This window comes from Falco cherrug, chromosome 4 (genome assembly GCF_023634085.1).
Source record: "Falco cherrug isolate bFalChe1 chromosome 4, bFalChe1.pri, whole genome shotgun sequence".
In the NCBI taxonomy this organism is placed as follows: domain Eukaryota; kingdom Metazoa; phylum Chordata; class Aves; order Falconiformes; family Falconidae; genus Falco; species Falco cherrug.
In genome coordinates, this window is record NC_073700.1 from 49405289 (window position 1) to 49530322 (window position 125034).

At 43.5% G+C, this 125034-nt stretch overlaps 2 protein-coding genes across 5 annotated transcripts; both read left to right on the forward strand.

Moving 5' to 3' along the window:
• Window positions 1-11465: 11465 nt before the first annotated feature.
• UHRF1 (ubiquitin like with PHD and ring finger domains 1) lies at window positions 11466-25046 on the forward strand. 2 transcript variants are annotated; one of them, XM_055707141.1, is made up of 17 exons: window positions 11466-11604; window positions 12500-12664; window positions 15498-15761; window positions 16534-16706; window positions 17141-17356; window positions 18169-18275; window positions 18460-18646; window positions 19348-19471; window positions 19560-19667; window positions 20542-20646; window positions 21536-21642; window positions 22452-22614; window positions 22717-22854; window positions 23223-23334; window positions 23452-23609; window positions 23970-24068; window positions 24768-25046. In XM_055707141.1, the coding sequence occupies exons 1-17, from the start codon at window positions 11488-11490 to the stop codon at window positions 24912-24914; spliced, it is 2490 nt and encodes an 829-aa protein (XP_055563116.1). In that variant the 5' UTR covers window positions 11466-11487; the 3' UTR covers window positions 24915-25046. The 2 variants fall into 2 exon arrangements, with proteins under 2 accessions (XP_055563116.1, XP_055563117.1); XM_055707142.1 differs by lacking the exon at window positions 11466-11604 and adding an exon at window positions 12382-12402.
• Window positions 25047-28428: 3382 nt separating this feature from the next.
• Window positions 28429-121051, forward strand: KDM4B (lysine demethylase 4B). 3 transcript variants are annotated; one of them, XM_055707162.1, is made up of 23 exons: window positions 28429-28591; window positions 41671-41827; window positions 43979-44154; window positions 45027-45141; window positions 47231-47424; window positions 64970-65019; window positions 68227-68330; window positions 72630-72767; window positions 86660-86856; window positions 87339-87371; window positions 91447-91616; window positions 97211-97722; window positions 98560-98677; window positions 101927-102105; window positions 103246-103468; window positions 106081-106157; window positions 106346-106401; window positions 106886-106994; window positions 112582-112767; window positions 112922-113086; window positions 113824-113943; window positions 116758-116850; window positions 118758-121051. In XM_055707162.1, the coding sequence occupies exons 2-23, from the start codon at window positions 41693-41695 to the stop codon at window positions 118938-118940; spliced, it is 3333 nt and encodes a 1110-aa protein (XP_055563137.1). In that variant the 5' UTR covers window positions 28429-28591; window positions 41671-41692; the 3' UTR covers window positions 118941-121051. The 3 variants fall into 3 exon arrangements, with proteins under 3 accessions (XP_055563137.1, XP_055563138.1, XP_055563139.1); XM_055707163.1 differs by having other exon boundaries at window positions 97211-97707; XM_055707164.1 differs by lacking the exon at window positions 87339-87371.
• Window positions 121052-125034: the final 3983 nt, after the last annotated feature.

Here is a 125034-nt window from a genome sequence, read left to right on the forward strand (position 1 = left end):
GCACTAGGAGCCCATCTTAATTTTGGATGCAACTGTGTCAGTGACAATCCTTGCAGCACAATCATGTTAGGACGTGATTTGTTCTTCTCTGTGTAGGAGGAATTGGAGTATGTTGCAATGCCAGTATTTGTGGCACTGGCAAGTCTTCGTGAGCCCACAGCATGGTTTTATTTTCTTTGCCCTGCAAAAGTGCTGAGCAGACCTTGATTTGCTTCAGAGATTGCAGGAAAGCACACCGCGTAGCAATGCTGGGTCAGTTTCAAAATCTTTTGGAGAAAGGCACAGCTTCAGGCCAGGTTAGTTGCAAGTGGGAGTCCCAGCAGGCAGAGCCCACGCATGGAAACCACCAGGCAGAAGAGCAAGAACAGCATTACAGTTTGCTTTGTATGAAAACAATGATCAGATGATTTCATACCATTGCGACATCAGAAATACTAAGTCACTGCTGGAGAAAGTTCTTGAAACAGGTAGTTTCAGAAAGATGAAACTCTTCAGTGCACATTTCTAGCATGGCACAATAACACAACTGCTGATTATTGCCCAATCTGGCACAAGTCTGAACTCAGTGAAACAGCCAGGGCATCGGCCCCAGAACTGTCAAGCTGTTACCTGTTCTCCCTGCCTCAGCCAGCCTGTCACAGCCAGCACAACATGCTAGCCTGACAGAGCTGTACTCTCCTGCTGGGGTAAAACACCTCCCTTGATTTCCATCACTGACAACAACCATAAAGCTAATTCTTTAACTTGCGTAAGGTTTTAATTTTTCCTGTGGGAATAAACTTTGCTCCATGAAGATGGCCCACTGATACGTTGTCCTGCAGACGTAGAGGTAGGATCTTGGTGTTCAGGAAGCTTTTCTCCCTTCTAAATGTCTTTTACCTTGGGAAGACAGATGGAGCTATAGCTAGGATGCCTGGTTCAGTAGCCTAACTAGCAATTCCTTAATGACCATTTAGGAAAACAAAGCTAAATTTAGTGCTTTAGATAGAAGCAGGGAGGGCCAATCACAGGAGAGGCATTAATTTGTGGTTGAAGTAGTTATTTACATTCTTTTCAAGATTTGCCACCGATACCCCAGTTACCATGAACTGTCAGCAGGACTGGGTCACTGGGTGCCTGCTGCAGCGGGGAATGGCACTGCCCGTCACCCAGGGAGTCGCTTGCAAGTGCTCCGAGGGCAGAGTTAGCTTTAGGAGGAGGATCTGATTGTTTTCAGCTTGGACCTTAAGACACTACTTTCAAAATTGCTGGCAGAGGTGCCCATCTAGCCTTTCTGGAGAAGCCATCAGCATTAGGGAATCTCAAAGACTAAAGCCACTTTTGCAGGTGGAGGCAGGTTTCCCCCCCGCTCCCCACTTCCAAAGGAAGTTAAGCACCACAGCCAATGGCTGTTACGAGCTCAGTAATTCCTTGGGACAGTGAGTGTATAAACTATCCAAACTACTGGAATTTGGAGATTTTAGGAAAGAGGGGAAGGAGTTTAATTAAAACAGCTTCTCAGCTTTCTAGTACTTTCCATTCACCAGTTTTTCCATGAGGACAGACTTCTTTTCAGCCAGAAGCTGCAACAAGCATGCTGCTTGCTCTTTGGCGTATATTTTATCTGGAAGTTTCAGCAGAACAAGCTTCAGTAATTTAAGTCCTTCACAGCCATGCACAGTTTCAGGTAGTCATGACCACATTTAAGAACCCTGCCAGTCTTGAGAAACACAAAGCCAGTTTGCCAAGTACTGCTGCCAGCAAGCTAGCAAAGCTGTGCGTGGCTGCAGCCTCCAACCCTACAGACACTGTGCTCTTGAGCAAGCAAGAGGTTACCTGGTCGCTCAGGCCACCCCCCTTTGTTAACACTATTATCATGCCCACACCAAACAGTCATGTGAAATAGCTACAGGCAGGTCTGGCAGCGCTGTCAACAGGAAGGGGATGCCCAGCTGATCCACCTGCCTCCCAAAGTACATACCGCTTCCCCTGGCATCAGCACACATCAGCGGTGGGGTCTGGGGTACATGGCACACACTGTCCCTGCACAGCTGCGTGGAGAGCCACCTCCTGTGGACCCCCCTGCCCAGCTTTGATCTTCAGCAGACAACAAGCAGAAAAGAGCTTTCAGACACATGCTCAGTCACAGATCAGAGACCCCTGGTGTTACCAAGATGTCATCTCAGGGCTAGGAATAAGCCTTTAGGGAAGGATTTGAAGCCTTTCAATTCTTCCCCAAGGCCCAGCAGATGCAGCAAGACATCAATTTTGGCTTCAAAAAGCCAAGAGACACCCCCCCCCTCATCCACAGATGGGGATAGCAGCAGAGCCATAGCACCGAGCTTTCCCTGGAGCTGGAGAAGCCCTAGGGGCACAGCTGGGGGAACACAGCCTCTCAGGAGGTAGGTTTGAGCCTCAGAGCTCCCTAGAGCAGGAGCCAAGGGCTTTTAAGGATGGAGCCCACCCTCCACCCACCGTCCCTGGGAGGGCTGCAAGGAGCCACCTGAGCCAAGAGGCTACCAAGCCCCCCCAGGAAGCAAGGGGCCACCTTGGGGAGTCCCCTCCTGGCCCCAATCCCACATCAGCCCCACATCAGCCCCACATCGCTCCCCACCAGCCCTACCTTACCTGCCTCCTCTACTCCCCAGCGCTGACAGGACAGGCAATGCTGGGCCTCGCCCTGCTTAAATACCTGCAGGGCCTGATGGGCAGCTAGGGGAGCCAATCGGGACACTGCGAGTGCTGGCCTGGCCAGTGGGGAGCAGGTGGGAGGGGTGTGTGGGGTGAGGGAGGCAGGTGAGGGCCTGTGGGGCGCTGATGGCGGTGGGGTGGCAGTGCTGCTGTCTGCCCCCCCCGGGGGGCCAGGCCTGCCGGGGTCTCTCGGGGACCCTATCCCTCCAGCGCCTTGGCCCTGGGGCTGGGCCATGGGGTGCATTGCCCTGCAGCTGCCGTGGGCAGGGACGTGACCCCCAGCATGGTGGGGTGCGGGGGGGGACAGGCCCTGGAGGTCTGTGGGGATCTGCAGCTGTGAAATGGGCTCAGCCCATCAGCCTGCAGGCACCGCTCCTGTTGCCATTTGCATGCCCGTCCCTTCCTTCAGCTAAATCTCAGGGCTGGAAGGTCCTGCTTGCCACCATGGTGACCCGAAGGCGCTGCCTCGCTTCAGGGAGCTGGGGAGGCCTGGCCAGAGAGCGAGCCAGCCGTTCCTCCAAGTGCTGCAGCAAAGGCGCAGGGGGCCTGTGCTGCCGGCGACATGGCTTCCAGCGTGGGCCTTGCCTGTCGTCTGCAGCGGCATGTGAAACGCGTCAGCCCGGGTTTAGCCGTAGCACTGGAGCAGTGTGGAAGGAGGGTGCTGGGGCAGGGGATCTGTCCCCTAGGTGGGCACGTGCAGGGCCAGCTGCTGCTCGGCTTCTTCCAAAGAGCGGCTGCGTGAGCAGCGAGTGGCACGGTTGGAAAGTCCGTACGTGGGTGCTGGGGCTCAGCGCGCCAACTGCTGCAGGGCTGCTCCTGGCTTGGCAGCGCCGATGTTGTCAAGAAGTTCCAGAGAAGCAGGACGTGGGGTCTGTGATGTGAAAACATCACTAAGCTGTGATGTTTTCTTGGCAAATCTCTCTACCCTGCAGCATGGTTGCTGTAACTACTCAATGAGTAAGACATGCTCTCCTGCTCGCAGCCCTTGCCTGGCTACAGCAAATATGCGATGGTGAAACATGCTGCTTCTCAAGTTTGCTGTGATTTTCAAGATAGGAGTTGCCTTTTATTTTTATACTTGCAGAGGGCCCAGCAGTGCAGGACTGAGCCTGGGTGGGGGAAGTTTTGGCTTTTTAATAGCAATAAGAAACAATGACAATTGTAGTTAATGCTTTGCTTTTCCATCTGTGCTTGTTCACCTTCAGATCTCAAAACCTGGTTTGAAACCATCAATTAAGCTTCCTGTTGTCTGTTTTCAAGATCAGTGGGGGAGGAAACTGAGGCACAGGTAAGAATTATCTGAAGTCTTCTAAAGCTATTAAACTGATTGAGTCACCTTGTTTTTGGCCAGTGAACACAGGAGACCTTGGGTCTTATTTCTTTATTGCCCACAGTAAGCTGGGAAGGCACGGGGAGCAGGAGGTTGTCAATGGTTTTCGAAAATGTGCCGTTAAGCTGGCAAAAATGTAGACAATTATCACTTCTGAGCTTTGAGGTTAGAAGGAATCCCCCTCCTTACTTGAGTCAGACTTATCATGGAGTCCTTGGCGGAGGAGACCTCTGGAGTTCAGGTATTCCAACCTGCCGCTTGAGACAGGTCTATTAGCAGTGCCAGGTCAGGCCAGCCGTGGGCTTTGTCTAGCTGAGTCTTGAGATGTCCCAGGAATGGAGATCTTGCACAGCCTCTCTGGGTACTGGATCCAGTATTGTATGACACTCATAGTGAAGAAGCAGATCCTAATGTCCACTCTGAACTTGCCCAGCTACAAATTGTGGCTTTTGCCTCTTGCCTCAGTGCGCCTGCACCGCTGCAAAGATTTTTTTGTGCGTTTTGTCTGTGTGATGTAAACTTCATATTCAAGCATCACCTGGGAACCTTTTGTCTAACAAATTCCCTGGCAGCGTGTAATCTCTCCTTTGATCTCATTCCCTTCACAGGCTAAAGTGCAGTTTTGAAGTCTTCAGTGACTTCATCAAAGCTGATTAGTGGGTGTCACATGGTGGATTTTACAGGTTGTGATGTGTGTAGGGGTGAGAATGGATGTTCTTGTCTGTCCCCTGAAGATCTGATGAAATTATTTTTTATTGCAGGAACCAGGAATCAAGAAACTAGTCCTGTGCTTTTCTGAATGGTGGCATGTATATGGACAGCGGCTACATCCTCAAGTAGTGTCAATAATGCAAATTGTCAGTTAGTTTGTGGGTGTGAAGTGCCCAAGTAGGCCAGTTGCACTGGTGATGGTGAAAGTCTCATAGGTTGTATTGCATCACCTAAATGGGTGAAACGGCACTATCCACACGGTACACCTTCATGTGGCTTGTAATGTGGCACAGATGAATGTGAGCAAAGTGGCAAGTGGTTTGCATGGGATAACTGGTAATTATAATTTCCAAGAGGGTGTTTGATATCTAAAGTGTGGCTTTAGATACTAGGTCAAAATACCAATGTTTGGAGCTCCTACCCAGGGGTAGACCTGCCTGCAATGTCACAATACTGAAAATCTGGAGATTGCAATTTCAGAGCAAAGGTTTGCATGATCATTTCTGTGATTCTTCTTAATGTATAAACGCTGCATACTTAAAGCTGAGATAAAATCGGTTCTAAGAAGGTTGGTGGGTGTGAGAAGGGTGTAGGAGGAAGCAGAGAAATATGTTTGGGGAAGAGAAAGGGAGTTGTGTTGGCTGGAGTGAAGGAGCCCTGTGGCACTGGGCAGCACTTCCCACAAAAGGCAGCATCACATCAGGAACTGCAGCCTTTGTGCAAATGCTGCATTGTCAAGAGATGGGGCAGAATTCTTCTGGTGATCCCCAGGTATAACCCCCATCTCCTGTGCCAGGTGGCAGCCAGGAAGCCCCACTCCTCTGCAGCCCTGCTGCTAGCTTACAGCTCTTGTTCCAGCTGTGTGCTGGGTCTGCACGTGGATGAGGCCTCTCCAGCTGCATGCTTCTCAGTGGTCCCAGTCCTTTTTGGATTTCTGTTGAGCAGAAAGCATGCAGGTATGTGGAGGATTTGGAGGATCAGTCCCTTCCACTGTCAGGCACAGCTCCTTTCCCTGCTCTGCGGTGAGTCAGAGCTCAACATTGTCCCTTTGGGGACCAGAGGCCACATGTGACACTGAAGCACCCCATCTGCAAGTGTTCATCTGCTGCAACAGGAAACAGTTGATCTTCGCATTTACTCCATTAGTAACCTGCTGTGATCCCATGGTCACCTTCCCTGGGGCAGACACAGGCATGAGAAGAGATGATTCAAGGGTGAGGCATGGGTTGCTTTTATTTCTGTTCCTTGGTTAAGTCAAGCAAAGCCCTTGGGCTTCCAGTAAGCTGCCTGAGATGCTCTGGACTGCTGAGCTCAGGCATGCCTGCCTCCTTTAGGAGCTGCAGCGCAGCATTTCTGGAGCTCACTGAGGGGACACGTCAGCCTGTGAGCTTTGCGTTTCATTGCTGTGCAAAGTCCACAAGATGTTTGCTGACAGCCCCATCTCTCTCCACTGCCCGCAGACTCTGCTTTCTCATGTTCCAGTCTTCATCTCCTCCACCGTTTCCCCTTGCTAGGAGTGAGCAATCCTTGGAGTAGCAGTGGCAGAAATAGTTTCAGCTGGTCACATCAACTCAAAGAACTCTTTCGCCCTCATGCTCGAGCTTCCTGTCAGCCACACCAGTAGCTGGTGCTCATCATGGCAGTCTTGTCCAAGGCCACAGTCTAAAGGAACGTTGAGTGTCCTTGGGATGGTCCCACAGCACTGGGTGTCAGAACCAGAGCAGAGTGATGGAGGCAGGGCCATGGCAGAAGACGACTTCTTGCTGGATCCTGTCCTATGCTACCCATCTGTGAGTCACCAGTCTTTGCATGACAATTTCCAAAGGCAGCAGCCTTCAAAGTGCTATGGCCTTCTGAAAACCAAAAGCTTCAGACCAGCTCTTGTCTCCCAACCAACAACCCTGGTCTCTCCAAGTCTTCAAAGCACTTTCCTAGTTCAGGGCATGCTGCAGCTCTCTGCTGCCCTCACCCCGCATCAGCAGAAACAGAACTTGCCTGTCTCCTGCTGCCTGGCTGCCCATCTCACCTTAAGGTTTTCCCAGCTCCTGCTTCCCTTCCAGCAGCTTAAGGGCAGGTGGCAGCAGCTCAGGCAGGTTCCTGCTCTGAGCCCCAGCCGGCTTTGCCCTCACTGCAGGGCACAGCCTGATGGCTTCTTGGCTGCTCTCCCAGTCTTCCAGTTCACCTTTCTGCTGCTTTTCAGGCTGCAAGATGGTTTTCTACACACCCATCTGCTCCTCCCTCTATGCTGCACTCTTGCCTCATGCCTTAGGTAGAGGTAGGGTGTGTTAATATAATGCTGGTTGTTTTTTAATAGATGAGCAAGTGAATGTCATCTGGGCCTGCTAAGTGTCCTCTCCACCTCAGGCCGTTGCCAAGGCCCCTTCTCTGGCTTCCCCAGTAATCAGGAACACAGGCTTTCCATTGCACTCCCCAGTCTTGGAGTTTGGCTAGCTTTACCCCAGTTATTTTGGAAATTGTGGGAGCATGAAGGAGGGCAACGTTTGTCCTGAACTCCAGCATCATCTCTTTCATTTTGGTCTTCTGTGAAGTGGTGAAGATCTCATACAGGACAACTGAGTGCAAAATAAATAGTATGCTTTAAAAGTATTTGCTTAACCTGTTGTTGGTATCTGTTGCGCAGACAGTGGTTTTGCCAAGGGCAGATATGTTTTTCCCTAGGGAAATCTGAAGAATCACAGAGCCTCTCTGCTGAAGCAGCAGAGAGAAACTGCTTCTTGTTCAGCTTCCACCACAAAAGAGCCTTGCATGGAGGGAGAGTAAAATGAAATCTTCCAAGTTCCTGTTGCTGGATGCAGCATAACTGCATCATCCCAATGCATGTGGAAACTTGAACATACCTGCTGAGACCACTTGCCCTTACCTATGGGCCCTACTGTTCAACCTAGGGGAAAGTCTCTTGCTGTGGTGGTGCATGTGACATGACTGAATCATCACTAGTCCTGTGAACATGTGCAACGAATACATATTTGCACACATAAAAGCGTAAATGTAAGCACCTGTAAGGAAGGCCAGAAAAAAAATGATTAAAAGCAGTATGTTCTAGCTGTCTTGATTTTCTCTGACCAGCTGTCCTGGTTCAGGGAGTCCTGGCTCAGGAGGTTAAGCCATACAATGCATCATGTGCTAGAAGAGAAACATAGTACAAACCCCAGGACAGAGATGGCAGAATTCAGTTAAGGCCTCAAATGCTAAAAGGAAGAACATTCAGCGAAGTGATGGAAGTTCATGGATGCTGAGCAGTAGAAAGTTAAGGCTTTGAATGGGAACATGAGGACTCTGTGTCCCCAGCTCAGATAGTTTTGCTTTGGGACCCATGTTTTCCTGCACTGGTTTCCACATCTAAGCACTGATTTCCAAGCTCCATAAAAATCAAACTATTTTAGAAAAGGTGGAAGACAGAATTAAGTTATTTGCCCATCAATTTGTGAGGACATTCAACTCTTAGTGATGGGAGGCCAATAAACAGCTAGCTGGGTAAAAGGTCAGTTCTTGGCATTTTTTCTGCCTGTGTCAGGTAGAATAGTCTCTTTCCCTTCCCTGGTCTTGCTTGTGTCCTTCATGATTCGCAAGGGATCCCCTCTGTAGCTGCATGTAGCTAATCCTCTATAGCTGCGTCTTCTCTATAGTTGGGATTACCTCAGAGCCACAGCAAGTCTCTTGGACAGAGCAGATGTGGCCTCTTGGGCTGGTGAGTGTGGAGGGGAGCCAGGGGGATTAGCTGGAGGAGAAGTCAAAGGTGCACGTCCCTGAGCCTCGCCAGCCTTCTGCAAGCTAAGCAGCTTGCTGTTACCATGAGTCTTTTAAACATTTAGGGTGTTTGTACCTCTGTTGATGCTTCTTGTGGTTTTATGGGACCAGACCCCCTTCTATTTTTCCCTGGGAAGTGCTGTAAAGGCATTGTCAGGGATGGATAGTGAGTCATAGTAACTGTAACGGGAAGACTGCGCTGCCTACCCAAGGATAAATTTGGCCCCTTTGGAACTGATAAGACCAGCTATCAGTTCTTCATCCAATACTTGTTTTAATGACATTTATCAGCTGGTAGTTCTTATGTGTGTGCCTGGACTTCTGTTTCTCCTAAAACATTATGCCAAAACTTCACTTTGAACAGTATTTCCATGGGCTGGGAGACTGTTCGAATTTTGTCTTGCTAACTGCATCATTTTGCAAATGAATTCAACAATGCTTTAAGTTTTCATAAACTGAACTGGATATCCCCGCTGGCAGGAGAACCGAGATATTGTTTCTTCACAGCGTGGGGCATTTACCAGACAGCAGAACAGTGTTTTCAATCAGAATTGTAACTCCAAAGAAAAGAAATGCTTGAAACAATCTGAAAGGGAGGAAACTAAAACTCATCAGCCTCTTAGATAACTGCAACATAACCAAGTCAGGTTTTTTTTCCTGATAGTCTGAGGAAACCTGAAGCTCCCAGGGCTTTATCTCACTGACACCAAGTTCTCTGTAAGCTACTTGGGCAATGTTTTTTGTTTTAATAGAAGAGAGGACCTTAAAAGGAGAGCATACATAATTTAACCTCTAGTGAAATCAATGTTCCACTGCTAGAATTATCTAGAATTGAGCCTTATTTCGAGTGATTTGTAGACCCAACCGAACAGTGTGTAGGGTGCAGCACAGTTTTTTCAGTGTGTGGATTCACTGAATGAGTAAAACTTCCTCTAGAAAGTGGGCTTCTTGTTTCCTGACTGAGAGTTCTAGGGACGCTACTAGTCATACGCAGCAACTGGCCGGAGCCTGTTCCTTGAACAGGCCGTGTCTTACAGTCAGGCTGCCTTCCGCACGCTGTGATGGGAATTGCTGAGGGCAGAAGGATGTACGTGTGTGTATAATTCTTAAATGGACGTGAGATGGGACCCAAATGGGACATATGGTAGGGTCAAATGCAAGGCAACAAGGTGCTGTCACAAACACATTTAGCATCTGAGCATGCGTGACATGAATGGCTGACTGTTCAGATAGATAACCCTTGTTTGTCAGCTTAATGGGACATGGAGTAATCAAGGCAAGAAGGCTCAGGTCTGCGTCTTAAAGTGGCTTTTTTGACCTTCTTCTGGCACTTCTATAGAGGTGTAAGTGATGCTGAAACGGTCCGAAATAGTCCAAAACGGTAAAATCTGTTGTTAAACTGTCCTGCATCTGGAAGTTGTGGGGGATGTGGGTTCTCAGCTCCTCTGGCAATGGGACTGGCACGGGTGATGGAATACGGATCCAGGTATGCTGTTAAACGGCACTAATTTGAGCTTGAGGCTGGGAGATCCAAACCTGAGACATGTTAGACGTCTGCCCTGTCCTTATAAGAGTGAAAATGGTTTTTCCAACGCTCAGCCTTTCCCCCTGCTCCCTGCTAGGTCTGTAACATCTGCAAAGCCTCTCAGCCTGTAGGAAGGGTTTGCTGCTGTGCTCGGTCAAGGTTAAGACTCTAGTACACCTAAAAGGGGGAAAAATTTTTTTTTTTTTTGCAAGGCAAAGCCTTTGGATCTGGGAGGAAATGAAGCCTGACTGCTGCAGGTCGCAGGTCAGCTTCAAGGCTTTAGTGCCCTGACACACGCCTAACCTTTGGTACTAACCTCATCTCGGCCAGCGACTTCTGACCGGTGATCTGTGGCTCAGCTGGGGGATCCCCAACAGACCCCAAGGAAGGAGGGGAATAAGGCAGAGGTGCACGCTGCTTTAGGAGGCTTTCGCCTGCTGCATGCCTTCCCTACAGCAGTCTGCAAATCAGGGGGGTGGGAGGGTGCTGCATCCCTCAGATTTTGCATTTTTTGAGCGGGAGAGGTTAGCTCTGTGGGTGCGGTGGGGGGACAACCCGGGAAACACTGTTTTGCATTTATCTTCAGCGCGCCTCATGTTCCCTTTGTCCATAGAGGCAGGACAGTGGCTCTGCGGGGCCTCGGCAGGTTGCAGTGTCACCAGAGCTGTTCCGGCAGCGCCAATCCCGCCGCCATTCCCGCTTTCCCACCCCGGAATCTCTCCACCTCCAACCACCAGTTTTTGTGTTTTTATACTTTTGAAGCTGACTTTTCTCAGCACTCACTTGGTAATCCCCCACTTACAGTTTCCTCCATCCGATGGCCACTTTAAGCAAACTTTATCATTTTGAACTTCCTCGTACCGTTAGTAGTTTTGGAGACAAACATCCCCCTGGACCAGCCGTTTTTGTCAGCTCCTGCGGCCACGCGCGCGGCCTTGCCGTGGCACCCAGGCCCCGTTTCGGGAGCAGGGCGGTACACTAGCCCCAGAAGCCACCCAGAGCTAACAGCCTGGGGGGTTAGAGGCCTTTTGTGGGTTATTATCCGGATTATTCGGATTATTTGCATCGCTGCAGGGCCTGGCGCTCCTGGGGTACCTGACCCCTCGGGGAGGAGGTGGCTATTAGAGGGAGAATCCCTCGGGTCTCCGCTCCCCCGGGGGCTGCTCGCAGGGGTCTCCGTCACCCGGTTTTTACAACAATCACCCGGGTTTGGGGATAATAACGGCACCGTGCCGTGGCCCCGGAGGGTGAGGGACTTCCCCGGCGCGGGAGTGTTGGGGGAATGGGTTTTACTCCGGGCAGCAGAACGAGGGGCGCCGGGCCGGCGAGATCGCCGGGCCGGCGAGATCGCCGGGGCCACCCCCGGGGGGGCGCCAGTTCCGGCGGGTGAGCCGTAACCCCCCCCCCCCCCCCCAGCGGCGCGGCGGTCTCGGGAGGTGGTGGCGGCCCCGCCCCGCCCGCCCGTTCCCGCCAGCGGCGGCCAATGGGCACCCGCCCGCCGCGCACGGGGCTTTTCCGCGCCAAACTCCAAAGTCCGGGGAGCGCGCAGGCGGCGGCCGCGGGGCGCAGCGCGGCACCGGCCTCCAGCACTGCCACGCCGGTGAGTCCCGCCGCGCCGCGGGCGGCCGGCGGCAGCGGGAGGGGGGGGATGGCGGCGGCGCGGGGTGGGGGTGCTGGCGGGGAGCGGCTGACACCGAGTCGGTGACAGCTGCCGGGGGGTGGTGCGCGGCTCCGCTGCTCCCGCCGCCAGCCCCGCTCCCCGGGGGGGGCGAGCGCTCCGGTGCCGGGATGCGCCGCTGTGGCAGGGGACGGCCCCGCCGGTCCCGACACGGGACAGCGGGAGGGGATTGTGACCGGCGGTGCCGGGGGTGGGGGGATGCTTGGCTTTCGGGGCTGATGCAGAACGGCGCTGGCGGGGGTCGCTGACACTCCCCCGTTTTTTTTCCGCCGACGGAACGAAAGCAACCCCCGCCGCGGGGTGAGGTTGCCCTTTCCCCCCCCCCCCCGCTCCCGCCGCGGGGAGCTCCCACCGGGCTGCGGCGTCAGCGGTGTGGGCCACTGGCTGTGGCGGCCCCTTTAAGACGGTCCGTTTTCCCCGCTTTCATTTGCATAATCGCGCGAGACTTGGGGAGGGGAGGGGGGGTGGGTCGCGCGGAGGGAACGTTTCAATTGTGGCGCGAGATACAGTTGGCGCGCGCCGCCCGCCCGCGAGGCGGCAGAGAGGCACGGGCGCAACCAAAGCCGTTAGGCTCAGCGTGGGAGGGGCTGGGTTAAAACTGGACTGACCAATCGGTGCTGACACCGGCCGGGCTATTGACCAATCGGAGGCGGGGGTAGAGCGGGAGGGCGGGCCGGCCGGCTGGCTGGCGGGCCGGGCGGCGGGGGCCGGGCCGGCGCGGTAGGTTGAGCGGTCTCATTGATACGGTGCCCGACGGGCCGGACTCGACGGGTCTCCGTCGCTCAGCACCCGGTTTGTTTTCTCCCGTTGCGGCCAGGGGACCGGCGCCATGTGGATCCAGGTGCGGACCATGGACGGGAAGGAGACCCACCGTGTGGATTCGCTTTCTAAACTCACCAAGGTGGAGGGGCTGCGGCTACGGATACACGAGGTTTTCGGTGTCGAGCCCCAACGGCAACGGCTCTTCTACCGCGGCAAGCAGGTACCAACGGGGCGGGGGGATGTTTGACAGCACCAGCCCTTGACCAACGGGGGGCGGGGGCCGGCGGGGTGGGGTGGGATGGGGGCCCCCAGCCGCGGCCCCCGCCAGCCCTGTCCCCGCCAGCTGGGGAAGGCTATTTTAATTTTTTTTTTTTTTTTTTTTTAATTTCGTGAAAATGGGGGGTTCTGCTGCCATCTAGTGACTCCCGGAGCTGCTGCCCGCGCCGCTCAGGCGGCGGGTCTGCAAGGAGTCAGCAAGTGGGCTTTTTTTTGTAGTTGTAAAGCTTTTTTTTTTTTTTTTCCTCTTTCTTATTTTTTGTCCAGCCTGTTGCTTTTCTGCCTTGACACCGCCTTTGCGAAGTCTTTGAAAATACAGATATGACCAGGGGTTTTGGGGGCTTAAAATTTTGAGCCTTGCCAGTTTTACCATTACAAAAGCTGTAAAGATCCTGTTTCCCATTTTTCTTTGTAAATGGGGATAGCAGCTCGTGATTTTGAAGTTCTCCTCCTCCATTAAAATCTTATTGGGTACATAACTTGCTGTAAAATAGTGAGTGGCTCAGCAGTATATGTTGTGTTCTCGACAGTATGTTTGCGATCACAATTGTACAGCAACAGTTTTCTTCTGCGTGAATTAATAACGTATCTAAGTTAGTATTAAGGACAACCGAAACCGTTTTCAGATGCGTTTTCCGTATCCTGTGTAGCACTGCACTGTGAAACCTTCATGCTAAAGAAACTTCTGAACCGGTGGTTGGTTGTTTAAAGAAATTTATTTCAGAAATAGCGGGCTGCTTTAGCCTGCAATTGGAATGCTCTGAGATGGGTGGAGTTAGACAATCTTTAGTAATTTTTTTTCCCTACCTTTCCCTCCATTTTAAGATGACTCGAACTAGCTGTGCATTATAATTAGCAGGTGTGACTGTAGGATATGGAAACACACCTGGACTAGCTTTAGTTTAACAAGCTTGGGTACCAGCAGTAATAAAAAAGGCTTGTAGGAATACATAGCATCTCTGAAGGGCTCGTGTCACCTCCTTTCTGTTGTGTTAGTGTAGATTCGGGTGCAGTAATTACCCATTTGTGGTCGCAGATAAAGCGATAAGGGAGGATTGGTCCAGGGCACACCAACTGTCAGCCTGGCTCGCGCTGAAGTCTGTGCAGATAATTAAGGTTAAACAGATTTTTAGTGGAAGTGGTAACTTTTTCCAGGAAGGATGCGCTTGCCTTACAAAGATGATTCCTCTTTGTGTAATTCCAGTAGTTCTTGATTTAGGCGTGGTTTTAGACAGAAACATTTATCCGGTGTGATCTAACCTCTCTTAGTCATTGTTCTGCTGTGCTCATTTGTGTTTTGTCTGGCTTTTGGAATCATTTGAAATGTTCAAATTCTTACTAGTTACTGTTTTAAAATGCTGTTAGGACAATACTTGTTAATTAACAAAACAAAAAAGCAAAACCCCACCTCCTTTGTTAGCGGTACCTCCTCTGATGCTGGCGCTTCTTTCAGACTGTCCTTTGAACTCCTGTGGTTTCATGTCCTGTTCATGTTCTCTGCCTTTCCATTTCTGTTTGCACCTGTTGTCACTCGTGTTCTTTGGTGATAATGATCCCCTATTTGTGATACTGTTTCTTTGTTAAGAAGAAACAACCGATTCCTGGTTTGTTCTGTGTGACTCGATGAGTTTTCATCTCTGAACCAGAGAAAGTCCAGATCACTTCCTGTACAGTCAGATTTCCAGGGATTGTTCCATAGCCATTTTATGCTATAAATCAGAGTTGAATTATCATAGTGATTCCTGTGAAGTGTAAATTTTTGTGGTTTTGCTCTGTTTCCCGCTGATAGAGAACAAAGCTCTGGGGATTGCTTTTTCTGGTGGTTTGGACTGGAAGGGGATGATCATTTCCTGTATAATTTCTTAGTCAGACCTTAAATATGTGGTGGAAGCTTGTCTAAACTTCTAACTGCACTGTGGTCTCGCGTATTACATTTTAACTCTAAAAGGGTAGTGCTCCTCAGAGTTCTTGAAAGGTAATTGAGAGACCTATTTGGCCCTCTTGCCTCTCTTCCTTTCTGCAGGGGTAGGATCTTGGTTTGACTAACACTCAATGCCAGACTTGTGAAACAGACTTTTAAAATTAGAGAGGGTGTGAAATTAGGACATGCTTGGCTACACTGAGAAATGTTTGGGTGGTTTCAAGTTGAACTGAATCTTTTTTGATTTTACTTTCAATGGAAAGATTGTGTGCTTGCCCAGAGAGAAGTAGGTGATTAACTCTTTGGCTTCTACTTGATGCCACATTTAACAGAGCGATGCTGTAACAATAATCTGGAACATACACAATCAAAATATAAAGGCCAGTCCGCGTTAACATTTGTGTTATGGGATGTGTCTGAATTAAGGAAGAAAGAACTTCCTTTTGAGTCTGTAGGTAATGCGGTGTGATCCTTAAATCCTGATGGGAATGTAGAGGATCTGTAGTTACTTTTAAGTCTTTCTTCCCAGAACTGATATTTCTAGGGAATGTGCTGCAAACCTTTTCAGATCTCCTAGAATGCTGTGGCTTTGTCTGGGTAGCAAGTCTACCACAGCATGGGAGTCTTGTTTTTCTAGCTTGTAGAGTCCGTTGAAAAAAGAACATTTGAAATAGTAAGAATAACAATCTATAAGTAACTGTGAATCTGAAGAACTGCCAAGTTCCTTGTTTGTTAATGGTTTTCAAGCGATGTGGTCTGTCTTGGCGCACAGAGAATTACACCCCGATGGGTGGTTTTGAATTGGCAGACCTCCGCTGAATGAAATAACCAGATTATTTTGATGCTTTCCCTGTAGATGGAAGATGGTCACTCCCTTTTTGATTACAGCGTTGGACTGAATGATATTGTTCAGCTCTTGGTCAGACAAAGCCCAGCAGTGCTTCCTGCTGTTAGTAAGGAAAAGGATTCTGAACTCTCCGACACAGACTCTGGCTGTGGCTCAGGCCAAAGCGAATCTGACAAAAGCTCTCACAATGGAGAAGGTGCCATGGAACTGGAGGGACAGCCAAGCACAGCTGCGCAGCCCGACTGGACTGACCCGGGATTTGGCCTCTATAAGGTGAGCTATTAAAAAACCCTATGGTTACTTAAAACTGCGCTTCGGGAGGGGAGTTGTTTCTCTGTAGTTGAGAATTTCTAAAAATCCGCACAATGGGGACAGAAAGATAGTTTGGGTTTTTTTTGTTTTTTCTTAAACCCTCCAACAACAAACAAAAAAATACCAACCAACCCACAAACCAATTAAATGCAACATGTTGTAGGTCAAAATATTTTATTTTTCATTTTATCCTCCTAGCTAAAACTACAATACATTAATTGATTAATAAAAAAAAAAGAAAAGCATTCTGAGTGCCTGTTTTGATTTTAAAAAAATTTCCCAATATTTTTGCTTGGAGGAGTCACTTATTTGTCAAAGCTTGAACTTTCTTGAATGAACAAAAGAAAATCTCAACCAGCTGTTCAGAGTCATTTTGTCTGTTTCAATGGACTTTATTACAGATCTAGTGATGTCTTTGCCAGCCTATGAGCAAGACAGTTCTGAAACCCTGTTATAGACTAATTAATAATGGTTTATACTAGATAAGAAAGTTGTTTGTACACACGTGGGTGTAGAATGGTTTTTTAGCCTCTGTTAGAGGTTCAGCCTGAGAAGACTATAGGGGTGTCCAATGGGATCAGGAAGGCAAAGGAAATCTTAATTTTTAAGATGATCTGTTAAATATCTTGGTAATGGTGAAGCTCTTGAGATGGTTAAGTCTTCAAGGAGACTCAGAAATTAATGCTTAATTTGAAAATCCACTTTGGTGAGCTGTATGCTTTGCTTTGTGTAGATCAATGACTTGGTTGACGCTCGCGATACGAATATGGGAGCGTGGTTTGAAGCCCAGGTTGTAAATGTAACCAGAAAAAAGCATACAAATGAAGCAGTGGACAGCTGCACAGATCCCGATCAGCCAACAGCCATTCCTGAAGAAGATGTAATATATCACGTGAAATACGAAGAGTGAGTTTTGTTATCTTCTTGGCTATTAAAGATACTTGGATGGCGATGTGATAGGAATTTTTATTGTAGAGATCCACAAGGTAAAACAGAATGGGGTTGACACAGTAATTACATTACTGAGCCCGATTAACTCTTTAAGTTTCTCTTACAGTTGGAATTCTGACTGGCATTCCAGGGGGCTGGAATCATGGTTTCAGAAATATACACTGGTTATCCAATTTTAAGTGGGATACAATAGCAGCAGAGTTAGACTGCCCAATTCCGGCTATGTTTGTGTGGGAGAAGGAGATTTTATTGTTGATGGTTTTTTTTATATGTCACATGGCATCAGTTCTTAAATTGACCTGTCTGTATAAAACCTATCACTTGCAAAAACTATGATGTCGAAACTGATTTTTCTTCTCTGTCCTTCCACGCCTCCCTTCTACTTCAAGTTATCCAGAGAATGGAGTTGTACAACTGAGTTCGAGTGATGTACGGGCTCGCGCACGGACTATTTTGAAGTGGCACCAGCTAGAAGTAGGACAGGTGGTGATGGTCAACTATAATCCCGATGAACCAAAAGAGAGAGGTTTTTGGTACGATGCAGAGATTCTGCAAAAAAGGGAAACAAAAATGATCAAAGAGATAAATGCAAAGATATTACTTGGGTAAGCAAATTCATAACATGGAATAAATTGAATTCCCCAACTCTGCTTAAGCTTTCATGAGGTCTGGTGACTGCTGAAAAAAATGAGGCAACAAAACTCGTGTAACAGAAGTGCTGGGGAGAGGTGAGAAGCGGGACCGTCCTTTCTGGGCGACAGACTGAGTCAGATTGTACCTGTCATTAATTTCCATTGGAGGAATTGGATGTAATGCTGGGAGGATGTAAAGCCCCACGTTCGCCAAGAGGTGAAAAATAGTTTGCTGTGTTAGCTATCCATAGCGGTTTTACAAAACCTTCGGTGTAATATTTTGTGCCAGTATACTGAACCCTCACTTTATAAAGATGATGAAAAATTACTCCAGTTCTCTCCTGAAGGAGAAAACAAGGCTACATATGAGGGACTCTCAACTTCGGGGTGCAGGGGAAGTACATAATAATTCTTAAAGTTTCAGATAAGTTTCACAGGTTTGCCAGAACATTCCTCTTTTTGTCCTCTCACCACAGTGATTTTAACTTTATAAAATATGAGAAGAATTAGGCTGAAATATATTTTAGGGGAGGAACAGTCACTAATGACAATTGGAATCCTATAAATGCCTGGATTCTCATTGAGACAAGAGGGATATGCTTTAATTGCATGAAAATGCAATTAATTGTGGTGCTGTCATACCACTGTCCCAGACCGTGTGATGCTTTAACAGGTTTCTTGTGATGAAGGACTAATACCAGCCCAGTCTGTTACTGACGTGCATGTGAATTCATGCTGTATGATACTTTCAGAGTCTGATTCCTTTTATCAACAACTTCTTACAGGGAAGCTGGCGATTCCTTGAATGACTGCAGAATTACATTAGTGGATGAAATTTATAAAATTGAAGAACCAGGCAGTGCTTGTCCAGTTAGTGCCTGCCCATTAAAACGTGAGTCTGTGGCATAGTTCTTGCATTGTCTGTCTTACGTTGTGATGTTCTGTGTATTGTCTTTGTGGGGATCAAAGGTCTAAGAGTGCCAAGATACGCTGGAAAGGGTGAAAGGAGTTGTAGCTACACATGTCTCAGCACTTTCTGGAGTCTGACATAGGCTCTGGTCTCTCTTTGCCAACAGGACAAAGTGGACCTGTGTGTAAAGCTTGTAAGGACAACCCGAACAAGACCTGCAGAATTTGTGCTTGCCATATCTGTGGGGGTAAACAAGATCCAGATAAGCAGCTGATGTGTGATGAGTGTGATATGGCTTTTCACATCTACTGCCTCAACCCCCCCCTTAGCAGCATACCAGATGATGAGGACTGGTAAGTTCTAAGTATGTGTGTGTGGTATCGCATTTACAGTGTAATTAGGAGCAGAAAGTGAGGTCTAGGGTTTCGGGCTGCCCTTGGTGACAATATTATGACTCTACAAGGTGAAGAGATGTTTCTGTCATTTTTTTGGTTGGTTTTTTGGTAGGACTTCATAGCTTTTCTTGAGCATCAGTTTAGTGAGAGTATGTTTTAAACCCAGTGGTGCTGGGATCTATATCCCTTTTGGAAGAGAAGTGGAACTACCCATAAACCAAACGCAGACCTGATGCCAGGAGGCTTAACTTGTGTAATGTTTTTTATGGGTTAGTTACAGGTCGTCTGCAGGCCCCATCACCATATTAAGCTGGTGATATATACTGTTTTATATAGGACATGTTTCTGGTGATAGCTGTATTTCACCATCTAGATCTATATCTATACAGATAGGTAGTGAAATACACTGTTTTGTGTCCTGTGTCAGCATTTTATACAACAATTTTGATAACAGCTGATTTCCTGACACATGTGCAATGGCTTAGAAGATTGGGTAAGGACATTAGCTAATACAGATACAATTTCACTATGGAGAGTTGTTTGTCTTGCTCTAGTTACACATGAGGAAATGTGAGATAACAACTCAGTATGTTTTGAGGAAATTATTTTTTAGTTTAAGGCGTTGCTACTAATTAATTTTCGTTAACCACTGACTTTAGGTATTGCCCTGAATGTCGAAATGATGCGAGTGAGGTGGTCTTAGCAGGAGAGAAATTAAAAGAAAGTAAAAAGAAACAAAAGATGGCGTCTGCTAATTCATCCTCGCGGAGAGACTGGGGCAAGGTGAGTTCAAAAGCCGTTTTATTTTGAAGAGTAGTGTGCGTTTAGTTCCTTGTAATTCTTGGCTGATTGGTCTCGCTCTTTGAAACAGGGCATGGCATGTGTCGGTCGCACAAAGGAATGTACCATTGTCCCCTCGAACCACTATGGACCGATTCCTGGGATTCCCGTTGGCACCATGTGGAAGTTCAGAGTTCAGGTATGAAGCTGAATCCTGGCCCAAGCTGCTGCAGGGGAAAATGGGAATGATCCAGCTCTTACGAGAAACCTGAAACAGTTAATGTTGGAGTGTATATCACTGGATATGTAAGTGCAGAAAGGAAAGAATTTGGCTTTGTCTAGATCAAGTGTTCCATAACTAATGCTGCATTGTCTAGGCATTTTGAGTGTGGGTGTTTGGTTTTTTTTTTCTTTTTTTTTTTCTTTAGTGCTTTTTTTTTTTTTTGGTAACTCGGAAACCCCAAACCAAATGTATTTGTTTCCAGTAGTTTTTCCTGGAGATGCGTAGTATCTCCCACTTGTTCTCCTGGTAAGGGTGTCTCTCTAATATCTCGACATATTAGACAGAAGATTTTCTCATCCTGTTAGAAGGTTGGGGAAGAAAAAGCACTGACCTGTCCAGACCTTGTTTTCAAGGTTGAGACCTTGAAAGCAACCTTAGGTGAAGGTTGCTATTACAACTCTTTCAAAAAATCCCCTTATGCAAACATTTAATTTTAATATTTATATTATTCTTAAAGTCTGGGAGCTTTTTAATAAGCAATCTCAGTGAGAAAGCTCTAAATTTTCACCACGAAAAGATCCCTATGTGTTCAATTTACTGAAATATTCAATGGCTTATTTTTTAAAACCATTTTTCCTTTTCTTTCTTCTGCCTGGAGCTTTTTAGAGGATAGTGGCGAGAACACAGTGTCACTCTGTAATAGATGCAAACCGAATCTGAAATAGTACTATGAGTTCATTTAGTTCCAAGACCAATGGGTAGTCATACTGTTTGTAGCCTGTTGACAGCAGCTGCCTAGCAAGCTGCTTTTTTTTTTTTTTTTTTTTTTTTTTTTTTTTTTTTTTTTCAGGTGAGCGAATCTGGTGTTCACAGGCCCCACGTAGCAGGTATTCATGGCAGAAGTAACGATGGCGCCTATTCCTTGGTTCTGGCAGGAGGCTATGAAGATGACATAGTAAGTGAATCTTGATCATTTACGCCTGAGAACCAAATCCACTTGTCGTTAAAACAAAGATTTGGCCTTAGTTACTTTTAACATTTTGTATCAGACACTTCTCTGATACTGATGTTCTTCAGAAGACAACTAGGCAAACTATGATCCAGTAATATGTGCCAACTTGAGAAACAGGATAATCTAAATTAAGTTTAATATCCATATGTCAGCTTTTAATCCAGGAGTCTTTAGCTGCCTTCTCAGGGTTTCCGTCACATCCTCAGTTTGAACAGTCTCATGGTATATGCTGCCAGAGAGCTTTGCGTGTCACGGGAGCCTTTAGAACAGAACTAGGGACTGAAGCCCGTCTTCTGAGTATCCCATGTGGTTCTGCCAGCCAAATCTTCCCCTGCTGAGGCTGTATCAGGCTCCGCTACTCATTCCTTTTGCAGCTCACCAGTGCGTTACTCACCTGCACCCCCCTACCCCGAATGCCTGTCAGAACTCTTGTAGAACAGGTAGCCACGAATCGCAGCAGCCATGCTCAGCCTTAATTCTGACTGCAGGGTCATGTAACGGTGTAAGTACTGAGGCACGAGTTAGGTTATCCTTATCTGGAACATGCCCCTGCACTTCCACGCTGATCCTGCGCGAGGGGAGTGCTGCTCCCTTGGCAGAGGCCCCTTGGCACTGTTACATGTGTGACAACACAACAGTTGTCACCCGGACTCTTCTCTCTTGGCGACATAAGGGAGGACCACGGGCTAACTGATGAGTCTGCAAGCTTAAGAAGGGGAAGTATCTTTCCCTTTAATATGGTATTCTCAAAAAGCTACTTGATTTAAAAGACTCCTCTGCTTTTATTGAATTATTTTTGTGAATGTGTCGAAACCATCCATATACATTTCAGGATCATGGAAATTCCTTCACATATACAGGGAGCGGAGGGCGTGATCTTTCTGGAAACAAACGCACAGCGGAACAGTCTTGTGATCAAAAACTCACCAATATGAACAGGTTAGCAGCATTCGCACTTCGTTCCTAACTTTGGTAGCTGGCAATCTGTCAGCCTGAAAAATTGTATCAAAAGAAACTGTCTTAAGTCAAAAAACTGTCAAAATTTGGTATCATCTGTGGTGTAGGTTGCAGATCAGTTTCACAATGGAAATGCTTCTTACGCTGCGCTATAAGCGAAACGGTACTGTGAATGGTATTAGTCTCACGTTTGATATTGACTGAAACTTAAGGAACAGAGGAGTAAATTAGCGTGAAAGTCTTCACACTCTCTCTTGAAGACCTTTCACCTTTGGCAGACCAGATCACTCTTATTTTTGAGAGGAACAGTTCAGAATTGTGCGGACTTGAGTGGAGGAGGTGGTCTGTGCAATTAACATTAGGGTAATGTAATGAATAATCAGCATATTTAACATGTGGTCCCCACTCAGGAGGCTTAGTTACTGTCTCCCAGAGTTCTTGGTGTTATGCAAGATACTTGAAAGTGTAACTATTTAAGACAAACAAACAAAAAAGCCTGGCTACATCCTTTTTCTCTGGAAGGGATTCAGAAGGGGCTCCAGTATCTGCAGAGAGGCCGTGGTTTCCAGTTTTTTCGGTAGCTGTTGCTGTGGTTCAGCACAGTGCCAGTATGCTGCTGCTCTTGGTATTGTACTCAACTGGATCAACGTGTTGCTCTGAGTAAAATAGTATAGTTATATTCATTACTTCTTAGTAGCTCATTTACCATGCAAGGTTTGCTTTATCCTGCCTCTGATGCTGAAGAGTTCTGCCTGGTAAATACACTAAGTTGACTGGACTTTCTCTTCCAGAGCTCTGGCTCTGAACTGCAGTGCCCCCATCAACGACAAAAATGGAGCTGAAGCCAAGGACTGGAGGGCTGGAAAGCCGGTCCGAGTGGTGAGGAATGTAAAAGGAGGCAAACATAGTAAATATGCTCCTGTAGAAGGGAACAGATATGATGGAATATACAAGGTAAGAAGGATTTGAATTCACGTACTGAATTAGGGAAGGATAATTTGGTTATGGCCAAGGGGTTTTTATAGAGTTTGATGGACTTGCATCTGACTTTTTTAGGTTGTGAAATACTGGCCTGAGACAGGGAAGTCTGGATTTTTAGTGTGGCGTTACCTGCTTAGGAGGGATGATGAAGAACCTGCTCCTTGGACCAAAGAAGGAAAGGACAGGATGAAAAAGCTTGGCCTTACGATGCAGGTACTCTTTTGGAACATCATCAGGGTTACCTTGAGGGACAGCAGGAATCTTTCTATTCTACATTCTTACTGAGGATGATCCTTGCGTAAGAATCAAGACAGCCCCTCTTACACCGAGGGGGACCCAGGAAAACAAACAACCCACAAGACTGAAAGCACTTCTTACATCAGGAGGCTAAATGGACCAAACTCACTTTCTTGTATAGAATTTCTATAGCCTGAACAAGTGCCCCATAAGAGTGGGGATCTATTGCTTAAAATAGAGAACCCCTGGAGCAGCTCTCTGTGGGTCATTCTTCTGACCTGAAGTAGTCTGTCTGTGAATGGGCGTGTTTATATTGGATATTTTTGGTTTGTGTTTTCCTGCAGTATCCGGAAGGGTATTTGGAAGCTGTTGCAAACAAAGATAAGGAGAAAGAAAATAATGGAGATGATGAGTTTGATACCCCGGGGAAAGGAAAGAGGAAAAGGAAATCAGCAGGTTTGTGGAGTAGGCAAGTGGATATAGAAAGCCCTGTAGGTTTTTGTGCATTTTACCTAGTTGCTCTTTTCTGGTTACTGTTTGTTTGTTTGTTTAGGAAGTTGTGTTTTCTTTCAGGTGGGGAGGAAAAACTTATCAACTCTCCTACAGGCACTCCAAAGAAAACTAAAGTTGAGCCATACAAGCTGACACCTCAGCAAAAATCTCTTATAAAAAGTGATGAAGCCAATGAAAAACTGTGGAATGAAGTACTAGAAGCTCTTAAAGATGGACCGGTATATCATGCTTTATTTCTGCAGAAATAAAGTGACAACAAACTACTGTATTATCCCTAGACAGAAACCTTTTGGCTGCATTGAAGAAACAGCCTCAGACCTATAGTGGGTTTTTTATGTTTTTTTTAGTGTAGACATCCACAGCATAAATTTTAAAACAGTGTATTTGAGGTCAGTAAGAAGACAGTTACCAGAACTTGTTTAATATGACTATTTTTTTCCCTTGTTAAGCTTTGTAGAAAAACTTTCTGTAGCTAAAGTAATCCCTTGCATTTAACATGGGGTGGTAGTTTGGTTTGGTTTTTTCTGTATCTTTCAGAGGGTAGTGGCAATAAGTTAATTCAAATGTTTTCTTTACAGAAATTCCTAAATAAAGTTGAAGAGGCCTTCTTGTGTATTTGCTGTCAGGAGGTTGTGTTTCGGCCAGTCACAACTGTATGCCAGCACAATGTGTGCAAGGTGAGCAGCTGGTACAACTCTCCTGGAGAGTTCTGTTGAGCCAAGCTTTGAGCTGACTCGTTTCATGGTGAGAGGAAGCTGGGGGGTGTCTGGGGAGCTGGTTTGTTTGGGTTTTTTGTGAGTCTTTAGTCTTCTAGCACAAGTCAGGTTTATGTGTGAAAACTTTGTGATTTGATGAAAGTTCTTTGGCATAGAAAAGTCTGCTTTAAAGAAAGTTTTCCAGTATTGTGTCGCTGCTCTCCGATTCTTGTAAAAGATGATGAGAGCAACTCTGTGGGCTCGGTGGTACTGCGAGGTGGCACCTATGGATTCGGCAGTGTCACGGAGTGCGTGGGGTTTTGTTTTGCTTTTTGAAGAATGCTGCAAAGTGTTTACGCAGAAGTTCCAACAGTCTTTGACAGCTGCAGAACTCTTGATCTTGAGAAACATAATGGAATGAAATACCTCTACCAGGTACCTAAATGCTGTGTCAGTGACTGATGGGCTCTGTTGAAGTGCACGTGCTGTTACACGCAGTGAAGGAAGCTTTCTCTCCCGCTGCCAGCCTTGCGTTGCTCTTGGTCTTTCTCAGCTCTTGTCAACACCAGGGTGAACTGGGATATAAAAAGAATCTCATTCTTTCCAGTGGCAGCTTTGTAGAACAAGCTACACTGCACATCTCTCTTAACCAAGTAGTTTTCTTCTTTTTGTTCTCACCAGGATTGTTTGGATAGATCCTTCAAAGCTGATGTGTACAGTTGTCCCGCCTGCCGCTACGATCTTGGCAAAAATTACACCATGCAACTGAACGAAACACTGCAGACCATTCTAACTCAGCTCTTCCCTGGATATGGCAATGGACGGTGATTCTGTAAAGCACTTCTAACTTTCTTTTGTTCAGACTTATTAATGGGTTGTCAATGGGCTTAATTTAAAAAAAAAAAAGTAGTCCGTGTTCTCCCAGACCCCTAAAAGTTTAAAGTCTTCCGTGTTTTTTTTTTTTAAAATATTAAACTTCAAGGAATATCCTTTTGTATGTTTGTGGATTTTGTTTTTGTTCTAAATGTTGAACTTTGCATTATTTCTTTTCCCCCTCCTCAAAACTGCCATTCATTAGCACAGAATTTATATTTTCTAGCGGACTTAAAGTGCTTCCGGTAAGGCTGCTAATGATCATGAAAGTTCTCAGAGTGCCCCATGTGCCCCCTCTTTTTTTATTGTTTTTTTAAATTCCAAAAAATGGCTTGGTTGCTAGAACAATCTTCAATGTTTAAGGATTTGGCCATAAAGGTAGACAAGGGCATGACCTTGGCAGCATTTTGATGCTCAGTTTGTACTAGATGGTTCCTGGCTTACGATCTTTTTACTGCGAGTATTTACTATTTTTTTTTAGAGAACTGTTTTTTATACATTTGACAAACCTATCAAAAGCCATTTCCTGCTAATTTTGTATATTGGGGGAAAAAAAAAAAAATAAAGCAAGCTGCTTGCATATAGCCAAGTAGCTGGAGCAATATGAAGTACTACCTCAGCTGGACTTCTTTCTTATTAGGGAACTATTTGTTCAGCCAGGTGCTGTCTTCTATCCAGAAATGCCATTGTGGAATATACTAAAGCCATTCTTAAGTGCCTTTTGTCCTTTTCTGAAAGACTGGGCTCTGAATCACCATATATATATTTTTCATAAGCACTGAATTGTTTAAACTTGCCAACCGGATTTTATTCTTTGAGTAAAATATAACACTGTAGCTGTATATGATTAGCATGGTTTTGCAAACTTTCAGGTTTCCTCCTAATGCTAGCTGTATTATGGTAACATGACTTTTTGTATCTTTGATTTACTGCGCTTCTACGTGGAAATGGAGAATAAGCATTTCTGACTTTTCTTTTTGTTTAGGAAACATTTTGTTTATTGTACATGACACCGAGAAGGCATACTTTTGTGAATGGGTTTTCTTTTTCTAACATTACCAAAGTTTGCAGTTTAATACCTCAGCGAGACAGGGAATTTTTTAATCACACTTTACTGCGGACAGACTGGAACAAATATGCCTATTTTTGGTTCTCTTAACTCCTACCCTCTTAAAATTATAATGTTAATATGTTAGGGGAAAAAATACGTTTTATAGTGTTTTTTGCTGAATTTGTCAATTTTTTGTACAATGTGCAACCTGAAGTTCTCAAAATAAATATCTTTTCAGATAAAAGTGACTGTTCTCCTTTTTATCTCAAGCAGGTTTCCAGACCTAATTGCTTGTGCAGGAATTTGTGTTTGTTCCATTATGCTAAGCCTTTTATTTTCTAAGGCCTATTATTTTCATTATGATTTTTCACTACAAAGAAATCGGGTAAAGTACTAATTTGATATTCTCGTCCTCAAAATAGTTGTTTCTAGGCTCTAGTGAAAGGCAGGTGTGATGTACAACTAAAAGAACAAAGATTCCCCAAATCTCTTTCTCTCTGGGGCGTAACTTACATAAGGTTACCAAAATGCAAATATTGACTGGCAGTTGGAATTGTCTGCATGTTTAATGAATAAACCCAGAATTGTGAAGCGCTGTGTCATTCATTGTATGGGAGGTGTTTATAGCAAGTAGTGTGAGCATCTCCATCAACTTACCAAACCAGGGAAATCAATTAAAACCCTGACATTTTCATAAACAAATGCAGATGAAGTAAATGAAGAAAACATACAGGCATTTTGCAGACAAAAGCTGTGAAATTAGGCATCTGGTCTCTTTATTTGAAGGTTAGAGTTAACGTGAAACACTCAATTCAGGTATTTAATTGAAAATGTCCTTCCACTCTTTATTCTGTATTGTGATGGGAAGAATTTGGGGTGAGGGGTGAAACTGAGGAAGTGTGTGTGTATTTAAATTGACAGAACCTGTTGCAATGACTTCCTTAGTATATTGTTTTTGCTGTTATTTGGAAAACAGTTTCCCTAGGTAAGTTTCAGCAGACTGTTCTGAGCGTTAAGCGTTTGTTTAGCACGAATCAGAATTTCTCTGCTAATTCGATGCTTTGTAATTTGGAGTTTGCAGATCTCAGCCTAAAGTTCTACTAGGAAAATCCTGCTGCTGTCAGGTGAGCTTCTGTGTGGTTTTGGATACGAAGAGGTTGTGCGTTTAGCGGTGGAGGTTATTAGTAGGATGGTGCTTCGTTTCCCATACATGCTTGTGTATGCTTGAGATTTGAAATGCTGGAGTAAATATCCAATGTGTGATTTGGTAAAGTGTTTCGTGGATAAGGAAGGGGGAAGCAAGAATTACAATGTTGCAGAAAACCCAACCCAAGGATCTTCTATTTTGGGAATTCCCATCTCGCTTCCCAGCAAGTGTACAGAATCTATGGTCTGCGCAGTTTAATTGAGCGCAAATTAAAAAATACCCCTGATAGTTCTTTCTCCTGGCAGGCTTTCAGGGTTTCTTTAACCGCAGCCAGTTTGTGTCCTGCGGGGACGCTGGGGTGCTGGGGGCACAGGTACCGGCCCCTCGGCCCAGGCCGGGCGGCCATGGCAGCCTGGCACGGCGGGGGCCGAACTGGGCCGAGGCGCTGGCAGATCCCGGCGCTTTCCGAGCGGCCCGGGGAGGCGGTTCCGCGCCGACCAGCCGGTGGGTCGCTCCCTTTTGTTTTCTTTTTTAAAAGCTCCAGGTACCGGGGGGCTACGTGGCTCCGCCAACTCCCCCACGAGCGCCGCACGGGCGAGCTGGGCCCGCCGCGGTACATCCCCCTCACGGGGGGGCGCTGGCCGGGGCCGCAGCAGGCCCGGTGCGCTGAGCGGGGCCGGAGCCCCCCGAGTGCGCCAGCCCCGGGCTGGGACCCCCCGCTTCCGAAGGCTCTAGGCCACCTTGGCCGCCTCCAGCACCTTTGTGCCGCCGCTCAGGGCACCCCCGGGGCGCAGCGGAGTATGCCGCGGGGGCCGGGCGGGCTGAGGCGGGACCCGGCCGGGGGGCGGCGGGGCGGTCCCTGCCCGCCCCATTGGCGCAGGGCGGCCGCAGCGCCCCCCCCCCCCCCGCGCGCTGCTGTGCGGCTCCTCACGTCCTCACCGCCTCGCGCCCCCGCCGGCGCGCGGAGCCGTGGGGCGCTGACGGGCACCCCGCGCTGCCTATGGAAGCCCGCCTTGCTTCTCTCTCGCCCAATAGCAGCTGAGGGCGAACTGCCGTCTCCCAAAGGCCGTGTTCTATTGGCGGAAAGCCGCTGAGCGACGCGTGAGCGACCGGCTGCCCTCCCTGCCGGTGGGCGGGCCGTTACTCGGCAGCGTTTTCCAATCAACGGACGCTCTTGTCTTGTTGTTCAGTTACCGGCTCCGCCACGGGCGGGAGCCGCCGCCTCTCAGCGGCGATGCGCCCAATCACCGCGAAGGGGGTGGCGGCCGCAGCCAACGAGCGGGGCGAGGAGGCGGGCGGCAGGTGCTGGCCGCGGGGCGCTGCGCTCTCCTCACAGCCCCCCTCCCGCTCTGCTCCTCCGGCCGGGCCGCTCGGCGCTCCGCTGACGGGCAGCCCGGGGCCGCCGCCGCCGCCGGGGACCGCCGCCGGGCTCAGGTACGGGGGTGGCCGGTGCCTCCCTCCCTCCCCGCGGGGCCCTGCCACCGCCCGCAGCTCCACCCCCGGGCCCGCGGCGCCGGAGCCCCCCGCAGCTCGGCGCTGCCCGCCCCCCTGGGGCTCCGTCCCGCCGCCGCTCCCCGGTCTGAGCCCCTTCCCCGCCGCTTCTTCTCGGCGGGGGTCCCGGCTTTGCCGCTCGCTTCCGGACGGCGGCCCCGCCGCGCCTCCCTCCGCCGGCCGGCCCTCCTCCTCCTCCACCTCCTCCTCCTTCTCCTCACGGCCCGGCCCTCGGCCGCGGCCCCGCCGCCACTGGCCTGTGCGGCCGGCGGAGTGGCCCTGCCCCGCGGCCCGCTCCTGGCGGCCCCACCGCCCGCTTTGTCTCGGGGCGGCGCGGTGGGCGCCCCTCGCCGCCCCCCCCCCGGCCCCGCGGGAGGTTCCGCGTCTGGGCGCGGTGTGAGCGCAGGGCGCTGGCGGTGGGGAGGCCCCGGGTGGTCCCTGCCCCGCCCCGGGGCGCCGCGGTCGTTGTGCCCGGGGGCGGCAGAGCCCCGCGGCCGGTGGCGGGTTCCGGCCGGGCGATGGCGGCTGGACCCCGCAGGGGGGGCCGCGGTTCCACTGGGATCTCCCTTATCCCAGATCTCCGAGACCTGCTGGCAGGGACAGGGCGCTGCTGTGCGGTTCTTTTTTTCCTCTTTATTTTTAATTTTTTATTTATTTTTTCTCCTTCAGACGCTGTCAGAGTCTAGAGACAAACCTAACCTTTTTTCTGTTTTGGTTTATTTTTTTTTAATTTTCCTGTAACGAGCCCGATGCCAACAGAAAGGCCCGTAGTTGCACGTGGAGGTCCTTCCCTTCACTCTTGTCTTGAGCATGAACGTTGCAGGCTGGAAAAGTGAGACGACCGGCTCTGAAACTGTTGTGGTCTGCAGAAATGGTTTGTCCGGTCAAGCTTTGGTGGCTTGCCCTGGGTTTTAGCTGTTCTGTTTGCACTCTTTTTTTTTTTTTTTTTTTTTTTAAGTTGGAATTACTTGGAAGATGCATCCGGCTCTTTTGGGATGTAGCGTGTGGTGGAAGGGGAAACTCTTCAGGGGAGCCCTGAGCCAAAGGTGGCACTTGGCTTTGCTTTAAAGCTGGTGCTTCTGCTGCTCCTGGAAGATGGGCTGTGTAGCTACTTAGGAGCTTGGTGCCTGGCAGAAAGGCTGTTTTGGACTGCTTTGTTTTAAAGGGTTACATTCACAGATTAGATTTGTTTTTATGCCCGTTCTTTTAACTTTCATTCTTTCTAGTAAAAGCAGCTGTAAAGAATGGGTGCTGTGCAGGGGCACAGGCTGTTTTTGTGTTGCTGTTAAGGCCTAGAACATTGGATTTTTGCTGTGTGACTCTGTTGTCTTTGTACTGGGGTGGTGTAAACACGTTACCGTATTACATCAAGGTTGACCCTTCCAAAGTTGTTTCCTTTAACCAAAAGGAGTTAATTTCAAGGAACTCTGTTCATCAGAAACCTAATAGCATAGTTTTCCCCCCCTTTTCATACACAGTAAGTCACTTTGTTCTTACAAACTTTTCCTTTTTTCTCTTCCGTTTCCTTTTCCTGATATGTAAAAATTCACATAATCACTAGAAATGTCAAGACTAGATTTTAAAACTTACAGTTACATTTCAGCAATTACGTAAAATAACTGTTGGAGTATGTAGGGGTAATTGCTTTTTGACAGTAAGTTCCTAATTCTTAAGTTCCCCTGTAATAAGTGAAAGAAGTTGAGGCAGGTAGACTGACTCCTCCAATGCCAAAAGGAACCGACAGCTGGTTTTTTCTCATTAGTGGTAGGAGTTACTCCTATGCAAAGTATATGTAGGTGGATATACTTGATTCCTTGTTCCAGAGCTAATGTTCAAGTATAAGACACTCACTGAAACATCTTTTGACAGGAGGATGCTGTCCAACACTCAGTAACATATTATTCTTTCTCCTTTTTCTGAAAAGAGATGATTCCTTCGACCATCTGGTGGGACCAAAATATATATAAAGATATATATTTTGTGTGTGTATATATAAGCTTAGATATAAAGGCCTTGTACGTGAAGACTGTAGTTTTCTCACTAAGTTGAACACATGGGCGAAAGAGCAAAGTATGCGGGTCTGACATTCAGAGTTTGACTTCAGGGTGAACTTGGGCTTCTCTAATTAAGACCTTACATACATAAGAGGTTTCATCAGCTGTTGATGAGAAGTTGATAGCAAAATGCAATTTGAGGGAGAATCCCACCTATTTCCTTTAGATAATTCTGGTTATTGGTCTGAGGCAAACACGGTGCTTGGAGCTACTTGCCGGCCTGTTAAATTGAACTGTTGGAGCAAAATGAAGTGAAAACTATTTCTAGCCGTACCATCAACTCCTGTCACTTACCGGGTAATGCAAGTGATGGTTTTACAGATGTGCGGGCACAAGGTGTTCTAAATTACAAAAAATATAGACAACTTCTTATTTTCATATAAGTCAAACTTATTTTCATATAAGATGTCTTGAGAAATTACATATGAGTTGGAAAAACCAGTTTGTCCAGACGTGCTGGATAAGCATGGTAGTTATATGGGGTTTTTTTGTACATTTATCAGGAGTTATGTATTCTTATTTTCTACTAGGATGTCCAGCTGTAAGACAATAAACAATGTGTTGGCATTCAGGTAGCTGTAATTAGCCTTCAAAGTTTACATCTAATTTCAATGAATAGGGAAGTTCACATGTAAGCAGAAATAATAACTCAGTCTTGCTGCAGGCTGAGACAACCATGCATTGGTTAACAAGTTATGAAAATCTCTCTGCAGTCAGAAGAATTAGAAACTTTGTTTCCTTTTAATTAATCCTAGGCAATATAGAAGAACTGCGGAACGGTGAATTTTCCACCCTTTCTGGCTCTCTTTTTAATGTCTTGCTGTGTGCTGTTGAAAAGGGTTTGCAGCGCCTGTTACTGTCTGTCCATTCGTTGTCTGCTTATGCTATACGCAGCATTACTTGCACTATAGCATCTGTTAATATCAAAGATGGATGACAGCTAAATATGTCACTGCAAGCGAGGGATTTGCTTAATATATTTGGATGCCATCAGGATTCTCTGTGGACGTGGAAGACACTGTTTAAGTATTTGTAATCTATTTAAGAATCAAAGATGATTTGTCCATTTGATGCCCTAGCAAACTGAAATCATTGAATACTGCAGAATATTGGCAGAAATCGTGTCATTTTGTATAGGTTTAGTGATACTAATGCCATGTTAGCATTCTCAGTACTAAATCGTCATGGGATGAGAAAGGTGTTTTTCCATTTTCAGTATTTTTCAGTAAATGTGACCATTGCTTAGTAAGATTTTTTTTTTTTTAAATCTTTGTTTTGGACCAAATGTGTTCATTCTTCTCACAACCTATGGATATGGTCACTTATTACCATGGCTTAATTAAAGTACTTAGTTTTTTTCATGGAGTAAATTATTCTCTTTTATAAATTAAACAGTTCCTCAATGACATTCTTAGTGGATGGCTGCTGACATAGGAGAACAGACTTGTATTCTGTTGTAATATTTTTGTGTAGTATCAGATCCTCACTTGGTCACTGTGTGCCTTGGTCATGGCAAAAATGACCTTCAATGAAATTTTTTTCTTTATTTTCTTTGCTGTTTTAGAAGGCTCATGAACAAGCCACAATTCCAAGTTTCTTGGAAAATACAGGATTGTTCTTTTGTTTCCTAAACCTGTTTGTTATAAAGACTGTGTTTGAATACAGCCTAAGAAGACCAGGTTGGAAGCTGATGCTGTGTTAAGGTGATTTCCTGAGGTGTTCTGATGTGCCTTCACAATTTCCGATACGTGTTCAGAGTAGTGGGGAGGATTTTGATGAGCCTCTGTGGGTTTTTGTGTTGTAGATAAGACGTTCATATGAAGTTTTCCACGTTCTCGGTTCTGTGTTAGCAAAACAAGCAGTGCAGCTCTGGCTGTGGTGTATGTGGTAGGGTTTGGAGCGGTAGCTTCCAGACAGAACTGGATAAAATTGAGATGGGAGAGTTTAAAATTGTCTAATGTTACTTTGAGGCTGATGTGAAACTAGCTTGGATTTCTGCTGGGTTTTGCTTTAATTTAGGGTTTAAATTGCCGCTCCTTTCAGTTGCAGTTTTGGTTTAAGAGTGTGAAATGGCTGTGAGATGAGGTAGGCACCACCTAAGTGAAGACTTTGGGGTTCCCCCCCACTTCTCTCTGTGCAGATGAGGAGTTTGAGCTAGTTACAGGTGCAGCTGAGCATAGATACTTCTGCTGAGGTGCGCTTCTGGAGCCACAGGAGTGGAGCTGTGTTACCCTTCTTGGTCCTTTCTTCCGCCTGCCGGTTGTTCCTCTTGCTCAGGCTCTTCCCGAGTAGATCATTTTCTGGCAATGCAGTTGCTCTTAAGCCTGGAATCTGGGTCAGTGTGTCACACCCACTCTAGGCAGGACCTAAAGCACCTTGTGCAAAAAATGCAACCAAGATGTTGATTTTCTATTGGCAAAGGAGTCAGAAGCACTTAAGACAATCAAATTTGTTGAAATTTTGTCTAAAAAAAGCTGAAGCAACCTAGAGAAGAAATTGAGCAAGATACTGAGAACATTGCTGCAGGCTTGCAGTTCTGGCAGGTTTGTCGAAAGACGACTGTTGGGAATTAGTCCTTGTTAAGGTATTAATCTGATGTAGGAATTAGGTTTTTGTCGAAGCGGTGCAGTAATCAAGTTTTCTGAAATGCCTATGCTTTCTGATAAGAATAATGGACTGCGGGTTACTTTCCAGTATTTTAAGGTTTGCAGCACTCTTGCCTTCTATTCGGGTGTTGTGGGTTGAGACTTTGAATTCTTGTTCAGACCGGTCAGGAATACATAAAAAAGAGGTATTTTTTTCTACCTCGTTTGCTCCAGGTCTGGGCAGGAGGTTTCTCCTTTCGCTGTTGTCCTGCAATTTGAAATGGTGAGCTCCTAAATCCTGTTCCTCACATTTCAGCAAAGCGAACCCAAAGTAGTTTTGTGTACCAGGCGTCAAAGATCCAAGTCACGGCAAAGCTGCTGAGAAGCAGCAATCCAGGTTAAACGAACCTTTTTTTTTCTTTTTTAAATACTTCTATAACCTTGCAGTAAACATAGCGAAGATAATAAAAGACAGCAAAAGTAAGTATTGGGTGACGCAGCAGATGGAAGTTTGTAGGACACCTGGTTGAAGGGTCGGCTCAGTGGCGGTGTGCTAACGGAGCCGGGTGGTTGTAGTACGGCTTTATCTTGCCTGTTCAGTGTAACGTGGAATTTGAGGAGGGAGACAGTTGGGTACTGATTCTGAACTTAGAAATAAACATTACATGTTGACTACCTTGCTTCAGCTGATAATGAACTGTTTAAATTTCTTACAGATTTATTGCTCTTAAATCTAGACACTTCTTCTGCTTTTAAATGCTGTTTGTGATTAAATAATTTTGCTGCATTTTGAAGAAATGTATGAATAACTGTACACTTCTATAGCTAAGAGGATATTTTGAGGGAAAATTTTATTTTTCTTTAATGAGCTACATATGCTGCTTGATTTCAAGTACAGGAGAATCTGTAAATCTGGAGGAGCCTTGTGGAGTGTAAAATTTAATAGAAGATACTCTTAATTTGGCAAATCCCAAGCACTGTAGATCTTAATCTGCTGGGCTGGTGGGTACTCGCTGTGCCTGGATGGGAATGTCTCTTCCTGTCTCTCAGATCTTGCCTCTGTTATGTTTACTTAGACCTTATGAAGGATATACAAAACTTAAAGCAATTTGGAGTTTAAAAACCGTAATGAATTGAATACATAAATAATTTTGAGGAAGAGACGTGCGTTTAAAATTCTCGCTGTAATCTTGCAGTCATTTCAAACGGGGCTGAGCGGTACCACAGTGAACTGCAGACTTAATTCACACTCTCTTTGTCTAAATGCTGTAATCTGATTCTTGGGAAGAAAGGAAAGTTGTCTCGGCTATGCTCGCAACGTGTAATTCTTCCCTAAAACTAGTGATGTGTAATTGCCTATTTTATATACAGTCTCGATGCTTTGCAAAAGTTTGTCTTTTGTCCTGTTAAGTAACTTTTGATAATGCCTGATCCATGAGAATCTAGGTATAAATTTGAGTATAGTTGGCTTACTGAGAAAAGTAGTAGATGGAAGTAGAAGAATCCGCCCTCTATGTTCCAGCCTAATTAATCAAAAAAATGCCATTTCAAATAAACACATGAGGTTTCCATTAATATTTGTGCACAGTACTTAGTAGTCAGATAATGAGTTAAGAGTAAATGTAAGGAATTCTTTCATGAACAGCGTTCTTACCTTGTCATATGGGAAGTGCCTCAGAAATACTAAATGAGTCCGAAGAAGTTAATTGAGACAGACTTAAAATCTGTATTTTGGTGGTTTTGGTTTCATCTTGTAACTTTACAGTGTTTTCAGTTGAGGATCAGATCATATTTTTGTTCCGAAATAGAACTTGCTTTTGTTCCCAGTTTGGCAGGGACCTGAAGCCGGCTGGGGCGAAATGGGGGTGCTCCGGGGGCTGTGACGCCTGGGGCAGAGGTTCCCCCCAAAGCGGTTCTCGGAGCCCTTCTGGCAGAGAGCAGCGGGAGATAAAAACTTGCAAAAAGGCCGTGAGTCTTGATTTCTTGTGATGCTACTTGGCTGTCTGACCCAGTGCCCGGTGCTCCTGCTGAGAGGGTGTGTGTTACTGCAGGCAGGGGGGTTGCTGCGCCCTCCGTCAGTGCCCGGCTTGGCCTTGGCTCCCTGAGAATGGGTGTAAAGTTGGCCTGATTGACAAATTAATTGGAGACAGTGAGATAAATGGCCAAGTTCAAGTTCTTCATTCAGGTTTTCAGTTCTCCAGGTGCTGGCAGAAGTAGTTTGAACATTTTGCCCACACCTGTGGGGAAAACAACGATGCCCTACCATCGTGGCAGGCTTGGAAGAGGAGGTAGCTCCAAGGAGGAGCTGTGGGTACCGCTGCAGGGACAGGGCAGTGTGAGGTAAGCGGTGAGGTCAGAATGGGTTTCCAGGGTGCTGAACATTCCACAGCAGTCTCCAGCGTGGGCGCAGTGGTAGCTGTGTGGCAGTTTGCTTGGAGTGATGGTGAAGTAAGGCACGTCGCGTCGGCTGGTCGGCACCATGGCCAGGTAATGAGGACAGCTTGTGCTGTCCATCCTGCCCTGAGATGGGGAATCCTGGGATGAGTCAAACCACTCTTTTTCTAGTTATTTTTGAAAGGTTGGGGGAGGTTTAGTAGTTGTATTTGGCTCCATAGACCTGAGTTTTCAAGGGGGATTGCCAGGTAAGGCAAGAAGACGGAAGGTTGAACAATTTGGGTGTTGAAACCAGATTAGGGATTTTGTCACCGTTGATATTCGGATTCCCGTTGTGTTTTAGCTGTGCTGCCGGGCTTTGATTGTGCATTGATGCATCCAGAGGGTTACAGTGAAAAATGGTGGGGGGAAAAACGGAGGCTTTAAGATTTTGTTTTTATGATTTAAAAACCTTGCCTAAGATATGGCATGTCTCTCTTATCTTTCTAAAGTATTAAACCAGTAAATTGCCTCATAGCAGCTTTCTCCACTCAGGAGTAGAATGCGCTCAGAATTTCTTCCCCAAAGAGGGAGCTGCTATGTTTTCAGCATTGAAATGAATAATTTGTTATATATTAATGATTTTTGTACTTTGTGCTGGAAACGACATCTTCTTTATGTCTTCAATTATCTAAGCTATTTAGATGTGCCTCATTTAGATCTTCTCATTATATCTCCTCTAATTTTTTTTCCTCCTCAGTATCTGGGATTTATTACACTTCCCTGACTTGGTTTGGTGTGTGTTGTCCTTAGATGGTCTCCTGCAAGGGTGTATAATTACTCACTGTCCTTAACTTGGTGTAACGAGCTGTGGAACTTAATTTTCTTAACTGCTAACAGCAGTTTTACTGGTGTTACAAGTGCAGTGATGTTTGTTGTCTGCATTGATTAGATTAAGAGTTGGTAGGTTCAGTGTTCTGTAATAAAAGGGAAATTCGATTGAAGAGCACCAGTAACCCTCAATCCATTTTTAGGTGTGTACGGGCTCTGGTTTGCATAGGAGCTAACAAGCTCTCCTGTTCGGGGAAGAGAGACTATGTTGTAGGAGGACAATCTGTTGTAAGCCTGCCTCCTCAAAAAGTTCAATCCATTCAGATTATTCCTATAACTGTTTTGGGTGTTTGAAACTGTCTCTGTGGCGTGATGAGGCTGTGGTTGGAGATGGTGGCTTTGCCCCGTTGCCATAAAAGTCCAGTCCATGCTTGTGTTGAAGCATGGTCATGTAACCAGAGTCAGCTCCCTGGTCGTTTTGCACTGTGGCAACACAAATCATAGTATTTGGCACAGGAGAAGAACAAATGGCCATGGATGGGAGCTCAGTAGCTATCCAAGTTGGTACTGCTGTGAAATTTCCTCTTGCTTCAAACTGCGGCCAGCACTTTATTCTGTGAAATTTTGATGGCTGCGGTTCCTTTTCCCTTCAGCGGGTGTGATGCCCTTGCCGGTGTGTGTGCCCACCACCCGTGCAAGCAGGTGCAAGCGACTCTGAGTTGGCAGCAGGTTGCAGGGTGCACTCAGGAGGGTATTTCCATGTGTCTTTTCTGCCCCTTCCAACACAACCCAACTAAAATCTTGTGGAGTCACTGTGGATGCTATATATCCTCTTCCCATAAAGTTATTTTTGCTGCTTCTGGCTTCCATGCAATGTTTTTGACTACCAGGCTTCCAACGCCTGCTTTCTCTTTTTGTGTTATAAGCATATGTTCCAAAGGGCATTTTCCTTTGTCTTTTTGAATTTTGGTCATCTGGCTTCAAGGCCTTTGGGCAAAAAGCTAGTGGGAGTTTTTGTGGGGTTGATGGTGGAAAACTGCACCTTTGGAGAGACAGGAGGTGGTTCAAAGGCGGTGTTTTGTCTGTTGTATGCGGTGTAATGTACATGGTAGCAGGGTGTGCAGCACTTGGGTAGAAGTTTACCTGTAGACCTGGTGCCTTCTTTAAAGGGCTCCGAAGGTACACGCATTCTGTTTTATTGAAGAAACTGATAATCCCAGGGAGCTTGTTAAGTTTGTTTAGCAAGATTAAAGATGGTCTTCTAGTGTTACTGTACAAACAAAGTGAGTCCTCTGTCATAAGTTCTGCTGTGTTTTGGCTGTTCAAATCCAGATTGGTAACGGAGGGTTTATAGCAAACCAGCAGGACTAGTTTGCTTCACATCTGTGGACATGTGCCCTGGGTGTGGATACAGGATTTAGCTCCAGTGCTGGTGCCTAAAGGCAGGTTTGTTGCCCCTAACGGTTGCTACCTTTAGCCAGAGTTACCCCCCTGACTTGAAGGTGGAGGAGAATGAGTTGGCATTATCCGCTCCTCTGGGATCAGTAGTGGGGGAGCAGTGGGGAACTACTTGAAAGTCCCAAATCCTTCCCTGGAGGAAGGATTCCCAGTCCTGAAAGTCCTTTAGCAAGTACAAGTCATTGATCTCAGCTGGGTTTCTTGGGCTTTTCTCTGCTGCACAAAGGTTTCAACCAACAGGTGTAGGATTACAGTCACAAAAGTGTCTTGGTTCACATGAATTTTAGACGGGAACGTCACTTGTAAAAAGTCATTGAAATTAAAAACTCAGCTCTTTGTGTCTGGAGATCATCCCTTGGAGGCAAGTTTTAGTGGTTCCTTAGCATGGTTGCAAATTAGAAGGTTTTCATAGTATTTCAGGTTGTTACTCTGCCTTACAAAGAAACAGAATGCACCCAGCTGAGAAAAATACTTCAATACTTCTTTTCAAGAACTAATAGGGGGCTTAGACTCCGCAAAATCATCCTTTTCAGTATTAATAGTGAAGAGAGAAGAGTGTGTTCGCGTTGTCACCATCCACCCCGCTGCATGGCAGAGCCATGGGTGAAAAATGCTTTCAGTGTTCTCAGAACAGTGTGCTTCTGCTGTGAAATCTTCCCCAGTGATGCTGGTGAGCTGATTTCAGCGCTGTTTTATTGAGGCGGTCTCCTGAAAATCCTGTCAGGAAGCTGCAGCATGGCTGGGCTGCTGTCGCAGCCCTGCGCCTGTCCCGCTGCCCTGGCCTCCTGTCCTCTGACAGGTAACAGTAGATACTGCTGCTTGTAATCCAAACCACATCAGTGCTGCTCTGTGCAAAGTAGTTGAGGGGGGAAAAAAACCCACCATTTTCTCCCAAAGCTTTCTCTGTGGCTTGGGTGTTTCAAGCTCCTTGGGGCTGGCGGGGGGAAGCATGTGGCCGCCTCTCTGGCTGAAGTAGCTGAACTGATTTTCCCTTTGCCTGTGCTCCGCGGCTATTTTTTTGTAAGAGCTTAATTAGTTTAGTGAGATGAACATACATTGCAGCAAACATTATCTAGCGTAGGTGTTAAGATGTTCCTTAGAATAAAGAGATGGGATTAAACATGGAAAAATCCGCTGTGCTTTGCGGTCTTGCACTACAGCGTTCCTGACTGCCGAGCGACACTGCTTGCATTGAGGCACGTAGGCCCTTTAATTAATTAATTAAACTTTGCATGAAGTAGTTTTTGATTTCCTCCCTCTTGTTGGAGCATGAATTTTTGACTATTTGCTCCCAGTTCATTGAATAAAAATTGGAATCACTGGAGATGGTCTTGAGGGAAAGATGGGATAAAACCTGGCTTTGACTATGTTTACCCACGACTGGGGAGGGGGGAAAGCTGCGAATACTGGGAAGGCATCCCTGGAGCAGATGGTGCTGGCACGGATCCTCCTCAGGATGGGATTCAAGTTCCTTTCCCCGAGCCATGTACTCCCGATCAGCCGGCGTGCAGTGCTGCTGCAGAGCCTCGCTCCTCGCTCCGTGCTTCCTGGCCGGCTGAACTTGCTTGGCATTTCTTGACCTGGTTCAAAAATAGCCGGAGTATTCTCAGTAAGGGTGCGTTGGAACAGAGGTTTGGGGGTGGTTTCTGCCCGTGTCCCGCTGCTCCAACAGTCACTTTTCTTTTTCTTCTGACTCTTCACCAGGATCAGCTGTATTTTCCTGGTGAACAGTGTTTTTCTTCAGTAGTTTGGAGGAAAGCTCTGGCAGATGGAGGCCTGGAGCTTATCATCTCCCGTGGTTAGTCTGGGGGACAGGAGATGCTGTTTCCTCTTTTTGTATTTGTGCAAAACATTGGTGTAGTAAATAGTTCTTGTAGGTATGGATCAAGTATACTTCTTATCTTCAAATGCTGACCCTGAAATATAGCAAATTGTTTTTTCTGTATGGCAAGACTGGAAATGTCTTGGGGCATGGCCACCCTGGAGATGGGAGGGGTTGGTTAAAGGGCCTTTTTGTTTTAAGGCTGTAACAATTTCTGTTGGAAACACAGCTGTTGGAATATCTGTGGGGGTGAAGGGAGTGAACAGTATCTCTTTCCTCAGTCGGTTGTGCTCTGGGATCTTGTGCAATATTGGGATTTATAGTTTGATGTTTATTATGGAGCGTGCCTTGCACCTCTGGCTCCTGGCTTGGGAAGAGCTCTTTGGTCATCGCGTTTAGGGGCGCAGTAACGCTGCGGTTGAGGAGGCAGCAGGCAAATGCTAGAGGATAGGATGAGCGTGCAAGGGGCCCTGATTTTATGCATGAAATTCCTTTAAAGGCCGTACTGGGGAGGGGCTTAGACTCGCAGACCATAGTTTGGAAACAAATTTTATGTAAAAGTTACTCTGACAAGTTCTAAAATTTTCTGTTCTTTAGAATTTCAAGTCAAAACTGTTTGTTTGCCTTTGAGATTAAAAAATTGTTTTAGCCAGGTAAAAGTGTAAGAGAAACCTTGGTGACCTGCGTGTTGAGTGTCTCCAAATTCATATCTGGTATTTGTTTTAATTATAGGAGGCAGGCAAGAGCATCTGCTGTCTCTTTGGGGGAGTCTGAGCTTTATGCCGTGCATGCTGATTAAAACGCTGATACAGCACTGTTTCTCTATTTTGTTTTTCCTAACACAAAGAGTACTTTTAGTAGCATCTGGAATACTTCTTGGCTAGTTTGAAATCAACTGAAATGCAAACATACTTTGCTTGTGATTCAGAAATCACGTTTGACATCGTGTTGCTGCGCCTTTTATTCCTTAGAAGCCCCGTGCTGCCCTCCCGTGGTAGCGTGAGCGTATTGAACGTGCCGTAGCTGCTTTTCGGACATGGAGGATATTTTCGTAGTTGTGTTTGCAACTGAAATGCCACTAAAACATTTTGTTTGCCTTGTAAGTTTCTAGCATAATCTTACAAAGGTACATTTTAAAAATTGTGATCTCATCCTGAACTGTTCTGGATTCCTACCCCCGCGCCCCCCCCCCCCCCCCCCCCAATTTTGAAGTAAATTTAAATTGAGCAATTTTATTCTTCACATTGAAAGATGCGTTGGAATTGTGTATCTACATTTAAAAGTTTTCTGACACTTTGTTTTGTCTATGTACGTTGCAAATAATGAAGTGTAGCGAAGTTATATTTAAAATCCCCTAATGTTACGATTTCTAATGTAACCTAGCATGTGGATGAAAAAGAATGTTGGTCAGAGCTGTTGGTTTTGAACCTAGATACAGACAAGGATGAAACATTCTGGTGGAAGGCTTTGAGGGACAGCTAGTTCTACACACGCTGAATAGATGCTGAAGGTAGCGGGGGGTTTGTTCGTGACCACCATTCTGATGACACACAACTTCATATGATGAATGGAGGGGGCGATGTCAAGTCTACGGTCTATATTTAGACCCTATCCCATCTCACAGATGATACCGGTATCGGGAGCTCCCTGATACCTGACGCGTCTTAGGGCCCTGCTAACAAATTGGTGAAGTGGATTTTTGCTCAGGAGCTCTTCAATGTTAGAGGATAATACTTACAAGTGCTTTCTGGGGGGGAATAGGGGAGAGAAATGAAAAATACATCCGTGTCTTTTTGTGAAACCCATTAAAGCAAGTAGAAAGAAAACAAAGTTTTTTAACCAGTGTGGTTTTTTTCTGCCCCTTTTCTTTCTTTCTCCCTTTTCGTTTCCTCTCTTCAGGCGCTGCCGCCGTACTAGAAATATGGGGTCGGAAAACCCGCAGAACCCTGGCTGTAAGATCATGACCTTTCGTCCCACCCTTGAGGAGTTTCGGGACTTTGGGAAATACATTGCTTACATGGAATCGCAAGGAGCTCACCGAGCAGGGCTTGCCAAGGTGAGTTGCCCCAGGTTAGGTAGTTGAAAGCCTCCTGAAGGCTGCCCTCCCCAGGCTTGGCATTGTCTAAGGTGCCTGTGAAGCGGTACCACTCACAAGCAGTTCGCTTTCATGTAGTCAAGCAGAATGTGGTTTTGAAAATCGTGCTTGCAATCTCTGTTTCCGTTTACCGAGAGAGGAAAAGCAGCAGAGTTGCAGGCCTTGCATAAGGGTGAAAAGAAGTGTTTATTTGCAGGATGTCTTTTCCTGATCCCTAAGTGGAAAAAAAGGACGTTCCCAGCTCTGGTGGAGATGGGTTGAGGGTATTTCCACGTCCTTGTTCTGTTGCTGGCCATACAGACAGGCGTAGCCAGGGTCCTTGAGGGCTGGGGCTGTGAGTTTGCAGCTTCCCTGGAGTGTCGGGTAAAGCATCAAGCTTTTGAAGTCTGCTCAGGTTTGGATGGGGAAGAGGGCCTAAATCTGCACCGTGTGAATGGGTGCAGACTTTTTACTCCGACCTTTTTAATATTCTGGGCTACTACTTCAGGCTGACTTGAATCTAGACCTGTAAATGGGTGGTGTACATGTGTGCCATTCCCAAAATACCTGAAAGCCTTTTTGAACTTTAGGAAGCAGTTCTCCAGCCTGCTTGAAAACATCATTCTGCTTCCTTCCCATCAGCATCTTTACACTGAAACTGATGAAACATTGTGAGAACTTTGCATGTGAAGCTTCTGAAGTCCAGTACTTGATGTAGAACTGCTTGGAAAAATTCAGGACTAGGTGATTAGAAAGAGTATTTCTGTGCCTGTGTCATGTTGCACCATAGGCTGAGAGAGGTCATTTATTCTGACAAGGTAGTTATATATGGTATTTAGCAGAACTTAATAAAGCTGTTAGGCGTGTAATAATTCTTATTTCTTCTAAAACACAGGTCAATTACTGTTTTTATTACAGTTCTAAATAGAGCTGGGTATTGATAAAAAGCTCTCTGTGAAATGTTTCCTTGTCCACTCAAGTGTACTAGCAATTACGTTCTGTGAGTCTGCTAGGGTAGATTATTAAAATAGAGGTTGTTGGTGAATTCCAGATGTTGTAAAGAAATTACTCTACTTGTAGGACTACATCTAAGCATTTCAAGTTAATTTTTGTATGTCTCTGTTGCAACTGCAGTTCAGAGCCTTGTAATGGAAGCAGGGCTCATCATATCCTGGAGGAGCCATTCCCACAAAAATCAGTAACTTGTTCTCCAGTTCCCCTAACTTTTTTTGGTTAATCCTTACAGCAAATTAGATTGCAGATATTTTATTTTTTCATTCCACATGCCCACTGAATGTCCTACTGATTGTTCTCTGATCTTGAGCCTAGAATTGTTGGCAGCCCTTCTGTTTAAAATCGCAGCTTTTTCTTCCAGGTTCAGCACTGCTTTGCAGCAGTTTTTTTGCGCAGCCTCCAAGAGTGAGGAAAGCGTCTGGATGTGTTCCTGATGGTTTTCTTTTGTTCTTCTCTACCCCTTACCCTTTTCGTTTAAGGAGTTGGTCCCTGATATGTCACCTACAAATACAGGAACATCAGCAGCACTAACGCAACAGGATTTTCAGCCTTCCTAGTTAGAAAAAAACCCTAAACAAATGATACACACACCTTTGATACACACCCCCCTCCCAAAATCTACCCCCTCAAGAAAACCCTAATGTAAGTAATCTTCTAGATGGAGTAGTTGTTTAGACTACTGTAAAAGGACTTCTACATATGCAACATACTGATAAAGCTGCTGGAGTCTTCAGGAAGCTCTGTGGAATGGTAGGTGAGAGAGAAATGCTGTTCTGGAGGGAAAGCATGTGCAGTCCTTCTGGCATGCAGTGTATTTCCTTGGTATAACTATCTTTTTATCATCACTGGCCGCCTTCTGTGACACTGTGCTGGTGGGATTGCTAGCAGGCAGGCTGTCAGCCCTCTGACTATGCCAGCTAGTCCTGTACTTCAGCAGATGCAGAACAGGTGTCTTGTCATATGTGTTGGTTATTTGAGAGGCTGCTGATATCTGATAACCTGCAGCAGCAGGATGAAATGCCTTCCACTTAAAACAGCTTTTTCTTCAGTTGAAGTTGTGTTTGCCTGCTGTGAACATGGTTTGTTTTTGTGTGTGTTTTTTTCCCCTCCCAATTCTAGGTGATACCTCCTAAGGAATGGAAGCCCCGAAAAACCTATGATGACATAGATGACATGGTTATCCCAGCCCCTATTCAGCAGGTGGTTACTGGACAGTCGGGCTTATTCACCCAGTATAATATACAGAAGAAACCTATGACTGTGGGAGAATACCGGCGTCTGGCTAATAGTGAGAAGTATGTTGGTGTTAAGTGATGCGCTTTTGTTGTGAGTGGGGGAGTTGTGTGGAAAGCCTTTCTTTCTAGAATCAAGCTGAAAAGAAAATGCAGCCTTGTTAAATAGGAAGCATTTTGGAGGAAATTGCTTTTTCTTGAAAGCTTACATCCAGAATCTCAAAGAAGTTTGTGGGTTTTGGTGTATCTTAGATCTTTTTCTGGGAGCTGACATAGAAAGATTCTTCAAAGTCAGTATTTGGCTAAGAATCTACCTGGAAAGAATGGCTTGGGACTCAAGGGAGAGTTCTCAATGTATTAATGGTTGTTCTGGAAAATGGGTTTCATTGCTGAGGTAGAAATGCAAATATCATGGGGTGCCTGAGCCATTATTAGTAACGTGAGTGTCTTCCAAAGTGCCTGGGAACTTTGCAGAGCGCGTCAGTTAGCTGGGACAAGCCAACTGATACCAACCGCAGTGGCATCCTTTTTCCAGAGTCACTCTTTAATGCTCTGGAGTACCTTGTGTTTTAACTCGAGCAATGCTGGCATTATGCAATCAACTTTGAAATACTGTTAATGCAGCACACACCTGAGTGCTTTACCTGCCTTCAGCTCCCTGTGTAAAACTGCATCTCGGGTGTCTTTAGGGTGGGCATCTGGTGCTTCACGTAAGTGCACATCCTGTTTGTCAGTGTGTGCAAAGAGGTTTTGTAGAAAGGTGTAAAAGGCAATAAATGGTATTAATCTGAGCAGAATTAAAAATGAAGTGCACCTTCAATAACCTCCTGAGTGTGCCTACTTTGAAATGCATGCTTCTTTTCAGTCATTCATCCTTCTGTGATGAGTGTTCCTTAGGTGGTCTTACATTCTTATCTTTTCCATGTTCTTATCAGGTATTGTACTCCACGCCATCAAGATTTTGAAGACTTGGAGCGCAAGTACTGGAAGAATCTCACTTTTGTCTCACCAATTTATGGGGCTGATATCAGTGGCTCACTATATGATGCAGTAAGTTAAATGCTTCTGTTTTATTTATTTTAAATATGGACACTGACTTCCTTGTTGCTCTTTTCTCATTAAGGAAAAGAGTAATTCAGTATTTATTTGATTAGCAGTCTTAAAAAAAAAAAAAGTAATATCTTTATTTTCCCCTCATTATGGAAGTGTGACTAAACTTTCCACCTTCCCCAGAGTTTTAAGGTAACAGAGTCAGTGGAAGCTGTGAAAAGTTTAGTTTTACTAGAAAAATGAGGAAAAAAGTAATTTAAATGAGTTCTTACAAAGCGTGTGGCCAGAAATTGTATCTAGCTTGCAGAAAAGTTTGTTAAAGAAGCCTGGACTGGTATAATGTTGTGCCCAGATGTATGTGATGGCATGCAGGTAAATTAAAAGTAAGCTGCTGATCCTGATCCCTATTATGCTAGGGTTTGGGTTTGTGTTTTGTTTTGTCTTCTTTATTTCCTATTTTTAAAAAGGGGATAAAAAATAGCTATTTCTGCTGAAGCATCTTCGAGAGCCAGAAAAAAGCAGCATTTTAAGAAATTGGATGCTTAATCAAAAATACTTTTGATTCTTAACACAACGAAAGTATTTGCATTTGGATTTTTCCTTTGTAGGCAGCTATACTGGGATGCAATGCACCTGTGCGCTAAATTATTTTACACTTCAAATTGTTTAAGCTTTTCCTTTGTGAAATTGCATCCTAGGCTTAAAGTAACTCTGTTGCTGTTTCTTCTGCTGTAAATGATAAAGGTTGCTTATCTTCTTGCTCTGTTTAGGCAGATAATTTAAAGCAGTGCCCTTTCTCTGTAGTCTCCTTTTGAGGGGAAAGTGGCCCTTTTTTGGAGTGGTGTCTGATTGTCTGCAGTATAAACTGAATGTTAATGTAAGAGTTTATTATCAACATGGTTTAAGATGGAATTATTTGGGATACACGTAGATATCTGAGGTCTTCACAGCCATGGACATCAAAGTTATCCATAGTATTTGGTGCTTTGATGAGAATTTCACATTCTTGTCCATGATACGACCAAGGGGAGGTGACATAACCAGGCACAAATGCAAACTTCAGGAGAGGTAGCTTCTGCAATGTACTGAATACACATTGTGTTGCCTTCTATTTCCTTCAGGTTCCTATAAGCAGAAATTAAGTAGTTGAATCACCAGTCACATCTAAAGAACATTTCCTATTGCCCAATTACTGACATTGCTGCAAGTATTGAGGTGTGAGAGTCATGAAACACATTCTTCCTCTGCATTGTCTCACTTTTCATCTCACTTTTTAGCCATTTCCTCCCTGCCCCTGGGTGATTATTTTTTTTTTTCAGGTTGATGTAGAAAGTTTCAGGATTGAGCAGCCTGTGTTTCACTGTCCTGCAGTTACTCCTGCAAGCAGCATGAAGCTGGGATTGCTCGCATGCTTACCAGTTACTTGCATGCGTGTTAAGTAGGCTGGGGAAAGGGGTGTGAAGTAGACTCTTGGTTTCCTTTTGGAGTCTATTACTCTCGGGTCATCTCAAGGTTACAGATTTATACCAGTTTATGCGACTTCACCATTTCATACTGAAGTAGAGAAAGCCAGCTTTCAGATGTAGAATGTCTTACTGCTTTTTCTGTTTGAATGTTGATAACAAGAAGACTGTCTTCCCTGCTCTTTCTGTGAAGCACTGAGCTGAGGTACAGGTCTCTGCCACTTTGGCCACCTTGAAGTCTAGCTGCTATGTGTTCATCAGGTGAAGAACATCTGGATGGAATATATCATTGAGAGAAGTGTATTTTACCCTTGGTTTATCTTGTGTTTAGTAGTAGAACAGTTATTTAATAGTAGGGTATTGCGTAGTACAAGTGCCTCTTCAGAGAACACATTTAGTGAGAAGTTAGCAATCAATTCCTTTGCCATGAAGTAGCGGTAAGGCATGCTTTTCATGGTTATTGATGAACATTAAAAGTAAGCGTTCTGGAAGGAGGTGGAATTAAATTAACACAAATAACACTAGGATATCCACGTTTGAAGGCATTGAAAGGAAGCTGTGGGCTGTTACTCTGCTATAGCAAGTCCTGATCTGCTCCAATACAAACCATTTATCCCAAACTACAGGATGTGGAAGAGTGGAATATTGGCAATCTGAATACCCTCTTAGACATGGTGGAACACGAGTGTGGCATTATCATAGAAGGTGTAAACACTCCCTACCTCTACTTTGGGATGTGGAAGACAACGTTTGCTTGGCATACAGAGGACATGGATCTCTACAGTATCAACTACTTGCATTTTGGGGAGCCAAAATCCTGGTAAGTGACAGAGCACTAATAGATGGTGGCTGCGTACCTTTGCCCTCTTCTTAGAGACCACTGCAATATCCTTTTCTTCACATCTACCTGATCCCATTAGGCTTACTAATCTCTCACTTCCTCCTTTTTTTGTTTTTTTTTTTTTTTTATTTTATTTTTTGCTCCTCTCCTACTCAACACTTTCTTTCATGCTGACTTGCTCAGAGGCCTAATTCTAACTTTCTAGAAAAGCAGTAGAATTAGGGAGACTTGCTGACACCACGATTAAAAACAGGTTTCAACACTTGGGGATTTTTGAGAACTAATGTGCAGGAGAGCACTCCCACCAATATGGGAGAGCAAATCGTGATGGGAATGTGTGGTTGCTTCAGATGCACTTTAATAATGAAAGTCTGTTGCACTTGGGTTGTGCTGTAGGCAGGAAACATCTGTTACTTTAAAATTTCCATTATTTAAATGTGTAAATATGCTTACAACTCCAGGGATAAGGTAGGTCAAAGGGTTGCTTTTTCATGGTTAGTTCTTAGAAATTCTAACAGTAAGCATTTTTCAACATGGCTGATGCATAGACTGGTTGGAAGTAACTTTCCACAAAAATGACCAGTAGATAAGGATGAAATTAACAACCTGAGAAATCTGAAATAAGTTACCAAGAGTCTGTATTCTTCTTTCTCAAGCCTCCTACTTAAAAGTATAACCACAGAGACTTAGCAACCCAGAAGAGCTTTGCTGAAGATCTTGATGTGACTAATAAATATTGACATTTGCGTGCAAATTAGAGCTTAAATGTCATTGTGAAGCTGCTGTCATTGTGCCCTGGCAGTGGCAGACGAGATTCTCCCATCTCTCTGTGATATGAGTCCCCAGTGACACCAAGTATCTCCAGGCTGTTAGTGCCTGTGGGCATATAAAAGCTACCGACAGCAAAGAGGCTGTAATGAATGGATATAGTGTTCTTTTAATCTTGAAAGGGAGTGGAAGGGAGGGGCTGAATCTGTAACATCCAGCTATAGTCTTAATGTGAATTTAAAAAATCTTTCCAACGTGTCAGAAAATCTGTTTCCTCAGCATACCTGATCCTTAGTCTCCCTCTTTCAGGCAGATGTGCATGGAATTTGCAGAATCTCTTATGATACCTCTGTTTAAACAAGCTTGATCTCAAGAAACATGTCTCTGGCTTACAAATGAAATGTGACATGCTCTTAGTTTAGATGCTGTCAGGTTTTTCCTTCAGCTTCAGAAGTGTTCATTCAGAGCCCTGTTTATTTGGTTCCTGTTCCCAGTAGATGGTGCCACCAGCACGCGAGAAGCACTGCCTCTCCTTTGCCCATACAGCACAGCGACCACCAGCAAAGCCAGTGTTGCCTTCAGTGTGGTGGTCTCAGCATGTCAGCACCAAAGAGCTGGCTGCTCAGAGTTGTACGAGCATCTGACCTGACGTTTGCATTAGGGTCGTGCGATCATGGCTGCCTCTGACTGCTCCTTTCCTCCCTGAGTGTTACAGTTCTGCCTCATCTGTCATCATCTTGCTTTTTGTTCCAAGCCCAGAATAGGGTTATTGCTTTCAAAAAGTGGAAATCGGAACAGATGACCTTGAAAAAAGAAGCTGGTTATGGCATGAAAATAAGGGCTGTTCTGCAGACTCTCACATTGTGAGCAACAGTTAAGAGAACAGATGCTAAATGAAGTATAGATGAAGTATTTCTAGCCTGACCTAAACTGTTTTTCTGCTTGCGTGCATCTTAAGAACATCATGCTGTTGTTTGGTTTGGTCATGTTTTGGGGGTTTTTGGTGATTTGGGTGTTTTTTGAGTTTTGGTGTTTTTTTTTAATACTATAGATACAATGTGTGCGTATCTTCACATACTGTGTACATTATAAGGATGATAAAGTCATTGCATGAAGCTGTTGCCTCATCTTTACTAAACAGAGTTTTTTCCTTATGTCTTTATGTTTGCTTTTGTTTCCGTGGGGAATACAGATTGCGTAGTAGAGAAACAAACAAACGTCCAGACAGGAAAACCTGAAACAGCTTTGTGTAGTGTGTTTGTGTGAAGAGGTTAAGAATCAGAAAGAGGTAGAAATTGTAGATGGAAACTTGTATCTGGCACATATCAGATCTTACAAGTTCTTGGTAGCTCTTATTTCTGTCTGATCGTCTGAGGATTTTGAGATGCTGGGGAACACCTAATATTCCCCTAAGAAGGGTTTCAGCTGTTGAAATGTTCAGTCACTACTGCTTGTTTGGAACAGAGAAGAGAAATCATAAAAACCTGGAAGAGCTCAGGTGTTGCTGGTTAAAAATCAAAGCAGGAACATGCTCTGCATCTGGTTGTTTTTTGGTTGTTTGTTGGTTGGTTTTTTTTGTGGTTTTGGTGGTTTTTAAAAAAAGTATTTACTCAGGAGGGGATGATTTTTAACCAACCATTCTGTGTTTGTATAGTTCTTTTACAGTAACTGGTTCTAGAAACCTTACACAGCTGGGGGAAAACAAGGATTTTGAGGTCAGACCATGTTTTGGGCAAAACGTTTTCCCGTTCAGTGGAGTTTTTTTTTTTAAATAGATGACAGTGTGTAACAGAACTAGATACATTGTGACAGGACGCCACTGCTGGTTTGGCAGCCCCTCCCCCCGTTCCCAGGAGTATGCCGCTTGCCCGAGTCGTTTCTTCCTTGTTTTCCACTATGACAGCTTCTGCTGACGAGTTCTCACGCTCCTCTCTGAACAAGCATTGGCTTGGGAAGAGCGAATGTGAACCCCTTTGAGCAGCCCCGGAACGCTCCGGGTACCCGCGATGACAAGCCGTCCATCCCGGAGCTCGGCTGGGGGAGCTCTTGGGCTGCGGTGATGAGATGCCGGCAGCGCAGCCTGGCTTTGCTCAAGGATGGCTAAAATGTTAGTTCTGTTTTTCTGGCACCACCTCTGCGGAAATTTCCCAGCTTCCTCCATCCTTTTTATAGACTCTCTGACTCTGACAGTGATCATCTTAGAAGCACCTCGGGGAATAGCAGGAGTATGGAGAGTTACGAAGTCTACCGGTTTGGGGCTGAGCTCTAAAATAAGATGCAGAGTTATTGTTTGGGCTGTCAGAGATATTTATATAGTGAAACCAAGCACTCTGTGTATTGGTAGTATTCTACTTCAAAATTATGTGTTAAAAACCATAACTCTTTCTTCATGTCCCTCATAAATTATCTTAGGCTGCTTTATTCCAGGTTGTGCGACAAGAAGCCCTGCTTTTCAGGGTAGCGTGTAGGAGTGGTGAGAAGCCACCAGCTCTGTTTCCTTATGAAGGCAAGGTGAGGAAGGAATCGGGCCGATTGAGGTTGCCTCCCAGACCTCATTCAAGTGTGTTCTACAAGAAAATTCAATGTTTATTTGCTGTGAGGTGAAGTACCTTCTCAGGGAGGTCTGGGTGGTATGTTTGGACCATGAGAAGCCACCTCAGTGGACAGAGATAAGCTGAGACAGGAATCTGGCTCATGGGTCAGGGAGATGGTTATTGAAGTATTATTTTGTATGTGTCTCTCACTTCTGTCTCTGGAATTTTGGGTTATACCTCTTATAAAACAGGTGCTTTGGGGGCTGTTGGGATTACAGTTAAAATAAATGTCTGCGCTTCAACAGCTGAAGGTGGCTCCTTTGTATAACCTAATGAGCATCTGCTTCGTCATACAGCTCCTTGATTAATGTGTGTCTCTGTCACTGCAGAGAAGTCCTGCTGCCAACACTTTCTGGTGGTGTTTCTTTCTGTAAGCAGAGTAGAACAGGCTGCAGCAATATGAGTTGTCTACACAGAGTTGTGTCTCGGGGGGTGCAGGGTGAAAAATCGTTCAGTGCTAAGTGAAGTACTTGAGCAGTAAAGGGTCATCCAGTGATGAGGGAGAGGAAAGGGGGTAATGGAAGACAGCTTTTTTTTTCCCTGCTTTTCCCATCTCACGAAGTGATTTATCTATACCTGTACATTGCAGTGCATTTATTTCTTAAATTCTGTCTTCTTGTATACCAAGAAGAATGAGCACTGTTATATATCTTTAGCCGTAATGACTGCTGCTGCAAAGATACCTATGCTGCCCCTTTCGGGTTATACTTGCCTCATATTGAAGATGATAATCTCTTCTGATGCACCGTTTCTCAGGCGTATGCATCTGGTCTACATTGTAGTCACACTGCTGTTGTTTTTTAGCTGGAAAATCAGTCTGACAGGCTGAAGAGGTAGCCTGAAAGGTGTGGGCACTTTCCATCAAAAATACCAGGAATTAGAGCTGTTGTGTAACTTCATGTTAAGCTTCTCGGGCAGGGAGCTGCCAGATTGAGTTGCTTGCTTGCTTGCTTTTTTCTCAGATGACAATAAAATGTCCCTCTCCCATTAGTAGTTTAATTACAACCTTTTCATAGTCTCTCTTGATTTTGCAGCCTATATTAAACCTCTTGTGGTAGGAGTTTTTACTGTATCAATTATACATATTATGTATAATTACCTTATATGTTCATATGCTGAGATCTAACATAAGAGCATATTATCAAAAGATGCTGACAGAAGACTGATTTTTATAATGACAGAAGCAACAAAACTGAATGCCAAGCCTCATACTTCATGGTTATAATAGCATTTTATTGAGGAACGTATGCTTCTCAGCCCTTGCAATTTCAAAAGCTTATTTTTAAACACTGCGATACTCCACCATCACTTCGTTTCATTTCTATAAAAATGTGCAGTACCTACCTTGAGGGCTTGCTGTGGTAGGGAAGTGCTGAAGGAAACTTTAAATCTCAATAATGTGAATTTGATGGATATATTTTGGAGGTGTAATGTCTCTATCTTGTTTTGTCAACACTGCAACACCTGACTGGGTAATAAGGTTATTTTTCCTCATATATTTTGTGACTGATCCTGCTGTATAATATTTAATATACATTCTGTAAGTACTAATGGGATGTTATACTGTATTCTTTCTTTTGGAAACGGCGTATGTTAAAACAGAGTGACAGTGAGGATGGTAATTGATTTTTATGAAATGTCCCTGTTTCCTTATCATGATGGATGCTTAATCTCATTTAATTAAAATAAGGAACCAGCTTTAGCTTAAAGTTATATGGTCTCCTCTCCAAAACATTCCCTTGCTGTAAGTGGATCATGCATAATCTGTTTGACTTTGATATCACAAAGTACACTTTATGCCAGAACAGCAGTTTAGGCAGAACTAAGGACGAATTACCAAAGGAACTTTTAAAATAATATGATTAGTTGAAAGCACTGGTCACAGATACAATTACATTTTAAAAAAAAACACTTCTAGAATTCTGACTTGTAAAAGTCTAAAGACTACTCACTTGAAAGTACATAGTTACCTGAAAACTTGGTTGGTTAAAGTGTTTTAGAATTTCTGCTTCCATTCCTCCAGGTATCTAGCAAGGTTCCCAGTGTTGGGTAAGTCTGTAGGAATCGAGGAAAACAAGTCCACCGAAGGACTTGCGTGTAATACCTACAGTTTAATAAATTTGTAGTATCTGTAACTGATGCCACCATCAACAGGGAAAGCTTACGTTTTTTAACAGTGATATGATGGGGAGATTTAAAGCAAGACATGATTGTTCCCCTGGGAGAGGATTGTAAAAGGAGCGCTCTGTATTCTTGGCTGAAAGCATATACTAAAGTAGCTGCAGATATGAAGTGCTGAGAATCACACTGCTGATTTTATTTTTCATTGTTTTATTTTTCATGTTGCTCCCTTCTTAGGGAACATTGCAGCTGTCTTAATCGGTACTTTTGTCCTATCCTTCCCCCCAGGGCAGAAAACGTTAGTCCCTGGAAAACTATCTTGGAGAATGAAAATGACCTAATACAGCCATGGAGCTTAATTCTTGCAGCTTCTCTCCTGCCTTTTCCATGCAGGATGCAGGGTCCTTATCCCCATTTCCCCCATGTGGCATGCTGCACCATCCCTCTGCTTTAACACACTCTCACATATGTTGCAGTTTGTTGGGAGCTTGATGTAATCTCATTTAAAGCAGCTGGGTTTCATGTTTGATACTGAATTGTGTGGCAGCAGGGGGGAAGGGCACTTGTCCCTTGCATCATTTATTGCCTTCTAACTGTTACATTTCCTTAGGAGGCCATTGCATGAGGTGGTTGAGTTGCTGAATTGATCAGATGTGATTATAAGTCTTGATTGTTGGGATCTCAGTAACCCTTGCACCCGGGAGATCCTGTGAGTTTCTTGAAGCTAGATTACCTGGGATCACATGTGTGTTTTGCCCTTGAGGGAACTGAGGACTCTGAATTTGCTACACTCTGACTTTTCATTTTGCTCCATATGGATACTTTTTTTTCCCCCTGACTTTTCCTGTTTCTTGGCATTAGGGGAATTTAGAAGAAGACTGCAGCCTTTCCTCTCTTGATCCCCCAAGGTCTGCATCAGCCTTCCATGCAAAGTGTGTGAGGTTGCCTTGCTCTTAAATGTGTGTGCATGTTTGCTGTTTGTGTGTTCCACGCCTGACAATAAGAGATTTATAGGCTTGTTGGGGTGGACTGGGGGAGAAAGGAGGGGCAGGGGAAGGCCATTTGGCCATGATGGACTCCTTGCAGCTCACAAATTTCCTTCCTGCCTTTGCTATCCTGTGTAATCTGTTTTACAGCTCTGCAGTTTTGGACGGAGAAAGAGTAGAATTTATGGTGATGGTTGATTTATAGATTAACTGCAACACCATTTGCTCTCAGGCAGATTTGGCAAAGCAGGACCCTTTTCTGGTGATAAAGGGATAGAGGAAGGAACAGTGATATTCATTAAAAGCATTAAGAGGAAAGTGAGATTAAGTTTGGCCAGGCCAAACAGCTTTCCACTCTCCTACCCCTTCCAAAACTGTTACGTGAAAGCTGCTTTGGAATAGGCTTTCTGCATTGAGAATCCACGTGCATGTTGATTTGCTCTGAGATTCATGAAAGGAGTGATATATTGAGATGCAGAGTTGCATCCTCCTGTAATTCACTGATAAATGAGAGCAGTGCAGCAGCGAGTTATTAATACAGCCTTTCAGGCTTCATATACCGCAGACATTAGTTAATCAATATAAACCACACTATACTACTCCTATTCAAACAAGCCTTCCTCTGGGCTGCCTCCGGGTCTGAGGCGTGCTGTGCGTCCTGGAGGTGGTGCTGTGGGTGAAGGATGATGTAAAGCTCATTAGAAAGGGAATGGTGCTAGCTGAGCGTCTGCTCTAAAATACGGAGACGGAAGGAGTTCTAACTTGTGTGATGTGGATTGTCTTCCCAATTGGGTGCCTGCAATTGGAATAGTGGAGATTTTTCTTTTTAATAGACTTGGAGTTTTGTTGTGTTTTATTATGCTGTTGCAGACAGATTATTAAAAGATAATTTTTCTGATGCAGGGGAGGCAGGTCTGGTGTGTTGCCTTTCTTCATTCACCCTCATCTAGTTTTGAGAGAAAATGCTATGAAGATCAAGCCAGAGGCTTGGACTGATGGGGTCAGCTATGGAACTTGTCTGAGGAGGGACTGTTGCTCTGTCTGAGAACAGATGAAACTACCTCAGCCAGCTGGCTGCCTGTACCCACTTGGTCTCCTTTCCTCTCACTCAGTTTTGTGCTGTGTATGTCACCACCCCCCCCCCCCCCCCCCCCCCCCGCCCCCGGAGTCCTCTTTATGTTTCTTACTCTTGTCTAAACCGACTGCAAAAGACACTGGTATTAGTATGTACTTTGCTGCCATGTTAGTTTTCAGTCTGTGCATTTTATGTCCATCTTTACTTGGCCTGTTGTGTTTGCTGAAATTATAAGCTCTTAGAGGTTGGGTTTCATCTGTGACTTGTGCCTAACCTAGCAAAGTGCAGATCCTTCTGATCTATGGTTTGTCTTTGTACCTTTCCATAATGATCTTGGCAGGTGGCGATGCTGATCTGTGATCACATCCTTGTTTTTAGAGTAGTGTCTGCAAATGGGCTTCTACTCTGCTGACAGTGTTTATTGTGTGTACTGCTCTTTCCACCAGCACTAATAATTCATCACAGCTCAGTGGTCCCAGTCTGGATCGAGAGCAGCATGTCTTTGATCCAAGAAGGCTCTAGCTGCGGCTTACTCTTGCGTTTTGAAAGGGTCTGCTCAAAGCTTAGGCCTGATTTGAAATGAAGATCTATGGAAGTTTGACAGGATCACAGATTGGTTTTAATAACTGAGGCTTCTGAACAGTGCACTCTGCCACTGAGACAAGATGGGAGGGAGATGTGCTTCCACGCTTCATACAGCTCTTTCAGCCTGATCTGACTTGGGCCCTGTGGGAGACTGAGCTTGCAAATTCTGGCACGGTATGGCACGGAAAGCAGGGGTTGGAAGGACCAGAAGGAACCGACAGTGGTACTGCAGAGCTTTGTCTTTATTCACATTTTGTTAGCACGTTGGCAGAAATCGGGGTGGGGTGATGTTTCTTTACTAATCGGAGAAAACTGACGTTAGGTGATGCCAAGTGCAGTGCAAGTGTAGTTTAAAATAGCAGAAGGCTATAGTAATGACAGTACTTAAATAGCAGTCTGCATTGTCCCAGCGCTGTGCAATTGTTAACCAGTTAATGTTCCGAGTAATACATATGCCGGGTTTCTATCCACTTGATTTCTAATTGGCCAATCAATGTGACAAAGGGGATCAAGTAGAAGAGATAAAGGAAACTTTACAAACTGTCTCTGATCTTTATCAAATCTTAGTTGTAACACTTCTAGCTTTGATGCTGACAAGAGCATAGGCACTGGCTTCAAAGTAGTAGCTGTGGTTTGAAACTGCAGCTTGATGACGGGTGAGGAGCATTAAACCTTTGGTATGTGGGTTTTTTTCTCCTCAAAAAAGAAAAGTGTGTGTGTATAGAAGCATTGCGCCTCTAGCTCAAGGGGTTTCCTAATCCAAAAATACCTTTCATTACTAGTGAGCAGATTTCTTTTGTTCTGTAGCAATTATCCATATTTTTTTTCCAAAGGCAGTGAGCAGGAGCATGTGTCCTAAGCCCAGTGAATCATAAGATTGTAGAACGGTTTGGGTTGGAAGGGACCTTAACGCCTCCCTGCTACAGGAAGGGACACCTGCCACCAGCCCAGGTTGCTCCAAGCCCTGTGCAACCTGCCCTTGAGCACTGCCAGGGATGGGGCATCCACAGCTGCTCTGGGCAACGTGTGCCAGCGCCTCGCTCCCCTCACAGTGAATATTTTTTTCTTTATATCTAATCTAAATCTCCCCTCTTTCAGTTCAAAATTGTTACCCCTCCCCCTATCACTACACTCCCTGACAAAGAGTCCCTCCCCAGCGTCCCTGTGGGTCCCCTTTGGGTACCAGGAGCTGCCCTAAGGTCTCCTTTCTCCAGGCTGAACACCCCCAGCTCTCCCAGCCTGTCTGTGTAGGAGAGGTGCTCCAGCCCTTGGATGGTCTTTGGGACCACCTCTGCACTTGCTCCAACAGGTCCAACTCCTCTTTATCTTCTGATGATCTCCCCTGGTTACCTTGTTCTCCCCTTGTTTCTTGAATTGCAGTGAGGTGGCTTTTTTTTAGAACACAAGGTCTTTGAAGCATAATCTTCCCTTTTCTTTATATTTGTACAGTATCCACTACAAAAAGCAACTGGTAATTAATAATCTGATTGCCAGTTTTGGGAAATAAATCTAATGTGAACAGGTTCTTCAAAACAAATAATGTAGAATGGCAAGGGGATGAATATTGTAGTCATTCATCTCTGTTGAATTGTACACTAATTATCTTCTTGGCCAAACTGAATGGATAAATGATTTCATAATGTTTTTCCCAAAACACCTTTTCTTAGTAAAATACCTCCTTCATGCTGCTGATTCACTGGATGCAGAAGCAGACGATGGGTTTATTTTGTACATGTGGAAGGAGAGTCACTCCAATGTGATTTGTAATTTTCTGCTTTGTGCCTGGCGTTTGTTGCTACGAAGCTAACTGGACTGGTACATTAATAGTCTTTCCAGGAGCAGATGGTTGTTCATATTAAACTCTCTGGTTTAAAATAGTATTTAAAAATTGCATTTGAGTTCTGGAAAAATCTCCTTTTTGTATTCATTGAATTTTGGATTAGTGAAATACTGTGAAAGTAGCTCGTTGCCCGGTTGTTTCATGCAGATCTTGTAGTTAGGAGTTCAGGTGTACCTCTTGAAAATTCAACTTGCTTTAAAATTGGAGTTCTAAAAAGCTGCTGTCTCATGTCAGTTCTTGAAACTAATGCCTCTTCAACACCATTTCTGCCTCATTACGAATTGAATGGTTAAAGAGTCTTTTAGCAGTGTGTGATCGACACAGGTGAGGTTTGACTGTAATCTCCCAATAGTCAACCCGTAAGGATTTGGTCCCAGCTCCAGAGTGAGCTGAGATTTTCTGCCTGTTGTTACTGGAAAACAAATGGAGATTTGCTATTGCACTGACTTAGTTTCTCGAGGGAGGGAGGAAGTTTCTCATTTTGCTTACTGTTCTATTAGCAAAATTGCTTCCCGTTTCTTCATATTGTGCTTGGCAATGGGATTGATAATTAGCGATGCACGTGGAAAAGAGATCTTACAGAGTGAAACAGGCGCTGCGGTGCCAGTGCTGAGAATGCGTACTGTTAGCCAGCCCTTTCTGAGCAGGTTTTGTCCTGATTTTCTTCCTGTGCTGGTTCCCAAAGGACTGTGTTTGAGCAGCTGTCTGCAGAGCTCATTTTTCTCCGAGCTTTAGAAGACAGGTTGATTTGGTGTGTTTGTGTGGTTGTAATCTTGTTCTGTCATTACCTATTTACTCCTTATTATGGCTTTTTGAGCAGATACTCCCCAGCCTCTGTGTTTATCTTTCTCCCTATGTGTATTTCAATAAAAATACCATTATTTGAAATCATTGACACTGCTGGTTAAAGATACTGAATTCCATCATCTATTGTCCTGTAAAATGATCCATTAAAGATAAAACTGCAGACACTTGATAAAGGTTCTTTCCTAGGAACAAGGAGCTCTCTGATCCATGTGCGATCTTATCTCCAGAGCAGGGGTTTGCATTCTTGATGTAAAGGAGCCACAACAGAAGGGGACGGATGAGGGAGGCCAGAGATTTTAATTTCCAATGGTGATCTTGAGGAGGGGAACTGGATGCTTACAACAATTTTACTGTGGGGTAACTTCAGATATTGACAAAGAGGAGGAGAGTTGATTTCTGTCTTTTAACAAACTGAGAGGGAGAGGGGGATGAAGAGAGGTTGAACATGGAGGAAAGCAAAGGTGAGAAAAAGAGAGCTGAGCATGAAAGGCAGGGAGATGACAATGCTGTTCATGGAGCAATCCATTCTTCTTGTTGAAATGCCTTTTCTTTTTGGTGATTATTTTTTTTTTTTTTTTTTAGTTTTCTTTCATACAGGCTGCAAAACAGCTTAAAAATATTGTGGAAAACCCCTGCTTTTGTTGCTGTGAGCTTTAATTTGACACTGCTAGGAGATGTAATATTCTAAGTGTTTTACCTTGCAGAAATACTTGGCCTTAGGAGCAGGATGCAAACATTGCAAATGAGGGACTACCCTGTATGTAGTCGTGGTTCTTAATGGTTTCTATTGGGTGATAAATATTCTTGATAGACTAAGGGGTTTTCTTTGGAGGCATTGCTGCTGTCGTGTGGGCTAAAGATGTTGAAGGTCAGGGTTCAGATTATGCATTTATGGACACACTTTGTCTTGCAGAGATTGAAATAATAGTTTTTTATTCTGCCTGTCATGATTGAGAGTAGGTTGGTATTTGAATCTTCAAAGGGTCAGTATTCCTGGCACAGATAAATCTGCTTTGAAGACAGATAACTAACCCCCAGCCTGACACATGGTCATAGGCATTTTAAATGCACTGTTCTGTTTTGGTTTCTGTTCCTTATTTCAGTAATTATAGCATGTTAAACTATGTGGGGCTTGTTTGGCCAGACCTTGTGCAGACACTGTGAAATTAACTTTCTTACTTTCTCACATGAGTCGGACTGAAGTGACATTTCCAAAGCCTTGTGGTTGAACCTCCTGCCCATGGTGCCCAGTCTCCAGTCGAGAGTGGGTGCATGAGGTTTAGTAGTCTAATCACTGCTTAATTGTTCTGTGTTGGTGCAAGGAGAGACTGACGTGTAATGAGGTGGGGAGGCAAGGTGGTGTAACTGTCAGAAATTCTCCGTGCGTGTGTGTCACTGTAGCAAGAAAAGGTCTTGGAAGCTTTTGGAGGAGGTTGAACTAAGGGACGGGACAGTCTGGTCCTCTGCCAGAGCTAGTGATAGCTTCAGGAGAGAACAGCTCGTCTTACAGGGAGGAAACCTGCGGCCAGGGCGTGAGCAGGCTGAGGACTGCCTTTGTTACAGGTAAAGTTTTTAATAGCGTTCAGTGGCCAAGAAGATGGCAAAATTGCATTGCACCCCCTTTGAAGAAGCAGTGGTGAGGACAGAATCTGAGCTAGACTGGAAAGTCCCTGAAGAGCACTTGATGCTGGAAGCTGCCGCTGCTGTGGTGAACTCCCTGTTAACCATCCCTTAATGGCTTCTGAACTGGTCCTTGTATCCCAGGATGGTCCGTCTGCTCTTTTTTACTGCCACACTCGTTTAATTCTTAACTTGCAAGACATTTGCTTATTTATTTTCATTGTTCCTGATAATAATTCTAAGCCATTAGAGGGGAAAATTGTATTCAGAAATGCTGTTTCACACTTTATTTGTTTGATGATTTAGAGCGATAGAAAATAGCACATTTGCTGGCTTTTATAGTCTGATAATTATCCGTATCCATCAAGCCATTCCAGGGGAATAAACAAAACACCAAGAAAATTACGCTATTAATGACATCCTTTATGGCAAATAGGAAGGATCTTTCTTTTGTGTTAAGGATAAAAAGGGGACTGTCCAGTTAAACTTAAGTTAACGAAGGCAAACTACCACTGTAGGGGAATGATTGTCTAACATGTGTAGCTTTGGGGCAGATACCTTGTGGACCTGTGACCCTGGTGCCTGGTAATTACAACAGTTTTGCAGGATATTCAAGAAATCAAAAAATTACATGGAGGTAAAGATCACAAATGCTGGAATTAGGTTTCATGAAACAAATTTGGAAGATGAAAGTCTTTCATGTAGAACAGTAAGTTCCGTATTTGTAGAAGTGATACTTAATCTATTTCAGAGACCTTCTCTTGTTTTGGTAGAAAGAGTAGAAAAATGTAATTTAAAAGGATCAGTATATTACTTTCAGATTGTTGACTCTGGGGTAAGATGACATTTTGAGTCATATAGCTTTAACTTTTTCTTGTCTTGAAATTTTATTTTTTTCCCGTTCTGTAAATCTCGTGTTCCCTGGCAGCGCAGCAGGACGTTATTCATGCTGTAATCCGGCAGAGTGCTGAGTGGCAGGTTTTCAGGTTAAGCTTGGCCCTTTGTCTTGGTCAGTCACTGCAAGGCTGACCCTTGGAAGTACGTACTTAAAAAAATCAGTCACTTGGTTTGTTTGCAAGCCCAGTTTTCTTGGTAGCTCGATATATCTTAACACAGTTGCTGGTTTAGCACTATGTACGTAGACTTCGCTTTCTTTGGGGAACCGGGTTGAACCCAAAGGGACAGATTTGGCACCTGAAGCAGTGGCTCAAGGTCAGCGTTTTCAGCACTGTTGTGCTTTCTGTTGGCTGTTGCAGATGCTTTCTCTGAAGCAGAAGTAGTCTATAAAAAAATGGTTCTTAAATGTTTTAACAGCCCTTATGCTACCACTGTTGCTTCCCTTTACTTTGGCTTGTTTGGGGCGATGGAAAATCCTTGCTCCATCTTTGCTGTGGTTAAAAGGGAGTGTCAGCTCGCGGCTGGGTCGAAGCTAATCCTGCTCTGTGCTAATTGAGTCTTGCCCAGGCAGAGAGATGTGATGAAACTGCTTCTGTCAACGTGGGTGAAGGGCTGGGAAGTTCTGAGTCTGGTAGTCTTGACCCAGCTCAATTTGTGGAAACTGTAGTTTATTTTGGCCAATTGATACAAAAGTGGTATTTTGCTTGTTTGAGGTTTTTTTCATCTCTTTTTCCTTGTCTTCATGGAGTGTATTTGTGCTATGATCTCAATGGGACAGAGAAGGGAAGTAATTTAACATGTGTTTTGATTTGTCTTGTTTGTTTGCCTGCTTTTTTTAAAGATTTTGATAGGGTGGAGTGGGTTAGTTGTTTTTTGGTTTGTTTGTGTTGTGTTTTTTTTTTTTCTAGAGGAAACCTATTATGTTTATTATTTGGGCTGGGGTACTAAAGGAAAATAACCATACTATTTGTGGGTTAAAAAAATCTTGAAGTATTCAAGGTCATGCATATAGAAAAGGCAATTACTGGATGTGCTTTGCCATGCATAATCTTGTCAGTTGTCCCTGGAATTAAAGATGTTTTTGCTGTTGATCTGAGCCCCAGCCTGTGGGTGCAGGAGGGATAGTAACAAATCGTACTGAATGACAGCATTTTGTCAGTTCCCTCTGTCAAGGATTTTTGTCCCCCACAAGTGCCTGGCCATTTTTCATAGTGAAAGCAGGAGGATGGTACCATAAGGTCGTACACAAAAGCCAGCCCTTCATGGATGTTTATGTGCTCAGTAACAGTACTCCTTTGATTGCAGCAATTTTTAATCTTTCCATGTCGCCTCCATTGTTATTCTGCCTTGTAATCAATCATTTTCTGTCTAGGTTGAGCTAGCTAGCTCAATCTGTGCGATACTTGCTGAAGCCTTCTGTTGCTGATTTTAAATAGCAGTCCAAATTCTTTCTTTATTGCCTATCTTTATGTAAATCAGTCAGATTTGTGAGTGTAACTTAAAGCAGAATTTGACCTACTTCTCATTCTCTTCTGCAGTTAATTTTTTTAATTCCTCAGAATAGATGTATAAGGATGTATAAGCTTTGCTTCCTAAAAGACCGGCTCAAACACAAAAGTTAATTTCTAAAATTGGAGTCAGCTATTGCCAGGAGGCTGTTCTGTGGTAGAGTATTCTGATTTGTATATTATTACACATAGTTCTTTTTTATAAGCTGGAAATTCCTCCTCTCTCGCTGGTTTCTATCCAAGCAAGTCCTTTTTCTTTGTCTCTCCATGGACCGTTTTCTCCAAAGCTCAGCTTGGCTTTTTGCAGTCTGCAGTTTCAGATAACACAATAAGCATGTTCCAATGTATTAAACTTTTAACATCCTCAAGATTCAATTAATCTTATCTTTACAACTCCCAATTACAGGCACTAATTAAGTGAAGGTTGCATTGTAGGCTGGGGATATTACATTAATCATTGGCAGCCTTGTAGCCATAAATTAGTTCTTTCCCAATCCTTCAGCATTTTTCCCAGAAGGAATGGAATGTCTCATTTCCCTGTTTTAAGGGCCATTAATCCCACAAAGGAGCTTTGGATCAGGATTAGTTTTATCACATTTATGTAAGTGATGAATGGTCTTTGTAAAATGAAAGCTACTAGCTTTGTCCCAGACAAATGAAATTGAATTGTTTTATAATTATGCAGTTTAAGGCACTGTCAAACTTTGGTCGGAGGATGTTGGGAGTCCATTGCTGCATTTATTATTTTACAAGATTAGGTACTACATAGTGTTTTCCCTTGGATTTTTTTTTTAAGCCATCAGTTTAAATCGGCTTAATGTCTACGTCTTGAAGCATCCTATGTATGATTTCTGTCCTTTGTTATCCTTTCTAGCCTGCCAGACCACAATAGGTAAATACTGGTTTTGTACGAAAGCAATATGGGATATGACTTCTATCTATTTCTCCTTACATTGTTGATAAACTTTAGACTTGAAAATTCAGAAGCTGAGCAAGGGGACTGGCTCTAAGTCCTCTAAAATCAAGTGTATTTTGAGAGATCCTATCATAAGTAGAGCAATACCGTTTACCTGTTGCAGAGATCACGTGGTTGCCTGCTACAATATCCTGTTTTCAGTTTGTAATAATGAGATGTGATGGTTTGACATCTTTATTGGAAATAACAAAAATAATGCATTTTTTATTATTCACGCTGAACAAAAGTTATAGCTGGCAATAAATGTCATTCTCACAAATGTAAATTTTCAAAATTCTGTAAAAAAAAAATAAATGGTGTGAGAGCCACATTTAATTTGGCGCTGTATGTAAACGATATAATTCACAAAATTCCATTGACTTTATTATGTGTGTCATCATGTTAAATGTGTTTTAAGTGTATCATGGTATTTAGTACCCTTGGTATAACCTGAGTGCATAACATCTTATTTGCCTGATTTTGGTTCTGTGACTATTGAGGTAGTTTAACTTCAAAGCAGTAAGGTAACAACAACTTTTGGGAGGAAAACCAACAGATTCCAACTTTCCTGATTTTTGTAAATAATCGTTGCACATGGCACTTTCTGCAACTATTAGAAATGCTTTTGCAGGTTTTTTTCAAGTTGTTCTTAACTTCTTCCTTACGCGAATGCACACTGAAGTGTCCACATTGCCTGTAAGAAAACAGAAATTTCTTGTTCTTAACTGTCTGCAGCGGGCTGAGCGCATGTGCAGTGGCTGTGAGCTGTTCCACGCGCAGAAGAGCTTGGAAGGCCCCTGAGTGATGGAAGTGGACGGTCTGCATTTTTCCATAGCCTAGCGCATCATCTTTTTGCATGGCAGTGTTGGTTTAGAACTCTTGTCGCTGTTTTCCAATGATCACAGGAGAATATTGCCATTAGGCTTGTGTGTGATTTTAGGCAGCTGATCATTTTTCCAGAGTTACGTTCAGTACTTTGCACTTGTGGGGAAATCCCCCCCTCCATGTTACAAATTCTTTTGTGCTCTTTTTACTCCTAATCTAACAAAACTGTATTTACAAAAGTCTACAGTTGTTACCTATACCATATAATGTTTTTATTTCTCAAAGACCCTGCTGTTTCATTTTCACATCATCAAGAAAATTATCAAAGAGTTTAATTCTGTTACTTCACATCAGACAATACCATCCAGCGTAGATAGGATTGACTGCTTCAGCCTTTGTGAAGAATATTTACTTTCTTGAATAAAATGAAACAGAGTTTTCTTTGAAAAAGTTTATCTTAACGTGCTCTAAATATGCTGGTGCACACAGACCCTCCTTCACACCTTTTCAGCCCATCCAAAACGTCTTGTGTGTTAAACACATGAGGCTGTGTTAATGATTATTTTGCAGATACCTTTCCAGCAGAAAACCTGCTTGCTGTTCCCTAGACCAACTTATTTCTGTTTTTTCCCACGCTGTATCATCACTTTGTCTTCTCAGTTTTCCTTCTACCTTGTGAAGTCTTGTGGAGCCGTTTGCAGGAAAATTACACACATCATATATTATATCTAAGCATTTTTATTAAAATACTGGCATTCTCCCATGTATTACGTGTTACTAATACCTTCCAGACTTAGAAAATTCTTGTATTTCCAGACGGTGATAGTAAATGTGATGTGCTCTAAGTTATAACCACACTTGTTTCTAGACTTTTTCTTTCACTGTTTTTACATTATACAGTGATTTTAATTCTTTCTGTTCTTCTGTGTTAACTTTCTTCTAGGTATGCCATACCTCCAGAACATGGCAAGAGATTGGAACGCCTGGCGAAAGGTAAGCTTTACTTCCTCCTGTGTTTGGACAAACGTGTGGGTGTGTTGTTGGTGAAAACTGAATTATCCCAGCAGAGAATCCTACCCTTGAGTTTTAAATAGATTGATAAAGAATTGATGTTGAACTGGCTGCTGTGATTTGCTCTTGCAAGAGCTGCTTGATGAACTCACTGCACTGGTATAATATCTTCAGAATCAGGAAAACTGTCAATGAATTTTCCTACTAGTGCAGCTCTTTCTCAAAGTCTTCATCTTCTGACACACCGTGACCATAACTAAAATTCATAGGACAAACCCCTTGAATTCTGAGGCATTGAGACCAGACGCTTCCATGTCTGGGAAATGGGTTTAATTAGACACCCATCATTCATCTCCATGTGTAATACGAGGTTTGTCACGGTGAGGTGGGAACTGTTGCTCCCATTGTGTGGGGTGCACCCCTGGGGGCTCTTTCCAATACACACACACACACACACACACAGGCACACTCCCAACCCATTCTGCAGGGAGAAAGGGTGGTAGGAACTGTTCTTTCCTCCTAGATTACAAATGTTACGTACTCAGTATTAGCATTGGTTACTTTCAGTCTTAAATAGGAAAGCGCTTACAAATTGATCAACAGCGTTCGTGGAGAATAGCTAGTGGAGTTCTCGCTTCACTCCGTAGTGATGCTTTATTTGGTTACTTTCCTTTTATTCCAGCCTCATCCTCCTTTATCTTTTCAATACAAGAAAGGCTATCTGGGGGTGAGGGGGAAAGGGAGAATAAAGGGGGGGAAAAAAGCAGGGCTAGCGTGAGCTGTGGTGAGCTGCCACCCCTTCGCAGGCTGTGTGTATGTGTTTGGCTGAACCAGGCGCAGCCTTGGCTGCCGTGAGCCCACCTTGGGTTTGGGATCTTGCCCAGCTGCCTGCCAGGGTCGCCCTGCCAGCGCCCGCCTACCCCCAGCACAAGCAGCGAGCACAGGCTGCCCTGTCCTGTCCTTGGCATTCCTGCTGGTTTTCAGTTGGTAGTGCTGGCAGCTTCAGGAAAGATGTCTGACTGCAGAAGTATATATTTTTTTAATTTGTTGATGTTGTGTTTGGGGGTTTTTTTGTTGCTATTTTGGTTCACTTGCAAATGTTCTAGGCGCTTCTCAGCTAAAAAAAGCTCCTGTCCTGGAATAATTAACTCAAAATCTACATGTTCCACCTTCAGTGAGGCATATTTTAATGATTTAAATCTGTTGTTGAAGTTAGTGCGGCAGAAACAGGCAGGAAAATCTGGAAGACACTGTTCTGATGCAAAATGAAAAAAATTACTGATACTGCCTTTCCAGAAAGGAGGCAAATTCATAGTAAAGATACTTCTAGTTGACAGTCTGACATTCTGTTGACCGTTTTGTACTGGAATAGAAAAGGGGAGGGTGCTGGAGGGAGCAACTGGTTGTGTGGAATAAACGCAGAATGAATGGGGATAAACATCCTGCAGCATGGTAGTGGTGGTTTCCTGTGCACTGAGAGCCACGATCCCTAAATACAAATTATATTGAGAATTACTGCTCAGAGATGTTGCAGTTCAAAGCTACCATCCAGTTTAGTCATTTCCCCGGTTTTATAAAAGTTAATTTCCATCTATTAAGTCAGTAAATCCAGACGACCTGTTCCATGGAACCTGAAATAGCACACAGAAGTCTGACATAAGCAATTGCTGTTTGTAACAACTTTTTGCCAATGATCAGGTTTTGAGACACATCGATGGCTGGCAATGTATAAACCAAAAGCAAATTATCAACCACCTAGTCTTTGAGTTTTCTGTTGCTTGGTACCTTTTGGAAGTTGGGATAGGTAATGTTTTGAGACTGCAGTGACACAGTGTTACTGCTTGGGCGTTCTCCCTGTCCTGGGCAGTGGTCTATACCCTGAAGAAGTTTACTGTGGAGAAATGAGTGTGCAATTAATATGGAAAATGAATAACTGAGCTGTAAATGGGCACACTGGGAGAGCTGTGGAGCCCATGGGGAGAATGTTAATGTGTTGCCATGTTATTGGTGCTAATCACTTAAAATGTGGTTCTTTATTAGTAGCTTAATGAGAGCCACTTAAACTGTGCATTAAAAAGAGGAACTGCAGAGAGGGATGACAGACTGGGTAGCAGACAGTCATAACTTTAATTGAAATGCTTTTAGTACAAAAATATAAGAAAACCTGGAACCCAGTAATCCTTTTTACTTTCTGAAACCCCTTCCATTATGTCTCATCAATTAGTTTTGTTTCCAAAGCTTGGGTTATTTATTTTCCGAAATGGTGATGTTTTTTAATCCCTATAAACACATAATTTGTTATCAAATCACCCACTTGGAGTGAAACACATGGTCTGGAAGAAAATGGTGTTACATTGGTTGAGCTGACGTTTCTGGGAGCAAAGTGCCGGCATCAAGGGGTTTGTTCAGTTTTTGCCACAATTGTAGTGATTATTTGCGGGTTGTTTTAATAGCTCAACATGGATCTTGTAGCTCTGGTAGAATTTTAACACTTAACAGAGCTGAGATGGCGAGTCAGATGGCACTGCCTCTGCCGGGTTTGGTAGTGACCTCTGTGGGCAGTGAGCAAGTGTCCCTCCTTCCGCTGCTTTGTGATGGATGTGTTTTGTTTCCTTTCTTTCTTATGGTTGAATGTTAACATCTACATGCTTATTTTTTTGGGGTGGTATGTGGAGCGGATCGGTTGGAAATCATAGGAGTTGTATTACTTTCCCAAGGATAATAACAGCAGCCTGTCAGAGCAGGTATAAAAAGGACGTGGCAGTGTTTGGAGCAGGGGGTACATGCTGTTACTTTTTCCTTGTCCGTATTCAGAACCAGGGTGGCTCAGGGTTTGGGGCATGAACCAAAACTTGAGACAGACAGCTTCTGTTTTTCATTTGCTAGAGGTCTGCTGAGATTTTGGCCAAGATACTTATTCCCAGACACAAAAGACGTAGATGCTAACTCTCAACTTGAATGGAATTTAGACTTACGTGCCTCAATGTGCAGTTTTTTGTCACAAAATTTATGTAGTATTTTAAACAATGAGGGATGTACTAATTACTTGCATCTTCAGTTGTATGCCTATTGTTCTGATCTATATCAAGTATTTAGGCAGGTTTCCACTTTGTCATTTTGTCTCTGCTTAAATAATTGAGTGGATATACTATTCCTATAGTGATTCTCCTCTTGTTAATGTCTCCACAGGATTTTTCCCAGGAAGCTCTCAGGGATGTGATGCTTTCCTCCGTCACAAGATGACCCTAATTTCGCCCTCAATCCTGAAGAAATATGGCATTCCTTTTGACCGGGTACGTACAAAGGATGCATTGAAGACACTGGCAAGTTGTAGAGGTGCACAAAGCACAGCACCCCTCTTTTAAGGAAACAATTCATTGCAAGCTGCTGGGGAGCAATTAGCTTAATTTCTAAATGCATTATTATGTTAAATGTATTCTGTCGGTTTAAAGCAGGTGGCTGCCTGTAATTGAGGATTTGTGGTTTGGCTAAGACACTTTCTGTGAAGTGCTGCTTTCTCTTCATAAAAGCTTCTGCTAGAACTAACTTTGTCAACTGGGGAGCCTCTCCAGGTAGAGAGGGGCAAACTGCAGTACAGATGCTGTGGCGTATCAATCGGCAGCATAACTCATTGCCAATTCTGGAACACAGACTTTTTTTTCTCCTGGATCCGATATGAACTGGAGTTAGGCGTGCTGGGTCTTTGTTGTGTAAGCGTTTGTTCTGCACTAAGCCAGTAAGGATTCATGAATCTCTTAAGTCCTCTTATTTGAAATGAAGGGTCATGTTTATTTGGTATGATCGTTTTAATGTGCTTATTCTTAAAGTCTTCTGGCAAGAAGTAAATCTCCTCAGCCAAGCATGCTTACCACGGATTTAGTATCTGTGCAGAATCAATCAAACAACTACCGCTGCTGTGTGTTACCAGCACACAGAGCCTGTCCTGCCAGGATGCCCTGCCTTTGGATGTGGAAAAAGGCACTGAGTTAGAGGTAATGGGACTCAACTCCAGTGGGAAGTGTCAAAGAATGCCTGGTGTGAACTGATTTCATCCTTCCCTGTTCCCTTTGCATCATCATCTGTAGATATTATGGCCATCTTTCATAAAGTAAGAACTCTCGAGTTCTGATCACTTCTTAATATTTCTTAGGCATGGTTTTGTTAGAGTTAGTCCACCTGAGACAAAGCGTAGCACCTGTTTGATGAGCCTGGTGATTCTTTGAGATGGAAGTAAAAGATCTTGACTTTTTTTATAGCATAAAAACTGAATTCATTCAATTTACTGCTCCAGAGACTGTTTCATTTTTCCTAGTGGTAGGCTATGATGAATGAAATTTGAAGTGTGATCATCTGGCTTGTCAGATGAGCTTGCTGTCAGTGCAGGGGAGACTTGCACGAAGCGATGTGGTACTTATGGTTCAACATCAGTGGCTAGGCTTGGCCTAGTTTGCACGATGGTTGATAATAAATTGTTCGTAGAGAGCAACAAACCATTTTTCTTGTAATTCTATCTGTGGAACCTAATTCGCAAGTGTGAAAACATAGGTACCTGCTACACATGGTTGAAAATAATAATGAAAATATCTAATTACAGAATTTGAGTTTTTTGGTAAGGATTTTAACGTTACATATTTCAGAAAAGTGGATATGTGGATTGGAATAGGGGAGGCATCTCCATTTAATGCATAGACAGACCTTTAGAAATTACTTTTGCTAGAGGATAAAAGATGTTCTCTATACCAACCATAATCAGAAAAGAGCACAAAATCTGTAGCCAGTGCAAGCTCTGAAAAATCTGTCTGACCTTATCTTTATTTGCCTAAACCGTAAAATTTTAAAGACTTCTTTTTATGCTGGCTTCTGCTTCAATTATGAGCTGAACACTGTGTCTTGCTACTTCTTGCAGTGTTTTCCTTATGAAGTTTTTTTGACCAGAAGCCATAAGTTGTGCAATAATTGGCTGAACAGAGCCTAAAAGGCATGCACTGCTCATCTAAAGGAGCTGAAGTGATAATGTAAGAAGTCCTTGTTGGTGCGCGCTAGCTGTTGTAAGTGAAGTTTGCTGTGCCATCCCCTGGTGACATGCTGTCATCCAGCAGAATGGAGGAGAATAGGAAATGGGAATTAATTTCTGCCATGTCATTCAAGCAGCGTGTTGGGGCAGTGCTCTTGGGTCTGGTGGAGGTCAGAATGCAAAGGAAATTCTTGCAGAACTTGTAATATTTGTGTTTTGTAGGCAGGCATATTTTTCTCCAGTATAACACACTGTTATATGTTTGATTTTTTTTATCTATCTGAGAAAAGTGGCATCAACTAGTAATTGTATAATAACCTATTTCTGATTGATAACCAAGCAAGAGGAGCAAAGGAGTTTTTAAAAAGGCAAGAGAGGAAAACTTCCTTCCAAGCTTATTCCAAGTCATCTTTGCTGAGCTGTACGGTGATAGGGATGGGATACAGAGGGGTTTAAATAAGGAGGTTCCTAATTTATTGCTTGGTAAAAAGTCTTCGCCTGTTTAGCTAGGCTTCCCACTATGAATTTTCTGATTTGTGATGTAAAAGCTTTTTGCAGATTGATGTCTGGTGTCTCCTTCATGCTGAGTGTATGCAGAAATCTTAATGCTAAGAATCTGGGGTGTGCCTCCCTGTTTCTTACACCACCACCCCCCAAAAAAAAAAAAAAAAAGACCAGTATACAGAAAGGATGATATTAATGTCAAAAATAAACTTTCTTTTTTTCAAGCAAGAGGGATTATTAATATGTTACTTAAATATAATCCCAATTTAGAGACTGTGGGGGGTAGTGTGTGTTTTATGATAGGTACTTCCTCCTCCATGGCGCTCCCTGGAAGGATGTTTTTAGATGTGAAAAGGAGGAGGAGATCTCTCTAGTCTGAGCAGCCTATATCTGAATACCTCCTGTCTGGAAATAGTAGCTTTTGAAGGAGGATCACTACTATTCAGAAACAGTGAACATGTGCCATTTTTCTTTAGAAACAGAGATAGGATCCCTTCATCTAAATTCTTGGCAGATTTCAATGAAGTGAATAGGCACGCATTTATAAATCTCTATAATGGTATTCTGGGAAAAAAAAGAAACAGATCAATACTAGGGCTTTTTAATAATTAAAAATGTGTATTTCTGTAATCTCCTATTGATTTCTCCATTTATTCCTCAAGAGCTTGCAGAAGTCAGTAAATTTAGGGCTTTCTCCATGAGTGGCAGTTGGTGCTGGCTTTCCTTCAATAGTTATTACTTTTCTGCATGGCCTATCCATCATCTTGAGTGCTTTCTAATTTATTGTAAGGATAATGTTGACAGCAGTGACATGGAGGACATACACTGTGGGCTTGAAATGAAGACACCAGGATGTAGATTTACGGACAGAAACATAATCTTTCCGTCTTCTGAAGCTAGCAATCTACCACTCTGTTTTGATTTATGGAGGGGTGTGGACAGGAGGATGCTCTGTGGAGCTGGGTACATGCAGGACTTCGGCACCTCTTGTCCAGAAATACTGCAGAAGCTTCTTGTATTACCATAATCAGTTTTTATTCTCCCTTTTTTCCATTATTCTGCTGATGTTAATGACATTAGCAAGTTTAGGTGTTAGTCCAGCCAAGTGGGTATGTGTTTTAAGTTCTGCCCGTTTACACTTTCTGTTTGCACCCATCCTTGTGTTTGTAAGTGGAAGTTCTTTGAGATCTCCAGGCTCTGAACTGCTGTGGTGTGAGTTACTGCTGGTGGGAAGGGATCCAGATGGAGCTGTTTGGCATGTGGCTGCTATGAAAGGTCTGTCAGCACTTCTGGGCTGGAAAGACGGGGAAGGTCAAACTTTGCCTCTTTCCTAATCGGTGGAAGGGAGGTGCTGCCGCCTGCTCGCTGGGCTGGAAGGATCGCTCCAAGCGCGCTGTGTTGCTGCCAGTTGCTCTTACGATCCGTGCCATACTCTTTTTAACACTTACATTCCTTTTTCCCCCAATGTCTTCTCTGCGTAAGATGTAAAAAGAGGATTTTCTAGAAGCATTGCAGATAGATTGGCCTCTGATTGCAGCTGTAATCTGTGGAGTTTCTAACCCTTGTATTAATAATATCCATAATGCTTATTGTCGTTTTAATTTTGCTTAAGTAGACAAAATGGTGGGCTGTAATTTTTAGGGTGTTTGACTTACAGGTGAACAAATGGGAGAGGAAAATCCACTTCTCTTGGCTCCACTAACATGCTGGTGGGAGTGTAGGTTTGGACTTAAGGTGAGCGGAAGTGGTCATGATCTGAAGATTTGTTGATCATTTGGAATTTTGCAGTCTGAGACCCTTTTTGTAACAGGAACCTGAATCTAAATAGTTCAGATCTTGTAACCCCTTCCATCCATTGTGCTGTCTTTTCCTTCACAGAAATACTTAGTATTTCTGCAATTAACCAGAAATTGTTCTAGATTTAGCCAAGAATTGGCAATGACTATTCTACCTGCCCTCCAGTTGAAAGAGAGATTTAACCAGTGATTTATTTAATTTTTTTTAGGTCTCTGTTTTCAAGCTGCTACATTAACTGATCTGTGGGCTCTCTCTTCCTTTTGGTTTTGGTTTTCAGATCACCCAGGAAGCTGGAGAGTTTATGATTACATTTCCTTACGGTTACCACGCTGGCTTCAATCATGGATTCAACTGTGCTGAGTCTACTAACTTTGCCACTTTGCGATGGATTGACTATGGAAAAATGGCAACCCAAGTAGGTGTCCGTTGGGATGAAGGATTATTTAAAACCACTAGCTCATGAAATACAAGGGAATGAGAGCGGGAGACTTACCCTTAAGAACAAAATGGAAAGTGCTGTTGTTTTGACAGTGTGCTCTTTCATTGTGCCATGTTGCTGTTTTATGCCTGTTGATAATTTGTGTCATTTTGAGGGCATAGAAATGACTTTCTCAAATGCTAGGTGTTACGTACACCTTGCAAAGAGGTTGTTTTGAGGCTGGGATTAGTTTTCTGATGCATCCAAACTGCATTTCACAGTGAATAAGGTGACTGATGTAACTGAATACAATTCATTAGGTACACACCGAAGGGGAAGGAATAAGCTGGAAGTACTTTAAGCTTTAATAGGACTGTGGTAATAACCTTCTGAAAATATCTGAATTTCTCTAATCTGTGCACTCAGTTAAGTTTGAAGAGGAGAGTCATTCTGAAATGACTTTGTGTGGCTATTTCTCATTAGGGCAGATTTCTTGTACTATTTGTTACTTTTGGCAGTTCTGAAATCAGTGACAGTTTTCACGACAGCACGCATACTACATTCTCTTGTTTTTAAGTTTGAAGTATAACTGATTCAATAGGATCTGTGAATTTTTAAATCAGTGGTCAGTTCTACACAGTCTTTGGGAAAGGATAAGTGATTACAGAGGGGGGGTAGCACTTGAAAAGTGCCTTAGATGTTCCTTTCCAGAAAGGCAGATGTAGTCTTCACTCTAGAATAGCACTTCTGATACCTCCTTCACTTAATTTCTTTCTGTCAACTCAGCTTGATTGTAACTTTTGTAATGCATCCTAATGCTTTCTTTTGGACAAAACCAACTCCGTTCCAAACGGACAGCCAGTACATTTGTGTCTGTGTGTGGAACAATGTAGTGATGTCCATTTTTATTTACAAAGGTTTATATTCTGAGAGTAGCAAAAGGTAGAGGATTACCAAATGGCGTAATGCTTTTCTCAGCTTTGGGATCCTGGGGTCCTGGACAGTGCACTCTTTAACCCTCCACCTTTATGCTGTGATGCCTTTGGCCACTTTTGAGCCAAGCTGAAACTTTCTATGCAGAATTATATTTGGTTGTGATCTATGTTGTGTGTTGTTCAGCCTGAGTGGATGCTTGGTGACTAATGTGAGTCACTCTTTTTTGCTTCTGGAGGCTAGTGCTGTTCTGGCTCTGCAGGCTTCAAGGGATCTTGTAGAATCACAAAAAAAAACCCCTGTGCGGTTTCTTTCTATTTTTCCTTTTTGCTAAGTGACTATCATTAACCCAACTAGAAAAGGAAGATGGTTGTCACCCCACAGGAGCCTTTTTCCTGCTTTTCCCCCTCTTTGTTGTTCTATAGCCTCCCTCAGCAGCTGCAGGCGGGCAGTCTTTGACTATCCAATGGCACAATAATTAGTGTCGGAGAAGCTCATCCCATGGAAAGCAAGCTCAGCCGATCAGGTTCCTGAAATGTGAAGTGTCTGTCTTGTTTATTTTTTTTCAGTAATGTTCAGCCAATAGTTTCAAGGACTCTGCTGTTAGCCAATAAATTTGGTATTTGAGCTCTTTTTTAAAAATAAACAGATTTTATTACTTCATTTCTGAAATTACAGGGGTGTAAAAGCATCTTGTTAGGTATGCTAGGGGCTGTGCCATGAAATATAAAAATGAAATATGCCATAAAATGTGCCATAATACACGAACTTGCAGTGCCAGTGTGGTAACATCTCTAAATTTCTAGTGATGGCAACTGAAATTACTCTCACAACAGAGAAATCCTCATGCTGAAAAGTTTCATATTTGGCTTCTCTGTCTCCCACCACTATTCAAGTGGCAAACTCTACAGTGGTGCTTGTAATCTCTTCATATCCCATCAGGTCCGTAGATGAGACCCCACGGTAGCAATCGAGGCTCCAGGGCCAGGTAGAGGCTGGGGTGGGAGTTGTACATTTGCATTTGTTCTGGAGTTAAAGGGATGGTAAGAAAAACCTAGAACCGTAAGAGTCCTCGGTCAGTGTTCAGTGTCTTAACCTCAAAAATAGCCAAGCAAACTTGGTTTGAAAATTTTTTAAAAATCGTGTTTGTCTGCTGTGACCTTGTATACCAGGTTTATCTGTAGCAAACGGTCATGGTATTACACCCCAGAAAATGGGGTTTATCATGGAAATTCTGACAGACCCTTAACTACAGCAGTGCCAGCAGGCACCGCTCTAATATTAAAAGCAATTTTGGGTTCAGCCATGTGTTCACAAACAAGTGACATTTGGGAAGTGCAGTTTTAGATTGAGCCTCCATGCTTACATTGTTAAGCAGCGTAGCGTGAAATTACTGAACAAGCAGCACAGAGAGCTCTGAGCAAATCTAGGGAGAGGAAGTTGAAGTGTGGAAGGAGACGCCCAATTTATTTCCATTGCACTCAGTGGCACTTGTCTGTTCAGAGATTTCCATTTAATATTGCCTAAACCAAGCACTGCATACATGTTAATTAACCCTTTGATACCTTACTATCAGGTTCCAGATGAGGTATGAATGCTGTTACGCTGTAAGGGCAAAAGGTGTGTTTAAATCTCATTTTAAGTTAAACAGGGACTTAATGAAGTATCGGCTGACTGTGTACACTTGAGCCGCCTGCACGTTTGTGGAGAGAGAATTTGTGGAGAGACACATACTCTGGAGGGTGTGATTTTTGGTTTAACTACTGCAGGTTTAGTAAATGTAAGAAACAGCTATATTGATTTCTGTGCTCTCAGGCACAATTAAATTATCCTTTCCCACATCCAGGCAGGTTTTTGTTTTTACTTGTCATACATTCTGTTGTGAAGTTCCTGGAAACTCTTGGCTGGGCAGCACTCTGCCGGCCCACACTCCTGCTGCAGTGGAAGCTGATTCTCCTTTCCTCAGGTTAGCAATACCTTGTCCTACCAGTACTCATGAGATCAGGGACAAGGTAAGGTTCAAAATTAGTCAGCTGTAATGTTCTCCTGGACGTTATCCTGGGGATGAAATCTGGATTCTGCTCTACTGAGAGCAATAGATGTCGATGGCATAGCGTAAGAGAGCACTCACACAGGAAGGTAATGGCTCACCTCAGAGAAACAGACAGAGCTGTGCTAATTACCTGCCAGATGGATGAAATGTTCTGCTAACCACAGCAGAACCTGCCTAGGCTGTAAAAAATACATAATAACTAGGTGAAGTCTAAAGATCAGCTTCTTTAGACACTAGTTCTGCTCTAATTGTAGAACAAGCATCAGCATTTGCCAAAAAAAAAAAAAAAAAAAGGCAAGGGCTGCAGAGTTGTGTAGGAAACTGATAGTGTGTAAATATGCTTGTGTCTGTGTAACCTTGTAACCAGGATGGTTACAAGTTACTAAACCAAGTGGAAATTGGTTTAGTCAATACCCAAGTGAATAAACTAGCTGTCCTGTGCAGTTCAAAGCTTTTTGAAAACCTAGGGAGAGGTTTTGGAGTCTTTCAGAACTGCTTAGAAGTTGATGCTGTATCCCTGGAGACATTCAAGGTCAGGCTGGACCAGGCTCTGGGCAACCTGGTGTGGTTGCAGATGTCCCTGCTCATGGCAGGGGGTTGGACTGGATGACCTTTAAAGGTCCTTTCCCATCCAAACTATTCTGATTCTATGACTCTGTGAAGGAATTGGAGGGGTGTAGGTGTAATGATTTCATGCCTTTAGATGGAAGTTGTAACCGCTGCTGATAAGGAGCCTCGTGCCATAAGAGCAAACCTTGACTGAAGTATCTTTATGAACCGAACATAGGGCCAGTATGCAGAGATGTCTTCATCTGCATCGGACATCTCCAGTGTCTGTTTAGCGCGTCCTAGGCTCAGGTGGGCAGCTGAGCGCCGATGGCTTTTGGCACGTGGGTTACCACCAACATTCAGCAGAATTCTCTGCTTTCTGTCTTAGTTTTTCCCTGGTCTTGTTCCAGCTTTGTAGTTGTAGCAGGTGCTTGCCTCTTAAGTCTGATTTGCTGATCCTTCTAATGATTGCTTCTCCAGCTTCAGTGCTGGTGTGTGACAGACAAAATTCATGTCATCTCTCGTGATGTGTATAAATCCTCAGGACTGATTGCTCTCTGTTCTTAGCAAATGTCAATCTCTTTAGACTCAGAGGAAGGGTATAACATTCTCCTTTACTTCATGTCTTTAATTACATGGTGGTGTACCACTGGGAAATAGATGTCTTGCCTACAGCTGGACATTGTGCCCAGAAGTGTAAGAATTAACAGCTCTTTAGCTGTTCTCCCATTTACTGGCAATGTAAATGTCTCTGTCCTCAAGGATCCTTGTGTTGCAGCTGACTGACTTTCCAGTCAAGGTGACTTTGAGGCCAACCACAGCTTGCCTGCTCCACCTGATGTGTGTGAAAAGCTGTGGTTGAACAGCACATCTGTCAGTTACCTGTCTAGGGGTGGAGAGGGACCTTCAGTTAATCTTGGGACTCCTGTAGATAGTTCTGGTGTGCTGTCACTACGTCTTCCCAAAGACGTGATGGGAATTCATTTCAGCACTCTTCGCAGATCAGACTCTGGCAGGGAAAGCTCTCTTCAAGGTACAGTCCTGTTTGACTAACATGAGTATCAGTGTGTCACAGGGTGCATAGTAAAAAGAGATCCAGAAGGAGTGAGTTTGAATTAAAGGGGTTTTCACAGTGTTGGAGGTATTGGCACGATATTTCAGGAGTGAGCTTTGAACCGAATACCCTGCTTCAGACCTTAATAGTACTGATTAAATAATACAGTTGAGTAGGGATAGTTTTATTTTTATATACTATAGTTCATGTTTACCTGCATAGGCAGAGCCTAGAAAATTAGGAAGAAGTATTTTCCTTTGTACTCTGTAGTTGGAGTTCTTCAGTCATTTGTCTTCTGTGAACTTTGTCATGTGTGGGTTTTGTTTTTGTTTTGTTTTCTTTTTTCTGTTCCATTGTTGAAAGCATCTTGGTGAACAAAAGGCAGTGGAAGTTAATTTTAATTTCTTACCATTTGGGTTTCTTTTTTCTTTTTGTTTTGCTACATGAGCCTGCAGTTCCTTTCTGCATTACTGGTTTGATTTGTGTTGTTTCTGAAAACTCTGGGATGCAGCCATCAACAGACAGAGGGCCTTAATAGCTGTGTATTTTTTATATATATATAAAAATATACATAATATGGTTTTATACATTGTTGTATATTTATTATATAATATACATTGTATTATTTTGTATAACATATATTCAATAATACTGATTATAATAATTACAACTGATATAATTATTTTTATTTGTTAAATTTAATTTATAAAATGTAAATATAAACCCAACCCTTTTAAACCCAAGTGTTTTACTGAAGTGTCCTTCCTGAAGTCGAGGTGGCCTGTAAATCTCCTGGTTTTCAAAAGGCGCTTTGAGAGCGTACGCTTTTGTAAGAAATTGAAGTGTACCTCATGAGTAGGCTTTTCCATTTCTTTTGCAAACCAGACTGGTAATAAGTGGATGGGAGGGGAACATTAAATTAAACTTTCGCTTACGCTAATAGCAGACACTCCTGGGTGATAATGCCTGTGTTACTATCAGTTGACATTTTCATACCTTAATTTTATCTCCTGTTTACTCCAGAGATAGTGCTGGAATTATCTATCTCAATATAAAATGGGGTCAAGTTGCCCTTCCTTCCCGAATCCTACGTTTTACGTTCTGAAATAAGTAGCCTTCATCTCATCCTGTGCCGTGTTCCCACACAGCCCTTCACTCTGCGCAGTTAGTCCCGCTCTGCTGCTCAGTCATTCCTCTGGGGAGCGGGGGAAGGCAAGTAAGACTCTTATCCTTGGATTTTACTGATAGATAAAGGCATCTTTGAGAGAGGTGCCTTTTGGATCTCAGACTTAGCTTATTTCTTCTGAACCCTTTCCTCACATGTTTGGGGTTTTTTTTGTGTAATATTGGAATAACAGATTTCAAATTTATATTTGGAGTATTGGTGATTTACAGTTGTCTGGCATACAATTTTCCTTGTGAAGTTGAAGCTTGCTTCAAACAAGGACATTTAAAGATGTCCTTATTTTCGAAGATAACAAAATTCATAAGGTTTTTGCAGAAACTGTTTAGTAATACTAAAAAAAAAGGGGAAGAAGAATTGTATTTTTGCTTTGAAAAATTGTATTTTACTTTGTATGTGTGCCTTAACTGACTCTAGACCTTTTAAGCTTAGAATACATTTAAAAATCTATTATGGAATGGCATTTCCATAGTTTTTTGTCAGATTCAGAATTACTCTTGTACAAAATCTCTTCCGCCTTTAACTTTGTACATATTTTATTACTTGTAAACATCCCTAATACCTTACTCTTGACAAAACACTGATTTTGTGCAATAAAAAGGAATTTTTACAGTGTTTTTCATGCTAAGATGGAAAGGAGACAGTTTTTTTTCTGAAATGGTCTTGGAGCTTCATTTTACCGGCTTTCTTCCAAGATCATCTTCTGAAGTACTTACTGGAAGGTTGCTTGTCATCATTTTTGTTAATGCAGGAAGAACACTTGCTGTTCTGTCAGCAGAAAAAAATACATCCTGGAGGTTTCCGGGGTTTCAGTCCCTGGGATGCCCAGCTGCTGCTGGACCCGACAACTGAGGTCCGTGCAGATGGGTGGGTGCTGAGCAGGTATATGCCTTGTCCCTTCGGGATGTCCTGCCCTGGAGAAGGAGCATCTGAAAGACTAGTTTTAAATCCAGAATGTAATTATAATCAGTTCAGGCTTTCATTGACAGTAGATGGGACATATGCACCTTGGGGCAGGCAGCTGGGGGCAGTGATGATGCAGGCAGCCTGTCCTTCTGCTCAGTGTTTGGCGGTACCCTTAGGGCACGGGACTGGGGAGGGTCTGGTGTGTGTTAGACCAGGCCTATTGATGTGACTCAGCCTAACTTACGCCTTGCAGTAATGAAAAAATTTAGAAATCATAAAAATTTAAAAAAGTAAAAAGAAGTAAAGCATACTGTTCTTGATGTTTTGAACGCTGCTTAGTAATGACTCCCCAGGAGTGAGTGATGGAAACTGCTGGATCTCTGGGATGGAAAGCTGCCCTGAACCCATGCAGTCTTGATGTTGCTGGGTTGACACAGTCTCCTGTTCTCTCTCTGCCTCACTAACCCTGTGATTTATGTTGTGGTGCGCTTTGCGGCTGTAGTAAATAGCAATGTGAGGAATGTGCTCCCTGCAGCTTATTCGTTCAGCTCCTCTGTCACACGGGAGACCCTCATAAAGTACCAGCCCACATCATTTATGTGTCAGAGCAGAGGCTTAAGGGTCATCTGGCTTTGGGGATGCTAGTATGGCAAGGCCATCAACAATCCCTCTTAAAAGCTGCCTTAGCATTGTGCCTTCCTACGTGGCTGGTGTTGCTCCATTGGAATTGCTTCAGAGGTGACACGTGGCGGGGCCCTTCCTGCCCTCCAGCACATCAGCATTCCCACCCAGCTTGGTGTCATCTGCAAACTGACTGAGGGACACTCGATCCCTCTGTCTGGGTCATTGATAAAGTTATTAAACAGGGCTGGCCCCACCGCCAAGCCCTGGGGATCACCACGTGTGACCGGCTGCCAGTGGCGTGCGACTCCCCTCACCACCGCTCCTCGGGCTCAGCCATCCAGCGGTGTTTTACCGTGTTCTGGCCATGAGCAGCCTGTTTCTGCAGGGGAATGCTGTGGGAAACGGTGTCAAGGTAGACGCCATCTGCAGCCTTTCCCTCAGCCGCTAAGCTTGTCACTGAAAATGAGGTTAGTCAAGCAGGACCTGCCTTTTGTAACCCCGTGCTGGCTGGGCCTGATCCCCTGGCTGTCCTGTGTGTGCCGTGTGATGGCACTTGGGGTGATCAGCTCCTGACCTCTGGCACCGGGGTCAGGCTGGCAGCCTGTACGTCCCCAGATCCTCCTTCTGGCCCTCCTTGTAGGTGGGCATCAACGTTGGCCAACCCCCATCTGCTGGGACCTCCCAGGTAAGCCAGGGCTGCTGGTTTCAGCTTTGTATCTTTTGGAAAATGTTACTGAGGAATACTCGTTATTACCTTGGGGAAGAGTTTGATAGCGTGCTAGAAGCAGATCTTGAGTTGTCACTTTAGATACTGACACTTCATGTTCCCCCCAACATAATTATTCATGCTTCTTCTACAAACTGTCTATAGATCATGGTTGTCATACATGGGATACAAAATAGTGGATTTTACTACTTCATCTGTTACAGGTTTACAGGCATGTAATAGAGCACAGCATTTGGCTTTCTTTTGAAAAGAGACGAATAAAAAGCAGATGATCAAACAGGAGGATAAAAGGATAACTTTAGTCACTTAGCAAGAATTGTCTGGCGTGTCTGTCACTTCAGAGCTGTAGATCTTCACCAAGCCATGTCAGTTCGTGCTTGCTGCTTGCTTAACGCATGAACGCGGGGTGCTGACCTGCTGAAACGACGTGCTTTCTGCCAGCCACAGTGGTTGGTGGTAGGCTTCTTTCACCAACTGCAAGTCTTAGGATGCGGAAGAAATAATAGCTTGAGATAACCTCAGAGTGATCTTCGCTATAGACCGCATCATAATGACTGGATAAAAGTCTTATTTTGTTTATCCCTTCTACTGGAATGAGTCTGTCAAAACAGAAAGGAACTGGTACTTCATTGAATCCCCTTCTTGCAGTACCACTGAATTTCCTCCTGCGTTCTTTCAGCCTTAGCCGAGACCTGCAACTCGGGGCCCACCGAGGTCAACCTCCCACCCTGCCCCTCCGCTGTGGTTGTGTTTGTCTTGCAGGAAGGAGGATTGTGTATATGTGAGAGAGATTCAGGAGTGGCTGGCATCCTTACAAGGTAGTCTACAGAGTAGTAAAAGATAAAAAAGAATTCTGGCAGAGGTTGTAAAATAGTTTTGCCAAAAAACTGAAACACACCCCCCCCCAAACCCCCAAAACTTTCCATGTGACGTATCAGCAGAAGCCTAATGCAGTTGGAATGGGTTATTATTTTATATGCCTAAAATGAAGCAGGTCACATAGCATTTTATATTCTGTCATAAACCAGAATCCTCTTATTACAAATGCCGTGGCGTGGGGTAAATCTGACTCCCTGCCTAATGCCACTTGCCATTTACCCAACTCTTCTATGCACAAAAATCCGCATGGAATATTACGGAAGCAAGTTAAGGAAGCACACAAGTGTGCCCTGCAGCCAGGGACCAGGGGGAGTCCTTGGAAATCTTTGCCTAATTGTTTTGTTTATGAAACTCTGTGGAAGATTTCCAGTGGGTTTCCTAATGAACTGGTTTGTTGTTGAGACTTACGGCGATGCTGGTAATTATGCTCGGAACAGGGGGTCAAGACTCATCTTCTTTCCCACAAGCTTTCAACTACCAAGCATTAAACACGCGAACTATGCATTTTAGGGGTTTTTTTTTTCCTCCTTCTCAAAGTTTAACTCCTCATTAACTTGCAGAATACCCGCCACTCATCTTTGAGGCACATTCTTGCCATTTGTCTGCCTTTGTCACTTTGCAAGCCTTGGCTGTCTGGGAGAGCACTGCTGTACGGGGACTGAGTAGAAGGAAAATTAAACCAGAGGCCAGGCTGCTTTATTTTTTTTTTATTACATTGGATGAGTATTAACTAGTTTTCAAGTAACATGTCTATAATATGATAACAAATTGGATAGCTGTTTAAGAGTATTATTCTGGGAGGACTTTGTGTTTCTCCCGAAGGCTGAAACTCTATACCTTGTCCTAGAAATTTATGGAGAGCAGCTTCGGAGCGGTGCCTCCGTTAGCAGTATGTGGTCCTGTAATACACAACAAGAATTTCTTGGCTGCCTTTTGAATGTAACTGTCTTGCTTTCCCAGTAACTTGCCTTTAGGCTTCATTGTTAGGAAAAAGCAGACAGAAGAGCTTTAAGCAAAGATTTTGGTCTGGCATTTAATGGTGGCATAATAGCTGAAGGAACTTCAACTTTGAGTTTGTTGAGTTTTCTTATATTTAAATTTCCATTATGGCAAAATGGCTTAAGACTGCCTGAGTCTTAAGCAACTGTGCGGTGGGCCCTGATTTCCTCTAAATGTGAGGGGTTTTTCCATGGGAACCAGTGGTGCCAATTTAAATATATCGTTCTTGTGACTATTTCTGCATAAAGAGTTATTTTACATTAACTTTTTATATGTTGTGAAACAGATGGGGCTCAGCCTAGTGTGAATAGCTTACACAAAAGCTGTGCTGAAGGTTGAGGTTGAATGAGGCTGTGTTTTTCCATATATCATTTGATTTTATTACTTCAAGGAGACAGTCTTTTTATTTGACTGTTATTTTATATAGACTTATTAGTGTTTTTATTTTTTAAATGAAATTGCAAATAACTGTTACACGTTCAGTAGCCATAAATTCCCCCTCTATCAGTCTTTGAGTTATAATTGATGAGACAGGGTTCCTGATGCGGTCAGATATTTTACCGCAGCCTCCAAGTTTTAGTAGCAGATAACAAAATAATAAGTAGAGGAAGAATGTTGGCTTTCTGTATTTGAGAAGAGCTTCACTGTGCATTTCCTTGCAGTGTTTTTGTATGTGCTGAGATTGCAAGTTGCCTTTGCGTGTTCTTGCTCTGTACGGTTAACGGTCATTAGCTTACGAGGAACGAGGGGTGAGGCTAAGGAGAGCCTCGGAGGGTGGAACAAATTCCGTTCCTGCAGATTTAGCGAAAGTGGAAGCTCCTCTTGTCTTGTTGCTGTTTTGGGTCTCAGATCCTCTGTGTAACTGAAGGCAAAAAGCTAACCCTAGAATTGTTAAGAGTTTTATTTTGCTTTTTTCTACCCCCATTTTCAGGACTTGCAGTCAGTCCTTGGAGATCCTCATTATTAATATTCTGTGTTTTATTCTGTTGTTTGACCTGTTGCTCTGACAGCCTTGCTGTTCCCGAGCAGTTTGGCGTGGTGGTCTGGCTACCAAATGGAGAATGACAGAGGAGGGACGGGAAGATACTTGATTAGATCTCAGAGTTCCTTAAATTTCTCACCTGTCATTTTGACATGACAGACGTATCCTTCATGTTGCCATTTAGTCATGGCCTGTGCTTTGGGCAACCATAGCGCTCTTAAATTTTTCACAGGTCTACAGGTACGTAGGAGTTCTGTGAATACCTGAGTCGGGGCTCTGTGGTGCAGTTTTGGCTCACATAAAGGAAGAGCTTCTGTATTTCTTCTTAGTGGTGGTGGCGAAATGTAGATTTGTTAATTCTTTTTTTCTTTGTTTCTATAAAGTTTAACAATAGTGGAAGATTGAAGTGTTATAATTTGAGGGGGGGAAAGGGAACACAGAAGGATGTGTTCTGCAGAAGCTGGGAGAGACAAAGGTGGAGGGTGTAGGCTTAATGTGTCTTAGGAAATACACGTGTTCATGACTGCAGTTAAATATTTTGAAAGAAAAGCAACTCTGTGTACATGGAAGGGGAGGCAATACATGGAATTGGGTATCATTGACAGGGAAGCACAAGCTTGCTGTTTTTGTCCTGCCGTAATGGAATAAAGCAGGTAATTAATTGCAAAGGAAATTTTTTGCCCTTCTCCACCCACAGTCTCCCCCTCTGATCTCCCCCCTTCTCCTCCTTCTCCCACCCCTCACACATTCCCTTTTGCAGTTGTATTGGAAGCATCTGCTGTATTAAGCAGGATCTTGCTGCTGGATCTGAGGGGAGGGAATGGCAAAATACCCTGGCCATTATGGGAACGTGAGTGTGATACAACTGCAGCAGCTGAGGAAATATAACTGTATGGTCCAGAAGAAGCCCCAAAGGAAAGAGGCTTTGTAAATTATTCATGCTTGCTAGTGTGAAAGCAATAAAATGAAATTAAAATTGGAATATAAACATGCATCATGTTAGATTTGTGTAAAGAAAGGAAGTTGGCGGTACGCAGGCTTCTAGTTTTGTGGTATGCTGGAGATTGCAGCCCACAGTGTCATTTCTCTGAATAGCATCCAGATAGCTCAGTATGTGGTTTCTTGATAATCTGTGTGTACTTTACGTTTTCGTGGGACTCTTAAGCTGGTGGTGGTTGGAGACCGTACTGCAGACCTTTAGGCCCATCTGACTTGGGATTTGCTGTGCTTGATTTGAAGGAGTTGACATAGGTGTGCTGCAGCATGTTGGTTCCAGGTTAGGATCAGAAAACGGGCTCTTCCCCTTTTAAGCCATTTTTTCATGCTTTGTAAAGGCAGAGGAGGTCAATCTCCATAGCTCATTGATGATGTGTGCTGTGGGGTGCTCTCCTGTATTCCTCTTTGTAGCGGTGCACAGGTGCTTTTAAAATTTCTTAAGGGAAAGTGATTGAAAATCTGCTCAATGCAAATCCCTTGAGCCAGCATTGATGGTGGTGCTGGTGAGAGGCTTCTGCCTGGCCAGGAGTGCGGAGCATGGCTACCATCTGTGTCCTGCCGTCCTTTGGCCAAATTGCATTTCCATCCTTTCTGTCCCGTGTTACTTTTCATTAAATGAATTGGGTTTTCCTGAAAGTGCCTGTCTGTAAATGAATGCTCCTTCCCACTCAGCACACTTGGGTCATTAGAGCTCTCCCAGTCAGAGCAGCAGAAGGTAGCCAGCGGTCTTTGCAAAATGGAAAGTAGGAGTTGGGAGGGAAGTGGCATAGCAGAGAACTGTGCAGAGAGAATCTCTTCTGTCTCTCTCAGTGGCTTCTTAACTATTGCTATAAATTTTTTTATAATGGTAGTAAAAAAATTAAAGAAGAAAGGGGAGCAGCAAGCTGAATTTCATGCATTTCTGCTAAGAGAATGATAGAATAGTTTTGAAAAGGTATGGAGGAGGGGTGGAAAAAAAGATTCCTGCAAAGTGGCTATAATTCCCTCATCCTCACCTTGAAAAGCAATTTAGTGCATACTGAGGAAAGCTTTGCACCTTAGAGCAGAACTGAAAGGGGACTCAACGTTTCACACACAGCAGCAGAGCCGTAGTTGCAGCCCCCATGAGGCCAGTGGGTGTTGGGGTGTCCTTTTCAGTCCAGCACCTTCTTTTGAGTTAAAAGTTTATAAAGAATAGACCGTTCAGTCTGGTGTCTGTCCTGCATGCAGATCGTGTTGCTAGACTCAGTCTGTTAATTCTGTGCTTCATCAGAGCAAACGGACATCCAAGCAAAAATGCCTGTAAGTACTCTTTGTGTAGGCTTGTACAATGGCAAGGGTGTAATTCCAGGAGTTAATTTTAATGAGTGTATGTTAGTTGAAATGAATAATGCACATTTTCTTTGACTTAGGCATAGGTGGTTTAGATGCAGAATGTATTGTTGTAGCCTTTTTTATTTTTCTACAGTCTTGTGAAGGATTTATGTGCGGTGTCATGTGTAATTATGAAGTTCAACTGCCTTGTTCACTAGGTTAGTCTTTTATTCCTATAAGGCTTTCTTCAGTTATGAAGTGATACTAATAATCTCTTTTTAGCCTGAGAAACTCTGCAAGAGACCAGCTAATGGAGGGAAAGTAGGTTTGAGGTCAGACTCAGACCTGGTCTACATCAGCCAAAGTTATTGCTGTCCGATGATTGTAAGACAGCAGATGAGTGGTATACTGGGTACCAGTCACCAGAAAGTTCTAGCTTTGTTGGCAGGCTTAGAGGGAGAAGAGTCTTGGAGAGCATGGCAGTTTGTGCTGTCTCTGGTTTTGCCAAGGGCAGGCAGAGGCAGCGCTTTCCCTTAAGCTGAAACAGCCACGTATACATCAGTGCCGTTCCTAGCCTTGACCCCCTCTAGTAACCCACCTTGCAAATGGTGGAGCATTGGTTTGCCTCTGGAGAAAGGCAGACTCAGCTGACGAGGAAAGAAGGCGTTCCTCTGCTCTGACGTGGTGTTGGTGTCTGGGTATCTCTTGCAGTGTACCTGCCGCAAAGACATGGTGAAGATTTCCATGGATGTCTTTGTGAGGGTTCTACAACCGGAACGTTATGATTTATGGAAACAAGGAAAAGACATTGCTGTCCTGGACCATATGAAACCCACAGCTCTGACTAGCCCAGAACTAGATGCCTGGAACGAGACAAAGGCAGAGCTGAAGGCTAAATTGCTTCGCAGGTAAGGAGAAAAAAGGAAAAATGCTGTGTCCGAGCACTGTGTTTGATTTTAATTGCTAAGATTTTAAGTGCTGTAATTCTTAGTTTGGGGTAGTTCAAACTTTTTTGTTGTTGTTTCTGTTTTGTTTTGTTACAATTCCTCTTGTAATTTTTCTTAGGTAATGTGCTCCCTCATTGTCCAGTTAACTTGAAATGTTACAGAAGCACATGTTTTCTGGAAGTAGGACGCTGTGTGCCCCCTCACATCTCATCTCTTATCCTCGAAGACAAAAAATCTATAGTAAACATTTATAGCTTCACTTATCAGAAAGCAGGAGGAGAAAAACCCCCATCAATTACAAAAGGGATTTTATGCATGCCTTTCTATGCTTCCTTTGATCTCTGTATTAATTTTCTACAAGTTTGTGGGGTTTGTGTGTTACAGCATGCTTGAATTGAAAATCTGGCATGCTAACCTTTTACTGTTGGAATCTTGCCTTATAGGATAGGAGATGAGGAAGAGGACAACAAACACCGGTATGTGACTTCCATCATCAACTTAAATGACTCCTTTTTTTTTTTCCTGTCAAGTTTCTTAAAATAGTAACTCTGAAAGTGTTTTCCTTTTCCAGTTAGTTTTTTCATGTCTGCTTCCTTGAAATGGCACAGGAAATCTTTGGGCATCGAGGTTTCTCATGTCATCTTGGTTTTGTGTAGTTTTCTGAATTCTCCTCTTGCTTCATTGGGGAACCTCAGCTATCTTGTGCCTGTTTTGGTTTTCCATTCTTGAGTCGGCAGTTAATCTATTGAATTAGTAAGGACATGTAACGATTAACTGGTTGTGGATAAAGCTAACTGGTCACCAAAGCAGGTAGTTAATAAAAAGCTGCCGCTGTCTCAGAAAGAGGGATTTGGAACTGGGATTCTGAAACACTGGAGTGTTTTAGACAGGGGCTGCTGATGGGAGAACCTTCCCTTCCTCATCAAGCTTGCTTGAAGAATGAGACTCTACATTCTAGGAAACTGAATCGTCATAGGACTTTAGTGTACTCAGATGTGAGGTGTGTGCCCTTCCATATGCTCGCTTACCCTTTTTTACGTCATTCTCATTCCTGCTCCGCCTGTTACCCAGAGTGCCCGCAGTACAGCACACGAGCTTACTTCTTTCTGCTCTCATCTAGTAGTTGTTGAAAGTCTGGTATGAGTGTTGGCAGTCTCTGGAAATTGTACCGCTTCATCCAGATGCAGTATTCTGCTTGTAATTTCAGTTCCAGTATCGCTTCATTGAAATACAGGGAAAAAAAACAACTTTAGAAAGACTTTTAAGTTTCTGGGACCATCTTTGATAGGGACTTGGAGTAAGTTTAAAAACCGTTGACCTGATAATTTGATGATTGCTGATGTATTTAGGCATTCTAGCAAAGGAAAAGGTAATACACTAGTAAGGGTGTCTCTCTTCCTCTAGCACTGGTGTTTATGGTCTTCCAGGAGATTTCAGTCACCCCCTGTTCCTTTGGACTGGCGGTCCGGTGTCTTGCCTTTTCTACGTGAAATGTTTGGTCCCTTATTTTACAAAGATTGAAATGGGAAAGTGTGTTGCCCACTAAGTCCAAGCCCCAAAAGACATAACATATACAGTATTTGGCAGAAAACCAATCTCTGTGATGTTGCTCCACTCCAGAAATTATATTTCTAAAATATTTTCAGCCATTCATTCTGCAGCAAGCTTCAGGAAAAGCAGCGTAGTCTCAGTCAGAAGTTGCCACTTAGGCTTTGTGGGCAGTGACAGGACTCCAGTGGGCCCCTGGAGTCTGCTACATCTGGAAATTTACTGCCTATGGCTGTTAAGGGTTACTTAAATATATGTAATGTTTGCATGGTGTGAGGTACTATATGAACACCAAGGATTATTTTCCCCTCTTCAAGCCTATTGCTTAGCAGAGGAGCCTCTCTCTTAACCTGAGCCTATTGCAAAAGATCCGGGTTACTTTTTTTCCTTATCTGCTCATTGTTTCCTAGATTATTTCAGCATTATCCTGAAGCAGTTTTGAAACTGTTGATTACTGCTTAGCAATAGTCTTTCTCCTATGTGTAAGTCTTGGAAAGACATCGTTTTACTTGAAGACTGACTTTTCTTAGTGGGATGGACTTTACTGGAAGAATGGGATTCACCTCTGCCCAAACCTCTTCACAGTTGTATCTACTTAATTTAAGTCACTTTGTGGTCTGTTCTTCAAAGAGTACAAATGGGGCTTTTTTGCCAGCTCTCCTGGAAAATGCAGCTTTTAAACTTTGCAGAGAGGTATGTTATTTCTTCTCTAAGGTCATTCATAGTTAGTTACCTTGAAAAACTCAGCTTTGTTTACTTTATGGCTTCAGCGAGAGACTGTTTTAATCTAGTCCACAAAAAGCCTGTTTCTGGTATGCGAATTATGTCAGCTACAGAACATCTTCCCTTCTGGAAATGTACAGCCTTCAGCTTGTAGTTTTGGAAGCAGAGTTTCTTTAAATGATGTGCCTTCCGCCTCTCTCAATTTCCCCTCAACTTCAGAGTGAGAAGAGTACTGCAAAAAGATCTTTTTTTTTAAATCTACTGTGAGTATAAAGCTTTGTGATTTAATTTTTGCCTGGCATTTCTACACCACAGGAGTAAAACACACACTTAACTAAAAATAGCTTGTAACACTTGCTTCTGCTCTGATGCTTTCTTCAACAACACTGGAAAGTTCCAGCTGCAATGGATAAGTCTTACAGATTTATCTTCTTCTCCCACCTTGCTTTTCCCCTGCAGAGAAGGTGATGTGTACTTAGAATGTGGGTGAAAAGTTGATCCTTCTGGGTTCAGCTGTCTGTTCCTGCTAATGAATGTCTTGCAGGTGTGAAGTTAACATCTATACTTGGAGGGCTACCATATGGTTAGAGTCTAGTAATTATAAATCACTGTGCATATGGATCAACTTTCTTTTCTATTAATCATTTCATCTCAGGTTGAATTTTTTTCTGCTGCCTTTGTTGGTTAGCTGATTAAGGGTTCTTAACTTCATTGTACTCCAAATCTAATAGCAGCTGAGTTTCTGGGCTCTGAGGATGGAAAGCTGAATTTCAGCTTTTCGGGGGTTTTGGGCAGTGTGATTGCGTTTTCCATGATGGTAGATGCGAGGCCGTACGGAAGATGCTGCTTTCAGAAAAACCCAAATAGGTGTCTGCATGCTAAAAATGGTGTAAAAGCTGCAGGTCTCTTCTGAAAAAGACAGTTTGTTAGACTTAAAGCCAACATTCAACAAGCTGTTTGATAGATCCTGTAGAAAGAATCATACTGGGTCTGGCGGGGATGGAGTTAACTTTCCTCCTAGCAGCCCACAGGGCTGTGTTTGGGATTTGTGGCTACAACAGTGCTGATAAGGCACCGATGTTTTGGCTGTTGCTGAAAGGTGCTTGCACAGCCTCAAGGCTTTATTTTTTTCCCACTCTTCCCCCTGCCCAGTGAGTAGGCTGGGGGTGGGCAAGGGATTGGGAGGGGACACAGCTGGGACAGCTGACCCGAAGTGGCCACAGGGATGTTCTATGCCATAAAGCGTCATGCTGAGCAATAGAAACTGGGACAGAGAGAGAAGGAGGGGTTGACTTCCAAGGTGGCTGTGGTTTGGAGACTGGCTGGGCATTGGTCTGCCTGTGGGAGATGGTGAGTGGATTTCCTTTGCTTATTTCTTTCCCTTTTTTATTCTTTCCTCTTTCCTTCACTTATTAAACTGTCTTTGTCTTGACCTACAAGTTTTCTGGCTCTTACTTCTTCCTGTTTTACCTCCTTGTCCCACTTGAGCAGTGGGGAGTGAGTGAGTGTCTGTGTGGGTGCTTGGCTCCCAGTACGGTTCCTAACCAAGAGCCTTGATCCTGACATCTGAATTTGCATTTGTCTTTGCATTATGGCTACTGCCATCTCTTTGTCTTAGTGGCGTTGACTCTTCAGAAAGAATGGAATTGCTATTGGCCTCTTGGTATTAGTCTGATCATATTAATGTGCACTTTTTTTAGTTAGACTTTTTCACAGGCCTTGGACCTGGTGAATTATACTACTGAAAAATCATAGACTGCCTATTGATTATGCTATAAGCATTCATTGGACTGTGCTTTTAGAAACTGGCAGTGCTGGGTAATGTTTCGGAGCTGGAAGATGATGCTTTGCAGGCTTCCAGCACTTTGCCAAAGGGAAGCACGTATAGAATGAAAAGAAATGTTGGAATGGAGGCAGAAGATGAAAGAAAGATGTGTAACGAGTTGTCATCTATATTTTGAAATACAAGCAAAATAAATTTAAAATACAATTAAGATAATTTTAACTGCAGCTCGTGAGCTTACGTTAGTAATGGTGGGAAAAAGCTCTTCAAGAAATCCATTCGTAGCAGCCATTAATGTCCAGATCTTAAATGTTGTGTTAAGCAAGGTTCATCTGTTTCCTTTCAGATATCTCTTTTGCCCTGTAGCTATTGTTAGCTACCTTGTGTTTTCTCTCCAAAGAAGATCCTTTTGTTTTGTATTCAGCTTTTTAAGTCAGTGATCGTTTTATATATTGAAGACTGTGCTTTTATGTCAGATCACAATTCTGTACTTCTAGGTCTCACCGAAAAAGAAGTCAACCCAGAAGACATAAAACAGAGGATCAGAAGTCTCTTGGCGATGTCATGGCTATTGAAACTGCCTTGGAAGATGTGAAAGTAAAAGAGGAGCTGAAAAGAGGGACAGATCTAGAGGAAGAGGAGAGAAGCAAAGTGATTGAGGGAGAAGGTGAGGGCCCTGCTCACTGATGGTAGATCACTTCGGTGAAATACTGGGGCAAGCTATCTCTCTAAAACACATTTGTAAATAACTTGTCTGCTGATGTTTATTTCCATGGAAATACCAGTGGAGTCTCTCCCAATATTAAATCTAGGGTCACTGAAATGCACCATCATTTACAGCAGCAATTGATTTTTTCCTCTCTTTAAGGATTCAGTCCAAATATCTTTTTTGGCAGGGCTTGAATATTCTGCCCAAACTATTACAGGTTTGTAAGAATATATATTAGCGGAGGAATATTTTTAAATATTTCATAGAGAAACAAATATGTTTTGTGTCCTCCTGTGAAAGGGAATGATTTGTGCACTCCCTTGTGCAATTAATCTTTCCCCTTTCCCTCCCTCCCTCCCCATTTCTTGCAGAGGCTGTGAATAAAGTCAGCCTTAGGTTGTGTGGGATCCACAGCTGCTGCGTGAGTTCAGGTTCCAGGTTTCGTTTCAAGTCTAGCTGTAGGAGGGAAGCGTTTCAGCTTTCTTTGCATGGCTGAAGTTAATAACCAGTCCATGACAACTCCCAGTCCTTTATGATTTCTTCTGCATATGGTTAGTCCAAAGGCCTGACCTCAGCCAACTTGCTGGAGGCCCTTTTTGTGATAGCTTTTTTTTTTCTTGGCTGTGTATGAAAGGATGCAATTCTTGCTGGGAGTAAGCTTCTTTTTTTCCGCCTGTGTGCATGGTTAAGTAGTTGATGTGTCTGTGATGCACTCTCCCTTAGAGGCACTCTCGAGCATTTCATAAACACTAGTGAATTCATTTTCATATATTCTATATACCCGTTATTTGTTTAGCATTTGGCAGAAACTGACGCTGCAAACTGTTTGGAGAGCCTTGATAATGATCTTAAAGGAAATCTGTGGAAGCTCTGGGAAGAGAATAGAGGTCTTTGTTCAGTTCCAGAGTCTCCTAGCTAGACAGTGTGTTTTCACTTCTCATGGGAAATAAGGAGTTTGAAAATGATCGTTGTACAGAGCAGGAGTAGCACAGTGCAGATAGTTGATTTCTATTGCCCTAAGCTTGAGAGTGTCATCAGGGCGTTAAATTGTACGCTCTTAGGTCTTGTACAAGTTTAACAGTTGATGCTTGTAATAAATGGCCTGAAAATGCTGATATCCCTTTGGAGACAAGAGATAAGTGACAAGGACAGATCAGAGATCATTAGAATGGCAGAGGAACAATAAAGTCTCTGTTCTAGCTGAACAGGTTCCAAATCATACACTTAGACTACATGTTACGAGCTCTTTAACTGTTAGCACAGGAAGGAAAAACTTATTTTCAGCACCATTGCAGAAAACGTCACTAGAATTAGACTATTTGCTTTGCAGTTTCTGAGCGGTCTAGTGCTTAGTGTGGCTGTTAGCAAGTACACGAGTTTCGTAATGCAATATGACACTTAAATACCAATAAGTTCGCTAGTTTTCTACATCCTAATGCCTGCATTACCTCTCACAAGTGCCTTACAGTTTCATCTTGGGGGAAAAAAAAAAAAGCATCTGTTTGGATGGCCCTGTTCATTGCAATTGAGCTTCCCTCCCCCTTGCCTTCACGTTTTATATTCCTCTGTTTTTAATTTGGCTTGATTTTCTACTTACACCAGAACAGATGACCTCGAGAAGGAGGACGAATGAGATTTCAAAGTGATCATTGGTAGTTTCAAAGTAGGTCTTATGCTTCGTTTTAGTTATTTGGACTAGCTGAGTATTAATAACTTGAGGTTTTCAGGATTTTTGACACAGATACCTTAAGGTGTTTTCTTTTGTTTCTTATGACTCAGCTTTATATTAATAATTTATTATGTTGCTATTAATGTATTTAGAATTCTTAGCAGGTTGTCTTGGGACTTGAAATTAAAAACGAGAGTCTTTAAGCCTTGCTTCTCTCTGGATGTGCTAAACAGCACACATACATCCTGTGAGTCTGCAGGTATGATTTGCGACACTGTGCTTGTTGAGTCCTGCAGACATGGGCTACAAACCATATATCTTACAGGATTCTCTTTTTTTTTTTTTTTTTTTTAATGTGAAAAAAAGCAGCGAGGTGCTGAACTGCAAAATAGTTGTGTGTTATTTTCCACTGTGTTTCATTAAAAGGCATTCCCTCGTATCCTCTTGAGTGCTGGTGATTGTAAACTAAGTACATAATTACATGAAGTAATACTGTGATCAAGATGCCGGTAAACCAGAACCGAAAACTTCTTTGCTGTTATCTGTATATAATAGCAAATCAGTTCATAACTGGTTTTTAGATAGCCATTTGCTACGTGAGGGTTTTACTTCGGGCAAAATCTCAAGAATTGGCCAAATGTCAAGTAGTGGCTGGTCTCTCCCCACTTGTAAGCAACTTGTGTTGCTTAAGTTGGCGATGTAAAGTCATTAGGAAATGAGAATTTTAATGGGGTGGAAGGGCTATCATGAAACAATGTCATAGCATGAGAGCTTGTCCTGGAGACTTTCTGGACTTTCCTAGCATCATGTATTAAAAATAGAGCCTTTTCAGAAATCTGCTGACAGTCACTGTGGCCATCTATGTATTTGTAGCTTGTGCTGTATGAAGTTCTGAGCAGACACAAGCCCCTAGAAGCAAGTAGAAGGTGTTTTCCTACTTTTGATTTCTGCTTTTGTATCATCATCATGTTTGCATGTTCTGTTAGCATGGGTATGTACGGACTATAAACACTGGGCGTGTAGGATTGCTCTAGGTAGTATTCTCCTCCTAGAAGGAGGGACTCTATTCTAAGTGAAAACGTGAACTCAGTGTTCAGGAGTAACTTCGGGGTGGTGGAATAGTTTTTGTGATTATCCGCAGCAGTCTCCCACGTGGATTGAAGGAAAAACCTTGTATGCAACACAGATGTTTCTGCAGGTGCAGTGCTGTATTAGAGGGACGTACTGGCAGAATTCTCCTGCTTTCTTCTGTGTTAAGTTTCATCTTATCTCTGTGCTTGTGCTTCTGCTAGATAAATAAGTCTAATTTACAGTTTCTTTTTGAGCTGTTGACAGTAGAAATTATTCAAAGTTGTGGCTGAATTACTGATGCTGAAGTCCATTTCTAATTGTCTTTGCCTAGTACCAGGAGGTACTGCTCTAGCTCTTGTAGCAACTTTTTATAATCCATTTGCCCAAACCCTACGATGTACAGTCCTGTGTAAGTACTTGGACTTCCCCACCAACACCCCTTCCCCTCAAAGTTATTGTACACCTACAACTTCATGAACTCCGTATAGCATTTCAAATTAGAGAAGCAAGTCTTCTCGCCATGAAAAAAGTCACAATACTGTTTTCCATGCGTACCAGCTCTACTACGTGTGCCTTCATGCTTCAGCAGGAGGTGGCTGATAGGCATTCCTCTGTTAACTTGTGTGTTGATTTATGCATAAAGATCCCTTTCCCTTCTAGAAGTATTCACAACAGCCAGATAAGGACTTTGAATTTTACATCACTTTTTCCTGGCTTCTGATTTTATAGATTCACTTGCAAACTGTTTTGTTCATCTTAATGCAGAAAGTTTTAAACAAAGTTCTACCTGCCAGCTGCTGTCAAATTACCCATTTAGAAGTCAATAAAGCTGGTGAGTGGCATTTGTTTTGTTGTTGGATAGAGAATTCTCTGAGTGTATAGAGAGTAAATATGATCCGGTTTTGTGCAACTGGGGAAAAATCCAATTTGCCTTTCATTCAATATGTTTGTTTCTCTAAGGAAATTCAATATTCCTTTCTCTGTGATAGAACAAACCAGTTTATCTGCTGGACTGCCTACGCAAGTACAGCAATATTTGGGCTGGACTTGGGCAAATTGGGCTAGACTTGTTCCCATTTTTTAGAAGTCTGTGTAAATAAAGACATCAGACCAGACTTCTGGGAAATGTCAAGGTTGAGGTATCCCCTAGAAGATTTCAGCAGGGATTTTAGCACTTAATCTTAGTGTGGGATTATTTACCTTTTCTTTTCAAACCCTTCCTCCTGCAGATACCTTGTTATTGTGTGATGGTTTATCTGATCTCCTGTTTACTGTGTTTGGCTGGTCAGCTTTCGTCTAGTCCTTCATGGAAGAGTTGGAATTGGTGAAGCATCATTATTAGGGTGAATGGTCTCTGTCTTTCCTTGTCATCAGCCCTCCTCCCCATCCTGTTAGGGGGAAAATGGCCTTTTGCAACACAGTCATCTAGTCATAGCATCTGCAGGTGAAAAACAATCTCTTATGAAATAAATTGAGCACTGGCATCTGTCCGTGGAGCATCTATTATTTAGTTTCCTTTGAGTGAACTGATAACTTCATTCATGAATTGAGGGAAGAGTTGAGCAAAGGGAACATACATCATTTTAGATGGAATAAGGCAAGATGTGAAAGCATCTCCTGTCCTAACCTAGAGGCGCTCGCTCAGGGGCCAACAGGAATTTCAATTACTGCTGTAAAATCGGAGTGTGTAGATCCTTTAACAGAGTTGTATTGGGAATATAGGTGGGGAAGACTTTTATGGGTCATCACTGCCTTGGGTAAAAATATTAAGACGTGTGTCTGTTCCAGAAGTGGTTTTGTTGTCGCAGCTATGTAAGAGACCTGCAATGCTATGCAGATAAGATGAATGACAGTAAGCTGGGAGAAACAAGGACAAACGGAGTCGGTGTTGGGAAAGGATGTCTCAGTACTGGCATGGTGTCTATAACAGGCTTAGTTCAATGCTGTACTTGATTTATGCTTTAAAGGCATCTTTTTAAAAGACCTTGCAGTAGAAATCTTTTGGTAATAATGATTCAGGTATCTTTGTTCGGTTCTTCATTTCCTGGGGCTGTTGAATGCATTGACACGCAGTGATAGTCAGATAAGAGCTATGCTTGTAAATAGAGGGAACAGTAAATGGGGGTGGTCCAGAGGCTAGGGCAGACTAGTGGTATAGAACGGTGGTCTCCAAATTTTTTTGATTGTGCCCCCTTATCAGCAAAAAAATTTTGAGTGCACCTCCTGATGCATGTATATTTATTTATAAAATCTATACATGTAATGCTGTGCTAACATATTGTGTCCGTTATAAAATACACACAAAAATAGAGATTGAAAAAAAGGATCAGATAAAGATAAAATAAACATTATTAAAGACTTACTTCATTCATTAGTGGTAAAAAAAATATTTTCTTCCTGCACTCCAGCTGATGTATTTGTGCACCCCACCTTGGAGACGGCTTAAGCAGAAAATTTGAAATACAGAGTCAGGGCTAATGCAATACATTACATGTTTTTTGGCACACTGTGCAGTTTCTTAGGGGTTTAGAAATTTTCCCTCCAGGCAACATTCGTTTTGGCAGTCTTTCTGCTCCAGTCAAGAATTAAATAGTCCATAGAAATGACACAAGTCTTTTCTTTCTAAGGTGGGCTTCTCCAAGTCAATGCTGAATAAGTCTAGAGCTTTCAGTCTGCCTGTTGGAAAGGAAGAATAGTACCATAATGTAGTGTGTTAGCCCAGCATTAGAGCTTTTTGGTGAAAGGAGAAAAAAGTTAAATGCCCAGAAATCGTGGCATATGAAGCTAAATGTTGCCTATTGCCTTGAAACAGGTGACTGCAAAGCAAAGGCCCGTCCTCCAAAAGTAAAAGGAGAGAGAAAGAAGAAACACCTTTTCCATCAACACCAACACCAGCTGCAAGCACCTCAGCCTCCTCTACAGCAGCAGCAGCTGCCACCACCGCCTGCACTGCAGCAGCAGCTGGCAGAGGACAAGGCACCGGCAGCACGACCACCGGTGCCCCCAGCAGTACCCACATCGTCTGCAGCAGAAAAGAGCTTGCCCCCAGCTCCACTGAATATTGTCCACCCCTCAGAGGCACCCGTGGAGGAGGATGACTTTAAACCTCGGCCGATCATTCCCATGCTTTATGTGGTTCCACGGACCAAAAAGGTGGTGTTTGACAAGGAGCACATGTCCTGCCAGCAGGCGTTTGAGCAGTTTGCCACGCAGAAGAGTCCAAGCTGGCGGGAGCAGACGGTCCCTATGGAAATCCCTATGAAGGAGGAGGAGAACGTGGAAGCAGAAAATACAGAGATGGCTGCAGAGGTCAGTGATTTACAGGTATGCATGACCGGGGAGTTGACTATAAGATATGCCAGTTTTAAGCAACAGGTTGAGGACCAAACTATTAGAAATGGTGGGGATAGGGGGAAATGTGCATTGCCATACCACATGGCACAATTAGCATAGCTTTCATGTAGATGTTTCCAAGACACAATGGTGCAGACCAGAGAGGAAAAAAATGCTGTGCTGCCCTAACTACCTTCCTCTCCGCTCACTCCTGCGTAGTGTGGAATGTAGTTGGATTTCAGTCCTGATGCTGTAGCACTGCTGCTTGTGTTATGTTTGTGAACCGAAGTGTGTGGTTCTGTCAGTTCCTAGTGCAGAGTAAGTCTCTGTAACATGTTCAGCGCCTTGCACCGGAGAGGGCTGTGAGCCACTGTAATTAGGTTGCATGCGGCATTTACAGTGTTGGCTGGCGCGTGGGGCAGTGTGTACAGTACAATATAAACATGCTTGTCGTAAAACAAACTGTAATGTTCTAGTAAAACGTTTCTGGTCCTATACGCCCTGTACGTAATTTTTATGCTAGAGTTCCTAGCTGTTTATGTGATGGACCAAACTTTCCGTAAGCTAATGGAGTTGGCAGGCTTGAAGCTGTTAAAAAAACCACTGTAGTTTACCTTTACCCGACATCTTAAGAGATAGCGTTGGTTTCATCTACTCCAGTAATTGGCTTGGGAGGCTTTACTGATGGCAGCCAGAAGGCAGTGAAAAGTTTGCTGTGTAAATTCAAGTACTTTTTACGATAAGGATTCTGTCTCTGTTGTCCTGTACTCTCCTTTGTTTGCCAAGATATTTTGGGGTTCCCAGCTAGCTTGTCCTGGTTTGTTACAGACTGCTGCTTTTTCAAAAATGAAGATGGAGATAAAAAAGAGTCGTCGTCATCCACTGGGCAAACCACCAACCCGCTCCCCATTGTCAGTGGTGAAACAGGAGACCTCGAGCGATGAGGGTGAGTGCACTAGCATTAGGAATGCTTGTATATCTTCTCTGATCTGAAAAATTGCTGAAGTCATTAACATAACTAGATGGCCTGCAACTTTGTGCGTTACACTTAACTGATAGGAAATGTAGCATGTTCCCGTTTTGATAACCCAGCTGGAAACAAAATTCATCTGTGGGAGGTGTACCTTCTCACTTCCCACCCTTTTTCTCTCAAGAAAAATATTTTGCTGGATGCCACATGAGGCAGTGTTTTGGACAAAGGGAGAAAAGAGTTCGCAGAAAATAACATCCTAAAGTAAAAGCTCCGTCACACATATTGCATTAAAATGAGATCTGTTCACCTCAAAGGGCTGTGGGGGTTAGGTCTGCTGTTATGTGTCTGGGGAAAGTTAATGCAACTTTTTGGTTGGCTTTGTCATCTGTGTGAGTGGTGGAGTCCCAACTTTTCTTGGCAGAGCCAGAAATGAGAATTGGAAAGTCTCTCAGTGCTTAACTGTACATCACTGATTTTTCTTTTCCCACATTCCAGTCACTGCGAATGCCCTAACAGTCTGAACAGGGTGGGGGGGGAAGACTCCTGTTGTGTAGTATAATTTACCATTCTGGGTCTTCCCCACATTATAAAGTACTCAGAATGTAAAAAGTCCACAGTAAGAAGCTTTTGCGTGCTGGGGCAGGTGCGGGAAGGTGCAGCTGGCAGTCCCTGCTGCTTTCAAGGTACTTACAACCTTATATTCAAAAGGACATCTTTCCTGTTCATTTTCCTTCAGAGAATATATCCATTGATTTTAGAGAAACTTGGTGTAGGAAGGGGATATTCTGTACGTACATAGCTCCATTTCCTTACCAAGGGTGATGCGTTTCATGTCTTGCATATGTGTAATGTGGAGTGAAGCACTGAAAGGCAGTTGAGACTAGTTATTTTCTTCTGGTGTGAGACCTTGCATCAAACTTTGTGCTGAAGGATCCTCATTAGATGGATTCTTTTCACTGTTTTGACTTGTTGGATGGTGCATGGGGACTTTGCTGGCTGACTCAGGAGCAACTTTCTGTGAAAGCTGGCATTTCTCGGGGACTGATTTGCAGCACTGTTGGGCAAAATCTGATCAAGCAGATTCTACCCTTCCCCACCAGGGAATAGAAGTAGCTCTCTGCACTCCTTAATTTTTCAAGGCTAATGTATAAGCATGATCTGCAGGTTGCAGTGAGGAAGTGTGAGCATGTAAATTAAGCAATCACATATGCTACACTAAGATTTGGTTGGGACAAATTGTTAGTCTTTTCTACTTGCTTGAAGTATAGGAGCCATCCTGAATGCTGTGTGTCACCTAGAATCCATCCCGGAATGAGTGAAGGTGGTGATAATGTGCAACAGTCACTTCCTTTTTTCTCTCAGTCTGTCACTCTGGATTACAATGCTGGTTTCATTGATTTCAGTGTATTATAAATCCTTGCCTGTCTCCTGATGTGCCTTGACTAAAATTTGGCGAAACATGTGGTTTGGGTTTTGGCTTAGGTCTTGAAATGTCATTAAAGGTGCTTGATTTCTTCGAAAGGTGAGGGTTGAGCCCTGCTTTGGAAGTAAGACATCGTGAAAGTATCAATCTATGTACCCGAGGTCACTGGCCTTTTTAAAATTTTGTCTGTGCCTTACACAGGGCCGGACACATAAGCATGTGTGGCTGAAGTTAAGACTGTGGAACACCTCCTTGTAAATCTGTTTTGTTGGAGGGCTGGCTCTGGTGTGATGCACACTGAACTGGCAGCCAGCTCCTGGCATGAGCGGTATCTTCCTTGGGGAAGGAAAGCCCAACCTGCCTGCTGGCCCGGCTGCTCCTGGTGGGCTCCCTTTCCAGGAGCATCCTGGGCGGTGTTGTGGAAAAGGCGATGGTATCGGTGATTACTGTTAGCCTTTGGATACAGAGATGAAAATAAAAAGACAGTAAGAAAAGACACTTTTTAGGAAGTAACTCTCATTTGAAGTGTGATAGAGATACAGAGATACACAGACAGCATTCATCGTGTCAGAAAAAGGATTGATTAATTAACGCAATAACGTTTCCCACGTTGTGTGGCAAACATATATCCAATTAGTTGGGGGAACCTTTGAAATCTGAGATGTAAACTTAGCCATTAGTGTTTTACTACAAGTTCCTTCTGTCCTTTCTGGTAACCTAAGAGTCCGAAAATCTGAAAAGGGAGGTAGAAGTAGGGAGGAGACTTAGGCTTGTTGAGAGCAGAACATTTAACTGTGTCTTTCCAGTAATTAACAGTGAAGCAGTGAACAGTTTGGTTTAACGTGCTGAGCTCTGGGGACAATGTTCCACGGAGATGTTTTTGAGTTCCCCTGGCCAAAGCTGTTCTTTTGGAAACTTTGCAGATTGTCAGTGCAGTGAGGGATTTACACATACCTTTGTGTGGAAAATTTCTTTAACACTTACAGTGACTCAAAAGTCCTTAACAAGGAATGGTAAGAAACTTGGACCCCCAAACTGACACAAATGGATTCTGTGGTGGTAAAATGCCAAGGGCCCTTTAAAGGTTTTGTAAAAACAAAGAATTAGCGAACTAATTAGCACAAGCAGTACCTATCAGAGCTCTGGCAGAAGCAGAGCTGGTGGTGAATGCAAATTGAAGGCTTAGTGGCTGCTTGATGGAAGTAGCTGTGAAGCAGCTGCAGAAAAGTAAAATGAAAACTTGAGCCCAGGATATCTTATCTTATGGCCAAGATTTGTGTTTGCAGAAACAGGTATGGGATATGCTTTGGCAAGGTTGGAAGTGACTTGCTGCTGACTGGTGGGAACTGGGAGCTGGCCTAACCAAACCGGTGTGAACTGCATGCGCATCTTCTGGAGAGTGCATCTCCCAGTGGGGGACAGGAAAGGGGGATTTCCTTGCACTTGCATCATGCATTTTGAACTTGTCTTCATTAGGAGGATATCTTAGGTTTCCACAGCTAGAAAGTAGAGAGAGTTAGGAAGGTTGTACATCTAGATTCTCTTCCTCCTCCTTCCTCATGGTCTGTTCTGTTAGGGCATTGGTGTGTCTGTCTTGTCTGTTTTACCATAAAGTGTAAATTATACCCAATGAAAGAAGTACTTGAGGCATACACATAAGAGGGATCGTGGATGAGTTGACCTGTTTTTACATATTGAACTTCTTGTGTTGTTGAAACGTAAGCTGTTAACCCTGTCTTGCTGTGTTTTGTCTCTGCTGACTGTCTGTTGTTTTGGGATTATTTTTTTTTCCTTTATAGAAACCTTTCCATTTTCTGGAGAGGAAGATATGAGTGACCCAGAGGCTTTGAAATCTTTACTTTCACTCCAGTGGAAGAATAAAGCACATAATTTCCCAGCTGAAAGAAAATTCAATGCCGCTGCTGCCCTGAGTGAGCCATACTGTGCTGTCTGTACCCTCTTTTACCCGTATAACCAGGTAATTCCTGATACAGCTCAGATGGACATGTCAGTGGTGGGTGCTGAGTGGGTGGCTGCTGTGTAAGTTGTGGTGCAGACCTTTGTAATACAGAAAGAAGACTCATATAAATTTGCACACCAAAGTATGTTTGCATTTGGCAGAGGCAGTGGATGGAGCCTTCTTTTGTTACCTTTCCTGACTTCGCTGGCTTTCTCAGCTTTCATTTTTTAAGTCATGTTTAAAGAGTTTTGCAGTACCAACACCATTTCGTGCAGGGGAATGTATGTTACTGGGCATGTGATTGCTCTTGTTTAGATATGGGCCAGGAGTTCTGAATATATGCAAACAAGGAACAAAAGAAAAATTTACTGAGTAAGCACATATATCAGTTTTTGGAAACTACCAATATGCTTTGGAATATGTTAGGAGCAGAAAGGCAGAATTTATCAGATTAATTAGTTATTTGCCCAGTTGTGTATGGATTTGCTCTTGCATGCTTGTAGAGCCATATCTGGCTTTCTGTGTCCGCTAGGAATATGTACCTTAGATGCACGTATATGTGTGTTGTAAACTTCCTCTAAGAAAAGCAAAACCCACCTACCCCTTCAATAAAATCTCTTGATTTATTATACAGACTGAAAACAAAGTATCTGTTCCGATTGCCGGATGTTGTTGTGTAATGCTTGTAAGGAAAACTGAGTACACCTGGACTGTTCTAATCCATTTTTTTAAACTCTGGTCTGCTACCAGAAACCTTGAAATGCCCTTCAGGAGAAATTCTTGCAGCGAGAGTAGGGAAGGATGCCAAAAGGATGGGAGAGGGGTAGGGAAGGTCTTGCTTTTACTATTTTCCTTTTTCAGCTGCAAATGAGGAATTTAGATTTTTACAGAAGAAAATCAGGGAAAGCTTCTCATTATTCTAATACTTCTTTGAGCTTTCAGAATAAATTACAGATCTCAGTACAGGCCTACGGAGGAGAGAGGAGCAAAAGAAAGGGGTGGGGGTGTGCATGAGAAGACAGGATTTAAAGTTCATTATTTGTGCTGCATGGCATCAAGTGTTGGATGACTTTTTTTGCAAGGGTAGCACTGTGATTTTAAAGTTAAAACTCTGACCAGGGAAGAGGTGATTCCATACAATGATATTTTCTCTTTAAGTCCTTACAGATGGATAAAGAAGCTGTCCCAGTCTCAGCAGGGGAGACCACCTCTTTTGTCCACCTTTCTAAGTGCGGACAAAATACCAAGCCTCTGATCCCGGAGATGTGCTTTACCTCGAGTGGAGAAAACACGGAGCCCCTTCCTTCAAATTCATACATTGGAGAAGATGGAACCAGTCCTTTGATATCCTGTGCCAAATGCTGCCTGCAGGTTCATGCTAGTGAGTGTCTCCTTCTTCACCAAAGCGTTTTGGGTATTGAGAAACTCACATGTTAGTTTGTTTGTGGCCTGTATTTAATTTCTTTTGGCACGCTTGCTATGCCTGTCGCTTCCACTTTTTCCTTTTGTGGTACTAGTAGGCCTGTATATTCGAGTCCTCCTTGGCAGTCAGTGATCTTAAAAATATGCACAAATATCCTTTTTACTGTTTGTTTTGTTGGCTGATTCTTCTCTGTCTCACAGAGAAGATTCTTTGTTCGGTTATCTTCCATTTTTTGTAATAAAGCAGAAATCACAAAGCTGATCACACTCTTTTCGCTTGTTCAGATATTGGTCTGCTGGGTAAGGCTGTATTGTTCCTGCGTGCATCAGAGATTATGGAGTAGTTTCTGAGATATGTTATTAGTGTCTGTGTTACTGCTTGTAGTAATGGCAGTTGATTACAAAAAGCAACATATGTCTGTCTGTTTCCCTGATAGTTACGTCTAAAAGAAGATCTGATTAATCCTAGTAGAGTGTACCTTCACTGTAGATTGTACAACATCTAGTTAACATTTGCACTCATACTAGGAGATGTGACAAATTACTGTTCAGCTGTTTGATCTTGACAGATGGGAAATCTTATTTGACTTGCATCAGCTGGAATTACTTTTGTTGTTTCAATTTTATAGTCCGCAGGTCACCATGCAGCTCAGCATGACCGTCTCTTGTGGAGAACTAGAATGCAACTTTTATTTCTGTACTGAATCCACGATTTTGGTCGCTTTTGGCTCATGTGAGCATGTGACGCAGAGTGAGCATGAGGATAGAGACTGCTTTCTTCACAAATTGCAGTCTCTGTAGCGATCAGAACAGAGACGCTGCATCTTGTACATCCATATATGTCTTCAATAGTCCAGTCTATCAAAATAGTTTCAGTGGCCAAATTCTGTTTAGGGACGGAGGGATGCGGGCAAGATGATCTCAGACAGGGCGTAGAGAAATTTGGCTTTCTATTTTGGCTGCGCTCTGCCCTTGAGGATAGGACAGAAGTTAAATCTAGTTTGATGTAGTCCCTTGTTGTTTCCTTGTTGCTGTTTGTACTTCTAGACTGTGATATCCCTTTGACTTTGCTGCAGAGAATCTATTTGCTTTTATTATAGGATTGCAGTGTTGAGGTGTATTTTGGTTAATCTGGCAGCATGCTGTAAAACCAGTTGGCAGTCTGCTTGTTATTGAGAAGTGCCCTCACCCAACTGTGCTAGTTTATGACAACAGCAAGGGCGTACAGAGAAGAAAGCTTTTGCAAAGGTTTCCGGGCTTTTAAGGTGTTGACAAAAATCTATAAGAGCGTACTTTTTTTGGTCCCCTAGGATCATCCTTATGGGACAACGCAGTGTTCTGTAAGTGTGAGCATTTCTCCCACCAGGTCCCATAGTCCAGCTGCCTGTCATCCTGCAGCAAGAAGTCAGTGCTGAAATTTCAGCCCGTTCTACACCGGTTTGTGGTCCAGCAGTATTTCAGTTAAGGCTGTCTACTTTTCTTTCAGTTTCCAGATCAGTTTTTTAGACTCAACTCCCCTGCCTGTTTTCTAGGACTAGGCTGAATCTGCTTTCTTGATTTGCTGTATGATGAAAAGAGACATCAGGTGTGGAGAAAACAGCTGTGGATCTATATTATTGACTTTTTTTTGACATAATGTTTATCTGGTTAAGTGGATGATTTTTATAAATCAGGTTATTGTGGCAATCTCAGTGCTTTCTGAGTAACTTCTAAGTTTAATTCAGTAATTTGAGACTGTCATGCCCACTGGAAATTTTAGGTTCAGTTTTGTTAGGATAGGCAAAAGCCATGGGATGAGCTTTGTGTTAGTTAGGATGCTGGCCAGCAATCTGCAATATGTTTAATTCTCTGCTTGCTTGGCAAGCTTGCGGGAATCTGGTAGATACACTTTTTTAAAACTGTTTCTGTGTCTTTTCCCTGTTGTCTTTGATGGCAAACCTCAGTGCCTCTTACTTTTTTGTTTTAATTTCTAATTTTAAGGGCTTTTTTGGTCTTATTTCCCTGTCTTTATAATGGGTGTAGTACCATTTTACTATTCTGGTGCTGCAGGAGAAGTAGGTAGGAGGATTTGGTGCTAAAATTGAATGTTTCTAACACTTTGTATAACGAGATATTAGTATTAGTTTAAATACTGTTAAGTATGTGAAATACATGCATTTGATTTCCGTGCAATGTACTGTGTTTGTCCTTCCTCATACCACTTAGCAAAGATGACTGCTTTAATCATGCTAAAATGCAGTGGGTTTAACTGGTTTGATAACGTGAATGCATTCCAGTAGTGGCACCATCACTTTTGAGCCCAGTTCTTGCCTGAAGGATCAAAGTACTGCTATTGTAGTCCTTACAAAAGAGAAAAAAAAGAAAATGTTGAGGGTTACCTGTGGGGGGGGGGTTTTGTTTGGTTTGGTTTTAGACCTGCTGGTCCCAAATTCTCCCCCACTTCCCAAAGATGTCTTTGCTTATGACTTTTGTCTAGACCTGTTTTCAGAGATGTTTCTGAACTGAAAAGTCAACAAGTCAATACTGTAGATGTTAGAATAACTCTGAAAAATATAACCTTATTTCTTTCAGGCTGTTATGGAATACGTCCAGACTTGGTGAATGAAAGTTGGTCTTGCTCACGGTGCTCAGCCAACGCATGGGCAGCGGTAAGCATCTGCTCTTCTGGAGACAAAAGAAAACTTCGTGCAGGAATTAATTAGATACTTCAACGGAGATGGGTGGTGGGATGGTACAATTGGCCTTGGCATTCCAGATGTGGTTAGTCATTTTTTGGGAAAGATAGGCTGCCTAGCAGAGGTTTTTGTTCGGTTCTGAAGGAGTTTCATTCCTACAGGAATGCTGCCTGTGTAATCTCAGGGGAGGAGCTCTTCAGATGACCACTGATGGACGGTAAGTGGTGTTTTTTAGTATTTTTTCCTACCATACTGTATTTGATCTCCTAGTGTTGTGAATTTGGTCCTGATGCTCAGTGTAGCACCTAGTTTTGGCATTACAGAGGTCACTGCTAATTGCTGACTTGGCTGTCTGAGCTTGGGTAACTGTGCTGTCTTACACTGGGCACCAGGCTTCTCAACAGCAGAGGTAACGTGGCTCTGACTGCTTGCTGAGTTTGGTTATTTCTTGGAGAAAAGTCTTTTCAGGGAATGTTTAGTAACATGCAAGATCAGATGCACAAGAAGGTTGATCCCTGTTGTTTCAGAGACATTTGCCTTGTGCGACCATGATTGTTAATGAGTTGGTAATGTTGCCCAGGCTGCCTACCACCATAAATATGCCTTGATACTGAGGGAGTCAGAGAAATGTTAACAGCCCTCTTGAGTATTTGAATTAAATAATGGTAGACTCAGATTTGTCTCTTCACTTTTTTTCCCAGGTGGGTCCATGTAATCTGTGCTATTGCTGTCCCCGAAGCCCGTTTTCTCAATGTAATAGAGCGTCATCCTGTGGATATCAGTGCTATTCCAGAGCAGAGATGGAAACTGGTACGTGTCTTTTACCTGTAGAGAGTGAAAACAAGAGCGGAAAAAAAGAAAAAGACTTAAGCTAGACAGAACATTGTGGGATCATAAAGTAGCTGAGACTGGAGGTGGTGTTCTCATTCTTAGTTCCAACAAATGCTGTAGGAAGCTGTATCATTTGGATTTCTTCTGAGGTACTGTCTCAGTGCTCTGACACACAAGTTGTGATGACCAGATCTGCCTTTACTCTAGGAGTGTGCTCCTACCCTGGGCAGAGCCTAGGACGCATACCCACCTGGCAATCGGGTCTAAACTACCTAAAAACTTCATTTACCGAAAGTGCTGCATAGCAGAAGCGTGAAGGGATGTGGTCACTAGAAAGGAGCTGACATGCTGCTGACTTGTTCATCTGTAATTTATTCATCTTTCTTTACAACATTCCTCTTTTTCTTGTCAGGAAATCTCTTTCAGAAAATAATAAACATTTCTTTGTGACCATGACTCTGAGGTGAGGGACTGCAAAGATTTTAATAAAAGTCCAGCTACAACTTGTTATTTAGTTGCATAGCCTCATCTGAGGGATTAGTAAATGGATGATTCGTTAGCTCAGAGCAATTAATCTTAATGTTAGTTAATGCCCTGTCATTATAGTGTGCTATTGCAAAATAAATGGTGCTTTTGCTGCGCTTTTTTTTTCCATACAGAAATCAGCTGGGCGACATTTGGGAGTGTGGTACGGGGGAAGGTGATGTAGCAGTGATACGTTGGTTAGCACTGATGTATTTGTTAACGCACAGCTATTTAGTGCGCACAGCCCAGCCAGGGCCTGGCTGAGAGATTAGGAAGAATCTCTGTCTGCTTCCAGAGTTATTTCTCTATTGTGCAAATGGGTTTTGTACACAAATGTGAATGTAAAAAGCATTCATTATTCAGGCGGAGTGATGGAGCGGTGTGATGTGAGAGTGATAAATCTTGCAGCAGTGGTTCTTTATGGATCATCTGACATTTCCAGCATGCATCCTCTTCATTACCAGCACTTGTAACGATGAACTAAAAATCCTTTTACACAAGACTCACTTGTATTGCTTAATGGAGCCTCACAAGGAAACATGACTTAATTCTTTAACTCTTCGATGGTTGCCTTACAGTCCTATAGAGCCAGGGCAGTATTAATTTACGTAAAACCCTGTTGCTTCGTTCTGCGCTGAATACCGTCCAAAGCCTCTGTGCAGACCTACTACACATCTTCCTGTTTCATTCCTGAATTAAAGTTTCATAGCTTTGTTGATTTCTTCAGCATTGTATTCCGTTTGCACCTCATGTTTTCTTTATGTCTCAGGAAAGATAGAGAATTTTTGTATTAAGTACTTGGACTTACACAGTCCAATGATGTGCTTCCTTAGGCTGAAGTTAGCCAGGTTGGAAGCTCAGTTCTTTCCAAAGCCTGGCCTTAAGCCCTTCCCTTGGAAAGTGTTAGCGTGGGTGGTGCTGCACACTGCTTCGTCATAATTGGAGTAACTTTCCTAGAGGTGCAATGCTGTTTGATTTCTGCCAGGATCTGTGCCGCCTCTGCCAGTAGGGCACGTTGGCTAGTCCAGGTGGCTTTGGACACAGCTCCAGGTCTTGGTCCTGAGTTTCTGTCAGCACGCCAGCATGATCCCTCTGTAAAACAGACCAGCTGTTAGGATGTAAGAAGTAGGCTTTCAGCCTCACTACTCTATGCTCAAGAATGTCATCATGTAAGTACTGTTGTATTTAGACTGATTAGTGAAAAATTCTTCTCCTCTGTGTTACTTTGAGCACCATGACGGTATGTATACATGCACCATCAGTGTCTGTTGAAAACAGTTTGTTGGCATTGTCCCCATGTACAGTGAGTGACACATTATGAGTGTTGTTTCCTACAGGAAAGAAAGAAGTAAATTATCTTGTGCTAAAATGGAAATGGGTTTTAGAGTTATGAACTAGGTAAGGATTAAAAAAAGGTCATTTGGGTAGCAGGATGTAAAGGCAGTGGTGGTCGTTGTAGCACCATTGGTACGAGAAGTACAAAGGAAATTTAAACTGGATGAGGGGGTGCAGAGAAACACACTCGTGAGCTATCGTGGAGAGTTGTAGGATCCTTTATAGGAAGTTGCAGCACATGAGGAGTCAGTGGAGGACTTGCTGTGTTTTGGAGGTGTGCAGCTGCGATTAGGAAGATAAACTGAATCCGAGTAAAAGGTGGTGGTGTTGGATCTGATGACTTTGGTAATGGTGGAGTTGATGTGGTACTAGATAAAATTGGAGATGGCCTTTTGCTGAAAAAGGAAAGAAGGAATGATGTGAAAGCTGAGGACAGTTGAAGTGAATGGATTAAGATAACGGAGGAAAGAGGGGGGTAGGGGTTATCTGTGATTATTTTTTTATTTTTTAATATATTTTTGTATTGTTTTAAGTTACTGTGAGAGGGCTGAGGTGGCAAGGAGTTACAGCGATCTGTTTAAAGGTATATTTTGTTCTTTGAGATGCACGAGCCCTCCCCTTTCAGGCACAGACTTTTCAGTGCATTTGTAGGCATCACATCATTTTAAAGAATGCAGTTTGCATGCTTCCTGATTAATGGTGTATTACGGGCCTCTGTGCGTAAATTATTTATGACGTGGAAATTTGGAATAATTAGCTGTCATTCCTCAGTGGAGTAAATGAATTGCAGTGTTCATCATGCAGGAGACAGCCTATTTCTTACTCTTAGCTATGACCCGACTCTCTGGTGTGCATTTATTCTGCAGATTTTTCTCCTGTGCTTTGCACCTTCTCTCTCCCTGCTACCTCCCCTCCCACAGAAAATGTCTTTAAATCTAAATATGCTGCTTTACTGCAGCACTTGGTACCACTGCTTCTGTCCATCCCATCTCCCATGCTTCCAGGTCTGCGTTTTCACCCTTTCCACCACCCTCTACATTTCAGTCTCATTCTAGCTCATGTTTTTCTTTCATCTTTTTGATCGTATTTCCTCTGAATATTCCATTAGTGTAGCTCTTTTGCCTGTCGTAAGAAGTTTGTCTTGCTGCTGGGGTGTCATTAGGTGCATGCTAATCCTTCTGGCTGGGAAGAACCCTGTTTACATCAATAAGGCAGATCCTGATATGGGAGGGTTAATGCTCCCCTGAGAGGCAGGACTGAGCAAGCTGTATATCAGCAGGTGTCCCTGCTGGTGGGAGAATTAGGTATTGACAGTTTAATAATGAGATCTCATTGCTATTGACTTGCTTTCAGCGCCGTGTTCCTGCTGTGCACTTTGCTGTGGTGCTTATCTAGCTTTGGAACATGGTTTACAGAGCGATAAAGGCATAGCTTATTAAATACTAAACCCCACGTTCTGGCAGCACTGAGGCTCTGGCTTTGAATTTCCTGGCTTTTGTTAGTTTAAGCAAAAAGGCCAAATTAATCTTTGGTGTAAACATACTGACTTCAGTTAATTCACAGGAAGTGAAATTGACTGATTTCATATACATGTGGGGCAGACCCTGGTTAGGAGGGGTGGTGTTGCGCAGAAATAGTGAAGAACGTGTCTCCCTTTTGCACGTTTTGCTTTCAAGGAAGAGAAATACTTTTTGGAGAAGGGCTGGTCTTTTATTTGTCTTGGCAACACATTGTAGCTAGCACAGTGGGGCCCTGCCTCTTAGCTATGATAACACAAATAAAACCTAACATTGAAATGTGGCAATTCTTTTTTTGCATTTACTGGATAGTTTATAATATGGTACACCTCTTCGTATTTTTGCGGGTACGCTTTTAAAATCGCCCCACATCTAGAAGCAGAGTGAATTTATACTTCTGGGGGTTGTGTTGGCTTATTGTGTGATCTTATGCAGCTTATGTTGCGTTTCTAGTCCCGTGGGATGGAGTAATTTATACGGATCTGAAAATTTAGGTCATGTGTTCTGTGATGTTACGTACTTTTGAGCAGCGTTTTAATGGGAGTGAGGTAAATGAGAGGCCCTGAAGAGTGAGCGAGGGGAGGAAAGGCTCTGTTTAACATCAGATGCTGTAGAGGGAAGAAGAATCTGTCATTCGTGTGTTGTAGCATATTTGCAGGACATATGTGTTTAGAGGATGGATGGATTGGGAAGGGGCAGTGGCTGGAGTGAGCTGGTTGGTGTGCGTTGGAGGCGGTCATCTGGAAATGGGCACTAAAAATTACTGCTTTCCTCTGGCCCTCCTTATACGTGGAAATTATTTCTTTCTAATAAATAAATTACATAGCTGTATAGTCATTCATGAGCATATAAGAATCTCTCAGGATTTTATTTATGTGAGCTGTTCATGCTAACAAATAAAATGCATGTTCGTCTCGTGTGTGATATTAATTTTCCCCTGATTTGCCTTGTCCAAGCCTCGGATAAGGTAAAGATGCTGCCATCAATCAGTGACAGATTCCCTAGACTTAAGACGTTAAAAGCTGAAATGGTGTTTCCAAATAGTTCCCTGGAAACATTATGCAAGAATCCAACTTGCACAATTTCTTTCTTTTTCTCTTTTCTAATTCCTTCAGATTTTTATTCCCAAAATCTGGTCTTCTGTATTTCTGAGGGGCTGGAAACAAGACTTTGGTGCTGTTAGGGAATGAGGAGATGTCTCTCGTTTCCCACTGACACCTAAAGCTTGCTGCCAAGTCTACAGTGCCATAAGGCTTATGATTTTTAGCTTTGAAAAAATTTAGATTTCTTTCTTTAAAGTAGTCACACATCTTAAGTTGATGACCTACCTTTCCCCCTAAGTGCTGCCTGATTAGAGCAGCCTAATAACTGGGTCTGCTTTGCAGACAGTGAGTTTTAAAAAATACTGAAAGATTTCATACCTCTTTTTCCCCTGTAATTCTGGTGTCTGGTACAATGTTTGTATTTCTTTTGTTTGAAAAACAGTGACTGAATGATCTAAAATAGCTAATCTGGCATGGATACCAATAAAAAAGTTACGGTTGATATGTTTACGCGTGTGAAATAAACATGCAATATCTTTGTTCCGCTGTATAAAATTATATTCTATTAGATCTAATAGGTATAATGTTCCATTAAATATAATAGAACAAATTATTGCACAGTTATTCTGTGTTCTGTTCCTTCAAAAAATGAAAACGTTATTTTCTATCAGTGTAGCTGTGAAGATCCAGCTGCCGTTTGAATTAACGCAGGTACGTTTTGTGTACCTAAGGAGGATGAGTACTGAGCTGCAGCAGTTCTCTGCTGTCAGGGGTGCCTGTGTGCCTGCTGCGCCCTCCCTTCCCCTCGGCCCTCCCGCCGACAGGCTCAGCCTGGATTTCGGGCTGCTCCGCTGTCCAGTGTGGTGCCGGAGCGCTGACCTCCTGGCCACGTTTGAGGGAATGAGAAGTTGGTATCTGCTGGAGTTTCTTGGCTTATGAGTGACTGTAGGCAAGTGTATGCAGGCAATTCTGGAAGCGTTGGACTTGACCTCTCAGCGGCAAACATCACTGTTTGTGGCTGTGGCTTCTGGGCCCCAGACACGAACGATACAGACTTCTCTACCACGTCACGTAACACGGTGCCCTACGACAGGCGTTAAGCTGCTGTCAGCTGCCCACGTAACACTGACCTGTGTTTCTTTTCAGAAATGCGTGTACTGTCGGAAACGGATGAAGAAAGTGTCTGGTGCCTGCATCCAGTGCTCCTATGAGCACTGCTCCACGTCCTTCCACGTGACCTGCGCACACGCAGCCGGCGTGCCCATGGAGCCAGATGACTGGCCCTATGTTGTGTCCATCACTTGCTTCAAACACAAAGCAGCTAACCAGAATGTACGTGTCTTGGGTTTGGGTTGGGGTTTTTTGGTTTAGTTTGGTTTGTTATTTGGTGGCGGGTTTTTTTGTAGAGCAGTCTGTCTGCGCCTATATTTTCGATGCAGCTTTTATGGTTGAAAATTACAGGTTATTCCCCTTTCTCTATGCACAGATTCAGTTTCGAAGGGAAGTGACCCTTGGACAGACCGTGATCACAAAGAACCGGAATGGACTCTACTACAGATGTAAAGTTATTGGCATGACAACACAGACTTTCTATGAAGTGAACTTTGACGATGGCTCATACAGTGACAACGTGTACCCAGAAAGCATTATTGTAAGCAGCCCTCTGTGGAGACTGTTACCCTTACAGATCAGCGCAGTGTCATGCATGCATTCCTCTTCTGTGCGCTTTGGGGTGGGGCAGCAAAGTAAAACTTAGAAGTTGCTGCTTGCATAGAAAAGCTCATGCTGCTCTTTGTTACTCTTGTTTATGATATTTCATTCTTTTTTGTTCCTTTACAAAGATGTGATTTTGCTGTATGCAGATGGCTTAACAGAAAGCGGTGTTTGTTTTAAGTTGCATCCTCTTTGTTCTGTGGTTGAATAATCTATTTTTCAACTGACAAGTGAGATTCATGGGGGAAGTGGATTGTCTGTAAGCACTTTTGGTTCAAAATAGGGATTCGCTTAATAGAAGGAATGTCTAGAAGAGACTGGCTTGTCAGCTCATGAATTCTCTTCCTGATTGCACCACTGATTCACCAGTGAAGCAGAGCAGGTCACCCCCCTTGCTTTTGTTGATACAGGAGCTCTGATCTTTTGGGGTTTGTAATAAGAAACTTCCTAGAACTGAGTACTCTCACCAAAAGCAGGTGTTTCTGGCCTCTCGTGGGTGAATGGTTTTGTTTGAGATAACTGCAGTTAATCAGAAGTGCAGAAACTCCCTTTTACTTAATTACAGCATTACGTAGCAAGTGCCTTGAGCAGTGACTTTAACACACCTCTTTACCTACTTGTTGAGCTTTGTTGGTGTGTGTGGGCTGTCTGACCTCTTTCACTCTGTGTCTTCAGAGCAGAGACTGCATCCAAATGGGACCCCCTCCAGAGGGTGAGTTGGTTCAACTGCAGTGGACAGATGGAATCATCTATAAGGCCAAGTTTATTGCAGCCCAGATCAGTCAGATTTACCAGGTGAGTATGGAAGAGTACCCACAGACTTCATGTCAACATGTCTGATTGTTGCTCGAATTGTATAGCTCACTAGTGTTGAATATTTGCTCTGGTCAGGAAGGGAGAATTTGCCTTCTGAAATTAATAGTGCTGGTAGTCTAGAGAGAAATACAGTGTTAAAATAGGATCAGGGTAAAGGGTTTCTGTCACAGAATGTGGACGTGGGGACAGGCATATGTCTAGACTGTACCTGCTTTTAAGATATAAAATAAATTTGCCCATTTCATTATAGCTCAGATGTGACTCGGGTCAGAAGTGACCCATTTGAACTGTTCTCTGGCGGCTGTCCTGTGGCTGGAGCTGAGCTTGTCATCTGTAGCTCCCCATGAGTTGATAACTCCGTAATTACAACTTTTCTAGATGCTTTGAGAGGAAGTAAGGGAAACAATGGGTCAGGAGACTACTTCAGGGTGGGAATAATCCTCTGGTCATGGGAGGGTACTTTGTGGAGCATCATCATCATATGGGAATAATGTCCTGATGCTCTTGTTTGAGGAGCTGGGAACCTTCAGTCATACGCTCTCACCATCTCTGGTTTTAAGGTGAGAAAAACAGCAGACAGTATTTTTTTGTCTTTGAATTTGTTCCACATACAAGATTCTTGTTTGTGGAAGGTTGTAATAGTCACTAAAGGAAGATTTAACCTGGTACACTGTGTTAGTATTTCAGTAAAGAAAATTCTATAAAATGCAGTACATTCATTTGATTAAATCCTTTTTAAATGGTACCAAGAAATTGAAAATAACAGTGATTTGGAAAGTATACTTTATGTACATCCTTTTGAAAAATACGCTGAAATTTGCAAGTAATTGTTATTTTTAAGAGATTGATGCCTCTGGACAAAAGGGAGAGGAAGTCCCTTATCTTATATTTGTTTGGAATGGAGTTCTGTTTTCTGTCCTTTCTACACAGAGCGTTGCATATCTGTGTGAAGAGCACAATGATCCACCTTGTCAGTTAACAGTCTTTTTGGTGTGTATAATGGATGTTAACTGCTTCAGAGAAGGTGTGATCTGAGGTGACCGTGGTTATGAATAAAGTACAACATATAGTTCCATAAAGATCTATTGTTATGCATGCTTTCCAGTTTAATCACAGTATAGGAAATTGTCATTGATTTCTCTAAGGCACAATAATTTGAAATAGGCTATTCCGCTGATAGTGCCAGATGACAGAAAAATATGCATGAGTCGCCTGTGTTTTTCAAATCAAGCAGTTACCTGTAAGTAAAGCTCTTCTCCATGGGGGAAATAGCCTGAATGGCTTTCCACATTGGTTCCCTATGTAGATACTTATTCAGTGCTTATGGTGCATATCTTTTATCTGATTTGGAATAGGATTATATTTATAAACACAGTTTTGTTACGAAATAAGTGTGTTCATAGGAGGAAGGCATGGATTAGCTTTGGCATGTTAAACTTTTTGCAGTGGCTTCCCAGTTCACATCTCTTTAAGTCTGTACTTTGTGTGCTCAGATGAGATATGTGGGGTTTTTTTTACAATTAAGCCGAAATGACTGTCTTGTAACTTGCTCTAAGGTGTGTTCATAACAGGGGTCTAACCCATACCCATAATTTGGAACTTAAACAAAATCCAGTCAGTGGTAGTTGAGATGGCACTACCCTCAGTTGCAAGTCCTGTGCTTCTGCTGGAAGTTGTGCTTGTGTAGTGGAAATGGCAGATGGCAACTGCTTGTGCCTCCCCTGTTAAACTTTGTAATTCGTGTTCCCTCCTGACTCAGTTACGGTAGCGGTGCTCTGTAAAACCACAGAGTAAACGGGACCAGTAGCATCTTAAACCACCTCAGCAGGGCTCATCTTTCCAAGCCTGTTCTCCCACCTGTGTAGCTCTTGCAGCTGATGTATCTGCTCAGTTAAGGGACCTCAGCAGGCATCGCTGAGCTTGCTTAACTGATGAGCAGCAAGACCTGGGCAGCGCACGAGGAGGAGTTCAGAGCACGGATGCTTTCTTCCTTCTGAATTTACCCTGTCTGAAGCTGACACCCTGCGTTGACCTGTGGCTTATGTCCTGCATTATCCTGAAAGGCGTAATAACTCTTGAGCAAAGGAAATGAGAATCTCTTAAAAACTTTCAATAGTTTTAACATTTCTATATGCACGTTTCCATAAATAAACTTTCCTGTAACATGTGATGCATAATTGATACAATCAGTGCTTAGCAAAAAAGGTTGGACATGAGGAGTTACCACCATTTGTTGTACCTGGCTGACTTATTTCTGCTTGTTAAAATACAAATGTATTTTAGTAGCTGGAGTCGTTTCCCTCTGACATGTGAAAATGCTTTGTTTAAGATGAAAGGAATTATTATTACCATATTGGCCTGAATACAGGGCTGCCTTTTATTGTAAGTGAAAAGCTGCTTTTCTCAGGATTTGAATCAAAAATCAGTGGAAATCTTTAGTGCTCTGGCTGGGAGCGGGGAGCAGAGGTGCTGGTCCAGCTGGAATGTAGACATTTTAGGATCCGTAGGAGCACTTGAATGAAACCACTTGGGCTGGATAAGACCGGGGTGTCTGAGCAGCACTGAAACTGGCACTTTTTGGGTTCAGCATCCTTAACACAGCTTAGGGTTGCTCATTCTAGGGCAATCCTAGAGATGTGCAGTGCCGAGAACAGGGGATCATCCGTGGGAGCTGGCCCCTGATGCTTCCTTGGTATTCCCATGAAACGACTGTGTGTGGCGTAGTCTGGGAACGGACTGTTCAAGTACTGTGTCGAAGCCAAGTTCTTATTTCATCTTCTGCCTACTCTGCAGGTTGAGTTTGAAGATGGTTCTCAACTAATGGTAAAGCGTGGTGATATTTATACCTTGGAGGAAGAGCTTCCCAAGAGAGTGAAGTCTCGCCTGGTGGGTATCAAAGGAACAAAACCTGTGAAAATAGCTGTGGGTTGCGATACTCATTCACATTTCCTTAGCATATTGTTTAGACATTAGGTCAATGCAGCCTCCAGTTTCTGTGGCTGCAAAACCACTTGTCTTTCACAAAATACGCAGAGTAGAAGAAATCCTTGAGGGTACATGCTTGAGAAGCATTTAAATGATTTTCCCCTTTCACGTGTTCAGATCTGATTTTTGGTTTCTCTGGTTAAAAGGTTATGTTCATATCATTTTACACCGTATGAATTTAGTTATGTGGACTGCCATTCTGTCTGAATACTGCCTTTCATCAGAAGTGAGGTGAATCGGTCTACAGCTGAGGCGTTTCTGGAGAACCAATAAGCGACGGGGGCTGAACCCCCATTTTTCAGCAAATAGGAGATTTAGAACATAAGTCTTATCTATAAAGCTCTTAATCGGCTGTCTTTAGCTGCATACAATGGAATTACTGAGCGCATATAATAGGAGGAATTTATTTCATAGCTTTTTTGGTTCCGGACTTGCTGGGTGTTTTCAAACCCGGTGTTCTAACCTTTGAAGTTACCCCATTTAAACAAATGGTGAGACTGGTTTCTATGCAAATCCAGAATATACGGTTTTCTTCTTCATTCCAAATGTTTGTCACGTCAGCCACTGCAGGATAGGGACAGATCCACAAAGTTAACCTGTGATAAGGTTCTGGGCTTCTGTCTCTTTTACAAGACAAAAAGAGGCTGCACCAACCTTCCCTTGAGATGATAGGAATCGCTGTGCCGAGTTAACTACTGGTGTAGTTCACTGAACCTGTGAATCCATGGCCGCTAGCAGGAGTGCAAGATGCACATCGTCAAAAGTGGCCTGGTGACAGGCAGTTCTGTGGAAGAACTGATGACAATTTGGAGAAAACTTGTTTACTTATGCATGAAATGTTCTACCCAAAAACCACTTGTGTAAAATGCTTCCTGTAATGTCGCTCTGAGTGGCTTCTCCATCTTGTTTAAGGTTGTTCGTATCAGTAAGACCTCATGGCATAGATTTTCAGAGGTTAATAATAATTTACCTTGTTATCCTTGAAAGACTTCTGGTGGCAAAGCAGCACTGTAGAATTAATTTCCAAGATGTGCACAATATTCCAGTTTACTTAAGCTTGTCTAATAATAGAGACAACCTGTTGGAGCCCTGAAGTACAGGATTTGGAAAGAACATACTCTCTGCAGCGGAGACATCGGGCTTTAGAACAGTTCCAGAGAACGGAATGTGAGCTGGAGAGTGAACAGGAAGTCTTGAGTCAGTTTGAAACTCGGGCTTTTCTCGTGTCCTTTCAGCTGCCAGAAGTGTTTGACTGTGCTCTGTGGGAAGTGATGCTCACGGGGCTTTAATGCAGTACAGCAGAAGGAGGAACAAAGCCATAGGAGATGATAATTTCTACCCAGAAATGCATCTCATTTGAGGGTTTAAGAGCAGGACGAACAGAAGCCGGTTGTCGGTATAGTGATGCCCACGTGCTTCCTCTGGGTCTTTGTTTTTTAAACACGTTAGGGAAGCCCCATTTTCCTCTCTGCCTTCTACTGGGAATGAACAACCTGAAGAGGCGGAGGAGGATAGGAGTAAACAGAGAATTGACGAGGCAGGAGCTGAAGTGAAGGATATTCTGAAACAGAAAGAAGGCAACGTGAGGGTTTCTCTTTCCAGTTTGGTTTCAGGAGCCCAGAATTTTTAATTCGCGCTGTGTGCTTTGCATGTTTCAGGGTTCTCTTTTTCTGCAGAAATGCTGTGAACCAAATTGTTCACTTGCTATGCCTGCTGTCGTTACGCAGGCATGCTCCATCGTCTGCACCTGTGTGTCTGCCTGTTTTCCTGCTGTGCCTCTAATGATTGTACTTTCGTGTCTCCTGCAGTCCCTCAGCACTGGGGCCCCTCAGGAAGATGTATTTTCGGGAGATGAAGTGAGAGCCAAGCGTCCCCGGCTGGGGAATTCAAGAAATCCTGAAGAATACGGACAAAACCCAGATTACTTGGCCTTTATGGAGAGCCTGTTGCAGACACAGTACCAGCCAGGAACTCAGAGCAACATGTTTTAACCAGAATTGATTAAAAATATTCAATTAACCCTTTTCAGGCCTATGGAAAAATAAAATAACGAGGAAACGGTGGAAGACCAGCCCTGTGCAGTAGCCTGCTGTGAATTTCTTTCATCTGCTCTTGGTTTGGACGGCAAGGAAATCCCGTCTGGCTGCACGCTACCTCCACTTTGCCAGATGTTGCTGACCAGTAGAGTAGGGACCTTGAAAAAACCTTCAGACAGCATTTCACACAGAGACTTTGGAAGAGTTTGTACTAATGTACTTTGTGACGGGCTCCTTGTTACGAGGCTTGGAAAGGGTTAAAGTATAACAAGATGACTTTTTAAAATATGTCAAACTTTTGTCTTTAAAGGTGCTATTACATTGACTACTGAAGCAGCCTTTGGAATTGTGTTTTCTGTACATAGACGTAACCTTTGTGAAGTTTTCTATAAATGAGCATTATTAAAAAAAAAAGCAAACAAAAATAGGAAAACAAAAGTTTCCACAAAAAATTTTTCTAGATTATGGCTTTAAAACAGAAAATAAATAAAATCCTCCTCCCCTTTCACCCCCAAATGAAATGTGACTAGTATTACAGTGGGGGGAGAGAGAGAGAGAAAGACCAGGTGTCCTGGAAGGTTCTGGGTTCTTTTTTGTAAAGAAACACTATCTTCTTTGTAAGCTGGGGAAGATGGGGAAAGAAATATTTCATAGCTGGGATGTTTCTTAACGTTAGTTCTCTTACAGACATATGATAGATGTGTGCATTTCTGCCATGTCACCAGGAAGGGACTTAGGGAAGAAATGGCCAGGTTTTGGTCATTCTTGTCATCTTCCTTCCCCATCTTTTGCCATCACAGTTGCTTTCTAGTTAAAAATCAGCATGGCTTTCAGTTACATTATGCCACTCCGTTTTTGGCAAGTTGCTGCTTCTTGTGTTAGTTCCTTTATGAGCCATCCCGCTTCCCCACTGCAGACTAGAGCGTCAAGGGGTTGCTCTAGCTCTCTGGTAGGCATGTCTCCCATAGGAACCTTTTTCTTTGTCTCTTTTTTTTTTTTTTTTTTTTTTTGAGTTGTGCTCCTTACAGTTGTGAGAATCATTCCATGACAGAAGCCTGGGAGGTGTTTTGTATGTTTTTCTTTTATCTTATTAAAGAAGAAATTCCCCAAACATCTTTGATTGTTGTGACATCCTTTACTTAAGTAAAGACTGAGCCTTTGAGTTATTCATGGGGAAGAAGAATGCAAGCCCTTCCTTTGATTGGACTCAGTTCACTAAGAATTGAATGAACGTTAAAAGCAAAAACAAATCCTAAAGTATTGAGTGGGCAGCTCCCACTTGGAACACTTGAAAATCACCTCCGGTTGAAGAGCTGTTATGGAGCAGTGTTTCGTAAAAAAGCCTGATCCAAACCCCTGCTGAAGTCACTGGAAAGTCTTCCCCTCTCTCTGGAGGACCTCTATCAATTCAGAGGGAAAGAAAAAGGCAGCCTTAGTGCAGAGCTGGGAAGGGGCCACGGCTCCCAGTGTCTGGGTGAAGGGGGGCAAGGGCATGGGGTACCACTCACCTGCCTTGGCCCGCCAGCAGCAGAGCTGTCCAGCATGCTGCACAGCAATCTTTTCCACTTAATTCCCTGAAATTACTGGACAGAAAGAGACAATATTCTGGTTTTTTTCTTTTTTTTTTTTTTAATTTAAAAGCCCCTTTGCAAGGTGGTCATTGTTCCGTGGAGAGGTTTTTAAGCAACACTATAGCTGGATCTTTAAGGGAATAAGTGGGAAGGATTTGTGGGCTAGCAGATGGTAGATTAGCATCTTAAGAGACTTGATGGGTTTTAAACTGTCCTAGTGAAGGAGTGGAGATAGAATAAAGCAATTTTTAAATTTTTTTTATTATTATTATTTTGGATTTTGCTCTCCCTTGAGAGACTTGGAGTTCCCTTGATTTCTTACTGCCTCTGCTACGGGTTATTTTGTTTGTGTGTGGTGTCTGTGCGCGTGTGCACGCGTGCGTGTTTGTAAGACGTTTGAAACAGGTTTTTTTTTTATTTCTGAGTTTTTGACATTTTCAGTAGATGTCTCCAAGAATAAAAACAAACTGAGACTAATAAAAGTTTTAAAAATTGGCAAGGTTCTTAAAAGCGTTGGTTGTTACTCCTACATGTCTGTCTCTTGTTGGTTAAGACATGATTTCGTGGAAAACTTGCTTGTATAAAAGAGTAAGAGTGTTGCCAGGCCACAAGAGAAATATTCAAAACAATTGAAAGAGAATTTAAACAGCAGAGGATTTTTTTTTTGGAGGTGGGAGGGGAAGGGGGGGTGGGATGAGTGGTTGTGAGCAATGGGGAATTTCCTCTGCATGTTGAAGTCCTGACTGAAATAGCACCATTGCTGTATTCATATGTAGTACCTTTTCAAAATTTTATTTATATTGTAAAAACAAAGTGTGTTTCCTCCCCCCATATTCAGATGCTGAGTTATGTTTAAACGTGAACCTGGAACTGTGGAATACCCTTCCTTGTTGCAAGGGTTCTTCCTTTTTGTTTCTTTTGAAATCCCTCTTTTTGGTTTAGGAATGACTTGTGCAGATTATCTATAATGACCATATTGACAGCCTCTGTGCATCAGACTATTGAAAAGGAAATAGGAAATGCACATTCCTACCCTTCTTCCAGTGAAGTATATTTGTAAGTGTCTGATTATGTGCTATAAAAATAATGATTTTTTTTTTTTCTCCCACTAGTTTGAGGATGTGATGTATTTTTTGCATATTTTTTTCTTCTGCCTCTAGGTTCATAATGAATTAAAGGCTGTTGAGCACTTCAGAATTACACTTTTTGGGGGACTGGAGTCTCTTCATTTCTAAGTTTAAAGTCTTCTGTACTGCAGGAGAAGGTGGCTCCCAGATCTGATGGGTAAAGCTGACCGATAAAACTGAGGCTGATGAAGAACATCGTCTTTTCCTTCCTTTCTGTTTAACCATGCAGGAGGTCTGTCCTTGCACTGCTTCCCAAAATCAAGAACCAAGCTTGCGATGCCGTTTTGTCCGAGGTCCAGGATTTGCTTTAGCTGGCTTGTCCATGAGAACCATGGTTGCTAAGTAGTCAGAGGTGGTTTTTAAATCCTTTATCTTTTACATCGCCAGTTTACTGCTTCCTTTTTGGAGTCTGCTGTGCAGCCTTTCAGTAGCCTTTCTTTCTAGCCCTTGGAGGTTGCGCTGACATTGAACCTCTTAAAATAGCATCTTCCTGAACCTTCATTTAACACCTTCATTTCCCATCCTGAGCCCTGACCCTGATACTTTTCTCCAAATTTCTCTCCAGTTGGTGCAATATGAGGCTAATGCTGCAGATTATGTGAAAGAAAACTCCAACCTCCAGCCTTTTGCAGCTTAATAGTTTTTCTTGAGATAACCTGAGGAATTATACTAGTGGGAAGAAGGTGCTGATACGAAGTCTGTTGGAATTTACACCCACGCAAACCTTACCTTTGAAATTTAAGGTCTGCTATATTGCTGTAATAAGAAGTAATGTAATTTTAAAGATGTCTTAAGAAGCAGTACATACTTTCAAGTAACTGCCTGGATCAGCGATCAAAAGGCAAGGATCAAACCTTTCCATCACTATCACAGCCTTGCAGGGGACAAGAGCCATTGCCACAAAAACCCCCTGAGTCACTGTGGGGTTCTGTTACTTGCTGAGATTGCTGTGCTGAAGTATAGATGATGTAGGGTTATAGGAAATTATGCTGTCCCCGGGGAGTCAATGCGAGTGCTACAGCTGCTGCAGTGAAGAGCTTTGCTTCTGACGCTTCCCTCTGTCTGGGACTGTTCGGGGCTGGATGAAAGAGTGTAGATGAGTCCAGCCCGGTGGCCCCCTCTTACAACCTCGACATTGTTCTTACCCCCGGAGAAAGTGTATTTGCGTGTATCTGTTCAACCCGTGCAGCTGAGCTGTCTCTCTTACTCAAGCGTGGTTCGCTTTCCTCCCTTTGTTTTCCCCCATTCTCCGCTGGTGCCAGCTCCATCCTCCCGGGGTCCTGCCAGCACGGCCCCCTCCAGCCCCGACTGGTACCTGCTGTGCCGCTCCCTCCCGCCCTGCCGGCCCTTCGCTGGGGACGTGGCTGCTGGGTTGGCAGTAGGGACGAGGTGCCCACGCACGAGGCTGGCCGGCACGAGAGGCGCCCGTCGCTTCTCAGCTGCTTTGCAGAAGCCCAGCTCGCTCGGGCTGGTGAGCAGCGGGGTGCCTTCACACGGGCAGATGTTTGTAAACCTGTAGCATAGAAGCTGATAAAAGTCCCTGAGTCAGTGTCACCAACTGTCGCAGGCACAATAAAGTCATCTGGTGATAATTGCTGGCAGCAATGAGACGATGCGAATCAACAGGCTGCCGGTTCCTACTCAGAGGCCAGCAGAGATGCGTGCCGTATGGCTGCGGGGCGGTGGCTGGAGATTCATCAACTCCTCCTCCGGCTGGAGAAGGACCTTTGGCTTGCTGAGAGGAAATGGAGGAGGCAAATCTCTTCTTACCTTTGTAAAGGACAGGATTATTTAGAAAACTAAAAATCACAGTGTTAATAGGGGTGAGGCTATTTAGCGGTGGGGCTTCCATAGAGCTTGGTCTGGTGTCTGTCACTGGGCCCTTCGCCGTGTCATGGTTCTCTTGCTCTGCACTTCTCGTGGTAATTTCTAGTCCTATTGAAACAATTCTTGCAAATGCATTTCTGCCGATCTCCAGCGTGCAGAAGGATGTGAGCACGTTCACACATGGTGTTTTGTGGCTTTCCCTGGCTGCCAGCTTCCCTGCTTGTACAGGGGAGGGCGTCACGGGCTTTTAGGAGCTCCCCTTTGGTGTACTTGCTCCTTTCCTTTTTGCTTTACTTTTGTGACTGTTCAGTTTAGGGAAAGAGCAGATGATGGAAAAACCTTGTCACATGCTGTAGACATCTGTGCTTTGCCCAGTTTCGCAGAACTTCTATTTCTTGAGGTTATTCTGGTTTTTTTTTCTATGTTCCTCTTCCCTTGCTTGTTCATATTAGTTCTTCATCAGTAGTTCTCTTTCAGCTTGAAACAAATTGCACCAGTTTAATAAAATTACTTGTGAAACAGGTGCAATTCCCTTCTGGAAGAATGCCCTTGTTTGGGTTGGAGTGGTTTACTCGGGGAGTTTTAGCTTATGGTAATCAGGAGTCGTTTTAAACTAAACTTTGCTTTGAATCTGGGCATGCTGGTTTAGTTTAATAGCAATTAGAGTTGAACTAGCGGCATGTCTTCCATGGTGGTGGGCATCATTCAGCTGGGGGCTCGGAGGAGGATGGTGATAGATCAGCACGCTGCTTGTGCCAGTTCTCTCTGGCTTGAATTTCTTCACAGCGTGAGATGAAGCCTTTCCTGCAGTAGGTCCCTTTGCTAGTGACAAAGTAGGCAAGTCCTCGTTGCTTTTCTTATTTGGGCTGCTTTTCCCTGCCCTACGTGCAGCTGAAGGTGGTCTAATGAGCTTTTTGCAGCCTTTCTGCTATAATTAAACGATTGCAAAGTCCTGACCTGCAAATAGACCAAGTTGGAAGGAGCACAGGTTTGTAGAAGAGCTTTTTCAGGAATGCGGTTGTACCTGGACGGGTTAAAGCAAGGAGCAGCCCTGTCTGCGTGGAACCTGCCAAGTGCCGGAGCTGTCCCTCTCACCAGGTAGGTGTGATAACAGCTACATACAGCTCTTTCCACACTCTCCCTCTTGTCTGACATGTTGCTGCCGCTTCCCAGGGCGCTCGCCTGCGTGTCTGCCCGCGGGATGCGCGGAGGAGCCTCGTGACGAGCACCTCTTGTGACCCTTGCCGTTTCCCATGGCGCTAGTTTTGTGTTTCTTGGGTCAGAAGGACAATTCATCCTTTCCTCTTGTCACAGGTTAATGAGGGGACCCTGCTAGTGAGTTTAACCTCGTGAAATTTAAACAGCGGCTGCTTCAGAGTGCCTAACACAGGTGGTACCTGCCAGTGCTCCTTGAGTGCGCCAGCAGGAGTAGAGATGTAGCAAATTACTTGAGACTCCAGCAGAAACACTCTGAACTGAGTCCTTGTGGGTCCCTGATTTCCAGCCTCATGCTCAGGTCATCGC

What these genes read in the sequence shown, in the direction of transcription:
- UHRF1 (XM_055707141.1), top strand. Translation starts at nt 11,488, where the DNA reads ATGGGCACCCGCCCGCCGCGCACGGGGCTTTTCCGCGCCAAACTCCAA. An exon ending in ATACCAGATGATGAGGACTG is followed by an intron (nt 18,647 to 19,347) that starts GTAAGTTCTAAG and finishes CACTGACTTTAG; the next exon opens with GTATTGCCCTGAATGTCGAA. An exon ending in GATATGATGGAATATACAAG is followed by an intron (nt 22,615 to 22,716) that starts GTAAGAAGGATT and finishes TGACTTTTTTAG; the next exon opens with GTTGTGAAATACTGGCCTGA.
- KDM4B (XM_055707162.1), top strand. Translation starts at nt 41,693, where the DNA reads ATGGGGTCGGAAAACCCGCAGAACCCTGGCTGTAAGATCATGACCTTT. An exon ending in ATTGGAACGCCTGGCGAAAG is followed by an intron (nt 65,020 to 68,226) that starts GTAAGCTTTACT and finishes ATGTCTCCACAG; the next exon opens with GATTTTTCCCAGGAAGCTCT. An exon ending in AGATCAGTCAGATTTACCAG is followed by an intron (nt 113,944 to 116,757) that starts GTGAGTATGGAA and finishes CCTACTCTGCAG; the next exon opens with GTTGAGTTTGAAGATGGTTC.